The sequence below is a fragment of the Leptodactylus fuscus genome, chromosome 5, assembly GCF_031893055.1.
Source record: "Leptodactylus fuscus isolate aLepFus1 chromosome 5, aLepFus1.hap2, whole genome shotgun sequence".
Classification (NCBI taxonomy): domain Eukaryota; kingdom Metazoa; phylum Chordata; class Amphibia; order Anura; family Leptodactylidae; genus Leptodactylus; species Leptodactylus fuscus.
Genome location: NC_134269.1, coordinates 162,041,469 through 162,185,647, shown reverse-complemented (window position 1 = coordinate 162,185,647; position 144,179 = coordinate 162,041,469). Strand labels below are relative to the sequence as shown.

Below are 144,179 nucleotides of genomic sequence, written 5' to 3'. Positions count from 1 at the left end.
ATGTTCAATAGTGGTCGCCTTTTTCTTTTTCTTCTTCTCATCTCTTCGTGGAATACCTTTAAAGGTTAGCTAGAAGGAAAAGATATTTATTTACACATGCGCCCCATAATATTGGCAGTAGTTTCTATACCACCCCTTTCAGATACAAAGTAACACTGAACGGGAACCTCAGACTGACGGAGCACTTAACCCCCCACAGGTGCTCATGGACTGATGGTTTACTATACCAAATATAGCCTGTACTCACCTGGCTGTTATTTCAGCCCTACAGCTGGATTCACACCAGCGCTTGCACTATTCAGGGATTCCGTTCCCAAATCATCTTGAAAAGATGCATTGTTCAGGTGGAAACTCAGCGGACCCCATTATAATCCATAGGGTCCATGAGTAACTTTTTTTTTTTTTTTTTTTTTTTTTTTTTAAGTGGACTGTGTTTCCACTTTTTGGGTCCACTTGACTTCTGTTAGTAGAACATTGAGCCTCACATACATGTAACTTTTCATGAGAAAACCGTTTCTATGGAAGCTTTCATGCAATGTATAACACATGATAGTTGCAGTCTACAAATAGGTTTTATGTATAGCAACACATGAGATTCAATAAAAAATTGTGCGAAAGAAATGCAGCAAAAGTAGTCAAAAAAAAAAAAAAAAAAAAATCATTTAACCACTTCAGTACTGGGCCAATTTGTGGTCCAGGACCAGACACATTTTTGGTTTTTTTGTATGTGCGGTTTTGAGGGCTGTAACATTTTTCTCATTCAACTAATTTTTGCATTTTTTTTTCAGGGACACATAGGGCTTTATTTTTATTTTCAAAAGTGTTTTAATTTTTTTTATATCCGGGAAAATATAAACATAGGAGGGAAATTGTGTCTGGTTTTCACTTTATTTTTTTATTTATTAAAGTACTACTGAAAAAAAAAAAACTTTATAAAATAGTTTTTCCTCTCTGTTACGGTAATTTTTAATTTTGTATGGTGTTATCGGGGGTGGGGCTATAACCTTTAATAACGGCATTTTATTAGCGTATTTTTTTTTTTTTTTTCAGATTATGTACCTATAAGGTCATAAGAGACCTTTGGGAACATCTGATCACTTTTTTTTTTGTATTGGAGGCCGATTTCCCCTATAACTGGGGCTGGTACAGTTAGCCTCAGTTGCAGGAGGAATACAGCCTCCTGCACACAGTTCTTTACACTTACAGAGCTGATCTGGGTCCTGTAGGACCCAGCAGCTCTTGTAAGACACTGAGCCCAGTGGATCACGTGACCGCCAGGTCAGAGGGCGGCCGCATCATGGCAGTGCCCATAGCCGTGTATACAGCACTCATTGAGTGCTGTATACATAGCGTTCGAGAAGGCAGGGAAGGGAATAAACCTTCCTTGCCATCTCTCTGGGAACTCCGGCTGAAGTTACAGCCGACTCCCTGCTTCAGCAGCTGCTGTGTTCTGATAGGACGTACTGGTACATCCAGTCAGAACTAGGCAACTACTTCCCGGACGTTTACAGTCTATGGGTGGTCTGGAAGTAGTTAAAGGGGTTGGCCACTTTCAAACCAATAGTGAGAAACAAATATTGTTTATACAATAAAATGATATACAGTTTTCCAATATACTTTCTGTATCAATTCCTCATGCTTTCCTAGATCTCTGCTTACCATCCTTCATTCTGTTCCTTCTAGAGGATAAAAGTCTGACCATGGTCATGTGATTTACGGTCCATGGTCATGTGATTTACGGTCCATGGTCATGTGACTAGCACACAGGTGCACCGCTGATTACCAGGCAGATGTCTGATTACTGTGCTGGGACTATAACGAGCGGCACCTGTGCACTCATCACATGACCATGGACCGTAAATCACATGACCATGGTCAGAGTTTTATCCTCTAGAAGTAACAGAATGAATGACAGCAAGCAGAGATCTAGGAAACTGAGGAATTGATACAGAAAGTATATTGGAAAATTGTACAACTGTTTATTATACAAACCATAACATTTGTCTCTAACATTGGTCTGAAAGTGGCCAAGCCCTTTAAGAGGTTGCATAAGAGTCAGTCTGAGATTTGAGCTATTAATAGCCCCAACCTAATCAGAATGTAACTTGTGACCACAGAATTTGCATCAGACTTCAGGTGGGATTCATTGCACTATAGCATGGAGACGGTCTGAAAAATAAGCAGCACGATTGTAGCAAAGTTTTACATTTTAGGTTAAGGCCAAGTGCACAACCGTGAAGATAGGCCATGCAACAGACCGTTAACTCCTGGTTTTAAAACAATAGGAGCAGTTGGTATAACCCTAGGTGTAAGTTTTTTCTTTAACTTGAGTAAATTGTCAGAAAAAGATAAGACGTCACATTTTTGGTCAGTTTTTCTAGCCTGACAGACAATACTAGCCTAGGAGTTACATTTTTGTCTAATATAACAGGGTCACTGACATTAAAAACATAATTAGGGCCAAAAAAAACTTCCTGGTTCCATCTTATTTTAAAAGGGTTTTTTCGTGCTGTCCTATGTACGTAGACCTAGTGTGAACTACCCATTACAGATACCACCACCAATGGCATGATAATACTTTATGTTCATTGGAGGCTGCATACAGTGGAGTTAGTGCTATTGCTACTTTAAATGCACCATAAGAAGTTTCCATATTACAGTCGCAGGTGATAACGCACCATTCTTCCATACTTAGGCTGTGTTCACACACACACACACACACACACACACACCAGCTTTGGAGGACTAAAACACTAGTCAGAATGTTGCAAGAAGTCTATCATAAATGAGAACAACTCTATATAAAGCACTTTGTTCTGGAATATAAGCTTGCAATAAAGTTTCAAAGATACCAAAAACACTTGTCCATAAACATACCCATTGAAAATACTAATATTTATATATATATATAATTATAGACATGCATTTTAAAACATCTTGTGCAATTGAGAAGGAACACATCATTATATCCAGTATTAAAGGTTATCTGAAGATGTATAAAATATATCTCTAGATTTTCAATCCTTCCCTAGCACTTACTTCTTCAGCTGTAGCCATGTTAGCTTAGCACAAGATATCCTACACAAGATCTACCATCCCACCTTATATATGAAGCCTAATTACGTCTTAAAGCTGCAGGCACTACCTATAGACATAGGTCCAGTATTTACCTATAGTGGAATGAAGCCATCCCTCTCCTTTAATGGTATGGTAATCTGCCAATACTAAACCATATATACTAACATAGATCTGTCAACCTGCCAGCTGATCAATCTACTTTCTACTATTGACACAATCTGTATTGGCTGCATCAGATACCAGGATATCTTTTACACTTTGTAATGTTTTTATGACATCATTTGTTTCACTTCCTTTTAGTTTTTATGTGCTGACATCTAGTGGCTAAACAAGCAGTCTGCCCATTGGTTACAGTTATTAAAAAATAATACAGTACAGTATGGAGTGGTGGCGATACTCCTGTCAGGGATCCTGTCAGATGTGCCTAAATAGGCTTCCACCTTGTGCACACCTGTAATAGTTTTTACTGTTTGCATAAAAATCCATATTTCACAAAAAATGTGTTACATTTACAGTTACATGAGTTACATCAGTATGTCATCCAGCATCACAGATCTGAAAAAAATACTTGTGTGAGTGGGGTTGTGCTGCAAATATGGATGGAAATAGGACATGCTCTGCATTTCGCAGATAGTTGCTGCAGCCCGGACACTGATCTGTTAAAACTAAGGATGAGTGGATGGGGTCGTAGAAATGAAAAGGTCCATATACTATGTCTAATTATGAATCCGTAATTGTGGATAATATATACAGAAGGATGTATGTATGGGGTCGTAGAAATCAAAGGGTCCATACACTATGCCTAATTATAAATCCGTAATTGTGGACAGAAAACAACAGTCCACACATTGCAGAAAAATACGTGCAGCGGACATGCTACAATTTCCAAAATGGTCACATTTTGGAAATCACAGCATATCAATTATACCATATAGGTCTAATAGATGCAGAAAGTCGACAGAGAGAAACTCTGGATTTTCTGTGAAAAGTGTTGTGGGAAAAAACGCAATGCGTTTATGATTTTTTTCCGCATCGATTTTCCACTGTGGCCCACTACGTGGGGCCTTAGCCTTACGCTTAAGAAACACTATAGGGCAGATTTTCTAAGCCACGTTGCTGTAGTTAAAAAAAAAGTCATAAAAGGTAGTATAGTTGCTCAGTGGTTAGCACTGCTGCCTTGCAGTGCTGGAGTCTTGGGTTTGAATCCTGCCAATGACAACATCTGCAAGGAGTTTGTATGTTCTCCCTGTGTTTGTGTGGGTACTCCAAAGACATATGGATAAGGAATTTAGATTGTGAACCCTAAATGTAGCTTTTATCGTTGCAGATTTTGTTGCATTTTTGTGAGCCAAGACTGTCTCCAAAAGGATTAGGGAAATATATAGAAAGTACTTATACTTCTACCTTTTTCTCAATCCACTCCTGGCTTTGGCTCAAAAAACTGCAATAAAATCTGCAACAAAAAAGCTGTATTTCCGCAACATGAAGTTTAACCTAATTCAGGCCAGAGTCTCTTAATAATCTCATGCCACCTGGAAATCTAATTAAGTAGGAAACACCAGTCTTGATAAAATCCTCCCATTGTGTGTCTCCAGTCTTAGACTCCATTCCCACGAAGTAACGCGCCTCGCATTCAGACACGTATACACGTGTCAGATTGTGAGCGCTTAAAACAGATCCCATTCACTTCAGTGTGTGCCGGCTCACACATGCTATACATTGAAATCAATGGGTTAAAATGCCTCCCATTGATTTCAATGTGTAGCGCCCGTAAGCCGTCACACATTGAAGTGAATGGGATCTGTTTTGAGCGCTCATACTCTGACACGTGTATACGTGTCTGAATGCGCGGCGCATTACTCCATGAGAACGGAGCCTTAAAGAGAACCTGTCACCATGAAAATGCAGTATGTCGTGCCCCATGTGTGGATGGGATTAGCCAGAATCCCATCCACTTTGCAGGTAATGTAGAATGCAGTTTTATGTGCTGTAACATTTCCACCACAGCCAAAATGCTGCGATTTCGCAATGTGGTGCCTGTGTCTCTAAGAGTCAGTACACACTGAGTTTTTTGGTGCTGATTTTGACGCTGAATCCACGTCAGAATGCATGTGGAAAAAAAGCAGTGGAAAAAGGAACCCATTGAAGTCAATGGGAGGCTTTTTTTTTCACGTGGATTCTGACACAGATTCAGCGCCAAAAAACTCAGTGTGAATGGACCCTCATACAGTTCTATTGGGAGGTTTTTTTTGGAGGCTGATTTTGAGGTGGATTCAGTGTCAAAATCAGTGCCAAAGAAACTCTGTGTGCACTGACCCTACAGTTTCTATACCTCATCTGACCGGTGGATGGGGCTTGTTGGAAAGACACTTTGGAAAACCTAGTGCAGTTTAAGATGATCTATTCTAACCCTATACCTTCTAACCGTTAGATATTATTAGTTTATCTGCCCCAATACCCAATATTTGAGTATCTTGGAACCACCAATCAAACCAACTGTGACTTATGAAGAGAACCAAGCCTGTATGAAACTTGTCAGCAGTGAAAAGATCAATGCAAGTTTCAAACACATCAGGTTCACAGGGGTTTTTTTGGTCAGGATTTTGACATGGAATCTGCAACAAAATCTGGCTGAAAAGAACGCCTCCCATGGAATTCAATGGGCTCCTTTTCCCGTGAGCAGTTTGCTCCCACCCACGGAAAAAATAAGCAACATGCCCTCTCTTGAGGTGGATTCCACGATGTGACATCTCCGTCCTGACTAGGCCCATTCAATTGGATGCTGGTGCATGGTATGCACTGCTTCGGCATCCACTGCACCAGCATCCAGTCGCGGCTAGCCATTCACATCACCTTTTTAACATTCATTTAGTTTGCACAATGGATGGTAAAAACAGATGGAAATGGACGGCCATCTGTTTCTATCCTTTTTTCCTTTGTCAGACACAAAAGCATAGTACTATGTTTTTGTGTCTAACAAAAAATACGGATAGAAACAGATCATCAACTCTATGTAAATGGATGGTCATCTGTTTTTTGCATTCCTTAAACAGATTTACTAAATGGATTCTAAAAACACTTTCGGAAAAAGTGGTAAGCAGGGTGCAGAAGGAATAATAGGACACATCTTTGGGCCAAGAAAGGGCTGTGTATCAAAGTTGTGCCGCATTTATACCTATATATACTAGAAATCTGGTATTGATGTATACATTCCCTCTATTATGTGAATGGTCCTTTGAATTGCTGTGCTCCATGCTTCTGTCAGCCTCTTGTGCACTTGCAACTTGGTTTCAGTGCAACAGCAGTGTGGTAGCAGCAGGAGGACTGAGAGTGGCCTTGAGGTCTCCCATCTGCAGCAACCTGTTAGAAGAGGCCAAGAATCTGGGCGTAATAGTAGTTGTGGAAGTAAAGGTGGCTAGAATTTTGACCAAATATTCCATCTCTCTTTCTAGGCCAGTGCAGTGCTGTAGGTGCCTGCTGAGTAACTAATAGTAGTGGTAGTATTTTTACCTTGGGCACTTAATGATTGTAAGCCTACTTGAGTCTGATGGTGGTTGGAGTGCCCATCATGGTCATATAGGAATAAGACTCAAAACTCTGGGTGTTTGGAGAACAGCGTAACTCACAGTTTTTACTAAAAGTAGACCAGGATAAAACAACCTCCAGATTCTGAAGATACAATTCTTCTAAAATTTACATGAGAGCTGGGGCTGAGCTAGTTGATGATACTCCCATCGACAATCTGCATCTCCATCTTTGGGGCCGTCTTCCACGCTAGTTAGTATAATATTTTATACTCAACATCCACAACTTTCTACAAGTTCTTAAGTGCAGTACTCAAGGTTGTCTTCAGTGGCGTAACGAGGAATGGCAGGGCCCCGTAGTGAACTTTTGACATGGGGCGCCCCCCCTTCCTGACCAACACCGAAGACCTTGACCGACTCCCCCCTCCCCCAACATTCCTGCGCGCTCTATTATGCCCCATAGTGGCCCTAGTACACAGTATTATGCCACATAGTGGCCCCAGCACACCGTATTATGCCCCATAGTGGCCCCTGCACACACTATCATGCCCCATAATGAACACCCATGAACAATTAGTATTCTCTGGGGTCTTTTCAGACACCAGAGTATAATAATCAGAGGCCCAGGGGAATACAAACATTAAAAAAAACACTGTTACTTACCTATCTCCGGCTCCACTGAAATCTTTGGTGGTGTCGGACGTCTTTAATGATGTACTGATGTCACATGACCTGGGACACAGGCGCTGGTCATATGACATCAGGAACATCACACAATTAGGCCCGAAGCCTGCCAGGAGCGTGGAAAGGTAAGTAACACGTTCATTATGTTCCTTTACCTTTCTGGGACATCCAATCATTATACTCGGGGGTCTGAAAAGACTCCCGAGTATAATAATAGTGATTGTGGGGCCCGCTGCATTACTTACCAATCCCAGCCCCTGCCAGGATCGGTAAGTAAATAGGGCTCGTAATTAGGTCCTGGGTCCTGTGGCAGCCGCTACCCCTGCTACCCCGGTAGTTACGCCACTGCTTGTCTTGTTGGTCTCAAGGCTGCAATCAGGGTCGTAGCTATGATGCTCATAAAACACTTATTCTGATCAGGCACACTTTCTCTTGACCACAAGTTGAGCAGAGATAATTCCCATCTCTGAACTGCTGAATGACTGGGAATGTTCTAGCTGGTTTTCCTCAGGCTTAGCTCAGGGTTCTGGCTCTGTCTCTCAGCTTCTCCTCACATGTACTTCTTCTCTCTTTTGAGCATAGGGTAAGATTGGTTCACATCTGCGTTTGGTAATCCGTTCGGGGAGTCCGCATGGGGATCCCCCGAACGGACTACCGAACGCATTTGCAAGCGATGTTCAATGAAAGCACACTGACCCCATAGACTGTAACGGGGTGAACTACTTTCCTGTCCGCATGTTCCGTGCGGAGATCTCGTGGCAAGCACACGCACCCCATTATAGTCTATGGGGTCCGTGTGTTTCACTGCACACCGCTTGCAAATGCATTTGGAATTCCATTTCAGGAGGTCCCCATGCAGACTCCCCCGTACAGAATACCAACGCAGATGTGAACCAGGCCTTAGATTAAATAAATAAATAAATAAATAAATAAAGATAAAAAATACGCAGCTTTATGAAGGCCACATCCTTAAGGGGCTAATAAAAGTAAATTTTTTAGCCATTGTTGTGTAACCCCTAAGGTAAAGACTTATTCTGTGCCACTGTCCATATTTATTGATTGCTGCCTATTACTTGTTACCTACAGCTTTGTAACTAAAATCATGTTGCTGGTAGGAAGATACAGACAGCCATCCGTAAATCTTCCACCATCTGAAATCATCCACGGCCATGCCTGAAGTGTGGCTGGATATGCAATGTGTCCACAACCCATAATAAAACAACCCGTAATAACCTAACACGCGGCCTCATTTAATCTATAACTGTGGTTTGTTACTTATTACATATTTTCTATACAGTAATATATTAATGATTAAAGTTATTTGATGCAAATAAACCAGATGGGATGGGGAAGGTAATTATTGGGGGAGCTTAGAGCCCCCTAAGGCACCAAGACCAAGTAGGTGCTACTGCTCCCTCTGCACCATCTATAGGTACATGGTATTATTACCTGATAACAAAATATCACCCAACAGCAGATCTCAACATTTTTATGTTTGGATAAACTGTCAGGGAAATGGTTAATATCTGATTGGTTGTTATGGGTAACCCTTTTTTATGCAATTTTTGTTCTTGGACCTTATGAGCAGTATGGGTAATAGATGTAAATGAGTAGAGATGTAACATTAATACGTTTGATGGAAGCAATGCACTAGAACAGGTGTTCAGTATGGGTTTCTGACCAGGGCTACTCCAAAGCACAATTATGATGAATGCTTTGGCTTCTAATGTCCCCTCTATTTATATGTTTCATTACTACAGTATTAAAATGCACTTTAGTCTGTAGTCACACAGCTGTGCGTTTACTATAGAAGATACAGGGTCTATTTCTGGCTCGACTCCCCAGCAGAGATTCTTAGATTTACTTCATCCATCTGTTCTTGATGCTCTCTGCCTCACGCTGTGAAATTACTCCACCAATGTGAAATTAGAATTGAATTGACTAATATGAGGAACAAGTATGTAAATAATACCTAAAAATAGTCAGTGTTTTCATCCTGTAAGATATTCAGGAAAAAAGAGATACCAAACGCAAATGAATATCATTGCAGAGAATCATTAAATTCTGTATAAAACCTTCCACTGCAACAGAGCATAGGGTAAAACTGGTGAGACCATAGGTAATACTGTACAGACTAGATAATCCCCAAATAGGGGCTCCATGTTTGCTTGGAATATATGTGCAACAATATAAACAGATTATTAATGGCCCAACATTGAAACGCAATGGTAACTGTTAGTGTCTCCACACCCTATCCATCCATATTATTGTAGTGCCCCCATGGGTAATAGTCCCTCCAATATAGGCTATACTAGTGAGGGGCACTATTACAGTAGTAGTAGCCTAATAGTGCCCCCCACAGATAAGAGTCCCCTTCTCCCCCATACCATTCAATGCTCTTTCTCACTGTATACCGTAATTATATTATGCTTACACTGCCATGTTGCATTTTGGCAGGACCTCCTATGCACACAGCATATCTTCTATATTCCTCCCAGAACCAAAACCCTTGAGAAGAAAACAGAAGATGTATATACTGTAGGATGTGTACAAGAGGAGGCCCCACCCGCCGCATCACTGCTCTGTAAGTACAATTCAGGGCATGGGGGGAGCGATACTCACTGTCTGCACCAAACCATTGCCAGTGCAGCCTCAGGGACTTGCCTCATGGCCCACTGATGCTGTAGACATTTTTTGTGACTTGTCAAGGAAGACTTGGAGGAAGGGGTGGACTTAGCAGGAAAGAGCAGGGCTCAAGTTACAGCATCGTGCACAAAAAATGTGGCAAAATGTTGACATTTTGACATCAATTAAGCCAACATATAGGTGGTGTAAAATTAGATTAGACAGTGTAATATGCACCATATTATGCATATTAGCATTAGTAAATCTGTCCCTTTGCTTCAGTTTACCTACTGTATCTTACAAATGTAGTACATGACCTCAAATGGGGCCCTAGTTACACCACCTATTTGACCAATAATCCAAGAGAGGTCTGACCCATGTACAAACAGATGCTGAAAGACTACCTGTCTCTCATTTTTTTGGCCACAATATTTCTTTATACCTCAGGGCACTATTATTTGCGGGGAACAAGGTGACCATTTATACCTTGCAAGGAGCACAGTTACATTGTGGGGGCCCAAAGGGAGCACTTTTAACTTACTGGAATGCAAAGAGAACCAAAGAGAACCCTATTACCTTGTGGGGTGCACAAGGAGGACACTGTTAATTTGCTGGACCACAAGGGAGCACTTTTACTTTGCAGGGGTCACAAGGGGACTTTAATAACTTTTCTGTGTTGCAATTAACTTACAGGGACTTAGGAACGCCAGTGACATACAGGGACAGCAGCCATAAAAGAAGTTCTAAGGGGACGGGAAGTTACAGAAAACCTTTCGCTTAATTTGAACAGATTTTCACTGCATACATCTCAATAAGTCTGCCATGTGAGAGTTTAGCTTAAAGGCATCATCCATCATCATTTTATACATCCCATTAAGGGAATTCTGAGTTAAAAGATAGCAGTCTACTGTCCAGGTTTCTGCCAGAGTGGAGATAAGTAACAGAGCCCTCCTGAGTTGCGCACGCAGTTGTGTGGGTGAGTTGGGTAAGATACCCTGTCAGTCAAAAATTTTTTCTCATAACTATATTATGTTTGAAATTATATTGTATTGTACAAGCATTTTCCAAGTATTTTTAGGATAAAGCCCCACAGGACGATACGCATCGCTAGAGCGCTGCAGGAAAAACTGCAGCGCGAATGCCTTGTGGTTCTTCCCATAGCGCTTTGAACAGAAAGTTCATGGAGTTTTCTGTTACAATTATGTCTACAGGAAAGCCGCTGGCGTTTCATTGATATAATTGACATGCTGCGATTTCCAAAACTGTGCCGGTATTGGAAATCACAGTGTGTCTGTGCTGCTGTTTTAACCGCTAAGTGGGCATGGGATTCGCATGAATCCCACCCACTTTGCAGTTACTGTATAACGCCGTGGGCAAATCGCGGCGTATCCGGCTCGTGGGGCCCTGGCCTTAAAGTTCTGTTACAAAGATCCTAATGAGAAGCAACAATGAAAACTTCATACTTTCAGAATTGTCACAAGAATGCAACTAAATGCTGTGTTTCTCATCCACTTAATATCCCTTCAATGCTAAGGCCCCACATAGCGGGACGCAGAAAAATAGTGATGTGGAAACACATCACAATTTCTCTCTCAGCGCTTTTCACAGAAAGTCTTTCTGCTTCCTTTACACTTATAGGTAAATCACCAGTTGTTCCATAGGTATAATTAACATGTTGTGATTTCCAATGGTTCCAATGCAATGGTTTTGGAAATTGACGCATTTCTGCTGCGTGTATTTTATTTTGTAGTGTATGGACAGGATTTGCTAGAATCCCATCCGCTTTGCAGTGACTGTAAAACACACATTAGTGCCAGATGGGGCCCTAGCCTAAAACTAAGGCCCCACATTGCGAAACACAGTTAAAAAAAGCTGCATAAAAAAAAAAATTCACTGTTTTTCTAAGTGGTTTTCTTCCCTTATTAAATATATATACCAAAAACGCGAACATTTCCGCAGGTAAAATTGGCATGCTGCCCTTTTCAAAAAACTTGTGCCTCTTTGGAATGCAGCTTTTTATTTTTTTTTTACGCAATTTACGGATTTGATTAGTGAATTAGTGAAAGTGAATCTTATTCATCTTGCTGGTACTGTAAAATGTAGTGATTTTTCTTCTGCGTTTCCACAATGTGGGGTCATAAGGGGTTATCCAGCTTCAATTGCATTTTTGATACTGATAACCTAACCACAGGAAAGGGATAGTTATCAGTATCTGACCTGTGTCGACCTTGATAATGATAACCCATAGATAGTTATCAGTATTGAAAGTGCATTTGGGGCCATAAAACCCCTTTGAATCACCCCTTTTAGACGGCACGGCACGTGCTGGTAAATGACAATATACAGTACACTGTCAATGTATTCAGTTCCCTAATATTTTTTGTGCTCCACCATACTGTTGTAATGTATCTCAGTGTAAACATTTGTTCAGACATTAATAGGATATCAAACCCAGGATATTTTATAAATTATCAAGGCTACCGGACCTGTATTGTTTATTTTTGAGCGGGGTTGTATGCATTTTACCATATGCTTCAGTAGAAAAGACTGATAAAGTTGTTGCATAGAAACACGATGAAACATACAGTAACCTATTATCTCCGCGGACTAGGAATTCAGCAAAACTATCTTGATTTATGTTTCCTCAAGTTTGTTTTCTTCTTGCAGCGCACACCAGACGTAAACTGAACCAATAAATTTCTATATATGATAACAAGAAGTGGCCATTCAGGGTCTGCTATTTGTAACCGTCAGGTTATTCATCCCAGAAGACATGTTATTGCTTTTAAACAGGATTTGTTCTGTAGAAATCGCCAATGGAGAAGACTGCAGCAGGTTTCTACCTCTTTGCTGAGATGAATACAAAGTTAATGGGGTAAATTTATCAGGAGCAGAATTTTTAACCCCATTTTTCGTTTTTGCAGATTCATTTATAACTCCCTGTCTTCTAAGAGTTCTTATTTATTTTGAGCAGTATCAGTGCTTGCTTTTACGAGACAGATTGTACTTCTCTATGGCACAATTTAATATTCTGGACAATGTAGTTGGAAGCTGGGAAAAAAATAGAATTGGGTGTAATTAGGGAAAAACAAGCACAAACATGACATTCAGCCATGAAACTCGGTCTGTGTGTCGGCTGGATTTACCAGCCTGAACAGTGTCAGAATGGGAACTCCTAGGAGTCTCATATACTGTCATGTATTGTAATTAGAGATGAGCGAACGCTGTTCGATCAAATTGGTATTCGATCGAATATCAGACTGTTCGATATATTCGATTCCAATTGAATACCACATGGCAAACACAGTAAAAATTTGTATCCCCTCCCACCTTCCCTGGCGTGTTTTTTGCACCAATAACAGTGCAGGGGAGGTGGGACAGGAACTATGACAACGTAGGCATAGAAAAAAAATTGAAAAAACCCATTGGCTGCCGAAAACATGTGACCTAGGGATTAGCTTCAGCTAGGCAGGGAAAAACGGAAGAACAACAACAGCTCTTTTCAGAGCTGTACCGCAGGCAGAGGAGTCAATGTATGCTCAATCCAGCTTTGTACGGTGTGTCCCCACAAATGCCAAAGTGGGATACACAGCACTTGTCAGGCTATATACGCTCAACCCAGCTTTCCATGGTGTCTACCCTCAAACGCAAAAGTGGGATACATCGCAATTCAGTCAGGCTATATACGCTCAATCCAGTTTTTAATGCTGTACCCCCCAAAAGCTAAGTGGGATACACAGCAATTCAGTCAGGCTATATACGCTCAATCCAGTTTTTAATGGTGTGTACCCCCAAAACCTACCTGGGATACACAGCAATTAAGTCAGGCTATATATGCTCATTCCAGCTTTCCTTGGTGTGTACCCCAAAAACCTATGTGGTATACAGAAAATCTGTGTACAGTATATATAAACTGAATCCAGCTTTCCTGGTTGTATTCCACTCCCAAATAAAAGTGGTATACAGCTAAATATAAAATGGCATCTCTGTTTATGGGCTGAAGCTGAATGGTGTACCTGACACTGTATACGCTGCTGGGGCAAGAGACAATTACAAAAGAGGGGTAAAATAATTAATCCTGGGGGTGGCACGGCTGAATTGACGCTAATGGGCACAAAATAACATCTCAGACACCCCCGGAGCCATCGGCAAAGGGGGACATGACTTTGGGATGGGGGAACCAATAACTCCTGCAGTTTCTTCTTTGTGCAGTAGTTGTGTAGATTTATACAGAATGGTTCAGCTTTAACGGTATATCGGGGTATATTCAGCTTTAGGAGTATGTAGTGCTTAGTGTGTCACTGTAGGGAGGGAGGAGTTTAGGAATAGATGTAACTTCCTGTCTCATCCACCTTCATCCTCTTTCTCATCACAAGACCTGGATGAAGCATGTCTGCTGTATCAGGGAGTATAAGACTGGGGTTTATCACCTCACACAGGACTGGTGTCACCACATTACACAGCACTACTAGTGTAGTATCACCAACTATACTGTATATGAGGCAGTATTACCACAAGATGTATGCAGTTATGTCCTCTCATGGATTTACCCTACATACTGCAGACATGGCTGAGTCTCCTCATGTATTTACCACAGACACTGCAGACATGGCTGATGTATCATATATACTGCAGTATTACCTCAAGATATGTACAGTCACAGTGTCCCCTCATGTATTTACCTCACACTGTAGACATGGCAGATATATCATATATACTGCAGTATTACCTCAGGTTATATATAGTCACAGTGTCCCCTCATGTCACACACTGCTGATATATAATGTATACTTCAGGATTACCTCAAGATATATACAGTCAATTAATGCAGATTGTACATAAGTCCAGGGGACTGAGGGGCTCTCTATGGTGGAGCTGAGAGGTCACTGTGGTGAGAGAGGGACAGCCTGGTACAGTGTGGTGAGGGTAATGGAGGCTGCACTGTAATCCCTGTACTGTATATCCTCCATTTCTGTGCTAATACTTATCATGCTGGGGGATAAGTTAAAGTTAATCATTTTTATGTAATTTCTCAGGGCTGTATACAGGTCATACTGTGTATACTGGCTATACCGTTGGTGAGGGGTTCTTGGAGTTGTTTGAAATTGTAAGCGGTGGGGAAACATGGTGGTTGGTTTCCCCTGGGATTATTTCTCTTGGTCTGACTGGTTTTTGGGCTCCTGCTGGGTGGTGTCCCGGGGAGTGGGTTATTATATATGGAAAACTGCCATTCTGTGTGTTATGGTGCCCCTGAGCCAGTGCTTGCGGCTGGGGGTAAATTGGTGGTGGAACAAATTGGCGGCCAGAACTTTGTAGCTCCAAGAACCTCCCCCTCATGAGAAGGGGTTTGTCTTCAGAGAAGTTTAGTGCTTGTGTTACTATTAACCCTTCCTATAGAAGGTACTGTATAAAGGTTAATTTTAATTGGGGGGGTGAGGGGGTCCTTGGAGTTGGTTGAAATTTTCGGAGGTGGGGAAACATGGTGGTTAGTTTCCCCTAATATTAATTTACCTTGGTCTAGCTGGTCTATGGGCTCCTGCTGGGTGGTGTCCAGGGGAGTGGGTTATTATATGTGGTATCTGCTATTCTGGGTGTTATGGTGCTCCTGGGCCAGTGCTTGCGGCTGGGGGTAATTTGGTGTGGTGGAACAGATTGGCAGCCAGACTTTTGTAGCTCCAAGGACCTCCCCCTCAACAGGAAGGGGTTTGTATCCGGAATAGTTAAGTGCTTGTGTTATTATTTCCTCCTCCTTATATGGCATCTAATGCTCTATTTATGACCTCCGTATTAGGGCCCAACACATTTAGACAATGGATATCAGACAAATAATGCATCGGATTATTGTATTTCTTAGTCTTCCCGTGTAGCCCTTCATTTAGGAGCAATTTCAGTCTGTATCCAAATAAGTATATAGATTACCATTATTATATGTTACATCATATAATGCAGCCGGTCCCATGTCGTATACTATGTGATGGGTTATTTCTCAGTGGTGTCCTATAACAGTATAATGTACCCACTGACAGCTGCTAAGTTTTTCCGTATTACCTACATGGGTCAGAATTATTCTGGAGCTGGTATTACTTAATATTATTGCTTAAACAGTGGGGTGAGACTTAAGTTATTCTTTCTTTTAAGTTAAGTTCTTATAAGTTATATTTCTTTTAGAGCCTTTAATTTCATGGTGCTGTATGAATATATATGTAAAGGGATTTGCATGCATAGTCCCAACATAAGTACAATACTGTACATACATGTCTAACTAGCTGAGTGATCTAGTACAGGTAGAAGAGAGGACCTTGTGTGTCTGGATCTCCAATTTTTAGACCGGTGTTTTACTTTGTTACTATCACTGGCCTTGCCTTATTATGTAACCCTAAAGGGCCTGGTGGCTTAGGACTGAGACACACACAAGTGCTTCCAAGCCACTGTGTAACAGGTTGTTTGCGATACACTAACAAGCTTGATCACGCGTGTTTAACAGAATGTAATATAGTTATTTATTAATTTATTTTCTTAAATATAATCCTAAACTATAGCTATTGTTGTGCAATATAATTTGCACCATTGACATTAAATATGTTTGTTTGTTTGTTTTTTTTTACTGGGTTCTTGAAGTTACTTATAATTTGGCCAATAATGGGCAACCACCTCGGGTGTAGCCCAGTGCAGGGATGACCATTAGAGGTATGGCCCCCTGGTGTGGAGAGGTGACCATCGGAGATATGGCCCCCTGGTGTGGAGGGGTAACCATCGGAGGTATGGTCCCCTGGGTGTGGAGGGGTAACCATCGGAGGTATGGCCCCCTGGGTGTGGAGGGGTAACCATCGGAGGTATGGCCCCCTGGGTGTGGAGGGGTAGCCATCGGAAGTATGGCCCCCTGGTGTGGAGGGGTAACCATCAAAGGTATGGACCCCTGGTTATGGCAAACCAATTAATTTTAAGAAGACCCTGTTAGGGTACGTCCCTAGGGTCATGGCTATCAGTTTTCACATGCCTGTGCACTAAATTGAGCCCTCCGAGCTGGTGCTGGTTGCGGCTGGAGAGTGAGAGAAAAATATTTATTAAAAAAAAAAAAAAGGGGGCATGTTTTTGATAACAATCTATAGCTTCAAGGACCCTTTCTGTTGATTTGTACTTATCTTAGTGAAGGTATTTGACCGCTTATATTGACCAACTTATATTCTCTTAAGGTTGCCAACAGTTTGATACCGCCGTTGTTGCAGTAGAGTGTCTATCGCAGCCAGTTGGCGAATGGAACCCAGCACTGCTTACTATGATGACCACATGCTCTGGAGCAGGAGCTATATAGGCCTGCAACCCCCCCCCCCCTCCTTGCGGAACGGGCAGCATCAGGATGGTGCTGGCTCATGTCCAGCAAAGAAGAGAATTTCAGCCTCGAATTTCGGTTTGGGTGCCCTTGGGTCGGTGCATGCGGCTAAGGGTAAAGGTCATCAAGTACTCTGACAATGAATGAGAGATGACGGGAAAGGGTCTCACGCTGCCTTCACAGACTTCTGTATCTCGAGCTGATCATGGGCTTATTCTCATCATGCTAAGCATCATTTAATGGCTTGTTTTATTGTTGATGTGCTTGGCACCCATCAAACAACGATGGTGAGTTATTTCAATACAGTAAGTCCCCTGGAGTTGCTGTAGTATCTGGTGAAGCTGACGCACAGCAAGTAATTTTCTCTACCCTTCTTTATACTCTCTATGTCTTTCCCGGCAGTGTATAGGGTTGCCAATGGAGCTAAATCGACAGTTCTAGTTTTAGTGGCAGTTCCTTGCAGAGGTGTTATTTCGTACGTGGTATATACATCTATATCATATGTATATAGTTGCCACCATAAGTGGGACCTCACACCTCATAAGGGGGAAGTATATACTTATGTGCAGAAATGGTTGGCAATTACATTTTTGTGGTATGGCGGTATTCCCCGTGTATACTGGTTTATGGGAATTTCAGTATTGTAGTCCTATTTCTTTTTAGTAGTTTCTAACTGCATTTTTTAGCCACATTCATAGCTTGTATTGTACTGTAGGGAAGATGGTATGGAGACTTGTGGTATATAAGGTTTCTAGAGGCTAGAGCATTCCTAATCAGTTTGGTGGCGGTCGAGTCCATTTAAGGTGTCAAATGGCCTCTTCTGTGGCGGTTGAGGAGTCAGGTGGAAGTTGCAGGCAAGTTATTGTGGACTTATTTTAACTAATAGAGGAGGTTAAACCTCATGGTGGTGAACAGGCTGAGCTTTGGAAATGGCCAGCCTGAAGGATGTCGGAATAGGAACGTCATCCAGGGGCGGGCACAGTGGTTAAGCACAGGGTCGTTGGTGCCCTTAAAGTGTACTGGCTCTGCTAGAATTGCAAGCCGGAGCGTGCCGCCCCCTTTATTTATTTATTGCTGTCTGGCCGGGTGCTGTATGTCAGACAGCTGGGGATCTCACAGTATTCGTGAATCCCAATGGTCTAGCACTTCACCTGACTCCTTCTGTCATTATTTTACTTCTGTGAGTTTAATAAAGCTGTGGCCATTTTGACACCCAAAATAAAGTGTTTTGTGCATTTATTCCAAAGTCAATACTTACTGTAGTTTGGGTGGTTTTAGGAAGGAGTAAGGGACATCCCATATCCAGAAGTCATGTTTATGGGCTGAAGCTGAATGGGGCATAAACTTAAAATGCAGGGGCCCCAATCTATCTCTAACTCAAGAGAGCATACACATGCAGGTTCTATCATGCAGTTACAAGTAGAAGAGTGGTTCAGTATGTTTTCAGCCTAGCAGAGGCTACTTTTCACTTATGCAGGTATGTTGTTCTTGTGTGCTAAATCAAAAGTGTCACGTGTAGGCCCCAGTGACTCCATAACTTTACGGGTCTACTGGATTGAAATCTATTTTTACTAGTGATTCCACTAAAATAATCTATTTGGTGGCTGAAGGAAATCCAGAACAGAAGTGTCTGCTTCATTAAAAACCAATAATGTTTTTTATCTGATTGCTCTGTCCTGCTTTTTAGTCACTGTTCACACCTTGTGTTTTTATCTGTTTCTTTGATGCAGTGCCTGGTCAGCTGCTACCAAACTTGGGCCACCTCAGCAGGTAGCAGCCTGGTAGGCTCCATGCAACGAACACCAGAATGTCTGCTCGTACAACACTGTTAGGGTGCATTCACACGATGTCTTTTGGCACGTAATGTGCCACGTAGACGCCGCGGGATCTTTTGCGGGCCATATACGCTCCCATTGTTTTCAATGGGAGCCGGTACCGTATATGCGGCGCTATTTTGCGGTCGTGATTTTGCGGCGACCGCAAAATAGCGCTGCGTATATGGTACCGGCTCCCATTGAAAACAATGGGAGCGTATATGGCCCGCAAAAGATCCTGCGGCGTCTACGTGGCACATTACGTGCCAGAAGACATTGTGTGAATGCACCCTTACAGCCCAAAGCCAAACATGTTTGACAACACAGTCAGTCCTTTATTTACGGCCTATTTGAGGGGTCCCTCTTGGCGAGTGGGCTTGCTTGCACAACAGCTTGGAAGGAGGCCTGGGTCAGGATCTGAGTTATTTATAAAATGGCTGTATGTTTTTGGTGGTGGTCATCTGGGGGTCATCTTATGAGCCAGTGTCCTGTGGTTCTTTGGCCAGTTCTCTTGCCACTCGCTGTTGGGATAGTGGTTGGGTATCTGCCAAGGTGTCTACTTGAGCTCGCTTTGTGTCTCGGTGGATGTGAGCTTCAGGTGTGAGTAATTGTCGTCAACCTATCAGGTCTTTCTGGGGTCTGTAAAAGGCTGACTGCTGGTTTCAGTCCTTGCTGGTTTTTGTGGTTACCAGCTAGGATTCTTGGCCCAGTCTAGAAGGAGAGTTTAGTTGGAGTTGTACGGTTTCTAGAGCTGAATTGGAAGTGGTGTGAGTTTAGTTCTGTGTGAGAGTCTGTTTTACCCTCAACATTCCTACTCAACCCTTGTCCTGCATTTCTGGCTGCCTGTCACTGTTTGGTATTCGTTTTTGTTTTTGGTTTCAGGTTTGTTTTGCCCCTGTCCTGTGATACCTATCCTCACTACTCCACTCTTCCTCTCCTCAATTCCTGTTGTGTTTAGTGGTTGTGCTGCACCAGTTAGTTCTCCAGCATGTCCCATCCTAGTTGTTACTGTCTGCAGCTGCACTTATCCTTTAACTAGGGATGACCGCCTCTAGTTTCCCCAGTCCCTAGCCTCTTTCAGTTCTCATCCTGCCTGTTGTTAGGTCTTCATGTTTAGAGAGCCAGTAGTTGTTGGGGCCAAGCTTAGCGTGGGAACAGCTGACCAACACCCACAGGTAGGGCCTAGTCAGCCGTCGTAGTGCTAGGGACAGCTTACCTACCCTGTTTCCCTAGTAGTGCTAGCACCATTCAGTACCACAGTTGTCAGGCATTGACACAACCGTGACAGCCCGCTTTGGAAAGCAATTGAAGGTACACTTCCTCCTGTCCTCAAGAACGTCATCTGGTTCTGTGAACAGGTCAAACTAGAATACTTATAAACCTGTTTGCACACGATTGAATGAACGGCACATGATCAGTGCACAGATATCATCATTGTATAGGAACCATGATAGAACAGTCTCAAAATCTGACAGAAATAGGACCTATTTTATATTTTGCCGCCCAGACTGTCGGCCCACACACCAGACTGTGTAATTCATGGTCATGTCTATGGGCCGATAGAAATGAATGGGTTGTTGTGCTATCTGGGAAAAGGTAAGACAGAAAACTGACCTAGCACATGGTCGTGTGCAAGGGGCTATAGTAAGAGGAAGGATTCTCCGGTGATGGTCTGTACATCGCCTGCAAAAGTATGAGCTGTTTATTTGCTATTTTGGACTAAGTTTACTCTCTGGTAATTTCAATCTATAATCTGTTGTACCACTGACAAATTGCATACACTGTACTATCATCTTCTACCTTATTAAAGGGGACTTCAATGAGGAGTGAAGTGTCTGTGTCCTTCTTCGCCAGGAGGTAGCTTCAAGTGATGTGCAGGGATTGGTGTCTGGGTGGCAGCTCGGGAGAAGAACGCCTGGGCACTTTGGTGCATTGGCTACTGGGGAGTGTGGTGCCATTATCGCCATCTTGGTACTGGCAAGTAGCCAACAGCCTCAGATTACAATCTCGCATGTACTTCTCATCAATGCTTCATTGTTTGGCTTATTCGATAACCCAAAAGATCAAAGCTGGGAAAAACATAAGAAGGTTTCAAATCCATCTTTTATATATGTGGAAGAGGTTTATTCTGCCAGATGTAAAATAATAACAAAGTCAGAGAATGTAAGAAGTTACTGTTAGTGTTATAAATCAGTCATTCAGTGTTAGTATTATATCTGTTTGTATATTGTGAGAGAGTGAAGGGTGTGGTCTGGGAAGACAGGTATGTCCCAGCCAGGCAGCTAAAGGGCGTTTGGTAAAGACCCACACCAGGGAGGTCAGCTGGGTAATCAAGGCCTGATAATAGTCTGTGTGTGAGGACTAGGAGTGTGGCACCACACTGACAGAGCTGACCTGTCCAAACTGAATCTACTGTGCCACCCGTTGTTGTTGCCAAGGTGGGAGTCTGGTAGCCAGGCTTCTGTATAGACAGGGAAAAGTTTTTGTTTAGTTTAGTTCTCAGCTGAAAAGGGTTTTGTTTTGGTTATTTGTGCCTTTGCAAAGGCAATTAATGCACTGCAAGTGAATAAAGCTTGAACTTGTGTGCAACCCAGTGTCTGTGTCCCTGTTTCCTGCACTGCTACCGAACAACTACTTGAGCGATTTCCCCACAATATATGTAAACCCCCAAATGTAAAGCACCATGGAATTAATGGTGCTATATAAATAAACAATAATAATCTTGATAGAACTGTACTGACTGGCATATGTATTGATTTCTACATTGCTGGACATGATCATGATATTCTTACATTGTATAGGTTTCCCACTTGTAATCATTCATTAGCTATTCCTTGGAGTCAGTAATGTACAATGTCTTCAAGTCTTGCTTCCTAGTTACTGCACAACTAAATTTGGGTAGACACATAGTAAAGGTTATGGCTGCAGACCTTATTAACTTTGTATATCATCTTGATGCATTTTCTCTTTTTTATTATATATGTAAGGTTTATAGTGTTGCTGTAAGGTTTATTTTAAGGTTGTTTGAAATCATTTCTCTGTTTCTGGAACATTTTTAGAACTCTATAACTCATCTATAGTGAGCATAGTATATGGCATGGACTTTATAGAGGCCTTTCCATAAACTACCTGTGTGTATTACATCCAATACTGTGTTATTTATCATATATAAATTTATGTGCCAGTTTGTAGAACTGGACAAACCCAACTGACTGGCACAGCAAACTGCACCATACACATAGTGCAGAAAAAATCCACAGCAGAAATCACAGCATTTCAATTATACTTATGGAAATACTGGCATTTTCCTTATAATAAAAACAGAAAGTCTGCAGAGGATGACAATGCATTTCTGCCGCAGTTTTTCTCGCATTGCTCTTTGGCTGCGACTCACTATGATTGCATACTGATAGGTTATGGCTGCTCAGAGTGTATATCCCATTAAGAGTGCATTCACACGATGTAACGTGGAGCGCGATCTGGCACGTATACACGTGCCGGCAGATGACGCACTCAAAATTCTCGCATTCATTTCAATGGGAGTTATTAGCGTATACGCCGCGTTATTTTGCGGCTGCAAAATAACGCGGCGTATACGCTAATAACTCCCATTGAAATGAATGGGAGCATTTTGAGCGCGTCATCTGCCAGCCCGTGTATACGTGTATATATAATTAATAACACAATACCTGCATATGATATCACCAAAGTGTCCACATAACTGATATAAGTACACATAGTGCATCCATATACTCTACCCATGAACATTGCCACTATGGGCTCGTCACATCTGGATGCTTGTATTGTCCCCCCTCCGAGTTAATGCGTGACAAGGCAAAGCTAGTCCATCCCATGAAGCCTGTAGTCACCCACCCCCTCCTTATGAGGGAAAAGGAGGAGTATGGACCTGCCCATACTGTGGGGAACAAAACCCAGACTGGCGAGAAACATGTGCTGCTTGTGGAGGCCCACGGCCACATTCAAACTCTAAGGATAAACCAGTCAAACCTATGTACCCGGTTCTGACCAGGTCCCAAGTTAGGCAGACCGAACCAACAGCCCCAGAAGAGGGAGCAGAGGATGGGGAAGAGAGTAAGGGAGCAAGTGGTGGGAAAACAAAAAAGGTTTCATATGAGCACACCACTCAGTGGCGCCCTTGGACCCCTAGTGAACAGTTGGCCATATGTCAACAGCTCCCCGACCCCAAGACAGAACCCGCAGCATTCCAAAGAAAACTTGAGATAATGCAAAGAAATTTTAAGTCTTGCTGGACCGACCTACACATAATAGTCGAGGTCAAATGTCCTGATGGGTTGCTGGCTGCTATGTCTGCCTCTTATGGCCTCAACACTCGCCCTCGGGACTCTGAGATAGAAGCAAGCGGGTCAGATTCTGTGAAAAATTATCGGACTGGACAAAGGCCCAGACTAAGTCTCGAGCTACTGCTCTGACTACAGAGAAAAGAACGAATCTGTTGAGTCCTACTATGGTCGTTCATGTACCAAAGCCATAGACCTAGGATATGGTGAATGTTCTGAGGGAATGAGACACACTATTGCCTCTGAGGCCTTTATGCAATGGTTGGGGACCTCTTTGGCAGAAAAGATCAAAGCGTGTACCCAGGAGTGAACCTGCCCCTTTCGCCGCCCGAGGTGAACGACAGAAAGCCGCCCCCCCCCCCTGCCGGGAGGAGGGGGCAAAGCGAAGGGGGTGTGGTGGTCTGAAGGGGGCGGGGCTTAGCAGTGTTCGCAGGTAGAGAGCAGGCACGGAGAGGACCTGCTCTCTGCCTGAGCTTGAGGGGAGGCCTATGGAGCAGTGCTGCTTCAGCGGCCTTCCCAATCCACTGCTCAGTGCTAAGCCAGTCCAGGAGAGCTTGTCCTGGACTGGCTTACGTAAGCAAAAATGCCGCCCTCCCTGGGGCCCTGGCATAGCGCCGCCTGAAGCGGTCGCTTCAGGTCGCCTCATGGGAGGTGCGGCTACCCCCGATTGGAGACAGGCTGACCCTGATGATTTATACAAAAAGGCGGTGGGGTTTGCAATTGATGAGAGGGAGAAGAAAGCTTTCCCTGTTAAAATCATGACTAATCAGGGTCGAGGTGTTGAAGCAAAGGGATGCAGAAGGTGTTATAATTGTGGTAAACCCAGCCATTTAGCCCGAGACTGTAGATTGCCCAAGCGTCCCCGAGAACCCGTGCAGGACTACACTCCTTGCCTTCCTCCACCGCCACCACCTAACCAACAGTTTTGGTCTATGGCAACATATCCAGGGGCAGTTGCTTCCTAACAGTATTCATTGGTAACACATGCTCCGTTTACATGATGATGAGATTCACTGGCAACAAAAGAATGATTTTTACACTTGGCAGTAGGGGAGACTGAAGGTTTGTAGGAAAGTCAAAAAATCATCTGTCCTATTCACACCGAACTTACTTTTTCACACCTAGGGTTTATATCACACGTGCAGCTTTTTAGGACATATTTTTATCTACACCATGTACCCTGAATAATGGGATCAATATTATCGGTGTGGGTATGTCTGAGCGGCACATGCTATGTATGTGGTTGACTTGATATAAACCCTAGGACCAGTTGTGTCTGATGTCAATTTATTAACACTGTGCAGTCTGGGTGGGTGATATACCCATAAAGATGAAGACACATGGTGCAGTTATCTAAGGCGTAGTCGTACTTACATCGGGAACCCTGGAGATACGGGATTAACATCGCTGGTGTGGGTATGCCTGAGCGGTGCATATGATATATGTAACTGACTCGGCATAAATATGAGTGTGAATTAAAGATCTGTGAGGGGTTAACATAATCAGGATGGGACTTATATTGAGAATGGTAAATGAGCAAACTGTAACATTGTGTAAACACCATCTCTCATCAGTGTTGGGAGATATATGCCGGTTTCAATAAAGTGAGGTAACAACAAGAAAACTGCCATTTATTATTGTAAAGAAAGTTACCTCTATCTCAGAGGGATGCCGATGTGTTTTCAGGCTGCGCAAGTGATTATTCTGTCCCCCGACACTCCCACTTGCTGACGTCAAGGATGATGCAGACGCCGGCACCACTGGATTGGTTGAGGATCGGGGTGGGCGGAATTTAGCTCCGTTGTGCTTCTATAAGAAAACGGAGCCGCTCAGTGGCAGCGTTGGCCTCTATGAATACCAGGACCCACCATCAGGGTCCTGGGAAGTGCAGTTATCACCACAGACTTTTTTTATTTTTCTGCAAATGTAGTCCCCTGATGAATTATCAACAATAAGGGAACACGTTGAGATGACAAATATCAGACTAGCTGGCACAGATATGTAGTTTTATAGGTAGGAGATATCAGTATCCTGCTGTGATTTAGAAATAGGCACTATAATTTACTCTGGTTTGGGGTGGAGCAAGGGAATCGGCAGGTGAGCTAAAACTGGTCTGAACTAGTACATAGAAATTAGCACATAATTCACTTGAGCTATCAGTGTGACACCCACCTAGGAGAGTTTTTTTTAGGGGTTAATTTGGATGGCTCAGGATAACAGGAACTTTTTTTTGAGGTGTTGCAATTGGATTGGGAGTGGATATATACAGTACTATGCACTCAAATGACCCTAACCCCCTGCTAGTCTCCATATGATATACTGCTCATGCAAACATATCACAGAGTGAATGATGACCTTGAATAAGGTTTATGGTATTAGAACCCGGAGAAAACATTTATACCAGGGGGCCAAAAGTGGATATTAACATTTTAATCAGATATATTAAAGGTTAAGTTTTATACATTTTTTTTCTTTTGGGGGTACACATTTGGATTGTATATATAGTTAGTATTCCCTGATCCAAGGATAATACCTGAATGGGATTCTGGTTAATCCTATCCACACATTGCAGAAAAAAAAATCCTCAACAGAAATGCTACAGCATGTCACTTATACCCACAGAAACATTGGCGTTTTCCATATAGGTATAAATAGGGGCAGAAAGTCTGCAGAGGAAAACTCTGTGAAAAACACTGTGGAAAGAAAGTGATGCTTTTCTGTAGTGGTTTTTGCTGAGTTTCACTATGTGGGGCCTCGGCTCTGAGACTAAAGCCCCATGTAGTTGGCTGCAGCAAAAAAGCAATTCAGGAAAAACTGCGGTAGCAACGCATCATCCGCAGAGCTTTTACAGACAGTCCGCAAAGGTTACCTCTGTGGACTTTTTGCACCCAAAACGGCATTTCCGTAGGTGTAATTGCCATTCTGTGATTTCCAAAATGCAATGTTTTTAGAAATCGCAGTGTGTCTGCTGTTTGTAATTTTCCGCAGTTTGTGGATGGGATTCGCTAGAATACCATCCACTATGCAGGGACTGTAAAATACTGTGACTTAAATGGGTTTTTTGACCCCAAACTGAATTGCAGTGCTGCAATTTCCCAAAACCACCACTATGTCGTGGAAATGGCTGCTGTGCTGCTCCTATTACTGTGAATAGGTCATCAGTGTGAAAAATCAGTTTAGGGCTGAGGCTTCTCATTGCGGAAATGCAACTCTTGTTGCAGATTTTGCCACGTTTTTTTTTAGCCAAAACCAGGAATGGATTAAGCAGAGGTCTAAGAACTTCCTATATATTTTCCATTCCTTTTGTAGCTATTCTTGTCTTACGCTAAAAAATCGCAGCTAAATCTGCAACAAAAAAATCTGTATTTTTCCAACGAGAAGCCTCATCTTTAAAGAGTCTAACACCTCCCGAAGTGTATTGTACTGCAACCACCATGTTATAGAGCACATTACTTTTATGAACACTATAATAAATTGAACAATATAACAATCTTGCTAATTTATTGTATGTTGCTTTCCTAGATTTGGAGAAAAATAACTTTGAAGTCTTATACAAATGAGTCAGTTGGTGCACTAGGGGCGGAGCTTCAGCCCTGGGAAAACTTCTCTTGCCAAACAACTGCTACCATTTCCTGTCTGCATAACCTGATGTAGTCCTGAGTTAATCTTCCTACTGTTATGACATCACCTATGCTACTTGAAGAGCAAGAGCATTGCTCCCAGAGCTGAAGGCCCACCCCCAGTGCACCAACTGCCTTATTTGCAAAAGACTTCAAAGTTGATTTTCATCAAATTTACAAAAGTGACAGACATAGCAAAGGTATATTGTCATCAGTGTAATGTGCTCAGTAATGCAGTGGTGACAGCTGAATATACTTGGCAGAGGCGGTAGACTCACCTTAAGGATATAGTATACTGTGACATAGATCCTAGTGGATTCTTATTACTTATATAGGGTGCTGTGGCTTTTCTTTTTTTTTCTTTTTTCTTTTTTTTTACTGAAAAGAATATCTCGGTAAACACAATTTTGATCTTTAGGTCAAAATCATGTTTTATTTGTTGCAGATTTTTGTGTAATTGCTCTGTATTTGCTGCAGGTTTCATCCTATGTATTTCAAAGGGTCAAATACGTGGTAAACATTTGGAGCATAAGTTTACGTGCTGCAGATTTAAAATGTGCTCCAAAGGTCAATTTTTTAGTGTATATTATTTTTGCAGAAACATGTTTAGGGTTTGTTAAATTTCATCCTCTTTGCTGCTACTGTAAATGCGGCAGATTTTCTACCTGAAATTTAACCACGGAACCTTAGTCTGACTATACCTTATAGTCTGAATGTAGAATATATACATAAAAACTAAAATACAAAAAAATAGAAGAAAGAGTGCACAAGTTTACCTAAGGCCTGATTCACATCTGTGTTCGGTATTCCATTCGGGGAGTCCGCTTGGAGACCCTCTGAACGGAATCCCGAACACATTAAAAAGTAGTGAGCAATGATACCGCACGGACCCCATGGCCACTATGGGGCATAATAGTGCCTACAGGAATGTTGGGGGAGGGGGTGTTGGGTGGTCGGGGTCATCGGCGTTGGTCGGGTGGGGGCCCCATGTCAAAAGCTCACCACATGGGCCCCGCTATTCCTAGTTACGCCACTGGTGGGAGGGCCTGATTGCCACTGTAACTGGGGCTGATACATTTAGTTCTACAGCCTCCTGTCCATAACTGCAGACTTGTTCTGGGTCTCTGGGCTTGATTTTGTGCAGCTGCTTTCCTTAAGGACGTATAGGTACATAAGAGTGGACCACATGGATGTATATAATCTATGGACAGTCCAGAACTGGTTAAGTTTCTACCACCTTGGCTTACTTGGAGCCGTTACATTCAGTTAGAACATTTCCAGCTAATATCTGGGTACTAGGCGCTTTAACAAACAAAAAAAAAAAAAGAATGGTAAATATAAAATGCTACAAAAACACTAAATGTGAATCTGGCCTAAAACCTATTAATGAAATTCTTCCAAGGAGAGGATCAAATATCTGTTGATGGACTATTTAAAATGAAATTGATCTTCACACTGCCAATAAAGCGATCTTCCTCATTTCGAGGGAAAGCAATCATCTAAATTAGAGTTTATCATTAATGGAATCTAGTTTGGCGACATGCCTGACCCTTATCAGAAACCTTTACTTCACTGTCTCTCTCAGATGAATTGCTTTCTACATCGGATTATACCAAACAAAAGAATTTTGTAACCTGCTAAAAACTTTATTTAGGGTACGTAACCCTCTATTCAAATAGTGATAATAAAAAATATATAGCGCTTCGCTAAAAGTTAGAATAAGTCTGGCTTTATACAAGACGCCTTAGAGGGATACAATTTAGTTCACTCCTCCAACCTTCATTTCATATTGTATAGCCATTATTCAATAAAAATAAATATACACAGATTGTTGGGAAAAACAAGGGGTACTAGTGTTGCCTCCCTCTACACGTTTCCCCAATACCTTACTGCCAAAATGTGTATACTGCGCTGCTATTGAGGCGTCCGCAGTATCAGTCAAACCTATCCACAGCAGCATAGATCAAAGATTTCATAGACACCGCTGTACATGCGGGACCTTATACAAAATATATCGTGGGGACGAGGACTTGTTTACTACACTCCATCCCACACGATCATCTTATAGCCCCTCCGCCAATGTTTAGTGTCCTGTCTACACAATCCGTCTATTGAGTCCATGCCATTCTGATAGGGTCGGTCAAGTGTACCTATATACTCCTATCTAACATTGGGAGTCTCTGCATTATCCACCTAGGTCCTGTTTCCTCCTATTTTAACCCTATTTTAACCCTACGCATTTCGCCTCTGTATTAAGGTTCATCAGGGGTATCTGTGGTGGGATATCTCATTTGCAGGTATTATCCTCTCCCTAATCTTTAGGGCAAGCAGGCGACCACCGTCTAGTGACGCCGCACCGCTGCCCTGTTCGGTTATCACTATTTGAATAGAGGGTTACGTACCCTAAATAAAGCTTAACGTTTTTAGCAGGTCACAAAATTCTTTTGTTTGATATAACGGTTGTGATTTAACACCACTAATATACAACTAGAGTGGTATTTGTTTATATTTACATCGGATTATACCAAGCACTTGTAAAAGTCTCAAGGACTTGTAAGTCTATCAGAACTATAGGTGGCCATACAAATTAGATTAACGTCAGCCAAACTCTTAGGTTGCCATCGGATATGGCAACCATCTTATATGAATGAAGGTGTCCTGATTTTGTCATAATGTCAGATTTAGGGTCTCTTGGGTTTTGACATATTTTTATTCTCAGGGTTTATAAACCAGTGTCTGAGGTGTCTGTCAGTAGTCAGTAGTCTGAATTGGACAACCCCTTTAAGCACTAACACTTTAGAATCATTTATGGGATTATTTAGGCTGGGTTCACATGGGGATTTTTGGTCCGGATTTTGACACGGAATCTGCCTCAAAATCCGGTCCATAAAAACGCCTGCCATTGATTTCAATAGGAGCTGTTCACTTATTTTTTCTGCTAGCGGTAAAAAGAAGCGACATGCTTCCACACAGCGTCCACGGCACGACACCTCCCTTCTGACTAGGCCCATTCATTTGGGCCTAATCTACAGAGCAGAATTCCACGGACTGGAAACCGGTGCATCGGCTAGCTGTTTTTTTGGACTGGATTCGGAGGCAGCCTCTGTGTCAAAACCCGGTCCAAAAAATCCCCATGTGAACCCAGACTTAATGTAGAAATGAAAAAGAATTTACATGAAAATACCACATAACAGAAAATCATGGAAACATAGACTCATTTTAGAATTCCCTGGTGGTCTAGGGTAGCGGAGAGGTTAATTAATGTTAGTTTCTCTAATTGTACAGACTAGTGAAGTATATATTGTCTGTCTATAGGCCCCAGAATACTGGGTAACTGCTTTTCAGGAACTACAAACATAGGAACATGTTAGCACATACTGACTGGGTCCCTACGACATTATTCCTGACAATCCCTGCAGAATAAATGGATGCCTTATAAGTAAATATAAGTCCCATCTAATAGGGTACGTTTTACACCTCGCACATATTTACCACTCAGTGGCCTTACATGTATACTAGCTACAGAAGCAACCATATAACAAATCTAATCTAATGCCCCCTTTACAATGACAGCCACCTTCCCCTGTAGGATTCTAGACATGTACTAAATAGCAGCGCTAACCACATCTTCGTAACAATAACCATCCCATCCCCCAACGCTGTTAGGTATTGTACTATTCTCTGTAAGTAATTATTATAATATTGCATCAATGTTAATATTTGTGAATATAAGCTCTGTGCTATATTCATTCCATAGAGACAGCCTAGCACTGCAGATGATTTATCACATATTCACTACATATGGTCTTACAACAATTGGAATATAGTGTAATTACAATACATAGTAGAAGGAGATCTAATATCTGGACTGGCCAGGCATGTCGACCTTCCCCCTACAGCCATGTGCTTATATTAATAAAGCCTACTTTGGGAGGGGCTAAAAGAAAACCCCTGGACCATAGCAGGCATCAGGGAATATGCTGGTTCCAGTGGAAGCATCCTGTTTCATCTATAGATACGGCAGATTCCATTAACCAAACACTCACAAAAACAAGGACAGAATCTCTAGACGCAGCAGGCAGTGGGGTTTCTACAATAGGCATCTCTTCAGAAAATAAGTAATATTAGATATGCAGTTGCTTATAAGCTGCACAATGTATCTGTGTATAAACCAGCAGAACTTCAGAGGAAGTCGAGTATATTAAAATAAAATCTACTATTACCAGTCATCACCTATCCATAGGAATATTGCAATATAATGAAATGCTGTATGGGTTAATGGTCTGGCATGGATATCGCTTACTTCATACAAACTGTAGGTGATATAGAAATGGTAAGATGGATAGGTTATGTTATCAGTAGGTACTGCCCTTTAAGTCAAATTAGATGTGATATATGGAAGAATAAAGTGGACAAGCCATCCAGGTGGACCACTAAATGTGAGTAGTGGGCATTTTTATCATAAGAAGTGCTTGCCAGCTGTTTACATTAAATACACAAAGGGGTTTTGTTGGATTCCATGTAGACGTAGGCCCAGTACACTCGGGATAGGGGATAAGCGACCATAATGGCACAACCCCTTTAATTCATCTAAACTTCTATGGACATTATGGAAACAGCATAGAACTGCCCTCATGGCTGTCTCTGTAATCTTAGTCACCTCCGGTTATTCAAATCTCAACCATGAAAGACTAAGATGTGAATACCCCTTTATACCACAGTTAGGGTCAATATTCAATGTACAGTATACAATAAGAATTTTTCCTTTTGTATAACATTGGATTGCTTTATTTATATTGAAAAGCATAGACACCTACATCACAAAGAAAACCCCTTGTACTGTCCGGAATACTTTTGTTTTGTTTTTAAAGGGAATGAATCTGCACCTTATGTTCGTCTTTCTAACCAACTCCAATGCCCCTAGCCTAAGAGGAACTATAATCACTAGTATGAAGGAAATGCTTCAAGTGGATCTTCAAATGTTATATCTATTGTCAGATATACAGTTCTGATATGTCCTGATACAACTTTCACAGGCATATAACCGCTCAATATTCCAGTATATCTGCTCACCCACTGCTTATTATGTGCTCATATTGTCTAAACCATAAAAAACTATAATATTGGCCTCTTTTGATTTAAGCCTTATCTGTTTGCAACCAGACCAATTATGATTATTATTAGGGATGAGCAAGTAGTATTCGATCGAATAGTAGTACTCAATCGAATACCTCCCTTTGTATAGTTATTGGTGTACTTGGTCAAATAGCACGTGGTAAATATTCGATTCCTCTCCCGCCTTCCCTGGCACTTCGTTTTAAACCAAAAACTATGCAGGGGAGGTATTCGATCGAATATACTCGCTCATCTCCAATTATTATTATATCTCATCTTTCGGCTGGTGTGCTTGTAGACAGACCACATCCGGACCAGGAACGTAGGTCTTATTCCAATACATCTCTGAGGACCTGAGCGGTGCCCATAATTGTGATCTTCTGCATTTCTTGGTCATTATTGATGACCAGATTTCTTCAGATCCTTTTTTGGTGGTGAGTAGACCTCAGACCTGTACATACACAATTCTGGCTTTGGTCCTCCACATTCTGCGTTCCATTCCAATCTCAAGCTCTTTGTACTTGCATGAATTTCTCAACTTCTTTCAGCTCTATGTTCTGTTCAGTGTTTTTCTTTTTTTTTTTATCATGGAGCACAATGTCAGGGTGATTTGCAGAAATAGTATGATAGGTTTTCAATACCATAATGGTAACGCCACCTATATTGTGTCAGAAACATGCTCATGCCATGCTCTACTCATCAATATCATTAATTATTTTATTCTGTTATTTATAGAATATATACACTCACCGGCCACTTTATTAGGTACACCATGCTAGTAACGGGTTGGACCCCCTTTTGCCTTCAGAACTGCCTCAATTCTTCGTGGCATAGATTCAACAAGGTGCTGGAAGCATTCCTCAGAGATTTTGGTCCATATTGACATGATGGCATCACACAGTTGCCGCAGATTTGTCGGCTGCACATCCATGATGCGAATCTCCCGTTCCACAACATCCCAAAGATGCTCTATTGGATTGAGATCTGGTGACTGTGGAGGCCATTGGAGTACAGTGAACTCATTGTCATGTTCAAGAAACCAGTCTGAGATGATTCCAGCTTTATGACATGGTGCATTATCCTGCTGAAAGTAACCATCAGATGTTGGGTACATTGTGGTCATAAAGGGATGGACATGGTCAGCAACAATACTCAGGTAGGCTTTGGCGTTGCAACGATGCTCAATTGGTACCAAGGGGCCCAAAGAGTGCCAAGAAAATATTCCCCACACCATGACACCACCACCACCAGCCTGAACCGTTGATACAAGGCAGGATGGATCCATGCTTTCATGTTGTTGATGCCAAATTCTGACCCTACCATCCGAATGTCGCAGCAGAAATCGAGACTCATCAGACCAGGCAACGTTTTTCCAATCTTCAATTGTCCAATTTCGATGAGCTTGTGCAAATTGTAGCCTCAGTTTCCTGTTCTTAGCTGAAAGGAGTGGCACCCGGTGTGGTCTTCTGCTGCTGTAGCCCATCTGCCTCAAAGTTCGACGTACTGTGCGTTCAGAGATGCTCTTCTGGCTACCTTGGTTGTAACGGGTGGCTATTTGAGTCACTGTTGCCTTTTTATCAGCTCAAACCAGTCTGGCCATTCTCCTCTGGCATCAACAACGCATTTCCGCCCACAGAACTGCCGCTCACTGGATGTTTTTTCTTTTTCGGACCATTCTCTGTAAACCCTAGAGATGGTTGTGCGTGAAAATCCCAGTAGATCAGCAGTTTCTGAAATACTCAGACCAGCCCTTCTGGCACCAACAACCATGCCACGTTCAAAGGCACTCAAATCACCTTTCTTCCCCATACTGATGCTCGGTTTGAACTGCAGGAGATTGTCTTGACCATGTCTACATGCCTAAATGCACTGAGTTGCCGCCATGTGATTGGCTGATTAGAAATTAAGTGTTAACGAGCAGTTGGACAGGTGTACCTAATAAAGTGGCCAGTGAGTGTATATATATATATATATATTATAATATAATAATTATAGAATGAAACAATAATTCTGAATATAATAATATAGTCAATAGATTGTAAGCCCTCGCGGGGCCCTCTACCCCACTGTGCCAGTCGGTCATTGTTAGCATTGTATCTACCTGTATATTCTGTGTATTGTATGTAACCCCCAAATGTAAAGCACCATGGAATTAATGGTGCTATATAAATAAATAATAATAATAATAATAATAATGATAACGGTTATCTGTAACAATTATATAATTATATAATTTACAATTTACATTTTAATATATGCCTATCTTATAAACATATACACAATATGTACACACAGATTTATACATGCTTGTTCCCGACGTCAGTGAGGCAGGCAATTATTTTCAGACATGCTCTTTTATAAAAGGATACATCATAATATACATTGCAAAAAGCCATTGGCTCCTGTAATGGAAGAATTGAAAAATGGCTCTGCAGTGACCTAGCTATGGGTTCATGGTAGTGGCTGACGTGTATCTGACCTCATCATGTCTGATGGGAAGAGGGAAGTTATAGAGCATCCTTGCATGAAGGAGAAAAGGTCAGAGATGAGAGCTGTGGGAGGGTTCTGCATTTTACATAAGTAATTTTATGGGTATGTGGGGGGTTGGTAATGTAAGACTAGGTTCTACTGTCTTTTAGCAGCGAAGAGGGGGGAGTTATTGACTGTGGGCTCCTGCTTCTGGTATCTGTTCTTGGTTGCTCATAGGATCTCCTACCACAAGGGGGTAGACGGCACTCACACAAGCACTGAGCACTCTGAAGCGTAGCTTTATCTAGGAGACAGAGGCGGGTGTACAGCTGATAGAGTAGCATCCCATGGCTCTGTAGCACTGACACTGCCTGCTGAGGGACCCCCTGAGATATCTACATCTGATCCCTCCTCTGCTTCATCGTCACATAGAGAAAGAACTGAAACCAATTCACCTCTGAACCCCAGGTAAGGGAGGGTGAGGGGCTGGCAGAGCTACGTTTATAAGGAGCTTCATCGCAGCTGCTCCATCTGTCTGACATTTTCCTCTGCCTTTTTTCACACTTGCAGACAGTCTGTTCCAGAAAAGCGACAGCACCTGCGATAAGATTGGGTCTGAGAAGGTCAGTGTTTGTATTTAGAATTTCCTTCTTATGGTTAATTGCATTGTTGCCCAACTAAACCTGTTTGCAGGGCCCCTAGGACATGAGGGAGTGGGGGGAGTTGTATCTGTCATGGACGAAAAAGCATTGGCTGTTCTCATCTGCATTAAGCCTGGGGAGACAATTCCTGGTCCTTCTACTAATGTCTCTTTTTACGCTTAATGATATAAGGAGACCCAGGATCTAATATGTTCTCATTATGTGTAAGTCTGTGTAACAGATGAAATTTCCTGATGCTTAGTGAGGGTGGAACTAAGGTGTCCTCAGGGCAATTTCTGGTCTGTCATCATCTGTTGTCTCTTCAGTAATCGCAAGATGGCCAAACCGTAGCCTGCTTTTACATCCTTCCCACCATAGTATATTTAGTGTTTTCTTTTTCTTATATCACATCTCCATGTTTTGCTCATGAAAACTGCAATGCTTGTGTACAGGGTAATGCTGGGATTGCAGCACCTCCCCCTCGTACCCTTCCTCCTTTATTTTGCGGTGGAAAAAAATCCCAGGTTTCAAGGACATGAGGCCAATCTCGTAGAATAATGTGGCTTGTATAATTATACAAAAATACACCTGTTCAGTGTATTGTTAAAATATACCATGTGCATACACCTTGCAGATATACCCAGTCAGTGTATGTGTGTATTTGCATTTTTATGTATGTGCATATTTTAGTATCTCTAACAAAGATCTCAACAGATGCTCAAATACACAGATCATTGTGAATATTCCTATTTAATACATGCTGTCGATTTCTCTTATATTGCATTATATGTTATGGATGTCTTTTATATTTAATGATTTATATTTAATAATATGAATAGGTATATACACACACAAACAAATATATATATATATATATATATATAATATATATATATATATATATATTATACATCTATACACACACACATATATGTCTATCAACATATATATATATATATATATATATATATATATATATATATATATATAGGAAACATAGACATATATCTATATTAGATGTGCACATTTACACATCTAGAATAAGGTATGTAGCATACATTCTCCTGACTCATTGTCCCTCCTGTTCTATCAGAAGAAGGAATGTACTAATCTGATGTGAGTAGGGGTAGCTTCCTATTTGAAAAGCAGGTCAGAGTGAGCTGCAGGGGCTTCTGCTATCATTCTGCTTCCTGTGCTTACACACTACTAAGCTGCTGCCTCCTCTCCCTCCTCTCTGCAGACTGCAACAGATCAGAATGGATGTGCTTATGAAAGGCTTGTCCAAAGCAAAAGAAGGGGTGGTGGCTGCTGCTGAGAAAACCAAGCAAGGGGTAGCAGAAGCTGCAGAAAAGACCAAGGAAGGGGTTCTATATGTGGGTAAGTATTCCTGACTGCTGCTCCACAAGTGAAAGCCTTCTGTAATGATCTGTCTGCTGGCTTGGCTTGTCTCTGTAATCCTGGACTGAAAATTATCATATTCATTATATCCTTAAGTGACTTGAGAATTTACATCTCTGACTATACAGAATAATTTTCATCATTTCTGAGTAAGGGGCCATGAATACAGAGAATAAATGACAGAATTCCATAGCAAGCCACTGGTTGTACTGAATAATAAGGAGCTGTCCAGTGCTGATAACTTCCAAGAACACTGGATAATCTTAGAGGTTTTCCCACTAACTCTTCCTGTATCCACAGGGGGTATGTTTTGACATTTCTGAGATCCCAGCAGTTGTATCCCAAACAATCAGTTGCTTTTCCCCCGTATCTGCAATACATAAGAAACATGTGAATGTGGCTATACATATTTGCTACTATAGTATATTCCTGTGTTTTGGGTCTTTATCATACATCCCTTGATCTTAAAGGTTCAGAGTGGTTGTTGCTGGATGGATATTTATTAAAGGGATTTTCCTCATTAAAGAGATTTATCCCCTATTTACAAGATATAGGATAAGTGTCTGGTCACTGGGGGTACAACCATGGTGATACCCAGTGGTCATAAGAATTGGGGTCTGCAAGTGTCGCTGAGTGCTCCATATGAGTGGTGAACATAGATGGCAACTACCTCATTCACTTCTTTGAGTATTATTATTATTATTTATTTATTTATATAGCACCATTAATTCCATGGTGCTTTACATTTGGGGGTTACATATAGTACACAGAATATACAGGTAGATATAATACTAACAATGACTGACTGGCACAGTGGGGTAGAGGGCCCTGCCCGCGAGGGCTTACAATCTATGAGGGAAGGGTCTTATAGAAGTGAATGTTGAGTGAGGGGTGGCCATCCATGTTGGTCATTGACCCATTCACATGGTGCACTCAGGGGCATTAGCAGAACCCCATTCTTCTGATCTCTGAGCATACCAGTGATCGGGCCCCTTAGCAATCAGATTATTTCCTACCCTGTGAACAGGGAATAAGTTTATGAAAATCCCTTTAAATCATGTGCTCAGGATTAGAAGAAAGGGTCTGATTTTTCCCTAGAAAAAAAAACATTTCCGTCTGTGGAAGTGAAAATCTGTAGAAGAAAACCTGGATTTTATCATTGGATCAGTAGACACATGTCTGTTGTACAAAAGGTTTGCCTGATGATGGGCCAGTAGGTGAGATGTAGGTAATGTAGTTTCTAACACCCCTGCCCATTGAGTGAGATATTCTAAAAGTAAGGTATATTTTTTAGATAATATATGCTTCCTTTACAGTAAGATATAGATGTATCTACACTTTGGTTCCATTTTTTGTCATTAAGGGAGATTCATGTCATGTGTCATACAATGTGAAAATCATGCATGATCTACCATTTATCAAAAAGGTGGACATGATAGATTGTATAATACATCACTTCCTGGCTGGTTTATAAATAAACCAATATTTCATAGCTTCCAAAATTTTTAATGTTGCTGTAAAATAATACATTTGCGAATACTATATAATCCATTTTTGTACCATTCTGAAGATTAATGTGTTCCCCATAAGTAGAAAATGGTATTCTATGTGCCGAGCAGAAAGTCAGGCTAAAGTAGTCCCCTTCATTTAAGTTATTGACACATACAATCCAAGTAACATGGTCCAAGTGATGGCCACATTTCCAGTGACTCCATCCGAGCTGAACTCAGCATTGTAGTGACTTGTGATACTGTGAGTCCGCCATACTTCTATGGATCTACTGTCATGTACTCAAAGCATTATTTCAGAACAGGAAAGTAGAATTTGGGAACCTACAGCATCATAAATCACTAGGATGCCGTGAGTTAAGATCAGAGGATTTGTGGTCAGCATGGAAAATGAAGCCATCACATGGAAGGTGTTTCTCTGACCAAATACAGCTATCTGTATGGATGCTATGTATGTATTCTGCTCTGGTTGTTAGAAGTGTGGGATGTGAAAGCTTCCTACAAGTTATAATGAATTGGAATGAAAACACATTAAAAACCATAAATATATCCATCATCATATACACAGCTGTACGTAGAATGTATGTACCCACATGCACAACTCCATAGAAGATCATTAACCTTCAGTATATAAAGCACAGCAGGTACCAATGCAGATATTACCCTGGTCACACCACCACAGTGCTAATTGCAAACATCATGTTGCCCTATATACTTATATATGGATGTTTACTGCCTTCATGTACTTGTATAGTTTTTGCATAGAAATGCTCTTTTACACATTCCTGTTGCCAGCCTGTTTACATCTAGGGGTTCAATATTTAATATACTGTATATCAGACAAAGCTTGTTGGTGACTAACTATACTTGGCATTTCCAAACATTGGAACAAGTACAAGAGCTATTCATTTGTAATGACCTATCCATATGAAGGAGTCTAATGCGCTCTATAGCATGGTTCATATTGTTTATGCTATGTATGAAAACAACTGCATGTTATTCTATATTAGCAATAAGTGGATTACTATATATATGATTTATTGTACATCTTCTACTGAGCAGCTCCCCAGCATATATTATACCATTATGCAAATACCAGTGTATAAACAAGTGATTTTTCACAGTATGCATTCACACCTACATGACAGGAGAGGTGCAAGCTAAGCTTGAGAGCAGCATATCTCAATAATTAACCATTGCAAGGACATCATATAAATTATCCACATATCATTCCGCAGCAATAGGGCAAAGCAACCAATAAGAATTGATTAAGTTATTGGCAAGATGGTGTTTATTACCTTAATAAGCTCCAGCCATGCATGTCCCTGAGTGACACTTTTGTGTACCTGTGTAATGATTTCTTACAATCCTGAGCTGTTCCTTCTGGGTGAACATGGGTTAATTATAGTTAATCTTAGTGTCTCTTTGTGTATAGCTGACTCTGAATCCCTCTGGGCCTCTTGGATAAAATGCTGAACCAAATTAAATGGTCGCTATCAAGCTCTATTTCAGGAGCTCTTTGTTATTCAGACAGGCAATGTTTTCTGTCATAAGTGAGTGGTGCTCAGTGATGGTTGTAGATGAAATGATGATTTGCTGAGCTGCTGTTTATTCTTCTAGTGTTTGTATGGACTTGATGTCTTGATACTTTAGTCCAAATTAAGTTGTGACTCTTTTACATGCACTTTTGTTTATAGAGGACCTCTCATCACCTCCACGAATTTCTGTTCTTAGCATTATTTAATAGACGTTGATTGGAAAATTTTTCTCTAGCTCCCACCATTACTGAGCAATCAGTGCTGTTAGTTTTGATTAGACTTTGTGCTAGCAGGTGTGATGTTTCAGGCAGGAGCAGGAAAGGGGCCGTGATTGACACTTTCCAATTAGAGGTGAACAATGTAAGGGTAAGTTCACACGGAGTTTTTTGGTCAGGGTTTTGGCAGAAATCTGCCTCCAAACCATGACCAAAAAACTCAGTGTGAACTTACCCTAAGACCCCTTACCATTTTTTTTTTCTTTTTTAGGTTTGTATACATGTAACAGATTAGCCTAGGGCTGCACAATTTTGGCCACGACTCCTTTTGCCAGGTCACCTTGTGGCTTCTTTACTAATGTTAGTGAATGGAGCCCATTTCTTTGCAACTAGAAGTTGTGGTCATGGCACAGTAGGGGTCACAATACATCTCTATTCACTGAAGGAGTCGCAGGGCATCCCTATGTTACGTTGTGGCCATAATCACCATGTAGCCCTAGCTTTGGATTTATTAAAATTACCCTCCAGTCAAAATAGAATATTTGACTATATATGTATGATGTCCATCTCATAAGCAATATCACTGACTCTGCTTTATGCTCCTCCATTTTCATCTTCACAAAATGGCTACTATAGTATCAGACTACTCTGCATGTTGATTTGGGCACAAAACTTCTCCTCCTCATGTGAACCATTGCTAATGATGATGCTGTGTTGTGTATTACCCTGTAATTCTTGTTACATGGTTTCCAGCTAAAGTGGAAGATCTGATCCTCAAAGACATCAGCAGCTAGAATCTGTGTAATAAGACCGCCATGGGTTAATCCATGTGCATAAGGTAGTCTGAGACTGTGATGATAGTTTAGTGAAGATGTACAAAGGGGAGTGATATATCAATGGGCCTGAAATGTGAATGGCAGCAGAATCATTTATGAAGGGGCCATAGTACTGTGCACTGTGTTCCATGACTGTACAGTTGCCATTCATAGTCAAATTTTTATTTTGACTGGAGAGTCTCCTTAATAATAGGTCTTGGGAACGCATTGATAACAGCATAGTTTAGAAAGTAATTAAAGGGATTGTCCAGTTTCAGACATCTATTGAGAGACAAATAATTTTCCTATATACTTTCTATATCAATTGGTCACGGTTTTCTAGATCTCTGCTTGCTGTCGTTGATTCTGCTAAATTCCAGTGGCTAGAAACCAGTCCATGGTCATGTGATGAATACAAAGGTGCACAGCTCAGGCAGATGTCTGATTACTGTGATGTGACTATAATGAGCTGTGCACCTGTGTGTACATCACATGACCATGGACTGTAAGACCTTAGACCATATATCTCATAACCATGAACTGTACATCACAAGACCTTGGACCATATATCACATGACCATGGACTGTATAGTACAAGACCTTGGACCATATAAGATAAGATAAGATAATCCTTTAATAGTCCCACAATGGGGAAATTTCAGTGATACAGTTTCATAGATGGTACAGTAGTATATAACAAGAGAGAAAACACATACAAGCTCATGGCAGATAGAGAAATACTAGGAATCATAGCAACTAAAAAGAAAGAAACACAGACACACTGCAGGATCATTTAGTTCTCTGTGTGAAGTGATGTTAATAATACAGCCCGACCGTGGTTGGAGGACATGAGGAGGGGGGTCACAGCATGTAGATATAACAGGCAAAAAAACGTGTTTTTTTTGCAGAGGTGGGGGACATATGCAGCTATCATGATAACATGTGGAAGTTCCTTTGGTACGTAGTGAGATCTCATGCTCACAGCTGATAGTTCAGTATCTTGCATCAGCGCTATTGTCCATTAACCAGAAAAAAATGCCCCAAATATCCTTCATCACAAGCCCTCCTCTTCCTGTCTTCTTACCACTGTGTTCTACTGCCCAGAGAGGTCTGAAGCCATCCAGGTAGACATGGTGCTGCTCTCTTGCCAAGCTTCCATAAACACAACCTGGGAACCTACCATCACCCACCTACCCATGTAACAGAGTCCCACGTGTCCACAGTAAAAGAAAGAAATACCAGTCAGCTGTAGCATCTTCACACATCAGCAATAGACTCCAAAAATCATCTCCTTGAAAAGAAGAAGTCCACACTTCCATGTAGGTTTCTCCTCCATGCCACATGGTGTCCATGCTGTCCTTAGCTCCTGGGGGGATGGTAACAGGCACATGTGCACAGGACAGAGTCACTGTCCATGTTTAACAATAGAAACAAAAGGAACAAAATACTCCACAGGATCTTCCATTCGATTTATAGTTGCTAATTCATAGTGCTAGTTTGCTTGGTTACAGGATTCTTGAAGATACAGAGAAAAAGAGTGAAAAAGGAAAGATAAAGGTTGCTCCCAGCTTGGAGCACTGTATCAGGCAGCCACACACAAGGCGGCGCCAGGAAGTAATGTGTAATATGTGTAATATATCACATGACCGTGGACTCTATATTACAAGACCTTAGACCATATATCACATGACCATGGACTGTATATTACAAGACCTTAGACCATATATCACATGACCATGGACTGTATATTACAAGACCTTAGACCATATATCACATGACCATGGACTGATTTTTATAGACTAGATGTAAGCTGAATGAATGACAGAAAGTATATTGTAGAATGTATAACTTTTCATTATTCAAACAACAACATTTGTCTCTCAATATTTGTCTGAAACTTTACAAATCCACAAAAATATATCCTGAAACACCTGCGCAAGTCTTAAAACAAGACCCTCACCTAGCTCATGTCTTATATAGTATTGGCCGCCTCCTTATGAGTTCCAGTTGAATTGTTTGGGTTTCTGAGGCTAGGTTCACCCGGAGGAATCTACCTTGGATTAGGGAGCGGATTCCACCCACGAATCTGTGGCAAATTCCGTTCTGAATCTGCCTCCCATTGCTTTCAATGGGAGACAAAAAACTCAGCAGGATCCAGAAAAAAGTCAGCGTCCTGTTCAATCTCACCGCAGATTTTGTGGCTCAGGAGTCTCTGCTGATGAGGCCCATTCATCTGGGATTTCGTTGCAGAAATCTCACAGGCGAAAATAAATTTCTCTTCATTTTCTGCCACGTGAACCAAGCTTCAATATACAACACAACCTCTGCACACACGTCCTATGGTCATGCCATTAAATCAAAGTAGGTCCACTAGTGGATAAAAGACCCAAGACACATCAGTCCAACACTGGACCTGTTTTTAACCAATGGAATCTGAAGCATAATGGGACTTAACTTATCCTTTCATCTTTACTGTGAACCTTGAGGTTTCTTGAGATTCTTATTTGGATAAAATTACGTTGTATACTGTGCTATTCTTCCCACCCCAAACAGCAAAAATATGATGGAGCAAATACTGAGAGAAACCAATTTATCCTGTTTTATAGCAAAATAAATCATATTGAATTTTAAAAGGATACTAAATTCTCTCTACTTTTTGTAAATAGAACTCAAGTAAAGCTAAATTCAAGTACAAGTGTATGCAATGTATGGCTAGAGAGCACGGACCACCCGCATAAACACACATAGGTACATACATATATGGAATATGGCAGCCCAAAGAATAGTACCGCCCTCCAGTACTATTCCTCAACAGAATACTGAACAATCTTTTTAGAGGTTGCTCACAGCCCTGCAGTAATAAGGTTGTAAGGTTGTAACAATATCAATAACTTCATTATCTCCTCTTACTTTTGCAGGCAGCTATGTAAATCTGGATCTGAGGAAGTGTTTTGTTCCCTAAGGAGGACATATCAGCTCATGTAAATGAGATCAATATAGAAACCGTTATAAATAACTGCTTGCGCTTGGCCGCAATAATGCTGGATTTCTCTGCCTAGATTTATGCCAAGTAATATTCCATAGACAGAATATAATATCTAATACTAATAATAAGATAGTGGGCTAATTCTTTCTGTTTACCTTAAAGGGGGATCCCCATATAGCTCAGATACGCCATAACATATTGATAGGTATGGGTTCTTCATGCTGGTATTGGTATGGGATCTTCACTCGTTATTGAAGGAACTACAAAACAGCTGTATGCAAATGAACGTGGGTTTGTATGATTGTGTGAGACCTGGGAGCAACTATAGTTGGGACCCGGAAGGACCTATACCAGGGACACTCAACTGGCCGACTGCTACCACTCTGCCACCAGGCCTTTTCAATATGACATGTGTCCCACAAGCCTTGATACTTTACATCATCATCAGCAATTGTCCCTGCTGCCTTCTTATGCAACGTATCAGGGCTCAGGGGACAGCGGTCCCGAGATGAATCTTTCTTCTGACCACTGTTAGTGTTAATTATTTGTGGGGGCACAAATAGGAAACTATATAGCAAGGGGAGGGGCAACAGTAGTTCTTTATAACATATGGTGGCTACTAATGGGGCATTATTGTGTGGGGGGAACTAATGTCCAATTAGTGCCCCCCTAACAGTATGATACTCCTTAATGCCCCCTACATAGTATAAAGCTCCATAGTGACCCCCACACAAGATAAAACTCCTAGTTTCACCCCACAGCAAGATTCCACATTAACGCCTCCATACACAGTATAAAGTTCTTTAATGCTCTGACACACAGTCTAAAGATCCTTATTTCCCCCACATGGTACAATGCCCAGTTATTGCTCCCCCACAATAAAATTCTGTGTTAGTGCCCCCCACATAGTAGTTACACTGCAGCTTTCCTATTGAATAGGGTCAGACTTCACATACTCCCCAACCACTGCAACAGATTTTGGGAACCTGGAAGCTGCTGGAACAGCTGACCTGTGCAAGATTCAGGTGTAGGACCTTCGCAGATCACATATTGGTGAGCTATACCATATGGAAAATCCATTTGGGGCCAGAAAACTCCTTTAGGTCAGGGCCCCACGTGGTGCAAATTCTGTGGAAAAGCTCAGTGTTATACAGTCTCTGCAAAGTGAATGGGATTCTAGCAAATCCCATCCACACATTGCAGACAAACACGCTCAATGCAAAACCATTACGTTTTTGAAATTCGCAGCATGTCATTTACAACTACAGAAACACCAGCAGTTTCCCTATAGGTATAATAGAAGCAGAAAGTACACAGAGGAAAACTCTGCAGACTTTCTGTGAAAAGGGCTGCAACAAAACCATGATCTGTTTCTGCCACAACTTATTCCCGTAGCACTTTTTTGCAGTGGCGCACTGTGTGGCCTTAGCCTTACAGACTACAGCTAAGGCCCCACGTTGCGGGAAAAAATGCTACATTTTACAGTACCAGTGAAGTGAATGAGATTCTGGCTAATCCCATCCACACATTGCAGGGAAAAAAAAGTTGAGGGTGTAAAAGGGGGTGCTTTTGTCTCCTAACTGCCCAGATGACATGATCACTACTGATCATCGCATCTCAGGTGGTAAGCTGCCTGCAACTAGCCCCGAGTCCCATCTGTATGACAGCTAGGGGCAAAAGACATGTAGGAGAGATAGCTCACGAGCCTGCTACAGAACAGCGTTGTACGATGAGTGTTAACTGTGTGATTGGCAAAATGTATTGGTATAGTAAAGAGCAAGGAAAAAATAAGCAACACCTAAGATTAGTGAAGTATGGAATGAGAAATTCGGTTGGAAGGTCAGTGGACACTGCTTTGGATATATGGTAGGGTGGCTAACTGGCCCTGTGTTAAGTACTGTGCATATGTGGAAACCAGAGTACCCTGGGTAAACCCACACAAAAATGGGGAAAATATACATGACTAGTAAAATAGTCTAGCAGAGCTATAACCTCCCCCTCCAACCAACCCCCTTACCTTCTTTGTGATCCCCAATAACACACTGACAACAAGGCTGGAAGGAAAGGCCACAGCAGCATTTATTAAACTTCACATATTAAATAATGACAAACTTAATTGCATGGCCATAAAAATATCACATAATCAACATTTACATAACATTCAAAAAAACATACATATATATAAACCCTCATGAACATATATATATATATATATATATATATATATATATATATATATATATACAAATATCCCCATCTATTACCACCAGTTGCACCTAGAAGGAGAGGTCCCTGAGAGCACCAATACCGGATCACGTCCCCACCCCTCCAATTTTTACCCCCAGCCGTGATTCACCTGGACCAGGGGCAACAACATCGGAAGGTATCTCCATCATGGGTACCCTGACTGCAGGACATATGATGCCCGTCTGGTTCCCCAACCAGCATCCACCAGAGACCCCTCCTTTTTATGACAAACATGAAATTAAGGGAGGACGGATGGGACAACTTTCCTCTCACTGCTCCTGTCCTGATTATGTCCCCCCCATGTACCCCACTTTATATAAACTACTACTCCTTGCCTCCTGTCCCCTCACTGACTTCTTAAACCCCCATAACCTGCCTAGCTTCTCATCCTCTTTCCTGTCATGAGCCCCCTTCACTACGCCTGTGGGTCTTCTGTGTGGGGCTTTCTAAATCCCTGCAAATGTTGTGCTTGGTAAGAATCAAACCTAGGACTCCAATGCTGTAAGACTACAGGGCTAACCTTAAAAACTAGGGTCCCTCTATCAACCCCTACAAATACTGGATGGTCAATACATCTTTCTGGTTTCCTGCAAGGAAAATCTTGATGCATATGCAATGTGCAGAATTCAAAGACTGTAAGAAGCTCATAAATATCTACCTGCATGAATAGTGCTGAACCCCTTTTTTCAGAATTAATAGGACCATAGAAGCTTACCCCGCTATGGGATCTAGGTACAGTGAGGAGACGCAGCTCGGGTATAAACCAAGCAGAAGAACTATAGCATACAAGTATCATATCTATTTCATAAAAAGAGCTCCGTTTCCTCTACGTAAAATCCAAAAACCTTTCTAAAAGATTACTTGTAGTCAGGGCTGTGGAGTCAGAGTTGGAATTACTTTGATAATTTTTATTATTGTAAATGATATTATATTTATTGATATTGTATAATTAATTACCGCTACATAGTTTGTAGCATGTTTTCTTTTACATTAAGCCAATTGCTGGTCTTTTTGTGAATTAAAAGAGTTTTACTCTGTTTGCCTGTCCATGGTGGTCAGCCATTTTTAGAAGGAGTCAGATTCTGTGCCAGGCTGTGATAAAATAGAGGAGCCATTGAGTGCATTGACTCACCAACTCCACAGTCCTGCTAGTAGTCCTTAGCGCTAGATCAATGAGGAGACAGTAAATATACACCTTATCTTCTATATTTATTCGGGACCTGTATTGTGTAATCTGAGGCTGGCAAGAGGCCCAATTGTAATGTTCTTTAATGGAATTAGGACTCAAGCATATGGCAGAGCTGTGTGTAAAGAGCATGTGATCCCTATTGGGCTGTATTATATATTATTCCCTAGAAGCAATGTTGTTGGGGTGTATACTGACATAATTGATTCCATAACCTGGCCCTGTATAGGGTAGGCTCATACACTTTTAAAGCCACATTGCACAAAAAGAGAAATACGGCCATTTCCTTTGAGCAATGCGGCATTAAATATACTGAGATAATACGCATTGTAATCCATGCAGAACCATTCAGGCTTTAGTATGGATCCATATACTTCTGTGATCTTTAGATTGATGATACAGTTATAACCAGAGACATAACTTAAAGCTTCTGGACCCAAGTGCAAAATCTGTATCGAACCCCTGACCTACTTTTCATAATAATGTTGTCTTCTGATGTGGCAAGGCGAATTTGTTCCCATGAGGCGCCAATTGTGACTGCTATCTCTGCACCCTCTATAGCTACGCCCCTGCCCATTTCCCTGAAGCTTTACTAATGGGATATCTAGAACTAGTCTATACCAAAATGTCTGAATGTTCAAGTTCTGTTCACATTTTAATGATCTCCTAAAATAGGCAAAAGCTTCAAACTCTACTATGTGGCTAGTTTTGATATACTTAGATATAAAAAGAGAATCCATCTAATCTTTATTAGTCTTTATCCCACCATTCCTAAATGAGAAAATGGAAATAAGCAAGGCCCCATTGTCCTGTTACTGGCCGACTCTAATGTAATTGGGAGGTTGGAGGTCCAAATGTGCAGGGTGGGATTGTTCTTCCCTTTACAGCCCCTTCTAATATGAATCCACAGATCACATGAATTGGGTGAACATTCAGAACATATTGTTTGCCTGCCAGGAGGTGATCATGAAGGAGATGCCAAACAAAAATAGATAATCTGCTCTGGCACGAAACAGCAATGTCAATGGTAATGACCAGTTGTTCAGGAAAATTAATACTGTATCCTAGCGAAGCTCCGTAAATATAGCGTATATCTGCCAATAGTGCCTATAGTATTGGGCATACACATTACCAAGCTGTTGGCTGAATGTTTAACCATCTATTTCTTCTATGCCGCCCCCCCCCCCCCCCCATACACTTGCATGTTTGACCTGGTTCAGTGTGCATGTGTTCTCAGAAGGGAGAGGGGAGTACTTTGAGCAAAATCATTCGGAATATTGAACTTTAGCTGCCTAATCTTATGTCCTCTGAAATCTGCCATCAGGCAGGTCAACCATTATCTAATATATATCTAGCTCGAGCCAATTATTCATACTACTGCGGCCACACCTGTCTCTGCACTTCTTTTTGGAATATTGTACTCACTTCTTACCTTACAGCCCTGTTTGCTTAATCAGACCTTATCATGACGTTTAGATTTCTCCTGCTGTCTTTCCCTATGTTTTGCTATCAGTCCCATGATGATTCAGCATAACATAATATGGTCAGCTAGAACCTATAACATCTCTGCCTGCTGACAGTACAGTGACCATCCTCCCCTCTTGATTCAGCTATGTAACCCTAGTGCCATCTTTATAGTAACTGGGTGACAGGAGCCTGTTTGATCATCAGAAATAATTGGTATATGTTTTATTGCCTCCCTCTACCCAAGTGGCCTGAATGGTACAGTCCATGCAATTTTCTTAAAGTGTCCACCTTAGGTCTTTTGTGGTCAAGCATGTTGAATAAAGTATTTCCAATTCAGCCCTTTATAGCCAAGATGTATTCCCATCTCGGCTATAAAGTAGCACATACATAGCTGAGCTGACATGGCTATGTTGTTTCTGTTACTTCCAAAGAGCAGGGGTGTAACTTAAGGTAGTGCAGAAGGTGTAGTTGCACCTGAGCCCAGGAGCCTTAATGGGCTTCTAAGCCCTGGGAGCAATATTTAGGTCACAGTGGCAAGGCTACCACCTGGTCCATAAGCCAAAGGGACCCACAGGTTACCCTCACCACACTAAAGCTGATTAAACATCTATCTTTTCTCATTTCGATGGGCGTTTCTATATGGATGCACAGGTAGCAGTCGATACTGGCCTTTAACCCTGAAGGGCCCCACATAAAATATACCTCTATTCTAAATGGCGCAAATTTTGCGCTGAGGCTCAGGAGCTTCAAGTTACGCCTCTGCCAAAGAGGTGAATGTGAACTACAGAAACAGCAGAACACAGTAAACTATGCTGTTTCCATAACTCAAATGTGAAAGGTAAATTATGGTAACAAATAATTTAAAATATTTAAAAAAAGGAAATGACAACATGCTACAAACAGTTACAGTCTATATAGTCAACATTATTCAAAGGTAGAGCATTCTGTGGGTGAGCGTGCAAAAAGAACAATACTGCTGTATTTTATTATCACATACAAACACTTTATGACTAGTGTGAGCACTTCTCCATTACCAGCCCAAGTCTCTCTCTTGTCTTCAGGCCGCTTTCCAAAGACTGTAATGCAGTTGTATTTTAGCACTTATATTACAGCTTTCAACACCTTGAGCGCCCGGGGATTTGTTGAACTGAATTTATTGTAAATCACCATAGAAATGCTGGAGGTTCCTATTTTGAGATTACAATATAGAAGGTAAAGTGCATCAACATTACAGTCATCTGTAACTGGCTGAAGGGTATGAGTGTGAATGTATCTGTCAATGGTAACTTTATGACCCCTGTCCTCTTTTTGGTAAGCTGCAGCATTCTGCTTTGTCACACAGTTACCCTATTGACTTCAATATGGGAAAAATACAGCATTGAAATATATAAGCTTTGCATTCATGTACATGCGGAGCCATAAGCAAATCTGAAAATATTTCCTCTACAAAATACACAATCGCCAGGGCTCAATTTGCCTGTAGGCCTTTACTGATTGTTGGGTATATATAAGAGAAGATAAGATCATCCCTTAATAGTCCCACAGTGGGGAAATTTCAGTATGTTACAGCAACATAGTAAGACAGATACAGGATAATAAAAACAGTAATACAGTATATTACAGAAGTAGACACACATATACAAAGAACGTATACTAGGAGCAGCTAAGTAAGAGAAGAAAGACAGAAGGAAGACTTCAGGGTCACTTAGTTCTCTGTGCGGAGTGATCTTCGCTTAGCCTGATGTAGATTATGTAGCCTGACCGTGGTTAGGAGGAAGGACCTACGATAGCGCTTCTTCTCACACTTGGGGTGAAGCAGTCGGTCACTTACAGTGCTGCCAAGTGCCATCAAGGTCTCATACATTGGGTGGTATTTGTTCTCCCGCATGGAGCCCACCACAAACAATATCCTTCTGTCACCCACCACCTGTACTGGGTCCAGGGGACTCCCCAGGACAGAGCTGGCCCTTCTGATCAGCCTGTCAAGTCTGTTTCTGTCCCTGGTTGATATACTGCTCCCCCAGTAGGCTACACAATTGAAAATTTAGCTACAGTCCTATGAAAAAGTTTGGGCACCCCTATTAATCTTAATCATTTTTAGTTCTAAATATTTTGGTATTTGCAACAGCCATTTCAGTTTGATATATCTAATAACTGATGGACACAGTAATATTTCAGGATTGAAATGAGGTTTATTGTACTAACAGAAAATGTGCAATATGCATTAAACCAAAATTTGACCGGTGCAAAAGTATGGGCACCTCAACAGAAAAGTGACATTAATATTTAGTAGATCCTCCTTTTGCAAAGATAACAGCCTCTAGTCGCTTCCTGTAGCTTTTAATCAGTTCCTGGATCCTGGATAAAGGTATTTTGGACAAACAATTCAAGTTCAGTTAAGTTAGATGGTCGCCGAGCATGGACAGCCCGCTTCAAATCATCCCACAGATGTTCAATGATATTCAGGTCTGGGGACTGGGATGGCCATTCCAGAACATTGTAATTGTTCCTCTGCATGAATGCCTGAGGATTTGGAGCGGTGTTTTGGATCATTGTCTTGCTGAAATATCCATCCCCGGCGTAACTTCAACTTCGTCACTGATTCTTGAACATTATTCTCAAGAATCTGCTGATACTGAGTGGAATCCATGCGACCCTCAACTTTAACAAGATTCCCGATGCCGGCATTGGCCACACAGCCCCAAAGCATGATGGAACCTCCACCAAATTTTACAGTGGGTAGCATGTGTTTTTCTTGGAATGCTGTTTCTTTTTGGACGCCATGCATAACGCCTTTTTTTATAACCAAACAACTCAATTTTTGTTTCCAAAATGAAGCTGCCTTGTCCAAATGTGCTTTTTCATACCTCAGGCAACTCTATTTGTGGCGTACGTGCAGAAACGGCTTCTTTCTCATCACTCTCCCATACAGCTTCTATTTGTGCAAAGTGCGCTGTATAGTTGACCGATGCACAGTGACACCATCTGCAGCAAGATGATGCTGCAGCTCTTTGGAGGTGGTCTGTGGATTGTCCTTGACTGTTCTCACCATTCTTCTTCTCTGCCTTTCTGATATTTTTTTTGGCCTGCCACTTCTGGGCTTAACAAGAACTGTCCCTGTGGTCTTCCATTTCCTTACTATGTTCCTCACAGTGGAAACTGACAGGTTAAATCTCTGAGACAACGTTTTGTATCCTTCCCCTGAACAACTATGTTGAACAATCTTTGTTTTCAGATCATTTGACAGCGGGCTGTCCATGTTCGGCGACCATCAAACTTAACTGAACTTGAATTGTTTTGTAGAAAGAAATGGTCCAAAATACCTTCATCCAGGATCCAGGAACTGATTAAAAGCTACAGGAAGCGACTAGAGGCTGTTATCTTTGCAAAAGGAGGATCTACTAAATATTAATGTCACTTTTCTGTTGAGGTGCCCATATTTTTGCACCGGTCAAATTTTGGTTTAATGCATATTGCGCATTTTCTGTTAGTACAATAAACCTCATTTCAATCCTGAAATATTACTGTGTCCATCAGTTATTAGATATATCAAACTGAAATGGCTGTTGCAAACACCAAAATATTTAGAACTAAAAATGATTAAGATTAATAGGGGTGCCCAAACTTTTTCATAGGACTGTATATACATGTAATGGTTGAGTATATTAGATAGGCACTTGTAGTCCTATAGGGGTAAGAAGAGGACACCTGTAGGAAAGGTTACAGTGGATGATAGACTGCAGTGCAATTTTGTAATTGTGTAAGAAAACCACAAGAAACATTAGACATCTTGGAAATCTTGTTGGAATATTCTAACACTTAGTAAGTGTTTATGCAATTTTCTAAGTGTATACCCCGCCCTACAGTATGTGGTATGATAAAGCATAAAATGTTATCATTAGTATAACAGGTTGGTTAGCTTGGCTGCAGATAAACCCAAGGGTCATGTTATTTTAACATAGTTTCATTATGAAGTGTTTATATCATGGCTTGAAAACATTAAGAATTTATTGCACTTTCATAGTTCTAACCTACATTAGCTCAGCTTAATATTGTCTGCAGAATTGCCCTAATGTGTTTTGTAGGATTGTAAAAGATGAGCGGCTGCTGAAAACCTAAAGATAACCATAACCCAGTTTATAATATCCTCAACTCCTATGTGGTTGTCTGCTAGAGGAAACTATATTTAGAATCTTTCTCTATACATCATGTATGTATTCCCAGGTGACGACAGATACTGCAGGGATAAATGCACTATGTACAGTCTCTGATCATTTATATGGCCTAATATAATACCATGAGCCACAGTCCATTTCATACTGTAAAAGCTAGAAGGTGAAAAAATAATAATATGCCAAGATAGAAATGTCAGGTTACTGTAAAACTTGGCAGTTATGTCTCAGGCAGATACATAAATCATTAGAGATGTGATCTGATTAGAAATAGAGTATTGCCACAAAAGGGCTTTTCCTGCCCTTTAAAAAGGCATATAATAATGGCATATTACCTGTATTCTGTGGGTCCATATGATTCCAGGGATAATATATTTATATGCTTTTATTCATGTTTTAATGTCTATTTTCAAAGAAAAAAATTTCTTGGTGTCGACATAATTTGACACCTGTAACTTTATTACCTTTGCATGTCCTTAGACGCAGAAGCTGTCTTTTTTGCGGGGCCAGAAGTACTTTTTAGTTTTACTATATTGATCTCTTTTTATTCCAAAATTTTATTTTTATTTTTCCTGCTGTAGCATTCGCCATATGTGAAAAATATTTTTAGAAGTGTATAGATTGGGCGTTTTCAGACACAAGGTCACCTAATGTGTGTTTAACTCTATTTTAGTACCCTTATATGTGTTCTATTTTTATTTTTTACTTTTTTTTTTAACTGTGTTTTAGAGCCCCTAGGTGGTCTTAAAACCAAGTGGAACTGATCACTAATACAATACATTGCAATGTTCATGCCATCACTTCTATTACAGGTTGCATATAGCAGACTGTAATTAAAGTAATGTATGTGGCTTTTATGTAAATGCATCGCTGCCTGGACCTCGTTTCAGGGGCCAGCAATCCACCCCAAAATGGCGGCGCTCAAGCCACCAAGAAAATGGTGCCTCGGTCAAAGCTGAGGGGGTATAATGCCTGCGATCAGTATAATAAAGCAGAGACCCAGAGGCTATGGCGGCCACTCAGTTTCTGAACGGCCGCCATAATTAAATACCTGACAACTGTCATAATATTATGGTGGATGTCGGGAAAAGGATAATAATTATGATCTGTCCTATCTATTTAGGACCCGGGCGGTGACGTTTTGGGTGTACCAGCTAAAGTTATATTGAGGGTTGTGTTATTTTTCTACTTTTTTATATATTACATGTATGTGTTCTTTACTTTTAGGCTAAGGCCCCACGTAGCAAGCCACAGCCAAAAAGTGCTGTGGGAAAAACCTTGGCAGAAACACATTGAAGTTTTTACCGCAACGCTTTTCACAGAAGTCTGCAGAGTTTTCCTCTGTGGACTTTCTGCTTCAATTATACCTGTAGGGAAAACGCAACTTTTTTTTAATCGCAGCATGCCTGTTGTGGATATTTTTCTGCAATGTGTGGATGGGATTAGCCAGAATCCAATCCACTTTGCAGGTACTCTAAAAAAAAAACGCATTTCTCACCTTGCAGACTCCCCGAACGGATTACTGAATGCAGATTTGTCATGGCACATTGTTATACAGCTGATGCATTTCTGCTAAATAAAGTTTCTGTTCATTTAAAAAATATAAAAATTAATAAAATAAAAAACAAAACAGTACTTACACTTTAAGTGTCTCCTGTTGTGGCATTGTCCCTTCCACCTCCACCTTTTCCAATACCCACTGGACGGAAAATGATCAAGTCTTATTTGATGACACATGACCACAGTAGCCAGTCACTGGCCTCAGTTGTTGCATGCCTATGACCTTACCTACTGGCCAGTGATTGGCATTTGGCCACAGTGCTCATGTGATTACAATCAGGATGTCATTAGAGATGAGCGAATGGCGTTTGATCGAATTGATATTCGATCGAATATCAGGCCGTTCGAGGTGTTCGAATCCAATCGAACACCAGGTGGCAAACTCACTAAAAATATCCCCTCCCACCTTCCCTGGCGCGTTTTTTTGCACCAATAAAAGCGCAGGGGAGGTGGGACAGGAAATAAGACAATGTAGGCAGTGAAAAAAAATCGGAAAAAGGAATTGGCGGCTGGAAACAGATAACCTCCAATTTAGACGAATGGTGGATTTACCATTCGAATAATTTGGGACTGTGAACTATATGAATGTGAGACAGGGACAGATCTACAGGCAGGGTTAGCTAGGGATAACGTTTATTTAGGGGGGAATGTCACTCTCCTAGCTCTTTGGGGCTCTATCTTGTCGGGATCCCTGTCAGCTTGCGATATGCGTGAGCTGACTTTTTCCCATAGGAATGCATTGACCAGCGTTGATTGGCCGAATGCCCGTACACTGGCCAATCAATGCTAGTCAATGCATTTCTATAGCGAGATATAGCAGAGCCTGTGCGGTTAGCCCGGCGACTCCAGACACCGGAGATGAAAGAGCTCTGCACTACACCCAACCATGCCTCCAGCTACTCCTCCTGTACTAACACGACTAGCTCAGCTTGGCTATTCCTTAGTGTAATAGCCCAGCTGAGCATGTTAGTAGTACTAAGGAATAGCCAAGCTGAGCGTGTTAGTCTGCTGCATATCTGCCAGCTCTCCTACATCTCCTACACACTCAGCTAGCTATTCCTTAGTACTACTAACACGCTCAGCTCGGCTATTCCTTAGTGTAATAGCCCAGCTGAGCGTGTTAGTAGTATTAAGGAATAGTCAAGCTGAGCGTGTTAGTACTACAAACCCCAAACTCCACCCCCACCCCCCACCCCCCGGTGTCCGCTTACCTGCAGCTCCCTGTTCTTGGTCCACTTTGGTCCATGGTCTGGGTTGCAGAGCGCCCTGCCCCCCTCTCCCCGACTAGTATTATAGAGAAGGCGGGGCTTAGGAGAGTGTGGGCGGGGAGTCTCCCCTCCCAGTATCCTGTCACTAATCGCAAGCTAACAGGGGATCCTGACATAATAAAGGTATTTGATGCCCCCAGACATGCTTCCCCTGCTGTCCCAGTTGCTTTCCAGGGTGTTGGCATAATTTCCTGGGGTGTGATAGTGGACTTGGTGACCCTCCTGAGTCGAATGGTGGGATCCCCTGTAGCAAAGCATTTTCTCCCATAGACTATAATGGGGTTCGATATTCGATTGAATAGTCGAATATTGAGCGGCTATTCGAAACGAATATCGAATCTCGAACATTTTACTGTTCGCTCATCTCTAGATGTCATCTATTCTAGTCTGACATGGTCCAGGAATACCTTAATGGGGAGAGTGACTGCCCGAACATACTTTTTTTTTTTTTTTTTTTTTTTTTTTTTTATAATATATATAACATGGACAACCCCTAAATGATTGTTCAGGTTAGTGTGGTTTTAGGATTTTATTTATTTTTGCCATGTGGTATTACTCAATGCAAATGATATATATACAGTAAATCAAAACTGAAAGGTGTTGGCAGATTTGTAAAGCTTTGTTTAAAGTTGCTGTAAACGGCAAGTGTTATCTGTAATACCTCCTCTTAATGTACAGTGCTTCAGTGCTAATATATCTGCTGATAGACCATTAGTGGCCTCCATTGATTTACATTGCATTCTGCCTAGACTGCTTTGCCTTGTGCAATGTAAATCAATGGAAGCAGCCATAATAGGAGGCTGTACACCTAGCAGGGGGTGGCACTTAGTAACGGAGCACACAGTGGAGGAGACTGAGTGACCTATATGGTCAGATCATGCTCCACCAGTCGCCTCCATGTTATGGACATAACAGGCCAGCAGAACAAGGGCAGGGTAACTTCACAAGTACATAAAACAGCACAGAGGGGTCAAGAGTGGCACAAAGTAAATGGCAGCTTCTATTCATACACATATTTTAGTCTAAAGTGGATTCAAAGGAGCAAACCCCTTTAAGATTTCGCTTCAGCAAAAAGATCAAGACAGGATGGGGATAGAGTTATTTATTAAAGCATAGATGTCAGGAGAGCCGACAGATCATCTTTACAGGGGTTTTCTGGCAAAAAAGAAAAGGTCAGTTAGTGCTATGAGTGATTTCTGGGTTTCTCTGGGAGCTCCTGGCATGGTCTGCATTTGTTTACAAGGGTAGCTTCCTGTTCTGTTTTACTACAGCTACCATGCTGCACTACACTTCACACTAGCCCCCCCTCTCCCTCCCTCTCTCACACCCCTCCCTGTTTCCCTAGCTAGCTCTGCCTACTACTAGCAAAAACGCTACAATTTCGCAACGTGGGGCTTTAGCCTAATACTATATAGATGGAACTGAAGAAGTAAGGTCTTCCTTCTGTATTATTTCAATAACATTTGTCCTTTTGTGTACAAGACTGATGATATTTGCTTTGCAGTTAGTGCTCACAGTTCTCTGTCTTATATTTCTGTACTTAGGAAAAATTCTATATTGATTATCATTTTGTAACAATCCATCTTTTCTTCTTCTTTTTAGGAAGCAAAACCAGAGATGGAGTAGTACAAGGAGTGGCTTCAGGTCAGTGTCATTGTCTGAAAGCTCTGTTCTTAGTGCCGCTACAAAGACTGCTAATCTGTATGACCCAGCACCTCAGGCGGTCAGGCAGCCAGCGCCAGCTCTGGTCATAATAGGATCAAAAGCTAAAGGGTGACTGAGATCACTCAGGCTGAGTTAATGCAATTAATACAAGTAGCTACTGCTCATCTTCTGCATGTTTACATCTACAAGTAGATACATGGGATGTGCACAAAGTCTTGATATGATATGACAGACAAACAGCTTGTTTAGTCACGTGTAGGCTGGAACATACGGAGATCTGCGGTCTCAGTGCATAATATTTTACATAAATACAGTGAATTCTTTGAAGCTTCTTAGCAAAGGATCTGTTCAAGCATCTCAGAAATCCAGGTGGCTAAGCAAATGTGACATGTATCAGTCCACATGCCATAAATAGGTTTCCTATGACTAGTTAAGCTATGTAGATGTTAGTAGGGGGATAGTAAAGAGAGAAATGGGCCATCCTGAGGACTTGGTACTTGTTGACCTCATTTCCTTCCCATTATCTATAAATTAGTTTTATATACATTTTCTTCTCAAGGACCTTCAGCTTCAGGCGGCCTATATTAGGGTTCCTATCGAATTTTAGCCTACATAATTCTATATACTTATTGGAACTTCTATTTTTCAGCATATTTAATGTGCAATAATAATTGCGTGAGCCCAGCTTCGCAGCCAGGATGGTAATAGTATAAAGATGTAAGGATGGGAGTTACTTGCTACTTCCACTGCTCAACCCCGGGCACTGAGAATCCTCCCAACTCCTACTCTAACTCCTATTTGTAATGTAGCCTGACTCTAAGCCTGAGTATAGAAGAAAGTGGAGCAGGGCTGTGTCACACTGTTACGTATTAAGTTACAGATTTAGGATCGCTGCAGGCTTTGTTACATTATTTAGTTTGCTAACTTTTTCAAGACTAATGTTTCTCTTGTAACTCAGTTTGTCACCTCAAAGTTTATAAATAGTTCGGAGAGAGCAGACAAGTCTTCTAAACCGTCACATTCGGAAATGAGCAATCATTTCTGTAGTCTTTCTTGATGACCTGTTTTTTGTCAAATCTGTTTTTAGTAATGTTTTTATTTAAGGACCTAATTTAAGACATCTCATTTGACTTACTGATGTCACTAAGATTATTAGCTCCTATCCCCCAAAGTCCGTGTTTGGCAAGAATACAGATCAATGAAGGAAATTATTCTCATGAACTCTCCTTGTCATGTTATAGCTATAGGTTAGCTGCATTAACTTCTCATTGAATTCTCCTTTGTGTGATTCACCTTTTTCTAGGTTCAGAAATAGACTAAAGGCTTTGTACATTATTATAATAATATAGTGTTTAAGAAGTAAATAAAAATGACATATTTGTACAGTAAATAGTCTTAAAGGGATTCTATCAAGAGTCTCTTTTTCAGGTAATATCACATCGGAATAGCCTTAAGAAAGGTTATTCATCCCCTACCTTTATATTTCTGCTCCGTCCCGCCGTTCCGTTGATATACCAGTTTTTCCCAATGTGCAAATGAGTCTCCACACTGCACAGGGGATGTTCACCATATGCTCAAACAGCACAGGGGGCGTACCCTGTGCTTCCTGAAGACTCTTCAGTGACGCCTAGGGTTGAGCAATCGGGATTGGGAAAGATCGGATCCCAATCGGCGATCGAGCAAATTTCACGATCGGGATTGGCTGGAAGATGATCGAAAACCGGATTTTAATAACGATCCTGAAATCTCAAGATTAGCTCAACCCTAGTGACACCTCATCTTCTACAGCCGCACCTCTCCGCTTCGTCCTTCACGTATTCTTCTTCCGGCGAGTTTGAGTTCAGAATCTAAATTCTGCGCTTGTGCTGTTGGCTCTTCCGTCAGGCTTCAGGCAGAGCCAACTGTGCATGTCTGTTCAGCCTTTTTACTATGGCCACTTACAGGAACAGTACGCTCGTTTAAGCGGCCACAGTAACATGGCTGAACAGACATGCGCAGTCAGCTATGCCCGAAGCCCGATGGCAGAGCTGCACGCGCATGCATGGAATTTAGATTCCAAACACCGGCTTGCCTGAAGAAAACTGCACAAAGGACACAGCGGAGAGGCACGGTGGTAGAAGATGGAGGCGTCACTGGAGAGTTTTCAGCTAGCACAGGGAACACCCCCTGTGCTGTCTGGAGACTCATTTGCATACTGGGAAAAAACGGTATATCAACGGAACGGAAGCGAAGAACAGAAATATAAAGGTAGGGGATGGATAGCCTTTCTTAAAGAGGACCTTTCACCATTTTTCCCAAAGGCAGTCTTATATACTGCCGGAAAGCTGACAGTGCGCTGAGTTCAGCGCACTGTCGGCTTTCCCGATCTGTGCCCGGTGTGAAGAGCTTACGGTCCGGTACCATAGCTCTTCTATGGTCAGAAGGGCATTTCTGACTGTTAGCCAGGAACGTCCTTCTGCCTCGCGGCGCCTATCACACTGTACTGTGGAGCGGGGAGGAACGCCCCCTCCCTCTGCTCACACAGCTCGTCCATAGACGAGTATTATCAGGAGAGGGAGGGGGCATTCCTCCCCGCTCCACAGTACAGCGCGATAGGCGCCGCGAGGCAGAAGGACGTTCCTGGCTAACAGTCAGAAACACCCTTCTGACCATAGAAGAGCTACGGTACCGGACCGTAAGCTCTTTACACCAGGCACAGATCGGGAAAGCTGACAGTGCGCTGAATTCAGCGCACCGTCAGCTTTCCGGCAGTATATAACACTGCCTTTGGGAAAAATGGTGAAAAGTCCTCTTTAAGGCTATTCCAAAGTCATATTACCTGAAAAAGGGATTCTAATGATAGAATCCCTTTAATTTAATTTAGCACCAATGCCTCCATGGTTACAGACTACAAACCAATATTTTGTGTAGTCTGATCTTGCAGTCACACTTGCTTCCATATGCCTCCTGCTAGAATTGGAGTAGAATATGATTGGTTTGTTGGAAATCTATTACTACATAGACATATACAGATATATCAGAGTTAACCTGAACTTTTGTACTTAGTTAAACTGATATCACAGAAGACAACAAAAACAAAGAGTAATTGGAAAAATATTTTTGAAAGACTTTTTCTGCAATAAATTATCATTCTTCAGCAGTTTAACCAATTTCAGAATTTCAGAATTTCAGGTTAACATCTACATGTCTGCAGGGGACTGTGTGCAAAAAAACGGTAGGCTAAGTTTGATCAAGTCTATGTACAAAGCTTGTCTTTTTATGTTAGATTCATTAGCAAGTAACAACAAAAGCCACAGAAGGAGGACCTTATCTCCAAATCTAATAGCAAACCCACAAATTATCACAGTAGCAGAGTGGAAAAAAAACATAACATAATTGTGGACCGATGATAGAGTAGTCCAGTACAGATATCCTGTTGAGAGGAACCGAATTTGGTTACTGTAGAGGCTGGACATTTTCTTTGTTTCTCCAGAAATCCCCTGAGGAGTCATTATATATTAATGACGAAACGCGTAGGGTAAGAGAGGAGTGTTTTTAAAGGGTCAGATGTGAAATGCCTTTGTAAGGGCAGGAGTTTTGCAGGATTAAGGCTGGTCTTACATGACCATAGTGGGTTTTGCGGTCCGCAATTTGCGGATCCGCAACACAAATTTCACTTTAAAAATTAATTCCGCAGACATCCGCAAAGTGCATCCGCAACGTGTGTATCAGTATTATGCGGATCCGCAAAAAAACAAAACACACCACAAAACACACATGTTGATATCCGCAATTGCGGATATACACTGATGTATGTTCAGTGTATATCCGCAAAAATGCACGCGCCCATAGACTTCTATTGGACCTTCCGTGCCGTGCCGTAAAAGCACGGCCATTACGGACACGCGGTATACTGTCCGGACCACGGTTGCGGCACGCCACACCACTGACAAAATCTACGGTCGTGTAAGAGGCCTCATAGAAAATTATGGGACCATAAATGGTCCGCAATTTTGAACCCGCAATTGCGGACCATTTGCGGTGCAAAACTACGGTCGTGTAAGACCAGCCTAAGGGACATATGAGTAACTATTGTGAGGGATAGTAAATGGCTGACAGTCCTGAGGAATAGCAATCCCGCCTCTTGACGATGGAGATGACCTTAAACACCCTGGAATGGTGAGATCGAACCATTTTATTTATATCTGTATGTCGGCTCTTCTGGGATTGATTGGATTGGTTGACCGATAGCACAGCGATAAATGTACAGTATATTATCCTTGTGGGTTATCTAGCAGTTGTATTAAGAATTTCTATGTTTGATATCTAAGAACAATAAGGTCTCTATTACATATCTGTTGGAACTATTTTTTATCCCATTGATGTGATGTATATGGGAATGTTCTGGTTTATATAGGTACCTATCTTTTTAAGGTTATTTAAGTAAAAGTTAGATTTTATCCACTCTGCTACTGTGATGATGCATCGGCCGTTTCGAATAGTACTCACTCATCTCTAGTTAGTAGCGATTTGGGAGGCCCATATACACGTATACATGCCTTGTGTGTCTAACCAAAATTGTGAGATTCTTCAGATTTTTATGTGTATTGATGCTTTGTGTATGGAGCCTTTCTCCTCATTCTCATGTTTACTCACATTCCTTATGCCCAACAGTGGCTGAGAAGACCAAAGAGCAGGCATCTCAGCTGGGTGGGGCTGTCATGTCTGGAGCTGGGAACATTGCTGCAGCCACTGGCTTAGTGAAGAAGGATGAATTTCCCACAGATCTAAAGGTTAGACATTGACCACTTTATTCATAACTATTTCATGACTTCTGTTTGATCTTTCTTTTTACCCATGTTGGAATAAGGCTACATTCCTAAAGGCTACATGACCTTTAAAAAAAAAAAAAAAAATGTTCGTGAGAAATGGATAAATAATCCGTTTTGGATCCATAGTGCATCAGTTTTCATAGTGCATTAGGGTATATGGAGATCACAGGCAGAGGTGTAATTAGCCACCACTGGCCCCCAATGTAAAATCTGTAATGGGGCCCCTACCTATCGTGTGCCATATAGAATGGTGGTATATTTTACTTACTAGAGGGACTGTTGAGGGTTCAGGGCCTGGTAGCAACTGCTTACACTGCACCCCCAGTGGCTTTGCTCTGATCAGAGACAACATTTATGGCCCCTTCCATGACTCAGAGAGCCACAAATAAATATTTCTCCCTCTAGCAGAGACTTGTATTGACCATCTTGTGAGCTGGATACATGGTGGTCTCAAAATGTTCTGCTGATTTATGTTGTATCTCTAACGCTGGGTTCACACCAGCGTTCGATCTCCGTTTTCAGGTTTCCGTCTTCTGCATGCAGAAGACGGAAACCTGGCATGCCGAGTCTGGCCATGAGCGCCATGAGCACCGGTGAGTGTTTTTTGCGCTCCGTGGCGAAACCAGACATGTCCGACTCTGTGTCTGGTTTAAAAAAAAAAAACGGTTTCACCGCGGAGCGCATAAAACGCTCACCGGTGCTCACGGCCGAACACTTTTCAAGCCCATTCCGGCAGGTTTCGGTCTCCTGCCCCTGTTTTGTGCAGGAAACAGAAACCTGCAGAACGGAGACGCGGGCACAGATGTGAACGAGCCCTTACTGGTCTGTTAGGCTGTGTTTACATGTCACATTTGTGCTCAGAAAAATGCAAATAATAGCACCATAAAAACACATATAAAAGCGCATGTTTTTTGAGCAAGAACACACTGTATAAAAACGACCTCTGAGGGCGACACGGTGGCTCAGTGGTTAGCACTGCAACCTTGCAGCGCTGGAGACCTGGGTTCAAATCCTGCCAGGAACAACATCTGCAAGGAGTTTGTATGTTCTCCCCGTGTTTGCGTGGATTTCCTCCCATTCTACAAAGACATACTGATAGGAGAAAAAAAGAAAAGTGTACATTGTGATCCCTATATGGGGCTTACAATCTACATTAAAAAAAAAAAATGCCACAAGCTGGCTATAAACGTTAGATAGCTGTTGGACATATGGGTCCATAACTCTCCCATACGCATGCATACTTTCTCAAGTGTTTTCATTGTGAAGTAAGGAGAACAGAAAAACAATTGGGCAGTTGAAGGCCAATTGCCTGATCCTTATGTTCTTTGCCATTTGCAGTCATGGGAGTGTCAGGAGGAGCCCATATACATTAGACAGCGGTTGTTCAGTTGACTCTCATCTAGTATGTACAGCCAGTTTAACCACAGCAACAAATGTTACCTTTCAATGTAGGTGAATAAAAGCAGACATATTAATGCCTTGACATGTTCGGCTTTTATTTCCTTTTTGGCAAGTGGCTATGAAAGCATCAAAGTTTTTGCCTCTTTGTTTTTTTTATCTTTATGAATACCTTTTAAGTGTTTGTTAAAGAGTCGCGGTATTATCTCAGGGAGCCGCGGAGGTAATGGATATTAATAAGGGCAGACGAGCAAAAGATAACAGGAGGGAAATCTACAGGATATACAGGCATGCTAGGTGCCTGCTGCAGCGAGCAGTAAGAATAAAGAATCTTGGAATCGGCGCACTCCTCAGACAATGAGGGGACTGCTTCCAGCTTAGCTTATAAATAGCAACAGCTGAGAAAATGAGGCCACAGCTTATACTGCCAGGATGAGAACAAGCACTGACGGAAGGCTGCATGCCGAGCTGGGGAATGATTGGAGGGAGTAAGCATGGCCCCCCTCACCCAAGGTCTCCTTTTGATCCTATAAATCCCTCTGTTCATATGACCCACAGACAGATATGAGTGGCCCTCTCCTCCGCTCTTGCAGATTACACTCCGAGGACAGGCTCATTCCCCAGTTTTACACTGCTTAAACTCGACTGATTTGTTTTACCTGATGTATTATTTTTCTGTCTGCAGAGGCGTAACATGGCGCTGTGACTCGCAGCAGCCAGGCTTTATAGGAAGATTATTTTCTATGTAAATTACGCACAGCAACGCTGCTACCCACAGAACATTAAACTCATTATTATATTTATTTAATATTCATATTGTAGATACAGGGAAGGCCTATTATTTGGTTAATAACATAACCTTAATCTTTCATTGGGACAAAAGAAGATAAAAAGATCACGGTTAGAGGTGAACTCCGTTAAAATGATATCAGTAACATTAAGACAATAGGTCTGTTATTAAATGCGAATGATGATTGAAATGCCATTCCAAAGATACTAGCTTGTTCTCCGCAATGGTAAACAGCACTTCTGTGTATGTAGTCAATGTGAATTCATCATATAGGAAAAATTCTTCTTAAAATATGCTTAACAACACAATAGAGCTGAAGACAGTAGTTAATATTTACTATTACTAAATCCTGGCCATAAGCTATGAACCAATATCTCAACCGATTCCCCTATAAAAACGCAAACTCAGTTCAGACAAGTGGTGTATGTATACTTGAGTGACAGATGGGGTTTAATTGTTAGACTGCTCTGGCAAAGCAGAATCTGCCTCAAAATTTGCCTCCCAACTCTCCTGTCTTGTCAGGAATATCAGTTTAACTACTGTTGCCTTAAGTTTACCATGCCGAGCTATGAATCAATCCGTGCAAAGATCCAATCAACAGCTGAGGAGGAATATTTAACCATTGCCTGCTATTTAGTTGTACTTTACCCTGATTGTGCTGAACAACTTGACCTATGACTTGTTTGTAAATCCAATTGCTTTCTGATTTTGTCTCTGGCGTTTATTCTCATACTGACTTTTGGCTTGGACACGCTCACTCTTCTGATTCATCCTTCTGCTTTTAATCTGCCTTGTGTGATTTGTTTTTGGATTTTGGTTAGACTTCAGTTTGTGGAGTGTTTATTTTTTATACCAGTTTCTGTAGTGATAACTTGGGATGTGAAGCTTCTTCAATTTCCAGGGCTCTCCTATGCAGATCCAATCAAGAGCTAAGGAGGGATATTGAAACCCTCTTCCTGCTCATCCAGGAGCCTGCTATTTAGTTGTACTTTACCCTGATTGTTTGTGCTGAACTGCTTGACCTATCACTTGTTTGTAAATCCAATTGTTTTCTGATTTTGGCTCGGACACGTTTATTCTCAGACTGACTTGGCTCGGACACATTCACTCTTCTGATTTATTATTCTGGTTTATATCTTGTGAGATTGTTTTGGATTTTGGTTAGACTTCAGTTTGTGGAGTGTTTATTTTTTATAGCAGTTTCTGTAGTGATAACTTGGGCCCCAAATTTAGCTCCATTTGCCTTCACGGTTAATGCTGATATGTTTAGCTGCTCAGGGACTATTTCTCAGCACTGTGCAAGATCTTGCTCTCTGTTATCAGACAGTTCCTGCTATTTCTGATATTTGCCACAGAGATATTATTACAGCATATTAATTTCGATGGAAGAGGATTCATGATCCATCTTCAGGCTGTTTCTGGCTTATTTTTTCTGCCTCCCATTCATTTCAATGGAATTTGCAAGGCAGAATTCTTCTGAAGATAAGTAGAGTCTGTCTTAAAATCCACCTGCAAAAAACTGAATCTGAACATAACCTTTTGATGATCTCATAGAAATAAGATGGACGATGAATCCATTATAAACGGCTGGTTCAACTGATGCACATCTGATATTTATAGACAGCTTATTGTCTGGAATAATATTTTTTTTTCCAGCAACAGGGAAGGCTTTAATATAGAACAAGAACAAATACACACCCCTCTCCACCTAAGGGTCCATTCACATGGAGTAAACGCACGCTCATTTTGGCAAAATACACGTGTAAAGAATACACGTGTAAAAAAATAAGACTCCCATTGACTTCAATGACATTTTTTACACGTGTACAAAAACACGTCAAAAAACACGAGGCGATGTTACCATTCCTACATTTTGACTACTGTCAACGCCACTCTCTTTTTGCATACAGAGATGCCGAAAACAAGGGCGGATCCAGGGCCGGGCAAGCTGGGCATCCGCCTGGGGCCCCGAGCCCAGTGGAGCCCCGCGCTGCAGCCTGGATCTAACAAAACGCAGGTCTGGTCGGTCGGTTAGAAGCGCGAGGCCCTTAAGCTCAACCAACCCATAAGCAAGCAAAGAGTAAAAGAGAAATCTGTTATATTGAAAGGTAGAGGGAGGAGTTAGTTCGAATCGCGCCAGTCTTTTGTTCTCGCGTGGAAAATATGAATATTGGCTATATTTTACATTTTGGACCTGCTATTGACATATTTTATGATAAACCATATCAACTTTTTACTTTTGGGTTTAGATAACCATTTTCAGCACGCTAAAACATGAAAACATACACAGAAAACGCATTATTTTGTATTAAAAAATTCAGTCAATGCGTACTACCTATAGTGCCAACTGATCAAATTTTCAGGCTGCTAATTTAGTACAATATAAACTACTATAAGGGTTAGTTCACAAGTTGGGGGATCCGCGCGGGTTTTGACACAGAGAGAGACGCGGTGAGCCGCGTCTCTCTCTGGTCAAAAGCCACCTGCCGCGACCATCGCGGTCGCGGCTTTCCCCTCCTATGTCGGCTCAAATGAATGAGCCAATATAGGAGGGTGCTGCCGCTAGGCGGAAGCCGCGGCCCAGTGCGCTGCGGTTTCCGCCTGAAGATAGGACATGTCGCTTCTTTTCTCCGCTAGCAGCAGCCCATTGCTAGCGGAAAAAAAGTAGCCCAGCGGTCTGCATAGACCACCATTGTAAAGGGGCGGATTTTGAAGCGAAATCCACTGTCAAAATCCACCCCTTTGCCCACGTGTTAACGAGCCCTAAGGGTAAGTTCACACGATGTAACGTGACGCGTGATCTGGCACGTTTATGGCGTGAGAGTTTGCGTAAACGCTCCCATTGATTTCAATGGGAGTTAGGATGGTATACACCGCGTTATTTTGCGGCCGTGATTTTGTGGCCGCAAAATAACATGGTGTATACGATCCTAACTCCCATTGAAATCAATGGGAGCATTTACGGCACGCAAACTCTCACACTCCGTATACGTGCCAGATCACGCGGCACGTTACATCGTGTGAACTTACCCTAAAAGTACACAAATAAGGTCAGTTTTATAAGTTGGTCAAACACAGCTAACTAGTTTTAAAAAAAAAACATTTAAACGCACGTGTATTTTTGCAAAATACACATGTAAAAATAAGACTCCCACTGAGTTCAATGATATTTTTGAGGGTAAGTTCACACGATGTAACGTTGAGCGTGATCTGGCATGTATACACGTGCCGGCAGATGACGCACTCAAAATGTTCCCATTCATTTCAATGGGAGTTAGGAGCGTATACACCGCGTTATTTTGCGCCTGTGATTTTGCAGCCGCAAAATCACGGCCGCAAAATAACGCGGTGTATACGATCCAGGCTCCCATTGAATTCAATGGGAGCTTTTACGGTGCTCAAAATCTCACACGCCGTATACGTGCCAGGTCACGCGGCACGTTACTCTGTGTGAATGGACACTTAGGGTAAGTTCACGATGAGTAAACGCTAGCTTATTTTGTAGAGTAATATTACACTTGTAAATTTTGCTATCCCATTGACTTCAATGATATTTTTTACACGTGTAAAAATACGCCTGTAAAAATACGCCTGTAAAATGTCATTGAAGCCAATGGGAGTCTTATTTTTACACGTGTATTCATACACGTGTATTTTGCAAAAATACACGCTCGTTTACTCCGTGTGAAGGCTCCCTTTTCAAAAAATCCTGGGGGGTCCCCCAGAACCCCTTCCCCTAGGGGGTATTCCATACCCCCCCAGACACCCCGGTAAGTAGGGCCCCGCCAAGGTCAATTGCCCAGGGCCCCGCAAAGCCTGGATTCGCCCCTGACGAAAACCACAAAGACGAGTCATAGGCTGCAGCAGCCTGTCAATGTGACATCACTGCTACAGCTTCTCTGTATACAAAGAGTGGTGATGATAGGCGCAACAACGCAGGAAAGCTGAAAGGAGAGAGGAGAATATATGTTCTTTATGTATTTTAAGGCCTCCCCTGCTACCAGTAAAATAAATTATCCCAGACAACCGCTTTAAGTCACCGAAACACTGCGATTTCTACTAAAAACAGCTCATATTTCTCTCTTTTGCTATATCGCCGAGATTCCTTCATTGATAGCTACAACATCTACTGTTGTAGACCCTCCATGCCATGGTTTCTACATTACATTGGGACTGAACCCTTCATTTGCATGCACAAGGGGATCCTTTTTGGCAGCCATACTACAGAGATAATTGGATGGTGTCCAAGCTCTAAAAAATAAACTATTAGTAGCTACAATATATTACAAACAACTCCATTAGCAGACAATGACTCACAGCCTTTTGACTGGCACAATCCGTTATCAACACTATTAGTAACCCCGTGGAAACATTTCCATCTCCTCCCTGTTGACAGTCATTACCTAGACAAATATCAACTGAGCTACGGTATGTGAGACAGACTGAAAGGAAATGTGCCACCCAGAAAGAATCTGCTTTTAAGCCAAGTGTTAATGTTTTGCATTTATTTAAATTTTTTATTTTATTTTTTTAATTTTCCATATCCCTATCTATATTTATTTAATCACCTACTCGCCGCAGGCTTTTTGTGATTTTCGGTTTTTTGGTTCTAACTCCCTGCTTTTTTACTTTACTGTTCACAAAGCCATATGAAAGCATAGGGTAAGTTCACACCGAGATTTTTGGTCAGAATTTTGAGGCCGTATTCGCCTCAAAATCCTGACCAAAAAGACGGCTCCCATTGAAATTAATGGGGGTCGCTCAGGTATTCAGGTGAACAAGTCGGCTCCCGGAAAAAGAAGCGAGATGCTCATTTTTTTGGCCGTTTTGCTTTGCGATTCGGCCTGAAGACACTCCCTCCTCCTGACTAGGCCCATTCATTTGGCTTAATCCAGAGCGGAGTGCGCCACTAGATGCCGATGCAGTGCACTGGCATTCAGTTGCAGCTACCTGTCTTTTGGACCAGAACCTAAAACGGCCTCCGCCTCAGGTTTCAGTCCAAAAAACTCCGTGTGAACTTACCCTTAATGTTTTCACATAGCAGCCTTTGGCTTCTGTGCATAAATCAATGATTAGATAACATTAGGGTCCATTCACACAGAGGTTTTTTTTAGCACTGATTTTGACAAGGAATCTGCGTCTGAATCCATGTGGAAAAAAGCCTCCCATTGACTTCAATGGGTTAATTTTTCCACGGAAAAAGGAACCCATTGAAGTCAATGGGAGGCTTTTTTTTCCATGTGGATTCTCACGAAGATTCAGTGTCAAAATCAGCACCAAAAAAACTCAGTGTGAATGGACCTTTATGGGCAGAAATGCACATGTTAAAGGACCTTAAGGCCGGGTTCACACGGAGTTACGTGCCGCGAGATTTGGCACGTAGACGCCGCGTGACCCTTTGCGTGCCGTACACGCTCCCATTCATTTCAATGGGAGCGGGGAGCGTATGCGCCGCGCTAGTTTGCGGCCGTGCATTTATTGAACCCGGCCTAAGAAATCCATGTTTAAGGCCAGGGTCCCATGGGATGGAAACATTGCGATTTGCCCACGGTGAAAATGCTGCAGGAAAAATGGCGCCATTTTACAATAAGTATCCTGAGGCTAGGCCATTAATAACAAGTAACTGGAATAACTTTTTAGAAGGTTTATCCACTGAGCAGTACCCACTACAATATCATAACAGCAGTCGGTGAGAGCCGGACCACTGTTTCCTTCATGGTAAACTGTGTTGCAGCCACCTCTCTCATCTCCCATATAGAAGTACCAGCTCTGTTCAGCTAAAAATACATTTATTAGGGAGAAAGAGATGCAATGCTGCCACACATCTGTGATGCTTATGTCCCCCATACACATTTGGGGACTTTATTTAGACTGGCTCTGGCCTCTTCTTGGAAAGTCCTGTGCACCAGAATTGACATCTACACCAGCCAAAGACTGGAGTAGATTTCAGCACTAACTTACTTCAGTCCTCTGGTGTAAGTAAATGTGCTAGGCCAAGACGTATATTCTCAGCCGGCCTCATTTCTCATCACTTTCGAAACGAGATTCAGCATTCAGCATAAAAACAATGGATCTGATTTATCAAGGCTGGTGTTTTCCATGCTGAGCTTGATGATCCCCGACTCCATTAAAGGGGTTGTCCCATAACAAGGATCCTATCTATACTGCTAGTTTATGTGGATATAAGACTTTTCCTAAATGCATTGCTTTATCAAAACTGCTTTGCTTGGCCGCTATCTTAATTTATTCACTTCATTGTTGACACTGGCCCTTGGGATTATCTACTCATTTGTCAAGTGAGGTAGTTGCCTGCTCTCAGGGGGGAGGGAGGGGCTGAAAAGCAACAGAGCTCCTCATATAGGGGAGGGGGAGGTGAGAGCTCCGGGATTACTGTGCTGTCTATCTTCAGCTTTTCCACTTATCAGCCAGTTTAATTGAATTTGGCTGATAAAAGCTGAGATAAGGAGTCTGTTACCTTTGTATGTAATGCAAGCTGACTCAAATCCAGCTCTGCTACATCAGTTTCCACATCAGCATCATACTGTGGATCATAGCAGATAGCAGAGCAAGTGAAACCCCGCTCACCAATGTGCGAGAAATCCAGGAAGTGAAGAGAGTACAGAGCCTTCAGGCTGCAGAAGAAGAGTTATGGGAATACCCCTTCAAGGTTGCACCCAATTTATGATGAGATACACATCACACGATAAATTAGGTGCATCCTCCAGGACCTGTGCACCTAAAAGGAGCAAGTAGCTGGCATAGATTTCTGGTATCAGTTACATGATAAATTTGCCCAGGCAGATAGCCCTTCCCCCGCTCCACTTTCTCCCATTTCTCCTTTAAGACAAGTGTGCGTGGGATTCAGAACTTAAGAAACCATAGTTTCTGAGCATAAAAATATGACTTTCTAAAAAATTGTGACTGTTTCATGGCTTGCCAAAAAGCAATGACCTTCATGAATGGCAGATCAAATCAATAATCTCAAAGACAATTATATTTCGATTTTTCATGGTTTATGGCGCACAAGTCATGATAAATTAGTGTGAATGGGTGCCAAAAAATGCACCACTTTTATGCCAGAAAACTGACATGTTCAGTTTAATGGATGCTGGCATTTATCTAATGTTAGGTATGGTATAACATTAAGAAATAACTTAATTGGATAAGCAGTAACAACTAACAGAAATGTAGATAAATAAGGACAGACGAAACATTAGGCAGAAACTGAGTTGGTACACGAATGGAAGTTGAGCTGACAAGATGCCGGGACATAGCTAAAGGGGGTATCTAAGTAGCAGGTGAACCTAAGCCCTAGTGCTTGAGGGAGCCCAAGGGCCTCCCTACCACATACAAACACACCATCTATAAATGGCACATGGGGGTTCTGTCATAGATTTGGCATTGGGACCTTAGGTGCTTTAAGTTACGCCACGATGCAGTATCAATGTTGATGACGGCTTTTCCTTCAGCATTCAGAACTAAAGCAGACATGGTTGCTGCAAAAAGTGAACAAGACTTTAAGTCAGAGACCCAAGAGACTATATAACTAGAAGTTAGAACCAAGACGTGAAGCGATGATGGAGTCTAACACGATCAGAACAGTAACCAGGATCAGAAATCAAAAGTAGGCCAGACAAAGACTCATACTGAAAACAATTTGTTGTCATCAGCACAAAATTTAGGGATTCGTTAAAACTTACAAAGCTGACTACCAGCCATATACATGTCACAATATATGTCAAAAAAGTAGCCTAAATTTACCTTGGCTCAAATGGTGCTGGTTGATAAATGTGGTCCAAGGGGAAAATACACTGAGACTGTAGCACAATGGAGTAAAATGTGCTACATTTATTAAGAGGTACACTGCTTTTACTAAATTGGTGTATCTTTGCCTGCCTGTGAAATCTATCCCCTTCTGCCCTAACCCTGCCGATCACTTATATAAGTGGTGAAAGAATTTTAGCACAAATATGGTGTTCAACCACATATAAGTATATGCCAAAAGACAGGAATTTAATATATTCATTGTGTGCTAGATATCTCTGTTTCTCCTCAGGGGTGGCACCTCATTCGACTATGCACGTGCTGGTATGTTAGGAAACTTAAAGGGGTTGTCCAGGATAAGTTAAAAATTTCCCATTAAGCTAAACCCCCTACCCCTGCCTAACTTCTAATTTACTCTTATTAAAAAATGTATATTTACCCATATGCCTGGGGTGGTCACATGACTACTCTGGACACATTTACTGATTTCCTGGTGATGTTCCATTTTGGCGCTTCTGGAGACTAGAGGCCACCAATACTACTCTCTTTCCGGCACCTGCGCAATAGAACGTCGACAGAAGCAGCTTTCTATAGCACATGTGTGGCTTCTGTCAGCTTCCAGGTTTGGACAGAAGAGGGGATAGCGGCAAACCCATCTCCAGGACAGGTAAGTATGATGGAGTAGGGTTGGGTGACTGAGTTAGTTAGGAAGCTATGTAGGAAGGGCTAGTAGCAGACTAACTAGGGGTAGGGGGTGGAGGAAATATCAGTGGGGATCTGAGTGAACTGCAAAGCATCATGGTAGTTGTAGGCTAAGAAAGCAGAAAGCTACCCATGTAAACAAATGCAGAGGACACCAGGAGCTCCCAGAGAAAGCCAGAAATCACTCAATACACTGCTAAAGGTATTTGGGTGCACTTATTAACCCATTGCTAGCACTAACAGATCATTAAAAAAAAAAAAAAATTGTTTTGCCCAGAAAACCCCTTTAAGAAGATTCCAGCATGTGTAATGAAGCCAGAATGCTGAGGCTTGTTATACATTTGTTCAAAATGAGTACCAGCAAGAAGATTCATGGGAGTTTAGCTATGCAACATAGGTATTATGGGCCTTTCATTCTATTTGACTGATTGATAAGGGTCCAAAATGTCTCCCAAACTAACAATCCTGTTATTTAGGGGCATTTAGAAGGAGCAGATCCATACCTCTGTGACTATAAATGGAAGAAGCTATGGAAAGATAATCGTTTTTTTTACGGAAAATCAAATCAACATACAAGTGCATTGGGGGTGCAAACTTATTTATTGAACCATATTTGTCAATAGTCAACTACAGAGTGAAAACGTCAATCACAGCTATAGGAGAGATATTGGGCACTGATCCAGAATAGAATCGGGGCATTTGCAAATGTCTGTATTCAAATCTGGCCACACCTCCAATACACTTGCAGGCTGATTTGCATATCAATAAAAAATTATTATCTCTGCATTGCTTCAACAGTTTGTGGCTGCAAAGGTAATCTAATATTCATATTTAAGACCCCTGGGTGGTAATATGGCCACAGTTATTGAGTTTGGGGGAATTTTGGAACTGACAGCATCCCTTTAAGAATGACAATACAAAAACAGGTTACCTAATGTTATTGTACACAATGATAAATCACTTTGCTTGACCTCATCAAAATCCAATATCTTGTAGACATGATAATATCCCATAGGATAATATCACATCTTCATTTAAAAGGAATTTTAAAAGCCCCAAAAATGTGTCAGTGAAAAATGATTCTCCGCCACCAGATCAATAAGACTATATTAAGTTGCAAAGTGATATGTTATAAAGTGAAGTCTGGTGGGTAACTAGAACTCAAACACTATACTATTAAATCTGTCATTCATAAATCTTATGTGAGGTCACAGAAACTTCCAATCTGAAATATGGTTAACATCCGATAATAGCATCCTCTGCTATCCCAAACATTGCAATATAGTACACACTAACAATATATGCGGCACATACGAATAGAATATATGGTATAAAATGTGTAGTTAAAGCCACAAGTATGAAAAATACTTAAGGCTGAGGTCTCACCTTGCGGAAATGCAGCCTTATTTTGTTGCGGTTTTTTGAGCCAAAGTCAGAAGTGGATTGAGCAGAGGGTAGAAGTATAAGAACCTCCCAGATATTTCACGTTCCTTTTGTAGACATGCTTGGCTTTGGCATAAAAAACCACAACAAAATCTGCAATAAAAAAAGTTACGTTTCTGCAACGTGGGGCCTTAGCCTTAGGCTGAGGCCTCACATTGCGGAAACGCAGCTTTTTTTTCCTGGACTTTAATGTGTTTGATTTGAGGCAAAGCCAGGAGTGTATTGAGCAAAAGGTAGAAGTATAAGAACTTCTTATATATTTCCCATTCTTTATGCGGCCATTCTTGGCTTTGGCTCAAAAAACCCATAAAATCTGCAACAAACAAATCTGCGTTTCCGCAACATGGAGTCTCCCCTTAAGGGTAATCGCCGTTGTTGTTGCAGTGACTGACACAAAGGGCCGGCTTCAGGTTTTTATGGGCCCTTGGGCGACAGAGCCTCAGTGGGCCCCCTTGTGGAGCAAATCATGTGGCGACAGTAAAACAGTAGGTACCACAGAGACCCAAATGTTTTATTTAGAAAAAAAATATGTAAACTTAGAAAAACACTAGCTCAAAATTCCATACCCCCTCCTCTTCCCCCCCTTCCTCTCTCCCCCTCCCCCTCTTCCCCCCTCTCTCCCCCTCTCTCCCCCTCCCCCTAAAGAATACTCACCAGCGGGGAGCCCGGTCCTGTCCTTCTTGCTTGTAGGAGGCGGGAGTCGGGACACTGCGCACCGCTGTGGCCAGATGAAGTGAGTGACGTCACGCAGGAGCGCCACGGCAAATTTTGCTCCACCCACTTTTATGTTGACTCCACCCATTCTCATTCATTTTTCATGTGCCCCCACACAGTATAATCCTCCTACAGTCACCCGTAAATTATACGTCCCCCCCTCCATCTCTCCCCCAGTTTCATGTCCCCCCATCTCTGTCCCCAGTTTCATGTCCCCCCTCCATCTCTGCCCCAGATTCATGTCCCCTCCATCTCTGCCCCAGATTCATGTCCCCATCTCTGTCCCCAGTTACATGTCCCCCTATCTCTGTCCCCAGTTTCATGTCCCCCATCTCTGTCCCCAGTTTCATGTCCCCCCTCCATCTCTGCCCCAGATTCATGTCCCCCCCATCTCTGCCCATAGTTTCATGTCCCCTCATCTCTGCCCCCAGATTCATGTCCCCCATCTCTGACCACAGTGTCATGTACCCCATCTCTGCCCACAGGTTCATGTCCCCCATCTATGCCCCCAGTTTCATGTCCCCCTATCTCTGTCTCCAGTTTCATGTCCCCCCATCTCTGTCCCCAGTTTCATGTCCCCCCTCCATCTCTGCCCCAGATTCATGTCCCCCCCATCTCTGCCCATAGTTTCATGTCCCCCCATCTCTGCCCCAAGATTCATGTCCCCCATCTCTGACCACAGTGTCATGTACCCCATCTCTGCCCACAGGTTCATGTCCACCCATCTCTGCCCCCAGAATCATGTCCCCCATCTCTGCACCCAGATTCATGTCTCCCCATCTCTGCTGCCAGTTTCATACTGTTCTCTTCCCCCCCCCTTCATCTGCCCCCAGTTTCATGGGCCCCCTTCATTATGTTGCCCTCAATGTTTAACACAAAAAAATACGTATACTCACCTTCCAACGCTCCCCTGCCGCTCTCTCCGCAGTGTCACTAACAGAGTTGTAGAGTTGTCATCACATCGCGCTTACACAGCTACTAGTCGGATCACATCTCGCTTACACAGCCAGTAGTTGGAGCGCCACGGCAAAGCAAGGAGCTGAGCTGTGACAGCTCCTTGCTTTAGTCGCGTATGTGTTCAACTCAGATCTGCGTCCGGCAAGCAAGTGCTGGGGCAGGGAAGTGCTAGGGGCCCCAGAGGCTCTGTGGGCCCCAGCACTTGCCCGACTATGCCGTGTGCTGACGCCGGCCCTGCTGACACCCCTAGAAGTACCATCCTATGGATAAATGCACTACATGATCAGCTGTTCTCAGCAGTCGCTGGAGCTAATACCAAGAACAGAGCTAGAAGCACAGCTTTGAGCCATGCGTAGTGGTTATTCAGGAGGTGCCAAGTGTCAGACCCCACTAATCTGACATTGATGACCTATCCCAAGGGGGTCATTAGTATCCATAACCTGAAATACCACTTTAAGGATTAATATATGTCCCTGGCGTACCTAACATTTCAAGCTAATTCTGGTTGCCTAGAGGTTTTAGGAGTTAGTGACAGTATTTGATAATATTGTTTAAGAGGTTAGTACATTTTATACTTGGTGTTCAAGACTAGTGACAGGTTAATACTAGTAATATCCATGGTGGTCCTGGGGGTTGAAAGGGGCTAATGGTAAAATCCTTAGTAATTTAAGATGTCGAAGGGGTTCTTCATCTCTGACCTGATGCCAGTGGATAGCTCATCTCTCCGGGCACCGGTTAGGTGTTACCCACTCTTTTATATTTTCCGATTTATAAACTCCAGTTAGTAATAAGAGTCAAGAGAGTTGTGTATATGTCAGTGCTTAAGAATGTCCATTAAAGGCAATTGTTCCTGTAAATCTTTTATGCAAGACTCTAAAACATATGGACATATAATCGGAAGACTATTTCTAAAACACTTAATGAATATTTTATATGTGTAAACATTGTACTTAATAAAGCTCACCCCTTCCTCCTAATAGCTTTATTATGCCTGCAGGAATAGCTCCATTAGGCCCTTGGTAAATCATACTGCCAATACCAACTTTCACCTATTCCTATTGTGAAGTGTCTTGAGAAACAAGGATGTATATTAGAAAGATAAAAGCCCACACCTAACCTATAAACTATTGATACATATAATGGGACCTGCCAGATTTGATCCAAGCAGAGTAACTGTATGTGTTCACATTGTCATCCATAAAGTACCAGAGAAGGAAGAGCCGATAATTGATTTACAGAACATGATGACCTGTTTCTTAATAGAAATGCTTGTGTCTCATGCCCAGCATTTACACATTTATCAGGATTAAAACATTCACACTTTAGGTGCTGGAGGAGCAAGACCTGCAGTGCAGTGACAAGGGAGGTATAAATGGCCCTACTTCAATGCAGTGATGACAAGAGCAGGATCTTAGATCACATTATGGTTACTTGGCAGTAAATGTGCTTTGACCAATGCTTTTATCTAGCTCTGTACCCTGCGGACTGTCCTCTACCTTATGTTCCAGTGATAGACACAAGTACAATTCTCAGCTTTCACTGTAAACAGGTCATTCCTAATCTAAAAATCTGAGAATCTACCAGTTCAGTTCCTATTACAGGAGTGCAGTGTCCACTTATTGTACAGTGGATCACTAAGTGCAAGTATACACCAAGGAGCACAAGTATTTTTCTTTGTATGTAGTGCAGGTATAGAACTAAAATGATAAGAAATATAGCTAGAGTTCTAGACGTAAGTGCTATTAAACCGTCAGGCTGGTACAACCACCCATACAGACAAGCTGCTGTGCCAGTGTAACGAGGAGGATATGGCACTCGCTGGAGTGACTCTGTCCGTTTATTGGGCAGATCACTGGAGTGACTCTGTCCCTTTATTGAGCTGATCAGCTGAGGTCCCAGAGATCGGAAACCCACTCATTAAGCAATCAATGTTAAAGTCCCAAAGTCCCTCTTTATTGATATAAACAGCACCAAACTGTGCTGACATGTAATTTCAGGTATTAGTATAGTCTCAGGCAAAGCTTGCCTCCTAGGAAGAAGCAGCATCACGATGGTAGCTTTTAGCATAATCTTAAAGGAGGGATTGTTGTTCATCATATCCAGTGACTGACTGGACAGCTAATTTAGTGACCCGTTAACCCCACCAGAACCTGGGCGACCTGAGAGTTGACCGGATTGTGATTATGCTCATTAGCAAATCCAAGCTTTTAAACCATATATACGACATGTATCTTACAAGTGACCATGATGTATTCTGTAGGTTGGTGTCATACATTTAACTTGATATATAACGGCTTCTTCACTAAAGCATTAGGCCCCGTCACTCCTGTGATTCTCCTCCTTTCTATACCCTTCACTGTGACTGGAAATTATGTCACTTCCAGGTACACAATACATGTCACCGAAACTCCATCCTGGGCTCTCTTTTTAAACCCTGGCCATATTTCTCTAGCATTCTTGCCTTGCCTTTCTTTATGCTGTGTACTGCCCCTATTTCTCCTCTAACCCAGAAATATTATTTAGGTATTGTTCAGGGATTACTGTTTACTGATACATTCTGTCCTATAGTCTCTTCAGCGTTGTCTTTCTTGCATTTCGAAGCTGAGCATCGCCCCTCTAGTTATCCCACCCATATATTTTTTTTTTTTATGTAGATTGTGAACCCCCATATAGGTATCACAATGTACTTTTTTTTTTTTTTTCCTATCAGTACATCTTTGTAGAATGGGAGGAAATCCACACATACACGGGGAGAACATAAAAACTCCTTGCAGATGTTGTTCCTGGTGGGATTCGAACTCCAGGACTCCAGCGCTGCAAGGCTGCAGTGCTAACCACTGAGCCACCATATTGCCCCTTATCCCACTCATATGTACGAAGATTACTTTTAATTAGGCTTGAGCCGATCTTGAGATTTCAGGATCGTTTTTAAAATCCGAGTTTTGATCATTTTCCAGCTGATCGTGAATTTTGCTCGATCGCCAATCGGGATCCCATCTTCCCCGATCCCGATCACTCAACCCTATTTACTTTATGTTTATGGAGTAGGGTTGAGCCGATCTTGAGATTTCAGGATAATTTTTAAAATCTGATTTTCGATCATTATACAGCTGATCCCAATCGCAATCGTGAAATTTGCTCGATCGCCGATCGGGATCCGATCTTTCCTGATCCCGATCGCTCAACCCTACTTTTAATGTCCACACAGTCTTCATCTCAACTGATTTTTCTATAATCGATTCTTTTGTTTTTGGACTATATACATGTACATATATATTTACAGACGACTGATGAAGGTCTACTCAGACCGACACATCTTTATATACGGAATAAATATAGTTTGGAGAGTATTCCGTGTTAAACATTTATTTATCAGTGCTGGAATCTTTCTTCTCTTTACTAAAGTATACCTGTCAATAAACCCCCTACTATATTGTATTTGCTCTGTAAACTGAGAGTGAGCAAATTACTTCCTGCCAGTTATATGATGGCTTGTAAAGAAAGCCGATAAAATATCGAAAGGGACATGCTGGCTGGTGCCCTTTAATGTACGGCGTAAGTAAACTAAACTTCTCTTCTACAAAGGTTAGAGCTGAACAGCAATATATGTGTGCGACTTGTGTATTTGATGTGTGGAAAAGCTGGATTTAGTATATGACTATAGTTATCTGTGATCCAGAAGAGTTTCATGGCCAAGTATTGCTGGAACATATGAAACAGATGCAAATTCGGAGATAATATATGTTTTATGAATACAATATTGATATGAAACATACACTTTTTTACCATGTAACCGATCATGTGCTGTAAGTAAGACTAAAGATGTCACACTGTGCTTCACCACTTATTTCACCATTCAGGACATAACTGCCGGGGGAAGAGTGTAAGCCACTACTACAGGGCCCGTGGACATTAGGGGCAGGCCTCTGATGTGTTTTTTTTTTTGTTTTTTTTTAATAGGCCATTTCCTACTGTAGTAACTCCAGCAGGTAACAAGCCCTATTTACTTGCTGATCCTCGTTACTGCTCACGGCCGCTTGCGCCTCCCCTTCTGCCGAAGCGGAGGTGGCTGTGATCAGGAGCAAGGATTGGTAAGTGAGGCCGTGGGCCAACAAACCCCACAAACACTGCTATTATTATACTCTGGAGTCAGACACTGACATATAATGATCTTTGGGCCAGGGCAGGGAACAAATAAAAAAAAAAAAAGGGGTGTTACTTACCTCTCCTGCACTCCGGCAGGCTGCGGGCCTGTTTAGTGACGTCATGTGGCCCAGGCTAGCATCATTATGCGTTGTGACACTGGCCTAGGTCAGGTGACATCTAGTCCAACATTGAAGAGATCTGCGGGTAGTGTGCCGGAGCAAGAGAGAGGTAAGTAACATTATTTTTTATATTGTATCCTCCCCTGGGTCTCTGATCATCTCAGGGGTCTGATTTATGGAAACATTCAGGGGAAGTCTGGTTCAATTATTGTCTTTTCATTTTTAGTCACCTGTTCACCATACCATCCTCATCATAAATTTGTTCCTGCATCTGTGTACCATTACTATCTTGTTCTTGTATACTTATTTCTTCCTAAGAAGTGGAAAAAATGGCAGCACTCTAACATTTAGAAAGTTGTGGGTTTATTCCAAGCAGCAACGTTTCGGTTCTTATCCGAACCTTTTTCAAGCATTTTTTTTCTACTTATTTATTCCTAGTTATGTCCCTGGCTTCATATATCTTGTTCTATTTTACTGTCCATTTGTTGCATAATTTGACCCTACTGTCCATGAGAACCAGGAGACACTGTTAGTTCCTGGGATTGCTATAGGTAAAATATATGTCTGCCTTATTATTATTTATTTTTAGAGCACCATTAATTCCATGGTACTTTACATTTGAGGAGGATTTACATATGACACAAAAATACACAACATACAAAATACACTAACATAGTGACCAACTGGTACAATAGCAGAGAAGGCCCTGCCCATAAGGACTTACAATCTATGAGAGAATGGGGGCAGAGACATTACTGCATTGTGTTGATAACTCTACCTGATTACTAATATGTCTTTCACTCTCCAAACTATCTTGTCTAGAGTCTACACTGAATGCCAAATTCATATTTCTGTCTAACAGCTACCAGTGCCTCTACCCTGTCCTAGTCACTGCACTGGTTGGCTATAATTTTATAATTCTACTTAAACGTATTACTCTCTCCCAGCTTTCCCCTATATTTCATCACTCATCTCAGTCTACCAACATACCCATGCTCTATATTCTGCTAACATCCTTCATAATCTGAATCTCCGCTCCTTTCTCCAATACTTCTCTCGTGCTGCACCAGAACCCTGGAATGCGCTACCCCAGACAATCAGGTTAATCCCCAATATCCATGGTTTTAATTGTATCCTATCAGATTCCTTAAATTGTCTCCTTTTATCACCAGTATTCTTCAGAAGCTGAGTTTCCCTCACACTCCTTGCATATTATGCACTTCACATCTGTGCAGATACATATACTGACTGGCCAGTATAAATATAGACGAAATATAAAATATGAATGACCCACTTCACAGAGCAAGTGTTTTACCTGTTACCTTTGTTTCTTCATAGATTGTAATCTCTTATGAGAAGAACCGTCATTACTCTTGTCTCAATTGTTAATCGCTTTGTTATAATTGTGTTATTTTAGACTTTGTATCCTCTGAAATGTAATGTGCATCTAAATATGTTGCCACTATATAATTACAGATTATTAGTAGTATCAACATTTATACAGCAACAACATAAGTAATACTCCCTCTGCTGGATAACACAGGCTCCAACAAGGTATGTTTCTTATAGAACTTGCTATGCCGTGCTAATACAAAGGCAACCATGTGCTATAAGAAGTAAAGAGAGTTCTACTTTAAAGGCTTAATAGACAAAACACCAAACATTAGAGACAAAATGTTGTTGCTTTCTATAGAATAAAAATTATAGTTCTAACATTGTAGAAGTTCTAAAATGTTAGCGGTTCTTGGGGTTAGTGGTTCTTGACATTAACAAATGCCTCTGTATTTGCAGCCTGAAGAAGAAGCTCAGGAAGCTTTGGAAGAACCTGCTGCTGAACCACTGCTGGAGCCAGAAGGGGAGAACTATGAGGAAGCCCCCCAGGTAAGAGACCATATATTTCACATAGGAAGTTGAAAATCAAGTGTTTTTTTTGTTAATATTGTTTTAGCTGCCGACAACAGCTGATTGGTGGGGGTGTTGGGTGTTGGACCACCACTGAACTGGTATTAATAGCCTATTCTTACAAAGGGACCTCAATATTTTTAGCTGAGATCCCTATTATTCACTTTCACAGGTTTCATCATGTTGCTTTCTGTCTGACCGAACTGAAAGAGTTAAATTGGGTCAATTATATTACAGTACACTGAACCAGTAGTGATCCAAAGCTAGAACAAGAAGGCTAGGTTACAGATACCAGCTATGTAATAACCTTTATAAAAGCCCACACAGATAGGCCACATGAATACAGCATTGTGCCCTGTACGTGTCCATGAAAAATGGATCAGACAGCACACATATGGCATCTGTGAACCTTTCCGTGTTCTCCATTGACTCCTACACTCCAGTAAATCAGTCTGTACCACAAAATGGACTGGAATAGGACCTACATTGAGTTTTGCATCATAGCCCCTCCACATGGACCTAGAAGAAACATGGTTGTGTATATGGCCTAGAAAAGAATGGGTCAGTGGGCTATGTGTTAGGGTAAGTTCACACAGAGTTTTTTGGTCAGGATTTTGAGGCCGTGTTTGCATCAAAATCCTGACTAAAAAGACGGCTCCCATTGAAATCAATGGCAACTGCTCAGGAGTTTTTTCAGGGAGCCGGGACAAGCTGGAAAAGAAGCGAGGTGCTCATTCTTCCGGCTGTTTCGCCTCGTGTTTCAGCCTGAAGACACTCCCTCCTCTGGACTAGGCCCATTCATTCTCCGGAGCAGAGTGTGCAGCTGGATACCGGTGTAGTGCGCCAGCTTTCAGTCGCAGCTACCCGGCTTTTGGTCCGGAACCTGAGGAGGCCTCCGCCTAAGGTTCAGGACCAAAAAACTGAACTTACCCTTAGGGTGCATTCACACTGAGTAAACGCTAGCTTATTCTGAACGTAAAACACGTTCAGAATAAGCGGCGTCTAAAGCAGCTCCATTCATTTCTATGGGAGCGGGGATACGAGCGCTCCCCATAGAAATGAATGGGCTGCTTCTTTCACTCCGTGCAGTCCCATTGAAGTGAATGGGGAGTGCCGGCGTATACGGCAAGCTATGCTCATGCCGGAGCGTACACGCCGGCACTCCCCATTCACTACAATGGGACTGCACGGAGTGAAAGAAGCAGCCCATTCATTTCTATGGGGAGCGCTCGTATCCCCGCTCCCATAGAAATGAATGGAGCTGCTTTAGACGCCGCTTATTCTGAACGTGTTTTACGTTCAGAATAAGCTAGCGTTTACTCAGTGTGAATGCACCCTTACTGTGTCAATACTGTGACTGGCAGACGAGCAACTAGTCAATGGCACAATTCCTAAAATCTTAGTCTGGCTTACTGTGTCTGGGGCAAATAAACTGCAAATCAGAATAATTGATATAAAAGCTTTGCATGGAAATACAGAAAGTAATCCATACTAAGTCCTTGTTCCCCAATTGCCCCTGACCCTCTGTTTTTTTGTTTTCAAAATTGAACAAGATGACATAGTGATCCTCACATAAAAATGGAAAGGAATTGAATTAAAAAGATACATATTATTAAAAGATTTTAGAGCACAGAGGGGGCAGATTTACCATTAGCGCAATTTTTAAAGTCCGACATCTGAATGGGTGAATTTTGCACCAAATTAATAAAATATTTGATAAATTAGGCACATCCATAAGTCTAACACGTCCATCCTGAAATGTTTCTATACTATCTACGCCACCCCCTGAGTGGAGTTAGTTTGTGATTATTATGTGACTTTTGATAAATCTGGATTGAAGACAGCTAGTGGAGTTGGGGAGGATTTTTTATGCCTTGGACACTAGTTTACTGTACAAGGCATGAAAAAAAAATCCCAATTTTTTTGTGCAAAAATTAGAGACTTTCTATTGTTGAGTGTCGGGTTTGATAAATTCCCTCCAAATTTTTAAATATAACTGATAACACTGAGATGACTATGTATTGATGTGCCTGGTTCTCCAAAATGAGGCACACTGTGGCTAAGGCCATGTGCTAGCCACTGGCCATGATTGAACATTAGGGCTGGTGCACAGGAGGAACATGGAGGTCACCCGAGTGCCGCCCATGCACCCAGGGCCGCCATCAGGAATTTTGGGGCCCCATACAGCCTAAGTGTCTGCCCCCCCCCCCTCGCCATTTTAAAACGACCTTATTTTGCGTCATACCAATTATGTATTACATTTCCCTTTATTTAGCAGCATTACAAGGCTTAATCAGATTCTATTTGCAGGTATAATCTGCTAAATGTGGCAGCGCCTATAGAGAGCCAACACCATCTATAAGAGCCCTCCTAATAAATCCTCAGGGCTTTTTCACATTGCGTTTTTGGCCTCTCTTACCGGGATACGTTAGTAACCAGTCAAAATCAGCTGTCAACTTATCCCTGCACGAAGAACTGGCCATTAAAAAAAAGGGGGGCCTGCAGTTCTCTGTGCAGGGATAAGTGGGGAGCTGATTGTGACTAGTTACCAACGTATCCCGGCAAGGGAGGCCTCTGCCGCCTCTCTCGCTGATGCTGACACATATGCGGCTGAAGCGAGGAGCTGACCTGTGTCAGCTCCTCGCTTCATCCGCATATGTGTCAGCGAGAGAGGCGCGCAGTGGCGAAGTGAGGAGCTGACACAGGTCAGCTCCCCGCTTCAGCGGCTGAAGCGAGCTGACCTGTCAGCTCCTCGCTTTGCCGCCTCTCTCGCTGACGCTGACACATATGCGGCTGAAGCGAGGAGCTGACCTGTGTCAGCTCCTCGCTTCGCCGCTGCGGCCTCTCTCGCTGACACATATGCGGCTGAGCCAGCCGCATATGTGTCAGTGAGAGAGGCCGCAGCGGCGAAGCGAGGAGCTGACACAGGTCAGCTCCTCGCTTCAGCCGCATATGTGTCAGCGAGAGAGGCGGGCAGCGGCGAAGCAAGGAGCTGACCTGTGTCAGCTCCTTGCTTCAGCCACGTATGTGTTCAACTCAGATCTGTGTTCTCTGGACGCAGATCTGAGTTGAAACAAACAGGACATACAATGACTGCTGCCGGCGCCAGGGGGCCCGGGCGCCCCCCCATTTTTAAATTTGGCCGGGCCCCTGACGCCAGTAGCAGTAGTACTGGCCTATCGGCGGCCCTGCATGCACCGGCCCCATTCATTCAACGACTAGGAGGTGCTGAAGCACGACCCCAAAGCTGGACAAAAATAGAACCCGTCCTGAGTTTTGCGGCCTGGACGTTCAGCTTGCACATGAGACCATGTAACTCACGATTGTGTGCATAGGCCCAAAGAAATGAATGGGTCAGTGTGCTATCCGGAAAACCCTGGATAGCACACAGAACTACAGCACAATCATCTGCAAGGGGCATAATAGATAAATATCTTGAAAGGCTACTTCCGTCTCTTTACTTAGAACACCCTCATATGTTGCTTAGCTTTCCAAAACCAAAAACTCCATCAGGAATTGGAAAAATTCAAGGACTCTGCAATTGATTTGTTGAAAAACTCTGATACTTTTGCACACAGCGAGGCCTCTGTTGTGTACATGGAGGGCAAAGGCATAGGTACTCTCTCAATATTGCACCATATTATGGCAGTATTTTCCCCTAGAAGAACTACATCTTTGCCAATGAGTCACAAGGCCATCTTTGTATGAAATCAGAGGCATGCTGAGGTACCTTACAGTAGATTCCTAAAGACTTGTATGGAACGCATATTGGGTTTTAATCTCCTTCAAGAGGACGAGTTTTGAAGTTTATAGGTTTGGAAAATGACATAGCAGGCTACTAGTATAAAGAAGATTTTAGAAATACTAACTTCATACATAACAAGGACATCTAGAAACTACTTATCAGCTGATATCAGGTTTTTAGGGGTGTCAAAAACCCCTTAAGGCCCCACGGGACAACACACAGCGCTAAAGCGCTGCAGTAAACATCGCGGCGGGAATGCATCGCAGTTCTTCCCACAGCACTTTGAACAGAAAGTTCATAGTTTTCCTCCACTGACTTTCTGTTACCATTATATCTATGGGAAAGCCGCCGGCATTTCCGTACACATAATTGACATGCTGCAATTTCCAAAACCGCAACAGTTTTGGAAATCGCAGCATGTCTGCCCTGTGGATTTAAATGCAAAGTGGGCATGGGATTCGCATGAATCCCATCCACTTTGCAGATACTGTATAACGCTTCGGGAAAATCGCAGCGTTTCCGGCCCATGGGGCCCTGGCCTAATGATATTTTGGACTGCTGGTCCTTTTCAGGCAGAATTGGTTGATGTAGCATTAAGAGGGCTAAAGTAATTTAATCATAAGTGGAACATTTCACCGGAGCTGCGGCAATTGTTTAAGTATGATTAAATGAGTTTAATAATTCATTACATCCAGGTGCAGAAACTTATGTCTGCCAATAAGCCCAGCAGAAAAGGCGAAATTAATAATACAACCTCAGTAGCATGTGCCAGTATAATGTACTTTAATGGCTTTCACCCTGAGATTAACCCCTATACTGATAATGAATGTATGCACGATGTATGCACGGTTTTATGGTGGGATATTCTGCTCTTTATCAAGGTGTTACCTGGAAATTCAGAAGATTTCTGCAGATCAATGGTAGATGGGTTCCCTCCAGGTGACATATAAGATTTTCAGAGCATTCTCCAGAAATTCTCCTTTTTTCATTATAACTAGAGATGAGCGAACACTAAAATGTTCGAGGTTCGAAATTCGATTCGAACAGCCGCTCAATGTTCGTGTGTTCGAATGGGTTTCGAACCCCATTATAGTCTATGGGGAACAGATACTCGTTAAGGGGGAAACCCAAATCCGTGTCTGGAGGGTCACCAAGTCCACTATGACACCCCAGGAAATGATGCCAACACCTCTGGAATGACACTGGGACAGCAGGGGAAGCATGTCTGGGGGCATCTAACACACCAAAGACCCTCTATTACCCCAACATCACAGCCTAACAACTACACACTTTACACACTCAATACCACATCTCTGACAGTAGGAAAACACCTTGAAACATGTGTATTTGGCACTTGCAGTGAGGAGAGCTTGTCACCAGCAGTGAATTTGGCCCTTGTAGTAAGTTGAGGTTGGCACCAACATTTGTTTTGAAAATCAGGGTGGATTGAGCCTCTAACCAGCAGAGTTTGGGCAAATTCATGGTGGAGGGAGCCTCTAAACACCCCAGTTTGGGCAAATTCATGGTGGAGGGAGCCTCTAAAAACCCCAGTTTGGACCAATTCATGGTGGAGGGAGCCTCTAACCAGCCCAGTGTGGGCAAATTCATGGTGGAGGGAGCCTCTAAAAAACCCAGTTTGGACCAATTCATGGTGGAGGGAGCCTCTAACCAGCCCAGTTTGGGCAAATTCATGGTGGAGGGAGCCTCTAAAAAACCCAGTTTGGACCAATTCATGGTGGAGGGAGCCTCTAACCAGCCCAGTTTGGGCAAATTCATGGTGGAGGGAGCCTCTAACCAGCCCAGTTTGGACCAATTAATGGTGGAGGGAGCCTCTAACCAGCCCAGTTTGGACCAATTAATGGTGGAGGGAGCCTCTAACCAGCCCAGTTTGGACCAATTAATGGTGGAGGGAGCCTCTAACCAGCCCAGTTTGGACCAATTAATGGTGGAGGGAGCCTCTAACCACCCCAGTTTGGACCAATTCATGGTGGAGGGAGCCTCTAAACAGCCAAGTTTGGACCAATTCATGGTGGAGGGAGCCTCTAAAAACCCCAGTTTGGACCAATTCATGGTGGAGGGAGCCTCTAACCAGCCCAGTTTGGGCAAATTCATGGTGGAGGGAGCCTCTAAACAGCCCAGTTTGGGCAAATTCATGGTGGAGGGAGCCTCTAACCAGCCCAGTTTGGACCAATTAATGGTGGAGGGAGCCGCTAAACAGCCCAGTTTGGGCAAATTCATGGTGGAGGGAGCCTCTAAACAGCCCAGTTTGGACCAATTCATGGTGGAGGGAGCCTCTAAAAAACCCAGTTTGGACCAATTCATGGTGGAGGGAGCCTCTAAACAGCCCAGTTTGGGCAAATTCATGGTGGAGGGAGCCTCTAACCAGCCCAGTTTGGACCAATTAATGGTGGAGGGAGCCTCTAACCAGCCCAGTTTGGACCAATTAATGGTGGAGGGAGCCTCTAACCAGCCCAGTTTGGACCAATTAATGGTGGAGGGAGCCTCTAACCAGCCCAGTTTGGACCAATTCATGGTGGAGGGAGCCGCTAAACAGCCCAGTTTGGGCAAATTCATGGTGGAGGGAGCCTCTAAACAGCCCAGTTTGGACCAATTCATGGTGGAGGGAGCCTCTAAAAAACCCAGTTTGGACCAATTCATGGTGGAGGGAGCCTCTAAACAGCCCAGTTTGGGCAAATTCATGGTGGAGGGAGCCTCTAACCAGCCCAGTTTGGACCAATTAATGGTGGAGGGAGCCTCTAACCAGCCCGGTTTGGACCAATTAATGGTGGAGGGAGCCTCTAACCAGCCCAGTTTGGACCAATTAATGGTGGAGGGAGCCTCTAACCACCCCAGTTTGGACCAATTCATGGTGGAGGGAGCCTCTAAACAGCCAAGTTTGGACCAATTCATGGTGGAGGGAGCCTCTAAAAACCCCAGTTTGGACCAATTCATGGTGGAGGGAGCCTCTAACCAGCCCAGTTTGGGCAAATTCATGGTGGAGGGAGCCTCTAAACAGCCCAGTTTGGGCAAATTCATGGTGGAGGGAGCCTCTAACCAGCCCAGTTTGGACCAATTCATGGTGGAGGGAGCCTCTAAAAAACCCAGTTTGGACCAATTCATGGTGGAGGGAGCCTCTAAACAGCCCAGTTTGGGCAAATTCATGGTGGAGGGAGCCTCTAACCAGCCCAGTTTGGACCAATTAATGGTGGAGGGAGCCTCTAACCAGCCCAGTTTGGACCAATTAATGGTGGAGGGAGCCTCTAACCAGCCCAGTTTGGACCAATTAATGGTGGAGGGAGCCTCTAACCACCCCAGTTTGGACCAATTCATGGTGGAGGGAGCCTCTAAACAGCCAAGTTTGGACCAATTCATGGTGGAGGGAGCCTCTAAAAACCCCAGTTTGGACCAATTCATGGTGGAGGGAGCCTCTAACCAGCCCAGTTTGGGCAAATTCATGGTGGAGGGAGCCTCTAAACAGCCCAGTTTGGGCAAATTCATGGTGGAGGGAGCCTCTAACCAGCCCAGTTTGGACCAATTAATGGTGGAGGGAGCCGCTAAACAGCCCAGTTTGGGCAAATTCATGGTGGAGGGAGCCTCTAAACAGCCCAGTTTGGACCAATTCATGGTGGAGGGAGCCTCTAAAAAACCCAGTTTGGACCAATTCATGGTGGAGGGAGCCTCTAAACAGCCCAGTTTGGGCAAATTCATGGTGGAGGGAGCCTCTAACCAGCCCAGTTTGGACCAATTAATGGTGGAGGGAGCCTCTAACCAGCCCAGTTTGGACCAATTAATGGTGGAGGGAGCCTCTAACCAGCCCAGTTTGGACCAATTAATGGTGGAGGGAGCCTCTAACCACCCCAGTTTGGACCAATTCATGGTGGAGGGAGCCTCTAAACAGCCAAGTTTGGACCAATTCATGGTGGAGGGAGCCTCTAAAAACCCCAGTTTGGACCAATTCATGGTGGAGGGAGCCTCTAACCAGCCCAGTTTGGGCAAATTCATGGTGGAGGGAGCCTCTAAACAGCCCAGTTTGGGCAAATTCATGGTGGAGGGAGCCTCTAACCAGCCCAGTTTGGACCAATTAATGGTGGAGGGAGCCGCTAAACAGCCCAGTTTGGGCAAATTCATGGTGGAGGGAGCCTCTAAACAGCCCAGTTTGGACCAATTCATGGTGGAGGGAGCCTCTAAAAAACCCAGTTTGGACCAATTCATGGTGGAGGGAGCCTCTAAACAGCCCAGTTTGGGCAAATTCATGGTGGAGGGAGCCTCTAACCAGCCCAGTTTGGACCAATTAATGGTGGAGGGAGCCTCTAACCAGCCCAGTTTGGACCAATTAATGGTGGAGGGAGCCTCTAACCAGCCCAGTTTGGACCAATTAATGGTGGAGGGAGCCTCTAACCACCCCAGTTTGGACCAATTCATGGTGGAGGGAGCCTCTAAACAGCCAAGTTTGGACCAATTCATGGTGGAGGGAGCCTCTAAAAACCCCAGTTTGGACCAATTCATGGTGGAGGGAGCCTCTAACCAGCCCAGTTTGGGCAAATTCATGGTGGAGGGAGCCTCTAAACAGCCCAGTTTGGGCAAATTCATGGTGGAGGGAGCCTCTAACCAGCCCAGTTTGGACCAATTAATGGTGGAGGGAGCCGCTAAACAGCCCAGTTTGGGCAAATTCATGGTGGAGGGAGCCTCTAAACAGCCCAGTTTGGACCAATTCATGGTGGAGGGAGCCTCTAAAAAACCCAGTTTGGACCAATTCATGGTGGAGGGAGCCTCTAAACAGCCCAGTTTGGGCAAATTCATGGTGGAGGGAGCCTCTAACCAGCCCAGTTTGGACCAATTAATGGTGGAGGGAGCCTCTAAACAGCCAAGTTTTGGGAAATTCATGGTGGAGGGAGCCTCTAACCAGCCCAGTTTGGACCAATTAATGGTGGAGGGAGCCTCTAAACAGCCCAGTTTGGACCAATTCATGGTGGAGGGAGACTCTAACCAGCCCAGTTTGGGCAAATTCATGGTGGAGGGAGCCTCTAAACAGCCCAGTTTGGGCAAATTCATGGTGGAGGGAGCCTCTAACCAGCCCAGTTTGGACCAATTAATGGTGGAGGGAGCCGCTAAACAGCCCAGTTTGGACCAATTCATGGTGGAGGGAGCCTCTAAAAACCCCAGTTTGGACCAATTCATGGTGGAGGGAGCCTCTAAAAAACCCAGTTTGGACCAATTCATGGTGGAGGGAGCCTCTAACCAGCCCAGTTTGGGCAAATTCATGGTGGAGGGAGCCTCTAACCAGCAGAGTTGTGGGAAAGCAGGGTGGAGGGAGCCTCTAACCAGCAGAGTTGGTGGAAATCAGGGTGGAGGGAGCCTCTAACCAGCAGAGTTGGGGGAAATCATGTTGGAGGGAGCCTAGTATTAGCAGAATTGTGCAACGCTTATGGTGGATGAGTATGAGGATGCGGAGGAATTGGAGAGGTTGAGTACAGACATGGAGTTTCATGTTGGGGTGCTTTACACAGGTGGGCACAAAAATGAAGGCTCTATCCAGTGGTGGTTCATTTTTATCAAAGTGAGCCGGTCGGCACTCTCAGCTGACAGACGGGTGCGCTTGTCAGTGATGATGCCACCGGCTGCACTGAACACCCTCTCAGATAGGACGCTGGCGGCAGGACAGGACAGCACCTCCAAGGCATATAGGGCAAGTTCAAGCCACAGGTCCAACTTCGACACCCAATACGTGTAGGGCGCAGAGGGGTCGGAGAGGACAGGGCTGTGGTCGGAAAGGTATTCCCGCAACATGCGCCTATACTTCTCACGCCTGGTGACACTAGGACCCTCCGTGGCGGCACTTTGGCGAGGGGGTGCCATCAAGGTGTCCCAGACCTTAGACAGTGTGCCCCTCGTTTGTGTGGACCGGTGAGAACTTGGTTGCCTACTGGAGGAACTGCCCTCCCTGCCGCCAACGTCACATGCTGGAAACATCTCCATCATATTCTGCACCAATTGCCTGTGGCAAGCATTGATGCGATTGGCCCTCCCCTCTACCGGAATAAAAGACGAGATGTTGTTTTTATACCGGGGGTCAAGGATAGCAAAGATCCAGTACTGGTTGTCCTCCATGATTTTGACAATACGCTTGTCGGTTGTAAAGCACCCCAACATGAACTCAGCCATGTCTGCCACAGTGTTAGTTGGCATGACTCCTCTGGCCCCACCGGAAAGTTCAATCTCCATTTCCTCCTCATCCTCCATGTCTACCCATCCGCGCTGCAACAATGGGACGATTCGAAGTTGCCCGGAAGCCTCCTGTATCACCATCACATCATCGGACAACTCTTCTTCCTCCTCCTCCTCCTCCTCCTCCTCCATTAAACGCAGTGAAGCGGACAGATGTGTGGACCTACTCTCCAGCTGTGACGGATCGGATGCTATCCCTAACTCCTCTGTGTGATCTGAGTTATCCCTGATGTCAATCAGGGATTCTCTCAGAACACACAAGAGCGGGATTGTAAGGCTCACCATCGCATCCTCAGAGCTCACCCTCCTTGTGGACTCCTCAAAGACCCGTAGGATGTCACAAAGGTCTCTCATCCATGGCCACTCATGGATGTGAAACTGAGGCAGCTGACTTTGTGGCACCCTAGGGTTTTGTAGCTGGTATTCCATCAAAGGTCTCTGCTGCTCAACCACTCTATTCAACATCTGAAACGTTGAGTTCCAGCGTGTGGGGACGTCGCACAAAAGCCGGTGTTGTGGCACATGCAGGCGTTGCTGGAGAGATTTTAAGCTAGCAGCGGCTACTGTCGACTTGCGAAAGTGGGCGCACATGCGCCGCACTTTCACCAGTAGCTCTGGAACATTGGGGTAGCTCTTTAGGAAACGTTGCACCACTAGGTTGAAGACGTGGGCCAGGCATGGAACATGTTGGAGTCCGGCAAGCTCCAGAGCTGCTACCAGGTTCCGGCCGTTATCACAAACGACCATGCCTGGGCCCAGGTGCAGCGGCTCAAACCATATTGCCGTCTCATCGAGGAGGGCATCCCTCACCTCGGAGGCAGTGTGCTGTCTGTCCCCCAAGCTGATCAGCTTCAGCACAGCCTGCTGACGTCTACCAACGCCAGTGCTGCAACGTTTCCAACTCGTAGCTGGGGTCAATCTAACAGCGGAGGAGGAGGCGGTGGCAGAGGAGGAGGCGGTGGCGGAGGAGGAGGCGGTAGAGGAGGAGGAGGAGGGGGGTGTTCTTCTCGTGTCCCTGCCAGGAATGTTAGGCGGGGAGACGAGGTACACCGGGCCAGTTTGGGAAGCAGTCCCAGCCTCAACTACATTCACCCAGTGTGCCGTCAGTGAAATGTAGCGTCCCTGTCCGCATGCACTTGTCCACGCGTCGGTGGTCAAGTGGACCTTTGTGCAAAGCGCGGAACTAAGGGCCCGCCTGATGTTGAGTGACACGTGCTGGTGCAAGGCGGGGACGGCACACCGGGAGAAGTAGTGACGGCTAGGGACGGCATAGCGAGGTGCCGCAGTTGCCATCAGGTCCAGGAAGGCGGGAGTTTCAATAAGCCGGAACGCCAACATCTCCTGGGCCAGCAGTTTAGCGATGTTGGCGTTCAAGGCTTGCGCGTGTGGGTGGTTAGCAGTGTATTTCTGCCGCCGCTCCAATGTCTGAGAGATGGTGGGTTGTTGTAAAGAAACGCCTGATGGTGCCTTTGATGGTGCAGGAGAAGGAGATAAGACAGGACCAGGGGAGGATGAGGTAGAAGTCAACAAAGTGGCGGAGGCAGATGAAGTGGTGTCCTGGCTCGTCCTCTGGAGTGCATCGCCAGCACAGTCAGCAGTGGCAGTGGCAGAGGCAGAGGCAGTGGCAGAGGCAGTGGCAGTGGCGTGAACGGCAGGCGGCCTTTGTCCTGCCGTTGCTGCCTGCCACTGATTCCAGTGCTTGGATTCCAAATGACGGCGCATTGAAGTGGTGGACAGGTTGCTCTTCTCAGAGCCCCTAATCAATTTCGAGAGGCAAATTGTGCAGACAACACTATATCTGTCCTCGGCGCATTCCTTGAAAAAACTCCACACCTTCGAGAAACGTGCCCTCGAGGTGGGAGTTTTTCGGGGCTGGGTACGAACTGGAACATCTTGGGAGATTCCGGGTGTGGCCTGGCTTCGCCTAAGCTGCTGACCTCTGCCTCTGCCTCTAGCTACCCTTTTTGGTGCTGCACCTGCCTCAACATCCACACTACTTTCCCCGCTTGACATCCCCCCTGTCCAGGTCGGGTCAGTGTCCTCATCATCCACCACTTCCTCTTCCAACTCCTGTCTCATCTCCTCCTCCCGCACAATGCGCCGGTCAACTGGATGCCCTGACGGCAACTGCGTCACATCATCGTCGATGAGGGTGGGTTGCTGGTCATCCACCACCAAATCGAACGGAGATGGAGGAGACTCTAGTGTTTGAGCATCTGGACACAGATGCTCCTCTGTTAGGTTCGTGGAATCGTGACGTGGAGAGGCAGGTTGAGGGACAATGAAAGGAGCGGAGAACAGCTCTGGGGAGCAGGGACAGTTTGGGTTATTGTTCTGTAAAGCTTCGGAATTTTGGGAGGAAGGAAGACAAGACTGTTGGGTAATAGGAGGAGAGGAGGCAGAGTCTGACTGGCTGCTGGACAATGTGCTGTAAGCGTTCTCTGACAGCCATTGCAAGACCTGTTCCTGGTTCTCGGGCCTACTAAGGTTTGTACCCTGCAGTTTAGTTAATGTGGCAAGCAACCCTGGCACTGTGGAGTGGCGCAATGCTTGCTGCCCCACAGGAGTAGGCACGGGACGCCCTGTGGCTTCACTGCTACCTTGCTCCCCAGAACCATTCCCCCGACCTCGCCCACGGCCTCGTCCACGTCCCTTTCCGGGAGCCTTGCGCATTTTGAATTCCTAGTTAGAAATTGGCACTGTATACCAGTAGTAAAAATTGTGGGTGCACGTAACCCCAATATATTCTTTGAATTACCAGTCAGAAACTGGCACTATATGGCAGTAGCAAGAAATGAGGGTATTTATAACCCCAATATATTCTTTGAATTCCCAGTCAGACAATGGCACTGTATACCAGTAGTAAAAATTGTGGGTGCACGTAACCCCAATATATTCTTTGAATTACCAGTCAGACACTGGCACTATATGGCAGTAGCAAGAAATGAGGGTATTTGTATTCCCAATATATTCTTTGAATTCCCAGTCAGACAATGGCACTGTATACCAGTAGTAAAAATTGTGGGTGCACGTAACCCCAATATATTCTTTGATTTCCCAGTCAGACACTGGCACTATATGGCAGTAGCAAGAAATGAGGGTATTTGTATTCCCAATATATTCTTTGAATTCCCAGTCAGACAATGGCACTGTATACCAGTAGTAAAAATTGTGGGTGCACGTAACCCCAATATATTCTTTGAATTCCCAGTCAGACACTGGCACTATATGGCAGTAGCAAGAAATGAGGGTATTTGTATTCCCAATATATTCTTTGAATTCCCAGTCAGACAATGGCACTGTATACCAGTAGTAAAAATTGTGGGTGCACGTAACCCCAATATATTCTTTGAATTACCAGTCAGAAACTGGCACTATATGGCAGTAGCAAGAAATGAGGGTATTTATAACCCCAATATATTCTTTGAATTCCCAGTCAGACAATGGCACTGTATACCAGTAGTAAAAATTGTGGGTGCACGTAACCCCAATATATTCTTTGAATTCCCAGTCAGACACTGGCACTATATGGCAGTAGCAAGAAATGAGGGTATTTGTATTCCCAATATATTCTTTGAATTCCCAGTCAGACAATGGCACTGTATACCAGTAGTAAAAATTGTGGGTGCACGTAACCCCAATATATTCTTTGAATTACCAGTCAGACACTGGCACTATATGGCAGTAGCAAGAAATGAGGGTATTTGTATTCCCAATATATTCTTTGAATTCCCAGTCAGACAATGGCACTGTATACCAGTAGTAAAAATTGTGGGTGCACGTAACCCCAATATATTCTTTGAATTCCCAGTCAGACACTGGCACTATATGGCAGTAGCAAGAAATGAGGGTATTTGTATTCCCAATATATTCTTTGAATTCCCAGTCAGACAATGGCACTGTATACCAGTAGTAAAAATTGTGGGTGCACGTAACCCCAATATATTCTTTGAATTACCAGTCAGAAACTGGCACTATATGGCAGTAGCAAGAAATGAGGGTATTTATAACCCCAATATATTCTTTGAATTCCCAGTCAGACAATGGCACTGTATACCAGTAGTAAAAATTGTGGGTGCACGTAACCCCAATATATTCTTTGAATTCCCAGTCAGACACTGGCACTATATGGCAGTAGCAAGAAATGAGGGTATTTGTATTCCCAATATATTCTTTGAATTCCCAGTCAGACAATGGCACTGTATACCAGTAGTAAAAATTGTGGGTGCACGTAACCCCAATATATTCTTTGAATTACCAGTCAGAAACTGGCACTATATGGCAGTAGCAAGAAATGAGGGTATTTATAACCCCAATATATTCTTTGAATTCCCAGTCAGACAATGGCACTGTATACCAGTAGTAAAAATTGTGGGTGCACGTAACCCCAATATATTCTTTGAATTACCAGTCAGACACTGGCACTATATGGCAGTAGCAAGAAATGAGGGTATTTGTATTCCCAATATATTCTTTGAATTCCCAGTCAGACAATGGCACTGTATACCAGTAGTAAAAATTGTGGGTGCACGTAACCCCAATATATTCTTTGAATTCCCAGTCAGACACTGGCACTATATGGCAGTAGCAAGAAATGAGGGTATTTGTATTCCCAATATATTCTTTGAATTCCCAGTCAGACAATGGCACTGTATACCAGTAGTAAAAATTGTGGGTGCACGTAACCCCAATATATTCTTTGAATTACCAGTCAGACACTGGCACTATATGGCAGTAGCAAGAAATGAGGGTATTTGTATTCCCAATATATTCTTTGAATTCCCAGTCAGACAATGGCACTGTATACCAGTAGTAAAAATTGTGGGTGCACGTAACCCCAATATATTCTTTGAATTCCCAGTCAGACACTGGCACTATATGGCAGTAGCAAGAAATGAGGGTATTTGTATTCCCAATATATTCTTTGAATTCCCAGTCAGACAATGGCACTGTATACCAGTAGTAAAAATTGTGGGTGCACGTAACCCCAATATATTCTTTGAATTACCAGTCAGAAACTGGCACTATATGGCAGTAGCAAGAAATGAGGGTATTTATAACCCCAATATATTCTTTGAATTCCCAGTCAGACAATGGCACTGTATACCAGTAGTAAAAATTGTGGGTGCACGTAACCCCAATATATTCTTTGAATTCCCAGTCAGACACTGGCACTATATGGCAGTAGCAAGAAATGAGGGTATTTGTATTCCCAATATATTCTTTGAATTCCCAGTCAGACAATGGCACTGTATACCAGTAGTAAAAATTGTGGGTGCACGTAACCCCAATATATTCTTTGATTTCCCAGTCAGACACTGGCACTATATGGCAGTAGCAAGAAATGAGGGTATTTGTATTCCCAATATATTCTTTGAATTCCCAGTCAGACAATGGCACTGTATACCAGTAGTAAAAATTGTGGGTGCACGTAACCCCAATATATTCTTTGAATTACCAGTCAGAAACTGGCACTATATGGCAGTAGCAAGAAATGAGGGTATTTATAACCCCAATATATTCTTTGAATTCCCAGTCAGACAATGGCACTGTATACCAGTAGTAAAAATTGTGGGTGCACGTAACCCCAATATATTCTTTGAATTACCAGTCAGAAACTGGCACTATATGGCAGTAGCAAGAAATGAGGGTATTTGTATTCCCAATATATTCTTTGAATTCCCAGTCAGACAATGGCACTGTATACCAGTAGTAAAAATTGTGGGTGCACGTAACCCCAATATATTCTTTGAATTCCCAGTCAGACACTGGCACTATATGGCAGTAGCAAGAAATGAGGGTATTTGTATTCCCAATATATTCTTTGAATTCCCAGTCAGACAATGGCACTGTATACCAGTAGTAAAAATTGTGGGTGCACGTAACCCCAATATATTCTTTGAATTACCAGTCAGAAACTGGCACTATATGGCAGTAGCAAGAAATGAGGGTATTTATAACCCCAATATATTCTTTGAATTCCCAGTCAGACAATGGCACTGTATACCAGTAGTAAAAATTGTGGGTGCACGTAACCCCAATATATTCTTTGAATTCCCAGTCAGACACTGGCACTATATGGCAGTAGCAAGAAATGAGGGTATTTGTATTCCCAATATACTCTTTGAATTCCCAGTCAGACAATGGCACTGTATACCAGTAGTAAAAATTGTGGGTGCACGTAACCCCAATATATTCTTTGAATTCCCAGTCAGACACTGGCACTATATGGCAGTAGCAAGAAATGAGGGTATTTGTATTCCCAATATACTCTTTGAATTCCCAGTCAGACAATGGCACTGTATACCAGTAGTAAAAATTGTGGGTGTATATAGCCCCAATTCTATTGCTAGGGGACTTGCAGGGTATTTCTGGGGTGAAGGTGGGGGGGCACACCGTTGGAACGGGTATCGGGGTATATATCGGGTATACGGGAATACACTGACAGTGTATTCCATTCAGGATCCTGGGAAAGCTGGGTTGCGGCGATTGAGCCCGTCAGTGCCACGTTACACTGACAAGCTTCTCCCTGGAATTTAGCTCTTATAAGAGCTGTTGGTTGTCTTCTCCTTCCTATCCTAGCCTGTCCCTGCCTACCCAGAATCTAAGCCCTAGCTAGCTGGACGGAAACCTCCGTCCTCGGTGAATTGCAAGCTCAGAATGACGCGAACCTGGGCGGCGCTGTTCTTTTAAATTAGAGGTCACATGTTTTCGGCAGCCAATGGGTTTTGCCTACTTTTCTCAACGTCACCGGTGTCGTAGTTCCTGTCCCACCTACCCTGCGCTGTTATTGGAGCAAAAAAGGCGCCAGGGAAGGTGGGAGGGGAATCGAGTAATGGCGCACTTTACCACGCGGTGTTCGATTCGATTCGAACATGCCGAACAGCCTAATATCCGATCGAACATGAGTTCGATAGAACACTGTTCGCTCATCTCTAATTATAACCTATAAATTGTTTATTCTCTCATGTCATCAGATATTCACTAAGGGAATCTTCTGATGTGTTTTTTTGACAATAGGGAATCCTACAATACAAAAAAGTTGACTACTAAAGATCTCCCAACAATGTGGGTCTGTGCCCAGGTTTCTGGTCCCTTTGGTCCACATCAAAAGCTATACGAGACATCACCTAATCTAGAGGATACCAAAGCATTCATGTACATAGCTGTATTACAAATCTGAGCTCTATAGATCTGCAATATGGCCGCCATATAAATCCTGTGCTGTATTATGGATCCTGTTCTAAAAGGGAATATTGAACCATAAGAAGACATTGTATGGTGGACACACACCACTGTCCCGTAATACTAAACTGTAGTAATTGTACGTTCCAGTACCGAGACTCAGGGCCGGCGTCAGCGCACGGCATAGTCGGACAAGTGCCTGGGCCGACAGATCCTCTGCGGCCCTGCTTTGGCGTATGTAGGCGCAATGTGATGAAGTCACATCGCGCCTACAACTATGTGAATGGAGTGAGAGAGCAGAGAGAGGAGCGGCGGGGGAGCGATCGAAGGTGAGTGTAAGTGTTTGTTTTGTATTAAACATTAAGGTGGAACATAATGAAGGGGGCCCATGAAACTGGGGGGCAAATGAAGGGGAGGGGGGGGGAACGGCATGACACTGGGGAAGATGAAGGGGGTGGGGAGAGAACGGTATGACACTGGGGCAGATGAGGGGGGACGGCATGGCACTGGGGCAGAGACGGGGGGGACATGAAACTGTGGGCAGATGAAGGGGGGGAGAGAACAGCATGAAACTAGGGACAGAGATGGAGGGGGCCCAATGAAACTGGGGGCAAATGAAGGGGAGGGGGGGAACGGCATGACACTGGGGCAGATGAAGGGGGGAGAGAACGGCATGACGCTGGGGAAGATGAAGAAGGGGAGAACGGCATGACACTGGGGAAGATGAAGGGGGGGAGAACGGCATGACACTGAGGAAGATGAAGGGGGGGGAACGGCATGACACTGGGGCAGAGACGGGGGACATGAAACTGTGGGCAGATGAAGGGAGAGAACAGCATGAAACTGGGGACAGAGATGGAGAGGGGGACATGAAACTGGGGGCAGAGGAAGGGTGTATATGAAACTGGGGGAGAGATGGGGGGGCATATAATTTACAGGTGACTGTAGGAGGATTATACTGTCTGGGAGCACATGAAAAATGAATGAGAATGGGCGTAATCAACATAAAAGTGGGTGGAGCTAAATTTTCCACGGCGCGCAGAGCCCCTTTTTACTCTTCAAAAGTTGAGAGATCTGGCGTTGGTGACGCCACACTCTTGCGTGATGTCACTCGCTTAATCTGCGACGCACAGTGTCTCGACTCTCCCGCCTCCTTTACAAGGGGGACCACTGAGGCTCTGTTGCCCAAGGGCCCATAAAAACCTGGAGCCGGCCCTGCTGAGACTCCATACGCTGCATTCTCCGGTAATACGCTGGGTTCAAACTGGGAATTTATTTTTATGTCTTTAATTTTCTTATCTGTAAAATAGAACCAGGGTTACTTGTGTTGTAACCATTCTTAGATATATTGTAATTCTTGTACTTTGATCAGTAATCCTTGAAGTATCTGTACTACATATGCTTACAGTGTCAGGTAATATCTACAGATGCAACAAGGGACTTGGACACAGCAATCTGTGAAAATAAGCAGGTCTCAGAGAAGACATGTTCAGCCAAAGCTCAGCTATAAATAAGGAAGACACGCTGTGTTATTTCATTAGCCATCTCCCTCTGGTGGATGCTGATGAAAGCTCACATGCTGCAAAAGTCATTTGCAACCAGTTCTTTGTATTCATCATTATGAGCCCTCTAGTGGCCTCTTGCAAATCCCTCATTACCTAATCCACATCTATTTTACAGGCACGTTGGTGCCCTACAAATGAGATAGGAGTGCTGAAAGTGCTTGTTGCATCAGATTTATAACAGCATCTGGGGATGCTATTTTATGGCACCCCGAGTGAGAAGTCTTATAGGATTCTCACCAACATCTGATGTGGAAGTTGCGAAATAAATTAAAGGATACATTGCACATTGTTCTCTATCTATCTATCTATCTATCTATCTATCTATCTATCTATCTATCTATCTAATCTATCTGTGTCTGTCTATCTACCTATCTACCTACCTTCCTACCTATACAACATTATAAAGAATAGAGCAGCACTGAAGCTAAAAGGATAAAACTGGTGCAACTCCCACAGGTTCACGGAAATGTGCAACAGAGCCTTTCTGAGGCTAAGGCCCCATGGGACAACCCGCAGCAAAAATAGCGCTGTGGGAAAACCGTGGTGGCAACACATCGCGGTTCTTCCCGCAGCGCTTTAGACAGAAAATTGGAGTTTTCCTCTGTTGACTTTCTGTTTTAAAATTTACCTATGGGGAAGCCGCCAGTGTTTCTATACATATAACTGACATGCTGCGATTTCCAAAACGCTGGTTCTGGAAATCGCGGCATGTCCGCACCACGGTTTTTACCACAGAATTGGCAAGGGATTTGATAGAATCCCATCCACTTTGCCCTCACTGTAAAATGCTGCGATTTTTCCAGAGGTGTTTTGGCTGTGGGCAAATCGCGCCATTTATGTCCCATGGGGCCCCGGCCTCAAGCAGGTTATGTTCTGTTCTGCCTTCCATATCTATTGATCTATCTTGTATCTATCTGTATAGCTATCTATAAAAATAAAATCAAGAGTAGCATTGTTCTGTTTCAAATAAATGGGTGCAAACTGAATAAGAACCCGTCAAAAAGTCTTCATCAATAGAAACAAATCAATTCAGGATTTCCAATATTGCAAAAAGTGGAAACGGACTTTCTATTGCATGGTAACAGCAACATTTCAGTCCTGTACAGCTGGCTGGACCTTTCTCAACTTGGGAAAGGTCCAGTTATACAGGGATGAAATGTTGCTGTTAACATGCAATAAAGATTCTGTTTCCACTTTTTGCAATATTGGACATCTGGGCATGATGCATTTGCTTTAGTATCTATCTATCTATCTATCTATCTATCTATCAATCTACTCTATCTACTCTATCTATCTATCTATCTATCTATCATATTTATACAGTCCTATGAAAAAGTTTGGGCACCCCTATTAATCTTAATCATTTTTAGTTCTAAATATTTTGGTGTTTGCAACAGCCATTTCAGTTTGATATATCTAATAACTGATGGACACAGTAATATTTCAGGATTGAAATGAGGTTTATTGTACTAACAGAAAATGCGCAATATGCATTAAACCAAAATTTGACCGGTGCAAAAATATGGGCACCTCAACAGAAAAGTGACATTAATATTTAGTAGAGCCTCCTTTTGCAAAGATAACAGCCTCTAGTTGCTTCCTGTAGCTTTTAATCAGTTCCTGGATCCTGGATGAAGGTATTTTGGACCATTTCTTTCTACAAAACAATTCAAGTTCAGTTAAGTTTGATGGTCGCCGAACATGGACAGCCCGCTCTCAAATGATCTGAAAACAAAGATTGTTCAACATAGTTGTTCAGGGGAAGGATACAAAACGTTGTCTCATAGATTTAACCTTTCAGTTTCCACTGTGAGGAACATAGTAAGGAAATGGAAGACCACAGGGACAGTTCTTGTTAAGCCCAGAAGTGGCAGGCCAAGAAAAATATCAGAAAGGCAGAGAAGAAGAATGGTGAGAACAGTCAAGGACAATCCACAGACCACCTCCAAAGAGCTGCAGCATCATCTTGCTGCAGATGGTGTCACTGTGCATCGGTCAGCAATACAGCGCACTTTGCACAAGGAGAAGCTGTATGGGAGAGTGATGAGAAAGAAGCCGTTTCTGCACGTACGCCACAAATAGAGTTGCCTGAGGTATGAAAAAGCACATTTGGACAAGGCAGCTTCATTTTGGAAACAAAAATTGAGTTGTTTGGTTATAAAAAAAGGCGTTATGCATGGCCTCCAAAAAGAAACAGCATTCCAAGAAAAACACATGCTACCCACTGTAAAATTTGGTGGAGGTTCCATCATGCTTTGGGGCTGTGTGGCCAATGCCGGCATCGGGAATCTTGTTAAAGTTGAGAGTCGCATGGATTCCACTCAGTATCAGCAGATTCTTGAGAATAATGTTCAAGAATCAGTGACGAAGTTGAAGTTACGCCGGGGATGGATATTTCAGCAAGACAATGATCCAAAACACCGCTCCAAATCCTCAGGCATTCATGCAGAGGAACAATTACAATGTTCTGGAATGGCCATCCCAGTCCCCAGACCTGAATATCATTGAACATCTGTGGGATGATTTGAAGCGGGCTGTCCATGCTCGGCGACCATCTAACTTAACTGAATTTGAATTGTTTGTCCAAAATACCTTTATCCAGGATCCAGGAACTGATTAAAAGCTACAGGAAGCGACTAGAGGCTGTTATCTTTGCAAAAGGAGGATGTACTAAATATTAATGTCACTTTTCTGTTGAGGTGCCCATACTTTTGCACCAGTCAAATTTTGGTTTAATGCATATTGCGCATTTTCTGTTAGTACAATAAACCTCATTTCAATCCTGAAATATTACTGTGTCCATCAGTTATTAGATATATCAAACTGAAATGGCTGTTGCAAATACCAAAATATTTAGAACTAAAAATGATTAAGATTAATAGGGGTGCCCAAACTTTTTCATAGGACTGTATGTACATGCACCTAAACTACACTTTCAGACACCCCACTAAAACTGCTATTTATGGCTTCCTGACTGTAGACACAGCCTCTTGCTGATTCTCTCTCTTCTTTCACACTTCAGCAGCTCCAGTTTCTTCGGAAGAATTTCTTATTGTGTATTGGCAAGCTCACCGCCACAGTGAAAGAGTCAGCGTGTATTGCTTGCTTTCTAATGGATATTAAAGTATAACTCCAGTAGCAAAATAAAATGCTCCTTTTTTCCAGACCCAATTCTTGTCTGTATAGAGCAATATTTGTTTAGTTTGGATAACCAAACTAATAATTCAGCCAGTTTCATAACTGTCAGAAATCTACTTAGATCAGCTGATCGGCAGTACCAGACACAAATCATGGACAGGTGACATTCTCTTACAAGAAGTAAGCAGCTTTATTTATTTTTATTTTTTTTTAATCCTGAACAACGACTTTAAATTTAAGGGTCAAGAAAGGTTAAAAAAATAAAAATAATCACCTGTCCCTGGCACTTCGTGGTCCCAGGTACCATGGCAGAAGTCTCTGCCACACGTGACTGCAGAGGCCAATCAGTGGCCTAAAGAAAGGACCTGGACCTCATACATGATGTATGTGAGTGATGTCCTTTCCTTAGACCACTGACTTGTCTCAGTGGTTATGTGCAATGAGAACTTCTACTGTAACATGCCCTGGAGCACTATGGGACTGAACATCAGCCTGGGACATGTTTTGTTCTTTTTTTCCCCCTTCTCAGTTTCCAGGGAAAAAAACCCAGTTTTTCCTGGACAACCTCTTTAAGGCTAATGCTTCAGGTGGTGTCCCACAGTAAAACAAACGCTGCAGAAAAACACTGCCTCAGGTTCTGGACCAAAAAATGGGTAGAATCATGAAGAAAATCCAGCACTTCGGCAAAAAAATACATTAAAATTTAACTTTTATTTTCTTCAGATTAAAATTTATCCATCAAAAAAGTGTAGGCAAAAGATGTTGTCGTCTAAGATAATTTCATGTTGAAAAAGTAAGTCTATCTGACGCGTTTCGAGGAAACATGGTCCTCTTAGTTATAGCCTGAAAAAAACGGGTAGCCACGACTGGATGCCGCTGCAGTGCACCGACATCCAGTCGTGGAACTCTGGACCGGCTGAACCGGCCACAGAATCTGCCTGAAGAAAGGGCATGTCACTTCTTTTTTTCATAAGCGGAACAAACCGCTCGCGGAATAAAGAAATAACCGACTCCCGGCTTTTTTTTTTTTTTTTTTTTTTTTAAACACAATTTTCTCTTTTTTGTTGAATGTGAAATTGTGGCCTAATCTGAAATCTGGTTTCAAATTAGACTACATTTCCCCTGAATTTATTAAGAGGCCTAGGCCCAGAGATGGGTGAATTATTGTAGTTTGGGGCCCATCTATAAAATCACCTTTGGTTGGAGATGGGCTCAAACAATTTGATAAAAATGTGCACTAAGAAATAAATTTTCATGTGTATATATTGGGAATAGCAGATATTCTGGGTGCTAGTGCTAAATTTTTGCAGTTTTTCCTGCAAGTTCAATTTGTTTCGCAAACAATAAGCCATCTCTAATAAGCCAAACTCTATGACCTGAAAAATGAAAAAAAAAAAAAATATGACTCTGGGAATGTGGAGAGGGGAAAATGGAAATGCAAAAAACAAAAATGAGCTTGGTCCTGAAGGGGTTAATGAAGCCTGCTGTCATTTTGGCAGGAAGAAGATAGACCATATCATGCAAAACAAAGTAGATCTCCTATTAAATTATATGAAGAAAACATCTCATCCTTATTATCCTTAAGAATTTTCGTTTTAAGGAAAATATTTTAAATTTGCACCGAAACTCTCAGTACAGGAGAATTTGGGGGGGAAGACACGGTGCGACTTATTGTAAAGTGCTACGGAATATGGTGGCACTATAGAAATAAAATGTATTATTATGTGTTATACATCTGTACTAAAACCAATATGTTTCTTTTACAGGATGATTACCAGGAATATGAACCAGAAGCATAACATCCCTTCACTCTGGACCCAGCCACCAGCAGCATCAGCACAAAGATAGCTATAATGAAGATATTAATAAAAAAAAATCCCCTAATACCCCGTCCTACCCCGAGAGGAGTGTGGTCTACCCATCCTCTATCCTCAAAAAGTGAGCTCTTTCTCTACTCCACCTTCAGAGAGCCTCATGTGAAGTGGTTTTATGTATGGTAATCCTTAGCGTTGAGTCATAGTCCAAACCAAACTGGTGTTTCAGATAACAAAAAGCCCTTTGTAATGTATGAACCCATGAATGCATTGTACTTGTCTCTGAAGTCATATTGCCCCCGGGGAATTATTTCTGTTTCCCTCCCAGAGAATAATTGCCGGGGGATTTTGGTGAATTTTGTCTCTTATAATTTTCTTTGGTTCCGGTGTGTCTTCTTGTTCAGGCGCAGGGGGGCCTGCAACCTCCTGCAACTGAACCAGCTGAGATTCTTTTGCGTCTACCTACATAAATAAAGCATGTTCTAACTTTTTATAAAGACATGGTGAAAAACACCCACAAAAGTTATTTCCTTAACAAAATGGCCGCCAGATATTTGTGCACCTGCACTTATTCTGTGGTCATTGAGTTGAGGGAAAAAACACCAAAAAAAATGTAGTTGTGGATGACTGACCTTTGACATAGTTTATTCAGTGTTCTAATGTGATATTTATTTTGCTGTTGTTTTTTATACATATATACACATATCTACGAACATATAAATGGGTTAACTTATTTGTGACTGTTCTGTAAAGCAGATTAAAAATCTATGGGAATCCATGCAGAATCTTTTCAATGTCCTTGTGTTCCAAATAATTTTGCAAAAGGAATAAAAAAAAGAATTAACCAAATAGTTATTGTTATTCTTTGTGTTTGTGATTTCATTGGTAAAGTTGAAGATGGCTGATGGTCGTGAGATGTGCGCATGAAAGGCCTTACAGGCATGTCCGTTTTTTCATCAATTTTCTGTCTATGCTTTTTACATCCATAGGTCTTATTTTTTCATGCTGATAAAAAAAAATTACAAAAATGTATTTTTCAGGGCATCTTCTAGCAATGGTAAGTAAAAAATGGACAGCATGTGAATGGCATCCATGAGCTGTCTGGGTTGTTTCACTGATCTATTAACCTGCATGGGCAGGTTTTCAATGGGGCAAATTGATCAATGGACCCTAGGGATGAAATTAAGGTGCACATTTGGCACAAGGCACTTTCTTGCTCCAAGCATGCACCTCAAGCCCCAATCCACACCTGCTGCAAATCTGAGTTCAAGGTAGGCCAAGGAGGGGACGTCTTGGCCCAACTGATTTATTAAAACTCATGTATTATGCTGCGTTCACACTTGCGCCCGTGTCCGCCCATGGGGTTCCCATCCTAAGCCCTGGAAATACTGCATAGAGGACGGCTTGCCATTGGTCAATTTAACGCATTCATTTGATTGGGATATTAAAGCAAACCATCGGTGTCTGTATGCAGCCTCTCTACAGTGAAACTGGATTTTTTGCACGGACACAAAGTCGGACATGCAGGACTTTATGTCCATCCAAAAAAACTGGTTTCCCCGCCGAAAGGCTGCAAACGGACACCTGCGATTTGCTTTAATATCCCAATCAAATTAATGGGTTTAAAACTGACCACTGGCAAGCTATTCCTATGCAATTTTTCCGGGGTTTATGATAGAAACCTCATTGGTGGACATGTGCGCAAGTGTGAACGCCCCCTTAGGAGTAGGATCAGAGCCCCCGCAACATTGTGCAGAGATTGCCAGTCCTCTCCTTGTTTCTGCTCCCAGCCCGCTAATTCGAGGTCTCCGTAGTGTGCAGGGTTGCTGGTCCCCTCCTGAGCCGGACTGTGGCGTTCCAGGGCTGGAGGTCAGACGGCGAACCAGAGCCTATTTAACGAGTACTAGTTTCATCTGCAGTCCCAACATCATGACAGTTCTAACTTTGCATGAACTACATGACATAAGCTACCACAAGGGGCAGATGGATTACGCATCCTCCTAGGGTACAACACCAATAAATAAAATAGAAACTGGGCAAATGTTTAAATGATAAGTTAAAAATGTATTCATATATCTCATATTTAATAACAAATATTTGCTAAACTGTCCATTTACACAAAATTTTCTGATTTTTGGCCTGTTTATGTCACCCTCACCACTTTTAAGAAAAGTGGAAGGAGCATTCTATAAAATAAGACTGAAAGGCATGAGTGTGCAGGGTGCAGGGATTTGCAGCACAACAAATGTAACATTATCCCATTATTTGTGTAAGTAATGGCTGAAGTCTATGCCAGCTGGCATAGATATGAGATTCTGGTTTACGCCTCTCAATAACTGTAGTATAATATATAACTCCAGCATAACTGATTATTATAATTGGAGAACTACACGTCAATCTTAATAAATCGTCCCCTGCACATATATTTTAGTGCTAGGAACCCAGACTCATACAAGAGCTCCTACTACAGAAATAAAGATGTCTGCTCTGCATTGTGTTTATAAGCAATCCATTTCTCTTATGTAGATAATGGGAAATGCTCTTTTTTTTAACCTGTGGTATCCATATGTATTTTATTGCCCCGCTATGTGCATTACATACATTACATATATACTAAGACATTATTTTCCACATTTTCCCATTATTCTGACATTTACGTACTGTATGCCTGTACTGCATTCATTCTGCAGTGTGGCGTTATCATACCGCAATATCCCATCATCTCTTTACTGTGACATTATTAGGTGCATTGGCTTTGTGGTTTGACAGTATTTTGTGTATAGCTGCATAACTAACAAACGGGCCCTATAAAAAACTTTAGACTGTCCTACCACTTGGTATAGTGTCCCTTTTCCTGGCCCCGACACAGTACTATGCTCCCTTTACTGTCCCCCACACAGTACAAGGCTCCCTGTACTGGCCTCCACATGGTGCTCTGTATATATAACACCCCATTTACTGGTCAACACATGACATAAAGTCCCTTTTTCTGGCCCCACATGGTATGAAGCCCCCACACTGTATATTGCCTTTTTTATTGGACCAGATACAGTTTGCGTCCTCTTTGACTTGCCTCCACACAGTAAATGCCCCCTTTACTAGCTCTCCACACAGTATACTACCCCTTTATTGTCTCCCATAAAATAAGTGCCCCATTTACAGGCCTCCATATATATTAAGTATGAATGACATTAGGGTACAACTTGCCTCAAACAGGCCTTCATATAGAATAATGTCCCACAGCAGCCATCCACATAGCATAATGCTCCATATTGGCCCTACTCACAGTATGATGTCCCTCAGTAGCCTCGCCACACAGTATAGTATCTTACAGTGGCCCCTATGAATTTTCCAAAAATTTCAGGTTCAGCTAAATCCCAAATTTTTGAGGTTCACCATCAACAAACTATTAGTAGAGGTTTTCTCAGAGACCTATGGAAGGTGAGCAAACATAACTAACAACAGTGTTACTCACCTCCCCTGCGCTACAGCATGGGTCTTTAGGCCTCCTGAATGACATGAAAGATTATGCGTAATGACACCGGCATGACCCACATGACCTATGAGGCCTGTGATTGAGCCTCAGCAGTCATGTGGGTTATGCCAGCGTTATAGCACCTAATCTCTGATGCCATTGAGGAGGCCCAAAGGCCCACACCAGAGCACAGGGGAGGTGAGTAACTGTATATGTTTAATCGCCTACTCTGGGCTTCTGTTCAATATTCTCTGGGGTGTGAAGAGACCTCATAGTATAATAATAGCAGTTGCATTTAAGATGTGTTCAGTCCAAACGAAACTGCTGAACGAGATTCTTCTTGCACGATTCACCCAACAAATACTCTTAGTGCTGCGGCCGCTGCTCACTGATTTTCTCTCCTGCTCACGACCACCTCTGCTTCTCCTTCAGCCTCCAGGTACGATGTGATTAGTTGAAGCAGAAGCAGCCATGGGCAAGACTGGGGATCAGTAAGTAAAGAGTGGCCATTACCTGCTGGATTACTAATGGCATAATAAAAAATAAAAAAAATCTGCATAAGGGCATGGTCCCTGTAGCAGCCATTACAGTGATATGGCAATAGCTCTCCTACTGCTTATATAGTATTTCTACATTATGACATTATTATGTACATCACTTTAGTGCAGTGAGAACATTACATGGATTATCTTGGAGACATCAATTTATTATGAAATCACTTTCCTCATTATTTGTTACATCATTCTTCATTATCCATGTAGTGTGACCTCACTCTATATATTATGTGTGCACTGACATCACTCCGAGCACCATATTACCTTCCGTTTATATAAAAAGCAAATGGGAATAGATGACTAACCCTGCTACTCTTCTACTGTTCATGTCCTATCTGGTTATCCTATGACAGATGACAAACAGATTCGAATAACAGTAGTGGGAACATACACTAACACTGCGTGCGCAGTAGAGGTAAGACATGTGATTGCTTTGTAGCACATAACACATCATAGCAGGAACATCATCCGCTCATCAAGTATGAAAGAAGAAAGTGAACATTTACAAAAATTATACAGGGAGATAGAAAAAAATCCAGAATATGCACTCTTTAGACCTTTTTGACTGCACTACCACTAAGGTTATGTTCACATGGTCAGAATTTGTTATGGGATGAGGATATAAGCATCAGAAAAGCACACCTGGTACGTGTCTGCACACATTAACTCTACATAAAATCATAGCGCAGACGCTGAGATTTCCAAAACTGGCGCGGTTTTGGAAATCGCAATGTGTCAATTATATCTACGGAAACGCCGGCAGCTTTCCCATAGATATAAGGGTAACAGAAAGTCTGCGGAAGAAAACTCCATGAACTTTCTGTTCAAAGCGCTGCGGGAAGAACTGCAATGTGTTCCAGCTGCAGAACGTCCCGTGGGACTTGGCCTCAGGGTCCATGGTCAGGAAACTCCCCAGATCTCAATCCTAATGAGACCCTGTGGTCAATCCTCAAAAGTGGGTGGAAAACAAAAACACCAAAATTGTGATGAACTCTAAGCACTGAGTAAGCAAAATGGGTTGTCCTCTCTTCAGGATTTAACCCAGAAGACGATATCCAAGCATGCCAAGGAGAATCGTAGTCAACGTGAGAAATAAAGGTCAACATTGTAAATATTGAGTCTTTGCATAAAGTTGATATATGTCAATAAAAGTGTAAAAACTAATTGTAATATATATTGAAAGATTTGACTAAAATTTCCCCATAGAGGGACTATTAAAGAATTTTAAAAATAAAATAATAAGTGAAAGATCGAAAAACACTGAAGCAGCAAACTTTGTGAAAATCAAAAAATTGTGTCTGAAAACATCTGTCTATTGCTGTATGTAAATCCAATGGATTAAAGTTAGCACCTGTGAACAGGATAAGTGGCAAGTTTCTGATCAGTGGGGGTCCGACCACTGGGCTCCTCACCATGAGAACGTGGTCCTTAGTTGAATATTTTTCCATTCACAGTCTTGGGTATTAGGCTCCTTCTAATAAAGAATGAACCCATATATACTTTAATGCCAGCCCATTTACCTAATGCAGCAGGAACAGATGATAACGTGCTCCCTGGGCCAAAGATGTCCGACTTTTCAAGCAGACAGCAAAAACTTACATGTCGGGTTTTGCTGTCTGCTTGAAAAGTCAGACATCTTTGGGAACAGACAGTTAAGGACAGACATGGACTGTAAAAGAACGCACCCGATGTCCATTTAAATGAATGAAAAATGTCAGGGACACAGCTAGTGTCCGCCGCTAATGTCCGCATGAGATTTTTCACGGACATTAGCAGCGGACACTAGATGTCAGACACCGATGGTAGTGTGAACGCCCACATAACAATACACCATTATTATAGACAGCACATGGTAGCAGTGGCGCCCCTTTTTGTATTGTGGCCAAGACACTTCAAGTTACTCCTCTGGCCCCTGACACTTGTTTCTAATGACAGCTCATATATTATATGGGACTTATCAGTGCATTTTTCTCCTTAGATCTGATAAGCTACAGGTTGTTGCTGTATACCCACCCAAAACCTGAGGTGCCAAACTAGTACAAGATGACAAAAATCATAAAACTCTTTCTTAAGATTATGACGGGGATACTAATGCTGGGAAAGAGTCTCCGTCATTGGTATAAATGAAAGATTGTGCAGAATTTAAGACTAGACTTGTTATGAGATATTTTTTTTAGAAAATGAAATGCTTATGTAGAAGTCTGTTGCAGAGGGTGGAAAAAGTAGGGTGAACATACTGCGAGAGGGGGCAGAGGAGGTTGGGGAAGATAATAATGTAGACTTACACTGATTTTGAGTGGGAGCTGACTGCAAAACAAATCTTTGCTCGCAGTTGACGGTATAATTGCCTCTGTCTTGTTCACCTTCTGCTCAGTGATGTGGAGAACTGCAAAATATGTTCAGAAAATACCATTTTCTTTAAAGGACCACTGAGGAGTTAACCTTTTCCCTGCTGCTCTGGACAGTTTGTACCTAAATTGCTGAGGCCATGCAATATTTGGTCAATGTGATAAAAATGTATACTGCAGACCATATACAGCTACTGTGCTTCTAAAGTCCTAATTTTATGACAAGGCACATAGCATACTGTGTATAATAAGGACAGCTGGGGGGGGTAAAGTCACATCATGTTTTTTACATCCATTTAGCAGATTCTTGCAATGGATACAATAGGGTGCAGACAGATGGCTATTTACTATATATACATAGAGTTAACGAAAAACAAAACCCTGATACATTTTTTGTCTTTCTGTACATGCTTTTTGTTGGATACAAAAACGTAGCATATCAAACATTTGCACCCATCACAAAACATTGGCTTTATATTAATGAATTTGCTAAAGGGATGTAAAATATGTGATGTGGACGTACCCTAAGACTAACAATGACATTTGGGGTTCTATTTGAAAATGACAGGATGAGTGAAGTGTAAAGTACATATTGATGTTCATATGTGTGTGTCTGGTGCAAGAGCTTGGTGCACCTTACCCGATATCCCCATCTGGACATTAGTAATGTGACACTAGTTCCCCTTACAGGTAGCTATGTCTTTCCTTTTCCTAATAATGGTCAGTCCAGTCTTTTTTGATATAAATGAATTGGTGATATTCAGGATTTTAATGGGTTCATCTAATATAGAATATGATGCATATCCACACATATGTGACACCAGATTGACAGAAACACACATAGCACTTTCCAGTTTTCTGTTTGTATCTGTTAATAGGGAATCTTTAATGGTGGATAAGAACAACGGACAGCAGGGTAAAAGTTACCTAAGAGCCTATTCACATGACTGACTTCCTCAGCTGTGTGTTTTCTGTGATCCATAAATACATAGTGTGCTGTATTTTTTCATGTGCCCTACTATAAACTTTATTTTTACAGACCCAATTCAACACCTGAGGTGAATTGGTCCATGAAAAGGAATCTTGTATGTATCCATTAAACACATGTCCATGTCCAGGTTGTGTGAACAGAACATCAGGGCCCCTCCACACGGCGTAAGCGCTCGGCTCATTCCGAGCCGTACACGCGAGCGCTTCTAAACACTTCCCATTCACTTCAATGGGAGCGCGCGTAAAGCCGGCTTTACGAGCGCTCGCATTGAAGTGAATGGGAAGTGTTTAGAAGCGCTCGCGTGTATGGCTCGGAATGAGCTGAGCACTTACGCCGTGTGAAGGGGCCCTCAAGTTAGATTGTCGTATAAAACCCAATGGCCCAGATTTATTTCTTGTACACCAGTTTCCCCCCAAGGCATACAGCCCGGCAGAGGGTACGCCTTGTCATATATAAGGTGCCGGGGACTATAAATCTGCCCCTATGACCTCACCTTCAAAGAAGGTGAGCATTGCCGGATGCCATCCCTTTCTATTACCTAAACTTCTCCTCACTCCTTAGATCTTATGAAATTTTGGGATGTGACATTACTAATATATCAAGCTTCAAATTTTTTATGAAAATCTACCTTTTTGTGTTGTGTTCACTTGTTTTCTGTACTATTCATCAATTTGACTGGAAAAAAAATAGTTGCCAAAAATCCAGACGTAAAGTAGTATATTGAAGTGTATATTGACGTGTATAGGGAAATGTTTGTAGCCTCCTGTTACATTGTTGTTTGACTTTCAACTAATAAATAAACACAAATAAATGAAATCTGTATTCACTGCCCTCTTGTGGTAAACAGGAGAACTGTTTATAGAGGTAATAAATAATCCTAACACAATACTCTGGTTTATGTAACCCCACCTGTTTCTTTCTCATCTCGCACTCTGGAGTACAGATTTAGTTCTTGTTCTCCCACAGATGAAGGAATCTGAATGCTCATACACTTAGTACACAGGTATAGATAAAGCCATATGTTATTCGTTCCTGCAGATATTTGGTAGCCTTGACGTGCGATGATTTATTTTGTTAAACTATACTTAAGCCCAGGGTCGGACTGGCCTGCCAAAGCACCGGGGGATCCCCCGGTGGGCCCCAGGCCCCGACTAAATTTTTTTTATATTTATATAAGAAAAAGTATAGGCAGGGGCCCGATCTGCATGATCAAGGGCCGATCGGGATGGTTAGGGGACCGATCGGGGCCCTGACATTGCAATTCGGGCCCCTGCCCAAGAGGAGGTTTAAGTGTCGTACTGTCTGTATCATTCCCTGCGAGTTAGCAGGCGCGGGGCTTCTCCTCCCTGCGCTGTGCACTGCCGGCATGTAGCAGGATGTGTGCTGCCCCTCCCCCACACAGATCGGAGCGTGCAGGGGGAAGTCTGTCGCCTGCTGTAAATGAAGCAGACCTTTCACCACAGGCCAGACAGGACAAAGCTGCACAGGAGCCTCCTCCATATCCAGTGCACCAGGCCAAATGTAAGTACCGTATATACTCGAGTATATACCCAGTTTTTGTGCTGAAAAAGCCCCCCTCGGCTTATACTCGAGTCAGCAAAAAAAAAAAAAAAAAAAAAAAATTTTTTTTTTTTTTTTTTTTTTTTTTAGGAGGGAGGGTCTATGACCAGCCACAATATTAATGTATAGAATCTCCCATAAAATAGTGCAAAAGAAAAAAAAAAAAAAAAGATTTTAAAAACATAAAAGTTTTAAAACACTCCTTTTCCTAGAATACATACAAAAGTAGAAAATGACTGTGAAACGCATACACCTTAGGTATCCCTGTGTCTGAAAGTGCCCAGTCTACTGAATATAGGTTATCTGCAGTGCTCCTCTTCCGTCGGGAAGGGGTTAATAGAAGCACTGCAGATACCCTATATTCAGCCAGACTGAATTCCAAGTGGGGGGGACAGTCCTCAAGCTCAGGGAAGGGGCAGACAGACAACCAAAACACCCCCTCCCCTTCCCCAGCATCTACTGCACCCAAAAACTCCAACCATTTTAATTTTTGAAATTTTCCAGTAGCTGCTGTATTTCCCCCCTCGGCTTATACTCGAGTCAATAAGTTTTCCCAGTTTTTTGTGGTAAAATTAGGGGGGTCGGCTTATATTCGGGTCGGCTTATTCTCGAGTATATACGGTACATTTTTTGGGTAAAAATATGTATATTTAATGTTTGTATATTTGTGTAAAGTGTCTGATATACTGTGTGAGTCCTGTATGTTTGTAGATAGGTGTGTGTGTCTGTATGTATGTATATTGTATATGAATGTATGTGTGTAAATATATGTTATATGTATTAGGCCTGGTTCACACCTGCGTTCAGTATTCCTTTTTGGGAAGTCCACTTGGGGTTCCCCCGAACAGAAACCTATACGCATTAAAAAGCGGTGAGCAATGAAACCACACGGACCCCATAGACTATAATGGGGTCTTTGTGTTTTCTGTGCGGTGTCCACATGAATCACGTGGAGAGAAAAGGAATACCGAATGCAGATGTGAACCAGGCCTAAGTATATCCTGCAGCATATGAGTGTCTTTCTGTTTTCTTCTCTACATGTCTACCATTATGCATACTAGAATTGTATTTTATAGTGTGATGTTCAGTATACTGAGATGTTACAGGGGTTATCCAGGAATTACAGTTCTCTGCAAGGGAAAGGTCACAAATAAGAAAAAAAAGCAAAACCCATACTCACCTGTCCCCGGTGTCTCCCACGTCCGTCTGGTCCAGTGGCTCCCGGAGCGTTGTTCTGGCAGATGTCATCGCCACACGTGACTGCTGAGGCCAATCAGCGGCCTAAGGAAAGGACACATGACGTCACAGGTGACATATGTGAGTGATATCGCGGTTTCTTTCCTTAGGCTGCTGAGGCAGATGATTGACTTCATCGATTACGTGTGGCGAGGACTGAAAAAACTCTGGGGCACCGCTGGAGCGGACAGGGGTAGGAGAATCAGGGACAGGTGAGTGTGGGTTTTATTTTTTTTCCTTCACAGGTCTCCTTGTAGAAACCTGTAATTCCTGGGCAAGCCCTTCAAGGATTAGGCCCTACTGAGCAAAACACAGCTAACGCTGGATTCACACCAGCGTCTGGTCTCCGTTCTGAGGTTTCCGTCTTCTGCATGCAGAAGATGGAAACCTGTCGGACCGAGTCTGGCCGTGAGCGCCAGTGAGCGTTTTATGCTCTCTGCGGCAAAACTGTTTTAAACCGGACACAAAGTCTTGCATGTCCGACTCTGTGTCCGGTTAAAAAAAGCAAAAACGTTTTGCCGCAGGGAGCACAAAACGTTCACAGGCGCTCATGGACGCACACTTCATTTGAACGGGTTTGAAAAATGCCTGCAGGTTTCCATCTCCTCCCCAGTTTCGGGCAGGAAACGGAAACCTGAAAGTGGAGAGCCGGGGCGCAGATGTGAAGGAGCCCTTAAAAACACTTTCTATTTTTTTTAAGCACACAAGCATACTCTCCTGTTCCCAGTGTCTCCCAGTGCGGTCCAGTCCGGCATGTAACTACCAGCAGAACTGCAGGACTGGAGCACTGGGAACACATGAGTGTGGTTTTTTTTTGTGTGCTTTGTTTTTCAAAAAAAAAATTTATTCTGGACAACCTCTTTAAAGTGTGGGGCATTCGGGGGGAAAATTAAAGGGGTTGTCCAGGCATAATTTTCTATGGTTTATTGTCAGCATAGGCTATAAATGCCTGATCTGTAGGGGTCCCACACCCAGCCCTCAGACCGATCAGCTGTATGGAGCCACTTCTGGCACCAGTCCTGTACACAATACGGGGCCAGAAGCAGAAAGCTCTGTCCACTGTATATCAGCCGGCACCTTCTCTGCATCTCGGCACTTATTGAAGTCAGTGGGAGCTGAGCTGCAGTGAATCTGCCAGGCAACTATACACTCACTGGCCACTTTATTAGGTACACCATGCTAGTAACGGGTTGGACCCCCTTTTGCCTTCAGAACTGCCTCAATTCTTCGTGGCATAGATTCAACAAGGTGCTGGAAGCATTCCTCAGAGATTTTGGTCCATATTGACATGATGGCATCACACAGTTGCCGCAGATTTGTCGGCTGCACATCCATGATGCGAATCTCCCGTTCCACCACATCCCAAAGATGCTCTATTGGATTGAGATCTGGTGACTGTGGAGGCCATTGGAGTACAGTGAACTCATTGTCATGTTCAAGAAACCAGTCTGAGATGATTCCAGCTTTATGACATGGCGCATTATCCTGCTGAAAGTAGCCATCAGATGTTGGGTACATTGTGGTCATAAAGGGATGGACATGGTCAGCAACAATACTCAGGTAGGCTTTGGCGTTGCAACGATGCTCAATTGGTACCAAGGGGCCCAAAGAGTGCCAAGAAAATATTCCCCACACCATGACACCACCACCACCAGCCTGAACCGTTGATACAAGGCAGGATGGTCCATGCTTTCATGTTGTTGACGCCAAATTCTGACCCTACCATCCGAATGTCGCAGCAGAAATTGAGACTCATCAGACCAGGCAATGTTTTTCCAATCTTCAATTGTCCAATTTCGATCAGCTTGTGCAAATTGTAGCCTCAGTTTCCTGTTCTTAGATGAAAAGAGTGGCACCCGGTGTGGTCTTCTGCTGCTGTAGCCCATCTGCCTCAAAGTTCAACGCACTGTGCGTTCAGAGATGCTCTTCTGGCTACCTTGGTTGTAACGGGTGGCTATTTGAGTCACTGTTGCCTTTCTATCAGCTCGGACCAGTCTGGCCATTCTCCTCTGACCTCTGGCATCAACAACGTATTTCCGCCCACAGAACTGCCGCTCACTGGATGTTTTTTCTTTTTCGGACCATTCTCTGTAAACCCTAGAGATGGTTGTGCGTGAAAATCCCAGTAGATCAGCAGTTTCTGAAATACTCAGACCAGCCCTTCTGGCACCAACAACCATGCCACGTTCAAAGGCACTCAAATCACCTTTCTTCCCCATACTGATGCTCGGTTTGAACTGCAGGAGATTGTCTTGACCATGTCTACATGCCTAAATGCACTGAGTTGCCGCCATGTGATTGGCTGATTAGAAATTAAGTGTTAACGAGCAGTTGGACAGGTGTACCTAATAAAGTGGCCGGTGAGTGTATAGTGGATGAAACTTTCTGCTTCCAGTCCTGTATTGTGTACAAAACGGGCGCCAGAAGTGGTTCCGTACAGCTGATGGGGCCGCGTATCAGCCCCCTAATGATCAGGTATTTATGGCCTACCCTGAGGATACGCCATAAAAATAATTAAGCCTGGACATCCCCTTTAATATGTATATGTATGAGTGTGTAGGTAACTGTTGTGTGCAGTTTTTGGAAATCGCAGCATTTATACCTACAGAAACACTTACAGTGTCCCTATAGATATAAAGGAAGCAGAAAGTCCTCAGAGGAAACCTCTGTGGAGTTTCTGCAAAAAGCGCTGCAAAAACTGATGTGTCGGCGCCGGGGGTTTTCCTGCAGCGCTTTTTTGTTGCGGGACGCTGCATTAGGCCTTATCCTTATAGTGTGGTGTACAGTATATTGAGATGTTAAAGAGGACCTTTCACCTCCTGGGACACATGCAGTTTAATACACTGCTAGAGAGCTGACAGTGCGATGAATTCAGCGCACTTTCGGCTTTCCCGTTCTGTGCCCCCCAGTGAAGAGCTATCGGTGCCGGTATCGTAGCTATTCAGTGTCAGAAGGGCGTTTCTGACAGTCAGTCCGGAACGCCCTTCCTCACAGCAGCGCCTATAGCACTGTACTGTGCGCTCAGCGTCATCGCTGCCTGGTAAGCAGCGACCCCTCTCATAGTACAGCGCTATAGACACTACCGTGACGAAGGGCGTTCCTGACTGACTGTCATAACGCCCTTCTGACGATGAAGATCTACGGTACCAGCACAGAACGTGAAAGCCAATAGTGCGCTGAATTCAGCGCACTGTTGGCTTTCTAGCAGTGTATTAAACCTCATGTGCCCCAGATGGTGATAGGTCCTCTTTAAGGATTAGGCGCAACAGCGAGATGCAGCTAAAAAAACATTGTGGGAAAAAAATTGCAGTGAATCCCAATATATTTTTTCCACATTGAGCTTTTGTCCCCAGCACCCCGTTTGTCCCCGCCTGTGTCTGTTGCACATCGTATGGCGGGTGAGCAGCATGGCTCCTGATATGTTATTACCTTCAGCCGCCCTGTCTTGGTATCGCTGGTTTGCAGGGATCCTGATGGTGGGCCCCTAGAAATAATTCCACTGGTGGGCCCTAGACACCCCAGTCCGACCCTGCTTAAGCCTCTATTGCACCAGGTCTTCTTAGGAAGGAAATAAACAGCAACTGAGTGTTCATATTTGATTCACCCACTTGCGTCTTCAGGATAGGAACATCTTCTTGTAGGTCAAAATTTGAAGAGGACTTTTTATGGCCTCTAACATTGGCCATATTATATATGTATGTGTGTGTGTGTATATATATATATATATATATATATATATATATATATATATATATATATATATATATGGCACTGTCTGCTTTTTCTGTATCTGCCCCTGTTGCAGAGATATTGGTGCCATTAGTTTCGGCACCAATATCCCTGCAGTGTCAGAGAGGGGCTATTCCCACAGCTCAGTCTCATGGCGTGTCTGCAGCATGGTTTTTACTGAAAAGTGGGCATGGGATTCACTAGATCCCATCCACTTTGCTCTGACTGTAAAATGCCGCATTTACACCATGTGGGGCCCCGTCCTTAGGGTAGAGGCTGCTATCTGAGTAGGAGGAAAAAAACAAATGTTGAAATTAAACCTAAAAAATGGAGAAACAGAGCAAGGATAAGAGGATGAAGCGTTAGTGCATGCAAGGGAGGGGGAGAAAAGGAAGAGTGTGGGTGTAGGGTTATTGGGGTCCAACAGAACAGATGCTTGCTCTACCAAGATGAAAAAGTATGTGGCAAGAGGATCAACCTAGTCATTAGGACTTCAAGTCTCTGGAAAAGAAATCCCATGGTCACTGGTGGTCACAGTGTATATAGAGCAGGGGTCCTCAAACTGCGGCCCGAGGGCCACATGCGGCCCACCAAGCACTTCTGTCTGGCCCCGCCGACAACGCCGGCAGGCGTGCATTTATAATGAAGTTCCTGGGGAGCTCGGGCCAGGCCATGGAGCGCACTTCACTTTACCTATTGGAGGGAACCGCTCCCGATGTCTGTGCGACCTGCTCTGCCTCCGGCCCACTGTTTAAAAAGTTTGAGGACCCCTGGTATACAGTCTCAATGCATGCTACCTTCTGGGTGTTGGAGGTCTAGGGCACGGTGGACTCTTTCAAGTTCAATAGACTAAGCAAGGATTCTACATTTTAGAGATGTCCACCACAGTAGCATGTAAATCCAAGGCGCGAAGCAATTCTGCTTATTCAAACATTGTTATGTCTGCTCCGGTTCTTAATATCATCTAGGTAGAGGGCAAGGTTACATAGGTCACTTTATGAGCATCTTGTCTGGCAACAGTCTCAGTGACTCTGAATAGATGTTTCCAGATGATGCCCATTGGTGCTAAGGCAATCGATGGCCTTTTGAATTTCAGACTGACTCTAGCGGTAGAGCAATTCAAGCATCTGCATCATGACTTCAAAATAAGCCTTGACACGGTTGTTTCCCAGGGCAGAAATGTGGTTGTGGGGAAGAGGAGGATGGTCTCCCTGGTACCTACAGCTTGGATGGGGACGAGGCAGGAGACCACTCTAGCCTAGCCCAAGTGGGTTGTTGGAGGGGTCACTGGAGAAGGAACGTAAGGCTGAGGAGAGTGAGGAGCTTGAAGAGAAAGTGGCGCAGAAAGCCCTTTGATCGAATATCGCAGCTAATCTCAGCAAAGGAGCACAGAGAAAGTCATGTGACCACAGACAGGAGGTAGGAGAGAGGAGTGGGTAATTGTTCCAGGAGTTCCTCTTGTTCTCCATTTGCCCTTGCCGTAGTGGGGCTGCAGGCGGCCAATGGGGCTTGCAGTCCTGTACTTTGAGAGAACTGGTTGGCAGGAGCTCTGGGAGGATACTTATAATGCCATGTCAAACCTGCGACCCCAATTTGTCAATCATTCCATGTTGAATACAATTGCTAACTAAAATGTCAGCAGGAATTTTTTTTAAACCAGGTGCCATGGTAAGTACGTATGGGCATTCCCAGGTCACATTCTCCAAAGGAACTTCTGGAGTAGACGCAAAGGGCAAGTAAGGAACAAAACCAAGGGTCAGCAAAAGGATAGTGGTCAAAATCAAATGATGAGAGAAGACAAAATCAGAAACAGGTCAGGGGACACAACCAGGAGTTTGGTATACAAGAAGCAGGTGACAAATCCCAAAGAGCAAGGAAATGGAAAATCAGAGAATCTCAATTCAGTGTAATGGTCCTATTACCCTGGAGCATGAGAAGACTCACAAAATGGTCCTCCCACCTGTAGTATAGGAGTGTAACACGTGTACATGAAATATACCTAATATCCAAGGGATGCCTGGTCTGCTGCTGATTTTAGATGCTGGTTTGTATTGTAATATGTGTTCACTGTTTTTTCAAGCAGGTAATTTGTGATAGTGCTACATAATCATTTCCTCAATGAATTGTGTGCACAGTCTATAAAGAGGCAGATCATGATCCACTCAGTTTCTAACTCCCTCAGCCAGTTGTGCCTGAAGCTGGTTTGATGACCCTACAAGGTTACAATGGAGCCACAGCCGCGCCGTTTTCCTTTGCTGAACACAGCCCCTGCATCCCATCTGCGAGCTCCACATCTGGTTAAGCTGTCTGGCTTTCTGCACGGCTTCATGCATGAGTCAATGGGGCACTCTTGCAGATAAAGTAGTCAGTCATGTGCAAAAATTCAGAGATTGAAAGGGAGGGAGATGCTCTCTAGCAGCCCAAAGGAAAGACCATTCTTTTCTGCCAAAAATAAATATAATTTATTATGCAGTAAACAAGAAATCAAACTGATCTCTTGCATAGCCGAATATACTTCTACCTCAATATATAGATGTCATGCATCACGCTGCCTTCTGTATGAACAATTCCAGCATTCAATGTAAAATGCAAGATAAATCTACATTTTATGTACTTAACCCCTACATGCAAACAAAACTAAGACTGAGCCATTTAAAGAAATTTCCCCGTGAACAGAACCTTATTTAGATTTGTAGAAAATTAAAAGTTAATCATTTTTTTACAAATATAAATAAGAAATTTGCAGAGTTTCAGAGATTTTCTCTTGATCTTTTTTTTCAGTTAGCAGTGGAAATGACCATAAATGTAACTTTCTATGGTCTGGTACTTGGTAGATGAAAAAACCCGTTAAATTAGCCTTTAAAAAGGGGGGAAAGCAATTTGATACTCTTATTAAATAACTGTCACTTTATGGTCTTTACCAGGGATGTAGGACTGACCTGCAGACTATATTACCAATTAGCCACCATGAACTCTCCCCAATCCCTTCCTCTTCACTCTGCACATTGCAGATAGCACTCAGGCGAGGATGGTAATGCCTTGGAGGTCTCACACTCTTTTCTGTTTGGGGGAGTTGGCAGATCTATTGATTCACCATGCTCTCCCTTTTGTAACCCTGTAATCACAATACAACTTGCCATCCATGGCAGACTATGGATACAGTCAGATACTACACTTCAATACAACTAGATTATGTACAACCCCTTTGCATCGGCCTTTTGAGCACCAATGCATTGACAGCCCAGGCACCCCAGTCCTTATATCTAATATCCATAATATTCTATCTTCCTCACACCCAAACATGCTTATTAGAGATGAGCGAGTACTGTTCGGATCAGCCGATCCGAACAGCATGCTCGCATAGAAATGAATGGACATAGCCGGCACGCGGGGGGTTAAGCGGCCGGCCGCCGTCAAAGCGGAAGTACCAGGTGCATCCATTCATTTCTATGGAGCGTGCTGTTCGGATCGGCTGATCCGAACAGTACTCGCTCATCTCTAATGCTTATGTGGCCAGGTGGGAACGTTGGATTGGCTGAGAACTTGTCTCCTCACTGTGGTCAATCATATGGTCCCAAGCTCTAGATGTGCCAAGTATGGTGAGAACCAAATTAAGTTATTGATGTTGTGGAATCACATCCCAGAAGTTCTCAAAAAATTGAACCCAAAAATCCCTGACTTGCTGCTACTTGCTGGCGGTGTGGTGCCCCAGGCAGATCCATCCACCATATTTACTGGACCGGCCCTCTTATAATCCTATTCGGGACAGAGGTACACTCGCTTCTTCTAGAGATTTTTTACAAAGATCTTCTCCTGAACTCCGAGTTCTAGCTCTTTAATTTACCACCTAAATTCTTAGTGAAGAAGGCAGCCAGGATGCTTTCCATATCACATTATTTTGGAAAAGGACAACCTCACCATCTTGTATGGACCTCTACCCTAGGATTAAGGACGTGCGCTACTTGGAGCATCTTAAGGCTTCTATACATCACACCATGGATATGTTTGTAGCTATTTGGATAGTTTGAGACAGCCATTGCTCCCACCTTATAGTATAATAGTGGTACTGAATTATTATTGTTTTGTCTAACGTTTACTTTGTTTCCCCTTTTATTAACCTTCTCCATCCCTGAACCCCCTCATTGCACTATTGTTCCCCCCTCTCCCTTCACTTTTCCATACCCCATTTATTGAACTAGCATCGCATGCTTGAAACAAAGTTATTTACTCACACTTTTGCAAAGGTGCCTACCATTTTGTCCAGCCCATTCTTGGAGTTTAGTGTTAAGGTATGCCCAATTTGCCTTTTTTTGCCAGTTTTTTGTGTTGTTCCATTACACATAAAGTAAATAGACACGTGTATAACAAATCTTTTGGAATTACAAAAATTTTGTGGCTGAAATTCCTAATTTTCTGGAAAAATTTCAGAGGCTCCAACACTTACAGCTATGACTGTTAATATGGAAATCACAAATTCTGTCTCCAGGTCTTAAATATTTATTTGGTGGCTTTGGGTGTTGTACATATTGTAATTTTAATAAAAAATTGTGCATCTTAGATTATGCTTGGGTCAAATATTTAGCCGTAAGCATGAATTTTGCATGCATTTTTCACAATGCCTTACATCTTAATGCCAAATGACATGAAGGGCTCCGCAAGAAAATTAGAAAATCTATAAAAAAAAAATAGGAGGATATACATTTTTAATTTTCTAATTCAGATTTTATTTGTGTTGTCCTTGTCAGCGAAAGGTTAAGCGTCCAATGCTACAATACGAGAGGGCAATAAACTGAAAGCACTATTTGTCTATAGCTGTAACCTTAACCATTTCCATGGCGCTCTCGTGAGCTAAGCCGCCAGCTTGTAACACCTGCAATAACCCTTCCTACTGACTCTGAATGACTCTGTGCAATAAGAGGCTGTTAATAACACAAGGGTTGCCATGGTTACAGTGGCACACAATGTTTTGAACGTTCTGTAGAACTGATTGTATTTAATCAGACCTCGGAATTATTCTTGCCAATACATAACGCCTATAGGAACCATTCATGACAAACACATTCATGCTCACTCGCTATGTTCACTCATTTCCGGACATTTCAGGACTCCTTATCTCAATTCTTATCACATTTGGACATTAATATCAAAGTCTGGGAATGACTACATTTTATAATACGCTTATATTTAACCACATCTGACTCTTGGAGCCAATTACAATAAGATTCATGAATTTAAGACATGCAGGCTATGTCTTAAAAGGATTATACCATGAATATGTTTTCTCCCCTGTCCTATGAATAAGGATAAATTGCTGATCAGTGGGGTCCACCCGACCATTCCCGAGAACAGGGCTGCATTACCCCATTGTGAATGTAACAGTGGACGCAGAATGTATCTCTCGCTTTATTCACGTCAGTGGTAGCACTGGAAATAGCCAAAGTACATAGTACACTCGGCTGTCTCCAATGGAAGTGAATGGGGGAATAGTCGCTTTATTGACTTGGACTTTATGTACATGAATGTGTAATAGTAGGTAGAAAGCATCTTCCAAAGAATTGGCGAATACATGTTATTTTTTTATTGGTTTACTGGTGTTTCTATAGTGGAATTATTTGATTGCGGTATTATTTATTCATACTGTTCTTCTTGTATCTCTGAAGTCTATCAGAAATATGCTGCATAAGGAACACACACTTATACTAGCTTACACAGCTTGACATGCTGCCAGCTAGGTTATTAATGGACGTCTGAGAATGCCACACTGAATACACTTGTGCACGCAATTGGTCACATGTTTTGACCACAGAGGCTGCTCACAGTAGCACGAGCAACACACAACGCTGCCCTATTAAAAAATGGCTCCTGGAACACTTTGAAATGGCTGTAACAGGTTCCATGACCAAACCAATATAACAGCTGTTGAAATTGAAATGAAGACAAGCAAGGTGTGGCTACTGTACATGATCACATCCCATACCATATTCCCAGGAGTAGGACTGCTATGATGTTCCCTTTGTGAAGACCTCTTCATTGCATTGGCCACAAGGCCTCCAGACAAATCTCTGACTATCACTGCATCTGTTACAAAAGCATTGCTGGAGAGAACAGCCATTGCCATCTAGATGTGCACCATGATAGCCTTTGAGAGCTGTGTCTCGATGTCAATGGAATATCTGTAGTGGGATGTCTACGAAGGTATGGAGTACTATAGTGGAGAAAATGAACAAGCATTGTTCTGAGATTTTCTATTTAATTGATAATATGTAATGTTATGTTATGCTAGTAGGTTCACACTAGTGTCGGTCTCTCCATCAGGCCTGGATGGGGCCCGTCCACTAAAAAAGCGGTTACATGCGGACATCTGTGGACCCCATAAACTGTAATGGGGTCCACTGGGTTTCCCCCATTTTTTTACTGAAGTTTTATTTTTTACAGTTTTATTTCTACCGATTTAAGACAGAATCTAGCAGATTCTAGGAATCTAGGCAGGTGTGAAGCTAGCCTTACCATTACGTAAGCTTGTTTCAAGTTGCTTTTTCTTGACATATATTAGAGAATTTCCGACTGCTTATAAATACCAAATATTTTCTATGTACTACTTGCTGTGTGAGTGGTATGTAATATGTGGCTTGATAATGGGAGTCTTTTATATGCACTTACTCATACATACATCAATGCTTATGTGGGTGGCAAGTTTATGAAATAGTCTACATGGGAAAAACATGTTCTCAAGGATGACGTTAGTGGATGAAAAAACATTTATTTTTTCATTAGATGAGATCTCGGTGAACAGACACAAAAACAAGAAGGGCAGTTTAAGCAGGAGATAAATGCATTTTTTTGTTCTAAGCGAGTGCATCTATGCTTCAAGTCCTAAAATGAAAGGCTCTAGAGTCTGTTTCCTAGGTGATGCCTATGACTCTATAAGTCCGCACGTCGCTCATATTTGCCCGGTTCAGACACTTCAGAGACAATATGACAGAATTGCTAGCCGTTCCCTGACTCATGCTTTAGTTTGGATTTGCTGGTCATGTATTGAATAGTCTTAACATATGGTCTGGAGGTTTATTTTGTCTAGTTGACTTTATATTAAAGTACTCGGTGTAACGCTAGCAGTCATACTAACAACCCAAGACACCGCTACATCCAGTTTATCACTCACTGCTATACAAGGAGAACTGCTATACAAAGCTGATGTCAATTTCACCGCAGAAAAAAACTAAGTGTTTTATAGCACCAGCAAAGTAAATGGGATTCTGGCTAATCCCATCCATACATTACAGAATGCTGCATTTTCAAAAATGGACGCATTTTTGAAAAACGCAGCATGTAACGTTACTTTCACATCTGCGTTGGAGTCGACTCCATTGCAGACACCTTCTAAAATCGCGTGGATCTAAAACTGACCCAGTAGACACCATTATAGTCTATGAGATCCACGGGTAACCCCTTTTTAAGCAAACGAGTTCTCCATCTTTCGGGTCCTTGTTTGTACCTAGCATCAACTATACCTGCAGAAACACTCGCATTTTCCCTATAGGTTTAAATAGGGAAGAAAACTCAATAAAAATGCAATGAAAAACGCTGCAGAAAAAAACAAAATGCATTTCTGCTGTGGCTTTTTCTGCAGCGTTTTTTAGCTACGTTCCGCAACGTGGGGACTTAGCCTAAAGGTAGTATCTTTCTATAATCCAGAAAATAGAAAAAGCTGGGCACTCACCGTTAGAAGAGTATAAAAATATTTTAAACCTTTATTTCAAACATCCATGTAAAATACAATACGGGAGGAGGCACGCCTCAAGCTCAAAAAAGTGCTACCAACACGAAACGGCTGTCGCTCTCCTCTCCCAGGCGTGCCTCCTCCCGTATTGTATTTTACATGGATGTTTGAAATAAAGGTTTGAAATATTTTTATAAGATAAGATAAGCTAATCCTTTAATAGTCCCATATTGGGGAAATTTATATTCTTCTAATGGTGAGTGCCCAGCTTTTTTTATTTTCTGGACTGTATATGGACTTTTTTACTTGCTGTGAAGTATATGGAATTTACCCCTGACCTTCCATAGCATAGTTTGTATGCATGCAGTAGTGCCACCTCATCCTTTACATTTTTTCCTGTAGTATCTTTCTATGACTGTATATAAAAGGTTAAGGGGATAAAGGGAGCTCCCCCTAGTGGTCAGCATGACTGAGACACTGTCTCCCTATTTACATCTCGGGAGACAGATTTGCATATTCTTCCCATGTATATAAAAGGTGGAAAACAAGACTTTAAATGCTGTCCAGGAATACTATTCAATACATGGAGGTGCAATATTCTAGGGCAGAACCAGATCCAAAGCCAAAAACCAAAGCCAAATCTAGTTATTAAAATATAGGCTATTGAGGATAAGTTTGAGTGAAAAATATGAAACATCGCTTATTAAATACTGTAAAATTGAGAACATAGTGTGAATGGTACCCTACTACGTAAGAGTGAAAGATATATGGATAAGTTAAATAAATCATACACGGAAGGTCCCAGCTCATAGGTTATATGACAGTCAGTCTTGAGTCTGAACACTGTTTATTGTTAATAAATATGTTAGTATAAAAAATAGTACAGGTCAAAGGACCCTTCAAGACGTCATTTAACACCAGCACAGACTGAAGCTTCCCTAAGAGGTAATCACCGTATAGCATAAGGCTATTGTCCTACGGGATAGAAACCACATGATTTGCCTGCGGCAGAAATACCACGGAAAATATCGTGGCATTTTACAGTAAGTGAATCCCATGCCCACTTTGCAGTAAAAACCACGGTGCGGACACGCCTCTATTTCCAAAACCCGCATGGTTTTTGAAATAGCAGCATGTCAATTATATCTAAGGAAACACCAGCGGTTTCCCCATAGATATAATTGTAACAAAGTCCACGGAGGAAAACTCCCCGAACTTTCTGTTTAAAGCGCTGCGGGAAGAATCAGGATGTGTTGCCCCTGCAGTTTTTCCTGCAACGCTTTTTGGCTGCGGGACGTTCCGTGGGGCCTTAGCCTTAAGATCCAGCATATCGATCAGCATGCATATAGGCGATTCCAAAGCCTAAGGTCAAACAGTGATTTCTGATAGTTGGCTCATGCGGTGAGCAGTGGTTCTCCCCCTTACTAATGCCGAGACCCTTTAATGCAGTTCCTCATGTTGTTTTAACCCCCAACCATAAAATAGTTTTTGTTATACTTCATTCCTCCATTATAAATAACAGCCCCCCCCTTATATGTATTATTGTTCCCCATAATAATAGCCCACATATATTTAATAGCCCCCTTATATTTAATAATTCCTTTCTTATAATAGCTCCCCTTATGTACAATAGTTTCTTCATTATAAATATTAGTCCCCTTATATTTGATTGCTCCCCCACTATAAATATTAGCCCTCCTATAAATAATAGTTTACCCCCTTATCAGGCAAACCCTTTCCCTTACCAGAAAACAAGAAATCTTGAAATCTTGTACTGACCTTACCGCACTCCCACAATGAGCGGAGCAGCCGAATACTCTCCATGTAATAATGGCACAGGTGGTGCAATGCAGTGACGTCATCACGCCACCTGCACCGCGACGTCCTATGCGCTAGCCACAGTCTGCTATGGAAGAACAGGGACCTTTCAACTCCCTGCTCTGTCACAGAATTAAACTGCATCAGCATGCACAGCACGCAGATACAACTGTGGAGCTACAGTCACAGGTTTCCCCACAACGTTTTTTTGCTGTGGGACACCATCTATGGCCTAGAAGAAAAACTTAAGTTGTGCATAGCAACCATTACTTATGAGAGCAAGCACCTACGACCCCAGAACTGAGTGAAGGTATCACAGTATAACAATAGCATAGTGTGTCACTACCATAAAGGCGTACTGCATGGCTAGATGCTGCATTGTATACACCTGTGCCAATAGGACTGAATAATACAGAGTGATGAAGGTGGGACCAATACTTTTCTCCTTGTAGTGTATATACAGTCCTATGAAAAAGTTTGGGCACCCCTATTAATCTTGATCATTTTTAGTTCTAAATATTTTGGTGTTTGCAACAGCCATTTCAGTTTGATATATCTAATAACTGATGGACACAGTAATATTTCAGGATTGAAATGAGGTTTATTGTACTAACAGAAAATGTGCAATATGCATTAAACCAAAATTTGACCGGTGCAAAAGTATGGGCACCTCAACAGAAAAGTGACATTAATATTTAGTAGATCCTCCTTTTGCAAAGATAACAGCCTCTAGTCGCTTCCTGTAGCTTTTAATCAGTTCCTGGATCCTGGATGAAGGTATTTTGGACAAACAATTCAAGTTCAGGTAAGTTAGATGGTTGCCGAGCATGGACAGCCCGCTTCAAATCATCCCACAGATGTTCAATGATATTCAGGTCTGGGGACTGGGATGGCCATTCCAGAACATTGTAATTGTTCCTCTGCATGAATGCCTGAGGATTTGGAGCGGTGTTTTGGATCATTGTCTTGCTGAAATATCCATCCCCGGCGTAACTTCAACTTCGTCACTGATTCTTGAACATTATTCTCAAGAATCTGCTGATACTGAGTGGAATCCATGCGACTCTCAACTTTAACAAGATTCCCGATGCCGGCATTGGCCACACAGCCCCAAAGCATGATGGAACCTCCACCAAATTTTACAGTGGGTAGCATGTGTTTTTCTTGGAATGCTGTTTCTTTTTGGACGCCATGCATAACGCCTTTTTTTATAACCAAACAACTCAATTTTTGTTTCCAAAATGAAGCTGCCTTGTCCAAATGTGCTTTTTCATACCTCAGGCAACTCTATTTGTGGCGTACGTGCAGAAACGGCTTCTTTCTCATCACTCTCCCATACAGCTTCTATTTGTGCAAAGTGCGCTGTATAGTTGACCGATGCACAGTGACACCATCTGCAGCAAGATGATGCTGCAGCTCTTTGGAGGTGGTCTGTGGATTGTCCTTGACTGTTCTCACCATTCTTCTTCTCTGCCTTTCTGATATTTTTCTTGGCCTGCCACTTCTGGGCTTAACAAGAACTGTCCCTGTGGTCTTCCATTTCCTTACTATGTTCCTCACAGTGGAAACTGACAGGTTAAATCTCTGAGACAACTTTTTGTATCCTTCCCCTGAACAACTATGTTGAACAATCTTTGTTTTCAGATCATTTGAGAGTTGTTTTGAGTAGCCCATGATGCCACTCTTCAGAGGAGATTCAAATAGGAGATCAACTTGCAATTGGCCACCTTAAATACCTTTTCTTATGATTGGATACATCTGGCTATGAAGTTCAAAGCTCACTGAGGTTACAAAACCAATTTTGTGCTTCAGTAAGTCAGTAAAAAGTAGTTAGGGGAATTCAAATCAATAAAATGATAAGGGTGCCCATACTTTTGCACCGGTCAAATTTTGGTTTAATGCATATTGCACATTTTCTGTTAGTACAATAAACCTCATTTCAATCCTGAAATATTACTGTGTCCATCAGTTATTAGATATATCAAACTGAAATGGCTGTTGCAAACACCAAAATATTTAGAACAAAAAATGATTAAGATTAATAGGGGTGCCCAAACTTTTTCATAGGACTGTATAGACACGGCTGCCAGTGACACAGATCATAATGCAAGGGGACTAAAGCTAAACAGAAAGCTGGAGGCTGCATATGACATTACTTGGTACATTGTCCTTCAACAGCACGCAGTAGTAATCTGATGCTCCGATCAATGAAGAAAAATTCTGAACTTAAAAGGAGAAATAGATATCAGAAAACCAACCTAAGGGCTCAAACACATGACCCCATTAAATCCATACAAAAGAGGGGTGCAATGACTCCTTGGACCCATATATTTAGAAAACCATTAAACCCTGGTGACATGAGAAACCATAAGCTTACTCATAATAAATCCATGACTCCTTGAATGTGGTATAAGTGGGGTAGGCCACAGCTTTATTAAATGTAAATAACAATTTGTAACCAAATGAAACAAAACAAATCAATATAAAATGTAAATATGCGCATCCATGTCCCTCCTCCGAATACTTCTTCCTCCTCCTCCTGGATGCTCCGCTGCGAGCCAGCGAGCATGTAGGTCAAATCTCAGCTGTATATGGACATGGACCCCTGCCAGCTGTGACAATGAAAAAGAAAGAAAGAAAGAAAGAAAGAAAGAAAGAAAGAAAGAAAGAAAGAAAGAAAGAAAGAAAGAAAGAAAGAAAGAAAGACAGTACATGAAACCAAAACCAGAAGGGCAGGGTGGGTGGGTGCACCTCTCACCAGCGCTTGGTAGAAGGTGAGCAGCCCGCCTACATGCCTCCTTATTTATAGGACTTTACCAAAAAACGGCACCATATTTACAAAATACACCAAATCGCAGCCAATGAGTCCACAGCCCTATCCTTAACCAGTTCAGGGCTTTCAAGACTCCTTGGACCAATATATTTAGAAAACCATTAAACCTTGGTGACATGAGAAACCATAATCTTACCCATAATAAATCCATGACTCCTTGAATGTGGTATAAGTGGGGTAGGCCACAGCTTTATTAAATGTAAATAACAATTTGTAACCAAATGAAACAAAACAAACCAATATAAAATGTAAATATGCGCGTCCATGCCCCTCCTCCGAATTCTTCTTCCTCCTCCTCCTGGATGCTCCACTGCGAGCCAGCGAGCATGTAGGTCAAATCTCAGCTGTATATGGGCATGGACCCCCGTCACCCACACAGGCAGTGTACCGCCCCTCCCTACACCTGCCTGTTGGCCCCCCACCCAACAGAGCCAGAGCTCTCTTGAGGCCATCTTTAAGACTAGAGAGGAAAATATCCGAACTGATAGAGTTGAGATGCACCCTATCACACATCAGCAAGTTACCATTATCATCCTCCAACTCAAAATGCCGCACAGCAACACCACCCAAAGATTTAACATATTTAGAAACCCGAATATTTAGGACTTTCCTGGCCCTCTCGAATGCAACAACATCACGCGCTCCACGCCAGCATATGCGGGGGACAATCTCAGACCAAACAAGCACCACATGGCCGAAAAAAAATCATACACATGGTGAAGGTCCTGTTTCACTATCGTAATAAGCTCGGCCAGCTTCACATGTCCCAGATCATTACCTCCAGCGTGAACAATAACCACTGTAGGCCAACAGACTGCCGGCTAGCCGCCACTATGTCCGGTAGCACTTGCCTCCACCGGAGCTCGCGGCAGCCCCGCCAATGCACCTTGATTCCATCCAGGCCAAAATGCAGAACACCGGGCCGAACTTCCGCCCTCTTTTCCGCCCAATGCAGGAAAGAGTGGCCAATCAGCCACACAACGACAGGACCACCATCTAGGGAAAACGAAAAAATCCGAAACAAAGCAAAAACAAAACCACCAACAGAGCATAAAAAGCCCAAATCAGCACCCCATCACACCCAGTGGACGCCAGGGATCAGGGAGTCATCAGGTCGGGCCTAGCATAAGACCTGAAACAATAGGACCTCCAGCGCCCAAGGCATTTTACAGCCTCGTCTCCCAGACCGCACGCATCAGCCGTCATGGCAGCCCTGATGCAAAACGAATAGGTGCCAAAGTCCTGAGGCTCCAAGCCCAAATTAACCAAACAAGCTCTAAAGACAGATAAAAATTGAAAACGTGTAACCTGACTCATGCAACAAAAACACCTCCCCAGGAGAACATTGAGCAACGTAATCCCTCACCAAAGACACTGGGCAAAAATCCAACCCCGTATGCCCCACCGTCACCCAAGTCCCCCGCCCGAAAACATCCGTTTTCGAGCGACGAACACAAAGCCTGATTTCAGAATCTGAAACCACTACGTCACCCGCTCCCAAACCCCCGTGTCTCGACTTACTGGGGCTAACCAACTCCCCTATGCGAAGGGCTGCGAAGAAGGCTAAGGCAAAAGCAGCCTACGCTGGTCCTCAGCAGTTTTCTCCTTCTTCCACCCCTTCAGAACTTGTTTAACTGCAAAATTCTTAGTAACATCCTCTCTCCCAAAATGTTTTAACATGAAGGCAACACCAGCCAACTTCTTAGTAACTACACAGAACGACAGACCCTGAGTAAGTAAACTAGACAAATACTCCAAAGACACATTCAGCAATACAGACACATCCACGGGTACCACTCCGCCAGACATGGACAGCCAAGAAACCCACGCACTGTAATGACTTCTCCAGGTAGCCTCGGACACCGACTTACGATTAAGTTCTAGAAGTTGTTCCCTACCAGGCTCCACAAGAAATCGGGGCAGCTCCAGCCCTCCGGTCTCACCGATGGATTCAGGGCACGGAAGACCTGTAAACATGAGCGATACAAAGCGCCAGCCATCTTATTCTTCACCCTCGGGACATGGCGCGCCCTAAACCAGATGTTACGCTGCAGACAAGTCAGAACCAAATGATGACGCAGCAACAAGACCGGGGGAGGAAGAAGATTGACTATTAATGACCTGCACTACCGAGAGATTGTCACACCAGAAAATAATCCTGCGATTCGACATCCTGTCACCCCAAAACACAACCGCGACAACAATTGGAAAGAATTCTAACAGAGCCTTGTTCCTAACCAGGCCCGTCTCAAACCACAGCAGCGGCCAAGACCCCCGACACCACTCATCCCCAAATATGGCTGCGAAACCCTAACCCCCAGCAGCGTCGGTGAAGAGAGAAAGCTCTGCATTGGTCACCTCGCCCTGCTGACAAATCACACGACCATTAAAACTGGAAAGGAAAATTTGCCAAACTCAAAGATCCTCCTTCAGAGGACGTGTTACTCGAATGAAATGGTCGGGCCGAAGCACGCCCTTCGTCGCCAGCAACAGGACCCTGCAGGAGAATGTCAGCAGGCCAAGGAGACACTGTACTTGATGCAGAGTGACTTTCCTCGTCGAAAGGAAATCTCCCACTAGGCAAACAAGGCGGTCAAGTTTGTCAGGCGGGAGCCGAAACACCATCTTGACCGAATCAATTTCTATACCCAGAAAGGACAACCGGGTAGAAGGGCCTTCAGTTTTGTCTGCTGAGAGGGGAACATCTAACCGGGACATCAAGGCCTGAAAAGTAGCTAGTAAGTACGCGCAAACAGGAGAATCACCCGGGCCAACAAACAAAAAATCGTCGAGATAATGCAGGATGATGGGATGCCCGTTTTGTAGCGCAAAGACCACTCTAACAGAGAACTAACAGCTCAAAATAATAGCACGAGATAGAGCAGCCCATGGGCAATCACATGTCGACGAAAAAACTATCCCTAACCCTACAACCTAGCAGGTGAAAACAATCACGGTGCACCGGCAGCAGCCGAAAAGCTGACTCAATATCCGACTTAGCTAGCAGCGCACCTGGACCCGCCTGACAAACTAAAAAGACGGCCCTGTCAAAAGAGGTGTACGACACCGCCGCATCCTCCTTTGAAATGCCATCATTGACGGATGACCCGGGAGGGTATTAGAGGTGATGAATGAGCCGAAACTTGTCTGCCTCCTTCTTCGGAACCAAACCCAAAGGAGAGACCCTTAAATTAGGCAAAGGAGGGTCAGGAAAAGGACCGGCCATCCGGCCCAACATCACCTCTTTCATCACCTTATCCCAGGCCATGTCCTCGTTGTCTCTAACAGATTTCAAATTGGGAGAGAGAAACATAACCGAAGAGGGAGCATGTGGAATATAAAAACCTGTCAAAAAACCCTCAAGCAGGAGGCTTGCCTCCCACCTCCTGGGGTACAGCGCGAGCCACTGCCCCAATAGCTGTACGTTCACCAGCGTTCTCTGCGGTGCCGGCCGTACCCAGCTTGCTACTTTGCGGAAGCAGCGCAAGGCGGAGTGCGATCCGCCACAAATGGAGCATTCATGTCGGAAACAACATGACGCATGGAAACGGCAGTGGCCCTCATTTTAGAGCCAACAGGATCCACTCTGACGCTGTGTCGACGCTCCGGGCTGCTGCCCTGCACCGGCGGCACCGGACAGAATTGGCCACTGAAGGCGTTGCAAAAGGATCAGCTGTATCCAAATGTCAGTGGCCTTAGAGGCCCAGCAGACGGAGGGGGTAAGAGCCAGGCGACGACGGAAATCCTCGTCGTACCTCCACCAAGCCGAACCCCCGTGTAGTTTATGGGCACTGTAAATGGTGTCCATATAAATAAAGAGCTCTGGGCCCTTTGCCTGGCAAGTGATGTAAGCCAAGGTGGAGAAGGCCTGCAGCCAGTTGCCGAAAGTCTTCGCCACATTCTGTTTATGTTCCGATCCCTTCTCAAAGCTACGCTCCTTGTCCACGGCAATATAATCTGCCGAGAGCAAGGACCATATGTCCACATACTCCCCTTTTACTATCTTATCCCAAAGTTCTGCCAGGACGTGAGTCCCCAAAGGAGCCACCCCGCAAAATATTGTATCCCAAAAACATACCCCCTGAAGCCAAGTCAACAACCAGAGAGGGATTGCCCCCCTCCCCCTCCCAGGTGCAACAGCTGTCTCCGGGGCTTTACCAACTTTCGAGCTACCTGAAGCTACCAGGGAATGTCTAAGAAAAGTATAAATGTCCTGACTCGGTGCAGATGTGGGTGCAATATGAGGTGCCGAAGCCGGACAGCAGGTGTACTCACCATGACGCAGGCCAGCTGGGACCTGAAGGGGTTTGGCCGGAGTCGACAAGGCAGGCAGAGGCTGTTGATCCAGATGTCTCGCGGGAACTGAGGAAGAGGCAGCCCTCCCAGGACGATCAGCCGCCGGAGTCCCCCGACAACTACCATGGTACGAGGAAGAAGGACGCAACCCATCCCGCAGTCTTCTGTCACGGCAGCTGTGGCTCTGTCTCCTCCGTCTTCCGCAGCGTGAAAATCAGCGCCAAAAAACTCAGTGTGCACTGACCCTGACATAAACAAATTTTAATGTGAAGATTTTGACACTGAATTTGCCTACACTAGCGCTAAATTCCAAATTCTGAGAGGAATTAATAAATTCTGCAGCAACAAAAAAGGCGTATTTTCGAATCCCCAATTTGAGGCAGATTTTTGAAGCTGCATTTTACAATACCTGCAAAGTGAATGAGATTCTGGCTAATCCCATCCACACATTACAGGGGGGGGAAAAAAACCACTTTGGAAAAGCTTTGCTTTCAAAAACAAAGCATGTCAATTTTCCCTGCAGAAACACTAGTGGTTTCTCAATAGATTTAATAAGGGAAGAAAAACCACAGAGAAAACCACAGCAAAACACAATGATAAACACTGCAGAAATACAATCTGCTGCTTCAAAATCTGTTGAAGTGACAGATTTTGAACATTTGGCGAATGACTGTTAGTGTATAAACCTGAAATATATAAAAACAAAATGGGCCTGCTTACAATATATGGATTGCAGAAAAAACATAAAAACTTCCAAGATGAGATATTCATCTGTGCTGCATCAAATGTTGTGTACCCAATAATTATTGAGGATAAGTCTGGTTGCAGGTGACCATGCTGCAATGGCCTGCCATGATTTTAAAGGGGCTCTATCAGCATGACTTTAAAAAGGCTATTCAGGCACCGTAAATGTTATATTAAACTACCCCCCAGTTTTAAAATAATACCCTAAAAAAGAATGTTATCTACTTACGGATCGTGCACGCTGAGCAGGCATTCAGGGTGCGCCGTCTTCTTCATCCAGGCCTCTTTTTCCTCCAATGTCCTCCGTTCCCGTCCTCCTCTGGCGCTCGCGAACTGACACTGATAAAAAAAAATGGCCTGGGCGCCTGCGCAGTAGCCGTAGTAGAAGTCGCATGCTACTGCGCAAGCTCCCAGGCCATTTTTTTTATATCCGTGTCAGTTCGCGAGCGCCGAAGGAGGACGGGACCGGAGGACATCGGAGGAAGAAGAGGCGTGCATGAAGAAGACGGCACACCCTGAATGCCCGCCCACAGTGCACGATGCGTAAGTAGATATTCTTTTTTAGGGTTTTATTTTAAAACTGGGGGGTAGTTTAATATAACATTTACGATGCCTGAATAGCCTTTTTAAAAGCTATTCACGCATATGTGGGGCTCTATCAACATGATTTTGCTGATAGAGCCCCTTTAAAGCATAGGCCGCACATGAGGGGCACGGGAATGTCCCTGTGTGCCGCCCATGCATGGGCTGTTCTTACACAGCTCCTTTGATTAAATGAATAATAGCCACGGAAGCATGGGCCACTGAATAGGACAGGAATAGGACATGTCCTATCTGATACGGCCCAGACTTTCAGCCCGCACATGGGACCGTGAAAATCACAGTCATGTGTACGGACCCATAGAAAAGAATGGATGAGTGTGCTATCCATGAAATACTGTACATGGATAGCACTCTGACCCACGCCACGGTGGTCTGCAACTGGCCTTATAATGGGAGGTTCTGTGGGGTTAGAAGAGAATGAAGTTGTAGAAGGGCAGAGATCTTTAACTACCACGCAATACATACGGAGGTACCCGTGCTTACTACAGATGAACATGGTCATTGAAGTGCGTGTGATGGATGGAAAAGCCAAGCTCGACATAAAGACCTTTATATGACTTTTTTTAGTTATCTATACTATGGATTAGTCCATTAACTTTTCCACAATACCATTTTTCATATTACTTTGCTCACTTATGACCTTGAGTTTAGAAATCTATGAATTACTTTTTGAATGACTTGGTATAAGAAGTATGAGTAGTTCCTCCAGGTTTTTTTGGGGGGGGGGTTGCTGTCAAAGTTTTACCACCGTCTGTTCACATAACTCAACCATGATCATATTATATGATCAATGAAATATGGACCGGGAACAGGATGGATGTTTGAACTGAGACGTGTGGACTAACACAGGCTTATTTTTGTAATGTTCATTATGTTTTCGCAGCCCCTATTTTTAGCATTATTTTCCCCCTCCACCACCTCCCTACTCTTTACTGGAAGCAGCATGTACTCCTACGTATGTCTGCTGTTGCTAGGCAGCCAGCTTCAACTTGAATAGGGATTGGATCAGCCAGCAGGATGAACACTAAGGATGTTACACACACACATAAAGAGAGAGTGTGACGATTACAAAGAAAGTGTGGAAAGGAAGTGTGGGAGGTAAAATGAGCAAAAAAGACAGACTGAGCTAGAACGAAATACATGAGCCAACGGCCGGGACCACTGCGTTGCTTCTACTGTCTTGGTGGTCATATATATGCACAGACATGATAAAACACTGGGAAAAGATGCTTATGCTTCATCCATCCATAGAGTAAGGCAAAATAATTCATGTATATGTTCCATTGGTGATTCCATGTATGGTTTGGACATCAAGGCTGTGAAGTTTTCAACAAGCTTACATATACAGTGTTGGCCAAAGGTATTGCTTGCAATCATTTTCTGGAAGAAACTGAGTATTATCTGACAGAATTGCAGGGGTGCCAATACTTTTGGCCAACACTGTAGCTAATGAAATTCTAGAATTCTCATGGGTTCTGATAAGTAAAGATATTCTTAAAGGGGTCACCAAGATAAAATTATTTATTAATGATAGGTCATCAATATAATATTGCTGCTTGTCCAACTCCCAGCACCCCCATCAGTCAGCTGTTTTCAGTACCTGATACACAGAGAATGGAACAGGAAGCAGACAGCTCAATTCTCTGTGTAGTAACTGATCCAAGCCACTGCACCCTAGCCAAAGGAAATGGGAACTGACCTGCAGTAACCTGGTTTGGCCACTGCACAGAGAACGGAGCTGTCTATTTCCTGTGCTACTATCTATATATCAGCTGCTGAGAACAACCGATCGATGAAGGTGCTTGGAGTTGGACTCCATTGATCTGATACTGAGGACATATTCTTAGGCTAGCTCACCAATATTTTTAACCTGGAAATCATATTTAAGTTATTATTTAGATGTGTAAAACAAGTAAAACCTTTGTATTCTTCAGAGCTGTATAATTTTTCTTGAATGATACTTATGACTTCAGTAACCATTAGATTTATGTAAATCTCCACCACAAATATCCCCATAAGGTGGGTTTCACACTACCATTGGATATCCGTTATTATGTTAGTGACACCTGTCATAACAGACAATGACGGACACTAACTGATGTTAATGTATCCATTTTTTTTTAACTGATCCATTTAAAGGATCAATGTTAACATCAGTTAGTGTCCGCTACTGTCAGTTAGAGTCCGCTTTTTTTTACCTGTCCATTACTGTCCGTTTCCCAAAGACTTTAAAGTTAAAAAATAACGGATGCGTGAAATCCATCATGAAACCGTATTTCTTAGTGGACACAAAAGTCCTGCATGTAGGAATTTTTGTCCGCAAAAAAGCGGACATGTGACAGATTGGATATAAATAGACACAAGATAAAATTCCATTGAAATGAATGGAAATTTTAATGGATTTCAGACAGTTCAGCTGATGTCCATTGCTAAAATCCTGCAGTGGACAATAGCAACGTACACTACTGACGATCACCAATGGTAGGGTGAATGCCCCCTTAGTATGTCATACAATAGAAATATATTGTCCACGCTAAAATGCCTTAAATCTTGATATGAAAGATTATTATGGAATTACAAATTCAACTAGGAATCTAAGGATCTATCTAAACTGCCCAGTTAGAACATTTACACCAGTCAAGACTAAAAAAAAAAAAAAAAGTGTATGGTAAATTACTAAGAATGGTTTGTAGCACTATATTTTACTTCGGTACAATTCCCATACAGATGGCAGCATGTGCTGAATATAATTTCTTCACTTTAATGATTCATTCTCAACTATCAAATCATTAGAGGAATCGATCTATTATTTACTTTGGATCATTTTGTGTGTAATTCATTTTTGACCATTATCAAAAGCTGAACACATTGGGGTATATGAAGCAAGCGTGCTTAACCCCTTAAGGACCAGGCCATTTTTTGGTTTCGCATTTTCGTTTTTCCCTCCTCACATTTCAAGAGCCATAACTTTTTCATTTTTCAATTCACAGAGTCACATGATAGCTTATTGTTTGCGGGACAAATTGTACTTTGTAATGGCACCATTCAATATGCTGTGCAATGTACTGGGAAGCTGGAAAAAAATTCAGAATGAGGCGCAATTGGAGAAAAAATGCATTTGCGCCATTTTCTTATGGGTTTAATTTTTACAGCATTCACTGTTTGGTACAAATGACATGTTACCTGTGTTCTACGTGTCAGTACAAACGCGGTGATACCAAATTTATATAGTATTTGAAATTTTTTGATACTTTTAAAAAAATGATAAACTTTGCAAAATAGAAAAAAAAATTTGTGTCATCATGTTCTAACACCTGTAACTTTTTCATATTTCCATGTATGGAGCTGGTTGTGGTGTCTTTTTATGCGGGACAAGATGACGTTTCTATTGATACCATTTGGGGAAAGATCCGATGGTTTGATCACTTTTTATTCAATTTTTTATAGGAGGCAAAGTGTTGAAAAAAACGCTTTTTGGCTGTTTTTATTTTTTTTGCCGCTACGCCGTTCGCAGTACGGGATAAATGTTTTAATATTCTAATAGTTCAGGCATTTTGGAGCGCAGGGATACCTAATATGTTTATGTTTAATGTTCTTTAATTACTTTTATAGCTGATCTAGGGAAAGGGGGGTGATTTGAACTTTTATATTTTTTTTATTTTTTTAATACTTTTAAAAACTTTTTTTTTTCTTCTGTTACATTTATGATCAGACCCCTTAGGTACCTTGAAACCTAGGGAGTCTGATCGCTCATACTATTCACTGCAATACTACAGTATTGCAGTGAATAGGAAAATCGCAGCACTTCTATTAGACGATGCCTCTGGCATCGTCTAATAGATCTAGTGCAGAGACAAGCCTGGAAGCCTTCAATAGGCTTCCGGCTGTCATAGCAACCGATCACCGCCCTCTTGTGACGTTCAGGAGGGCGGCGATCGGGGAAACATGGCGGCGCCCATGCCGCCTGCGCCGTTTACACACTGCGGTCACGTTTGACCGCAGTGTGTAAAGGGTTAACAGCAGCGATCGGCTCGGTCACCGACCGCTCCTGTTAGTGGCAGGTCCTGGCTGTATTATACAGCCGGCATCTGCCGTGTATGGAGCGAGCTCAGCGTGTGAGCTCGCTCCATACATCCCCATGCGACCCATGACGTACAGTTACGTCAAGGGTCGCTAAGGGGTTAAAGGGATTCTGTCAGCAGGGAAATCAGTAGCAGACTAATATCAATATCTTGTGGAATGGCTTTCTACACTTTCCAAAGATGTCTTTCTTATTTCGTATTGCAGCTCCATTTTCATGAAAATTAGACATTACAAGAAACAAGACAACATTTAGGATTTCCTTTATACATTTCTTTTATTTTTTGATCCATTATTTTAATCAAAAACTACCATGTAAACAAAGCATGCCTTTCTAACCTTAGAAATGTAGCTCTAATCCATAGACTAGTTAGTAAGTGCTTAATCAGTCACCCCAGTCTCAATGTAAGGCCCCGTTCCCACGCAGTAACGCGCCGCTCATTCTGACACATGTCATAGAGAGGCGCTTCAAAACAGATCCCATTGACTTCAATGGGTGCCATCTTACGCGCGGTACAATTGAAATCAATGGGTTAAAAAGCCCCCCATTGATTTCAATGGGTAGCGCCTGTAAGACAGCACCCATTGAAGTCAATCGGATCTATTTTGAAGCGCCTCACACTGACACGTGTTTACGTGTCAGAATGAGCGGTGCGTTACTCCGTGGGAACGGGGCCTAACAAACTGCACACTGCTGTACCATTCGAAATCCATGGGACCATGAGACAACACTAAGCAGTGCCAGTGGAGCACAGTGGGCGCAAGAACCCCATTTTTGTAAGCTGTGGAGCGCCCACCCATTCAGTGTGAATTTAGCATAGTATAAACTATAACTACTCCCTATATATTTCCCATTTCTCTTGGCTTTGGCTCAAAAAATCCAGCAAAATCTACAACAAAAATAGCAGCTTTTACGTGATGTGGGGCCTTAGCGTAAAGCAAATGCCACAATAAAATTGGTCCTACATGATGTCCCATTACACTGCTATGGAATATCTAGCAAATATCTTGACTCTGCAAAAAACTCTGCAAGCATTGGCACAGTCCAATGGAACCAGCCTTGTAAATGATTTCTATTCATTACTAGCCTACAGGTCTTCCACTTGTCTTTATACGGCTTCCTAACAGCCATATAATAAGCTGTGTCTTGGTTTAGTTTTGAGGTTATGAAAGTTGAGCATATACCATAGATCATCATTTTTCTGCATTTAACATATTTTTAAAACCTAAAGCTAGGTTATTTCTGACATTAGAGAATATATGTTCATAGTTTCACATCATGTCCTCGGATTACTCTAAAATGTTATGTTATAAAAAAGACCTTTCTGCACAGCTGCTTTACATCGCCTTAACCCACAATTATCCCACTTGTACATAGACAAGGGCTGTACTGCGGGTGTTTGAGGAGCGGCTCAGCAAGCCCAGGAGCTCTGTGTTCATAAATGCAGTCTTGATGTACTTCTGCCTTCTGTCAATGCAGTAGAGGTATGTATTTATGTGCTGAAGTACTATAGTGGCATAACAAATGTGTGTATATATATATATATATATATATATATATACACACACACACTGTAGTGTAGATAGATAGATAGATAGATAGATAGATAGATAGATAGATAGATAGATAGATAGACAGACATATCATGTGAAAAACAAACTACAACATCTTTGAATTTTATTGTTTTACTTAACAGTTTGGAATGTGATAGAAAGACATCCTTAGATGAACAACAATACGGCACATGACAAGGTACACCATTTTAAAGTTAAAGGATTTTTTCAGTTTCTATTATTGATAGCCTAACTTTAAGATAGGCCATCAATATTAGATATGTGGGGGTCCAACACGCAGGACCCCGCAGTTTGCCTGTACCAAAGCAAAGCAGCTCTCAGTAATGTTTGCATGCTGTGCTGCTTACTCCTGTACACACTGTAGCAGCAAGTGTAGGTACTGCAGCACTGCCCCATAGACTTAAATGAGGCAGCACTGCACTATAAGGCCTTATTCACACATTCACATATCAGATATGTGGCATCTGCATTTTTCAGACATAACACGTAACTAGGGTTGAGCGATCAGGATCAGAAAAGATCGGATTCTGATCGACGATCGAGTAAATTTCACGATCGCAATCGAAATTCCAACCCGATCTTTTCCAGCGGGATCGAGGTTGGAGATTATTTCAAGATTGGCTCAACCCTGAAGTGACTTTTCCCATAGAGAAGCATTAACTATGGTTGAGGATCGGGATCGGAAAAGATCAGATGCCAATCAGCGATCAAACAAATTTCACGATCGGGATCGGCTGGAAAATTATCAGAAATCGGATTTTGAAATCGATCCTGAAATCTCAACCCTACACGTAACCATTAATTTAAATATAATTATTTAGGTATCCTATAGTCCACAAGAAAGCAGCACAAGTGCATCCTTTTTTTCACTGATGCTGATACAGTCTAAATGCATCACTCCAATGAAAGTCTATTGGATCCATGAAAAAAAGCGGATGATGTTATCCATTTTTCA

At 42.8% G+C, this 144,179-nt stretch overlaps 2 protein-coding genes and 1 pseudogene across 2 annotated transcripts in view; 1 reads left to right on the top strand and 2 right to left on the bottom strand.

The window, feature by feature from the left end:
- The window catches only part of EIF4E1B (eukaryotic translation initiation factor 4E family member 1B), a 15,330-nt gene extending 12,273 nt beyond the window's left edge, over window positions 1-3,057 (bottom strand). Inside the window, exons 1-2 of the mRNA XM_075274700.1 lie at window positions 3,040-3,057; window positions 1-69 (exon numbers count right to left, since the gene is read on the bottom strand). The exon at window positions 1-69 is cut by the window's left edge and continues 26 nt beyond it. Of these exons, the coding sequence (XP_075130801.1) occupies window positions 1-69; window positions 3,040-3,057 (87 nt within the window). The remainder of the gene's footprint in view (window positions 70-3,039) is intronic.
- Window positions 3,058-34,774: 31,717 nt separating this feature from the next.
- SNCB (synuclein beta) lies at window positions 34,775-106,511 on the top strand. The gene is made up of 7 exons (XM_075274644.1): window positions 34,775-35,046; window positions 35,149-35,201; window positions 36,460-36,596; window positions 57,182-57,223; window positions 61,898-62,016; window positions 81,880-81,969; window positions 105,615-106,511. Exons 3-7 carry the CDS (start codon window positions 36,476-36,478, stop codon window positions 105,645-105,647), a joined length of 405 nt encoding a protein of 134 aa, XP_075130745.1. The 5' UTR covers window positions 34,775-35,046; window positions 35,149-35,201; window positions 36,460-36,475; the 3' UTR covers window positions 105,648-106,511.
- LOC142205427 (small nucleolar RNA SNORA17) lies at window positions 84,775-84,886 on the bottom strand (annotated as a pseudogene).
- Window positions 106,512-144,179: the final 37,668 nt, after the last annotated feature.

Bases quoted from the DNA above. Each gene is read 5' to 3' on its own strand.
- SNCB (XM_075274644.1), top strand. From the start codon at position 36,476: ATGGATGTGCTTATGAAAGGCTTGTCCAAAGCAAAAGAAGGGGTGGTG. The intron at 57,224-61,897 runs GTCAGTGTCATT...TATGCCCAACAG, and splicing joins AGTACAAGGAGTGGCTTCAG to TGGCTGAGAAGACCAAAGAG. The intron at 81,970-105,614 runs GTAAGAGACCAT...TTTCTTTTACAG, and splicing joins ACTATGAGGAAGCCCCCCAG to GATGATTACCAGGAATATGA.